General features: G+C 47.7%; 2 protein-coding genes across 10 annotated transcripts; both read left to right on the top strand.

Annotated features, from left to right (window-relative positions):
* The first annotated feature begins 33,844 nt into the window (after positions 1–33,844).
* Positions 33,845–95,760, top strand: SLC6A17 (solute carrier family 6 member 17). Of its 2 annotated transcripts, XM_060201930.1 has the most exons (13): positions 33,845–34,191; positions 38,330–38,466; positions 53,933–54,305; positions 59,336–59,493; positions 61,751–61,877; positions 62,546–62,727; positions 64,807–64,917; positions 83,349–83,590; positions 85,125–85,317; positions 87,154–87,346; positions 87,812–87,971; positions 91,889–92,051; positions 93,545–95,760. In XM_060201930.1, the coding sequence occupies exons 3-13, from the start codon at positions 54,020–54,022 to the stop codon at positions 93,911–93,913; spliced, it is 2,184 nt and encodes a 727-aa protein (XP_060057913.1). In that variant the 5' UTR covers positions 33,845–34,191; positions 38,330–38,466; positions 53,933–54,019; the 3' UTR covers positions 93,914–95,760. The 2 variants fall into 2 exon arrangements, with proteins under 2 accessions (XP_060057913.1, XP_060057914.1); XM_060201931.1 differs by lacking the exon at positions 38,330–38,466.
* A 10,561-nt stretch (positions 95,761–106,321) lies between these two features.
* Positions 106,322–142,395, top strand: KCNC4 (potassium voltage-gated channel subfamily C member 4). Of its 8 annotated transcripts, none has more exons than XM_060201921.1 (4): positions 106,322–107,011; positions 120,755–121,691; positions 123,914–124,117; positions 142,364–142,395. In XM_060201921.1, the coding sequence occupies exons 1-4, from the start codon at positions 106,322–106,324 to the stop codon at positions 142,378–142,380; spliced, it is 1,848 nt and encodes a 615-aa protein (XP_060057904.1). In that variant the 3' UTR covers positions 142,381–142,395. The 8 variants fall into 8 exon arrangements, with proteins under 8 accessions (XP_060057904.1, XP_016046421.1, XP_007529420.1 ...); XM_016190935.2 differs by lacking the exon at positions 142,364–142,395 and adding an exon at positions 130,241–131,191; XM_007529358.3 differs by lacking the exon at positions 142,364–142,395 and adding an exon at positions 130,063–131,191.
* The last annotated feature ends 327 nt before the right edge of the window (positions 142,396–142,722 follow it).

The raw sequence follows: 142,722 nt of genomic DNA, 5'->3' as shown, positions 1-142,722 counted from the left end.
AAAGTACTACTCTATCCTCCATGGAGTTCTTCTTGTTGCTATTCACGATGCTCCTACGTGGTGCTGGGGATTGAACCCAGGGCCTCATACACAGTAAGGTGTGTGTTTTACCCACTGAGATATCTCCTGGACCTGAGAAAATTTCTTGCTTGGTTCCTTAGTTCCCAGGCAGTGATGTAATCTTGGCACTGAGTCTTATTTATTTATTGCCTGCCCAGGTTGAGGTTATTCAGCCCAGTCATCTATGAGGGAAACACTGGGCCATGTGCCCTTAACACGTAACATCTGTAGTGTTCAGAGTTAATAGAGATTGCACATACTCTTTCTCTTTGGTCCTCTTAACAAGCACCCTGATTTCATGTGTGTGAGGCAAGAGAAACTTAAAGAGGACTGACTGCTCAAAGCCTTGGAGCTAGGATACACAGCAGAACCCATATCTGAAGCTATTTCCTCATATGCAAAAGTGACGAATGACACGAGAACCAACTTTAGAAACCTATTACTAGGGCTAAATGAAATAGTGTGAGTGCAGTATTTAGCATCCAGCCAGTGCCCAGTGAGTTTGATCACTGATACAATGTTTGGGGGATAGACACAGACTGGGTGCCCAGAAGACCACTCTCACCTTTCCTATGAATTGTGCTTGGTGTTCATTGAGGGAACTATGCTGGATTGTCTTGAGGGGGGGGGGGCAGGAAGTGTATAGATAAGCAGAGCAGATGGGAGGGGCTGGGGACTCCCGTATGCAAGGTTGGTGCCATGCTTCCCTGGGGAATTGGCCTGTGAGCATATCTGTGTGGACAGAATACACAGAAGCCGGTGAGTCCATTTCTGAATGTTAGTAGATGCAGAGATCCCTGGGCCTTTGCTCATCTCTCATGAAGAACTCAGTGAGAAAGACCCAGCAAGAGCAAACTGAATTTCCCTCTTGATTGGCATTATGGAGGCTTGGAGTAGCATAAATTTAACTTGGAGAAAGAAATGTGACCTTTTTAGCACTGTGTGTGGGAGAGCTGGGAAACTAAGGCAGGTAAAGTGACAACCAGGCAACAGCACTCTCTTGGGAAAATGAAAACTGACAGAGCAGTCTCTGATCCAGCCAGTAAACTGCAGTTACCTTGAAAGTGAAAACAAATTTAAGTCAGTTTATGTCTTCTGGTTGTTCACACAAAGCCTAGATTGGTGCCTGTCTTCTACCTTCTGTGACATATGTGGGCCGGCTTCTTCACTGGTTTAAATACTGTTTGAAAGTCTACAGTGTGCCAGCACCTCTTCACCCCACCCCAGCAGGTACTCATGGCTAATGAGGTACAGGCTAAAGTCAAAGAGAATAAGGACTGGCCAGTGGAAGAAAGTATTTATGGGGGAGCTGGGCGGTGGCACAGTGAGTTAAGCGCAGGTGGTGCAAAGCTCAAGGATGGGTATAAGATCCCGGTTTGAGCCCCCGGCTCCCCACCTGCAGGTCTGTAGGTGTCTATCTTTCTCTCCCCCTCTCTGTCTTCCCCTCCTCTCTCCATTTCTCTCTGTCCTATTCAACAATGATGACAGCAACAACAACAATAATAACAAAAATGATGATGATAAACAACAAGGGCAACAAAAGGGGAAAAAAAGTATTTATGAATTCTGCTACAGTCAGTCAAAGAAATAAGAAATAGTTGTCCTTGTGAACATACACACACTCACACATGTATTTCTACTAAGCAGGTGCTTTTGCCTTCTTTCCCTTTTTCCTTTTCTCATCATCTAGCTTAAGCTGTCTTCATCACATCCAGCTTTCTATCATCTCAGATTTTTTTTTTTTGCCTCCAGGGTTATTGCTGGGGCTCAGTGCCTGCACCATGAATCCACTGCTCCTGGAGGCCATTTTTTCCCTCTTTGTTACCCTGGTTGTTTTACCATTGTTGTGATTATTATTATCATTGTTACTGATGTTGTTGTTGCTGGATAGGACAGAGAGATATGGAGAGACGAGGGGAAGAGAGAGAGGGGAAGAGAAAGATAGACACCTGCAGACCTGCTTCACTGCCTGTGAAGCAACTCCCCATGCAGGTGGGGAGCCGGTGGCTTGAATGGGATTCTTCCCCGGTTCTTGCGCTTTGCACCACTTGCACCTAACCCACTGCATTCCCGCCCAACCCCCCATCTCAGATTTTAAACTACAGGATATTACAGAGTGTGACTCTTCTAGGAGAAGAAAGAACATCAAGTAGAAAAAAGTTCCTCTGGCAGTTCAGGAGCTGTTGCAGGTGATGGAGTGCTGGACTTGTGTGCATGAGATCTTAAGCTTGGTCCCTAACTTGGCTTGTGATAGAGTGATGCTGGCTTTTTCTCATGGGAATATGTAAACAAATATATATTTTTTTACTGTTATTGAAGTTCTTACTCTGAATTAGCTTATATCTTAGTGAGGGAGAGAGGAGATAAGCAAATAAAATAGATAGGTTGGGGAGAAATATTGGGGAGAAAATGCCAGAAATAGGTACAGGGAACATAAGTTTGCATGAGTGTGTGTGTGTGTTGGGACGGTCTCTCTAGAGGTGATATTTGCAGGAAAGAGCAGGATCAAAGGCACTGAGGTGGGTATTTAAGGAGGCCTGTTGCAGCTGGAACAGGAAGGAGGAGTCGGAGAACAACATGAACTAGTGGGGCCAAGGACACATAGGTCTTGGGATTATTCTAAGAACTTTATCACTCTCAGTGAGGTGACAAGTACAAAAAAGGACTTTGAGCCCAGTGATGGGCTCTGAATTGGGTTTAATATAAATGTCTCTGTTTTCCTGAGGCTGGACATTGTACTTACCCACCAGAGGGTAAGTTCTGTCCTTCACTGCCCTCTGCTTCCAACCCAGCCCTAACCGAGGATCATGAGAGCCTTGAGCTTCAGGATCTCGAGGATGAGAATTTAGATAAGGGGAGTCTATTGACACTTCCTTGTCCCAGTCCAGGATTCAGCCCTAGCTTTCTTTTTAAGATTTATTTTTTATTTATTTTTATTGTCATCAGGGTTATTGTTAGAGCTCAATGTCTGCATGTGAATCCACTGCTCCTGGCAGCCATTTTCCCCTTTTATTATAATTTTTCTTTTTCTTTGATAGGACAGAGAGAAATTGAGAGAGGAGGAGGTGAGAGAGAGGAAAAAAAGAGAAAAACCTGCAGCACTGCTTCACTACTTGTGAAGTTTCCCCCTGCAGGTGGGGACTGGAGGCTTGAACCTGGGTCCTTAAGCATGGTAACATGTGCATTCAACTGCGTGTGCCACCTCCCGGCCCCAGGATTTTTATAAGTCTGTTGTAGAAAGGAACCTTGCTTGTTTGGAGTATGTAAATGTGAGCTATGTTCCACCCCCAGCACCCAACCTTCATCAGGATTATTGCTGGGATTCTACACCTGCATGGTCCCACTGCCCTCACAGAACATTTTTCTTTTTTTTCAGATAAAGACTGAGAGGGAAATAAAAGGATAGAGACAGAGAAAGAAGGGAAAACACTAAAGCATCACTTCACCACTTGTGAAGCACCTCCTTTGCATGGCTCTCACATGTAGTGGCCAGAGGTTTAAATGCAGGTCCTTATGCATGGTGCAGTGTAGTTATTGTAAAAGAAGGGACTTGGCTGCACTGTACATAATGGACTCGGCTGAGGGGCGAGTTTAACAAATCAAGGCTTTGTTAGGGTGGTACAGGGGTACAAGACATATATTTTAGGTACTGCAAAATAAAAAAATCATCAGCAGGGGTTAAGAATTAGCTAGGCCCATAAAGCCCATGAGTTAGTTACCAGGAGTTCAGCCCCACATGTTCATTATTTTGACCAGCAGCAGTATGGCGGGTCCTGGGAAGCCTCAGCTGGGGCCACCATGTCACGCAGAAGGCGCTTGGAAAATCAGGGGTAAGAATTGGCCAGATTATGAGAAAGGTTATTTCCAAGGTTTCAATTCATGTGGGTCCAAGCCCCAGGAAAAGTAGCTATCCCCCTGTGTCCCATCTCTCTGCCCCAATCCAGGCCAGTAGCTTTCAGGCACCATCCTCTGCTCCAACATCCAGTCACACTGCGAGCTTGGGCAAAGAAGGCCAGACTTGTGGCCACTTGCAAGTTACTTCAGTCCCTCAGGTTGATGCTAGCTCCAGCCAATTACACTCCAATGTCACGCTATGACACAACAGTGAAGTGTGCACTCTACAGGATGAGCTATTCCTATGCCTGCCTTCTGACTGGATTAAGCTGAACTTTGAAGGTTGCCCAACTGGTTGGGATCCCTCTTTGACTTGAGGAGCCTCACAGGGACTGAGACCCAGTGGAGGAGTCATTGTGTGAAGATGTTCTGAGGAGAAGGCATTTCCTCTTGGGGGAGCCACTGAGGGATCTAGGGGTGAGGAGTGAGGGGGTTCAAAATATTCAGAGCATCTGGACTGAGGTGTCAAAAAGGAAGGCTGGAGGGGCATACCAGAAGGAGTGGCTAACACATATCAGGGAGACTTTGCTTCATGCACGGGGCCTAGCAGAAGCAGGTGCTCGTTTTTAGAGATTCTCTTCACAAGGTGGTAAAAATTTAAGCTTGGCTACTCTGGGGGAAGAGACCATAACTTTTTCTGGGACTTCATTAATTCTGGTGTGGGGTGGAATGTATGTGTGGGGGTTGTGATGTGAGCCTAGGGAGTGGGGATGGAGACTTTATCATCACTGGCTCTGACGCCTGTGGTGGTTGTCTTCCAAGGTCTGAAAACAATGGCCAGCCCTGCCCAGCTTCTGCCATACCTGCACAGGGCAAGGGGAAGGCATGTCTTGGGTGTGAGAACAGGAGGTCTAAGGGCTGCAGAGGAGTCTGGGGTCTTCTGTCCCTGACCCTCTGTGGAATAGGCACCCCACAGCACTGCTCTCCTTTCCCCTGAATTAAAGGGAAAATAAGGGGATGAATGGTGGTGCACTTGGTTGAGTTTACAAGAACGCCAATTCAAGCCCCAGGTCTCCATCTGCTGTGGGAAAGCCTTGTGAGCAATGAAGCTGTGCTCACATTCATTCTCTATCTCCCCCTGTCCCTCTCAATTTCATTGTCTCTATCCAAAAAGAAATAAATGGTTTAAAGTGGACCAATTTATTTAAACAAAATAAAAGGAAAATGAGTTTGTACTTGGGTAATAAATGGGAGACAGCACTGGGAGGCAGATTTACAGGACAGGGTCAATCTAAGAGTCTATGAGACTGGCCCTCCCTATCCAGGGCCACTGACCCTGACTCTCCCACTCTCTTGAGAGTAGCTGGAAGCTTATGTCTGCAGCTCACCATGGCTTAGCCAGAACCACACTGCACAGGGCTGGGGCTGGGGGAGCCCTGGGTGACACCCAAGGCCCCTGGATACTCCTCTGTTTCAGGGTGCTGTCTATTCTCAGGAATGGGGAGAGGGCTGCAGGGTGACCTTGCCAAAGGAGCCCCTGAATGGGACTATAGGGGACCACCAGGACCTCTCAGCAGGCACCATAGAGATGAACAGAGGCTACCCTGTGGGGTACAGGGGAATTGAGGGCTCTTCTTCACTCCCTGCCTCTGGCTAGAGAAGGCAGCTCGTTTTTCATCAGGCCGCGTGACTCTCTAGACTGTATTTTCAGCCTCGGCTTTGACGTCAGTCTCTCACTGCGTCCCCAAGGATGGGCTTTGTACATTTCCAGGCTGTCAGGACTGGAGCCTCCCTGTCTCCAGAGCCTCACATAATGTCCCTGCCTTCCCAACTGCCACTTCCGGCTGCTCTCCCAGGGGTCATTGTTGGTGGGGGTGTGGGCGGTGTTCTGTGAGGGAGTGAGGAAACTGGGAGGGGTGATGCCAGCAGCAGCTAGATGAAGTATTGTGTGAGTGTGGCAGCCACGGGCTGCTGAGTCCACAGACTCCAGGTGGAATGGGGATGGGAGGTGGGAGGAGCCAGCTAGGCTGCAGCCTTTGTCTTTCTGCTGCTCTTTGTGGACACTCCCAGGAACAGGCTCTGTCCTGGGCCTGAAGACAGGAGAGATGAGGGGATGGGAGGGCAGAGTGGAAGAGCAGAGCAAGCTGGAGGAGAGCAGGAAGAGGGAATGTCAGGCAGGAGGGCAGAATAGCACAGTCATATCATTGCTTTGGTACTGTGCACTGCTGTCCCGCTTTCCTGCCTAAATTCACTGTCCAACCTCTTAACTATGGGCATGGTTCTCTTTGTCCAGAAGGAGGAGAGCTGTTTAAGAGAGTGTTCTTGCTTCAGAGAGCTTGAAACATCCTAGCTTGGCCTCAGTTTTCATTTTAGAGTTGAAGAGGCAGTACCTGCTCTCAAAACTGATGACATTGGTGTGTGTCCCCCCCCCCCCCCACCCCAATACTGACCATGACTGATGTTTTGGAGTGTCTTCATCATCTTTTGGAGCCATAACACCCCAGAATTCAGCTCCTGTTTCTGCCCAGACCCCTCCCCACCTCTTACACAGGAGAGTCATTTCACCTCTCTGAGCCTCCAGTGCCCCATTGACTTGTACCTCATAAGTGTGGCATGTCCTGGACTTGCCAAATTTCCTTTTCATTCCATTCACCAATTGGAACCCAGCCTCTCATGCTGCTTGTCACCCCAAATGCTCAGATGAGTGTCTGTCTCTCACTCCAAATTAGAACCTTTCATGCTTTCCCTCTTCCATCATCTTGTCCACAGCTCTCAGCCAGCCTCCAACACCTGTACTTCCAAAGCCTTGAGCTGCTCTGTATGGCGTGTCTGATGTTTGGTGGAGGCTGAGGAAGTCTGTGCTAGATTCTTTTCTCATCAGGCCCTCTTCCTGCTTGAGGGTGGATCAGGTGACTTGAGAATGTGACTGTCTCTGTGATCTCAGGCAACTCCTGTCAAATGGGAGTATTTCAAGAATCACCCCAGGGGCTTTCTTTGGCTTCAAAACAGCCTTAGACTTGTCATCCAAGTTCCCTTATAGGGTCTGTGTGGAGGTGGCAATATGGTACCGGTCACCAAACATATGAGCTTTGAATTAAGTTCTTGCTCTCTCTCTCTTTTTTTTCTTTCTTTCACTACCAGGGTTATCTATCATTGGGGTTCAGTGCCTGTACTACCCCACCACTCCCAATGGCTACCTTTTCTTTCTACCAAATAGAGGGTGAGAGACAGAAAGATATATAGAGGAAGAGAGACAGAGAGAGGGGAGACACCACGGCACCACTCCACTATTTTTGAAGCTTCCCTCCTGCAGGTGCCCCCATGTGGTGAGCCAGAGCTCAAACTCAAGTTCTTGAACATGGTAACATGTGCTCCAATGGGTGAGTCACCTGCCAAGCCCCTGAGCTTTGTAGTTCAGTCTTAGTTCTGCTACTAACTAGCTGTGCAATCTACTTTAAAAAGACTATTAGTGATTTAATAATGGCTTAGAACATCATAAGATTACAGGGGCTGTGCTCACTATACTCACCACCACGGTCTTTCTCCTCACCCCTGGTTTTCCTCCCTCCCTCAAGGATAATCACCACAGTTTTCACAAAGTCTTAATGACTGACATATTTTTTTAAAAAACAAGTTCATGTATTTCTGCTCTCTATATTACATATGTGAGTGAGACCATCCAGCAGTTATCTTTCAGAGAAGTACAGGTCATTTGGTAATATTTATAAATGATGGCAGCAAGAGTCCTTGAACATAAACACAAAAAAGACTCTCAAGATAATACATATGACAGGAAGGATGAGGAAAAAAATATAATAAAGATTAAAAAGTACTAGAGAGAAAAATGACATTATTTAATAAGACATTGAGGACTTATAAATATAGATATGTTATACATAAAAGTATACATATAGTTTATATATAAATACATTTAAGGAAATATTTTTTCAAGTTTTTTTAAAGTAGTGATTTACAAAATTACAAACTAATGGGGGTACAATTTCACATCATCCCCACCATCAGATTTCTGTGTTACCATTCCCTCCATTGGAAACTGCAGTGGTTCTTCCAAGGTCACAGATATGGGCTGACTATTATTTCTATAACTGCCTGCCTGTCTGCCTGCCTGCCTGCCTGTCTGTCTGTCTGTCTGTCTGTCTGTCTATCTATCTACCCACACTTTCCTATGGTCCTGCCTTCAACGAATGTCTTTTTTACTGTTTTCTGGAGTTCAGCTATTTTGTTACCCTGTTCTGATACTGTTTTAGCTTGTTCAGCTAGTTGTGTTCTTAGCTCAGCTATTTCAGCTTTCAGTTCTCTAATAACCTTGAGATAGTTAGTGTTTTCTTCCAGGGTCTCATTTGTTGTTTCTGCATTTCTTATGACAATTCTTTCAAACTATTTACTCACTCCTGTGATTATTTCCTTAACTAGTATTTGGTTGTTGACCCATTGTTTTGTGCTTCAGCCTTTGGGGGGCTTTTAGCTGGATTCTTATCCTGGTTCATTTCTCCAATATTTCTTCTTGTTGGTTTAACCATTTTATATAGTATGTTATGAGGTCCCTCTCTCAGTACTTTTCAAATTACTGATCACTTTTGCCTGTATTGACTTGTGTCTAAGTCAGGCAATTAAAGGGTTCACAGTTGTGGAATTTGACAGTTGTTTCAATATTGTTTTAATCCCTGAGTTGGAGCTCAGTGGCTTAAAAGCCTCTTTTGTTCTTTTTCTTCCCTGTAGGCTATGGGAGCCTGAGGGCTTTTAAATTATAAGTAGGCTTCTTAGCTTAATCACTGACTCCTGACCAAGAGATAAAGCAGGGTGGGGCAGAGATAATCCAGTGGTTATGCAAAGAGACTTTCACAGCCCCACTGCTAGGCCACCAAGGTATAGATCTTCTCCTAAGTTTCCTGGTTAGTTCTCTGTCCCCTGGTGTCAGCACAGGGCCTCCCCACCACTGCTCCAGATTCTGAAGGCAATATCAATGGAGACTCACAGTTGCATTTGGTGAGCCTTAGGGGAGTCCTCTCTCCCACCCTCTCCAGCTTTTTTTTTTCTGTTGGTGAAACAGACTGGAGGTGGTGTCTCAACTGGTAAACTGCTGGACTGTTACCAGCCACTTAATCTCTCCCTAGGCTCCTCTCTGTCCATGAGCCACACGTGTTTACACTCACTGGTGATTTGGTGGGTTCCTGAAGTCGTCTAGTCCTGTCTTGTTGCGGTCCCAGGTGGTCTCCTCGAAAGTCTTTTTTAAACTGTTCTTGTCTCAACCATTCTTTGCTTGAACATCTTCCATACATTTCCTCCTTCCATTTCATACTTAAAATTGCCACATATTTCTATAACTTGTGTAGTTGGATCTGCTTTACAGTGTGTATATATGTGTATGTATGTGTGCTTTATCAGCTATGGCTTATGGTGGTGTGGGGGATTGAACCTGGGACTTCGGAGCCTCAGGCATGAGAGTCTCTTTATGTAACCATTATGTTATCTACCCCTGCCCATGTGTATCACCTTGTTGACAGTTAAATGGTTCTTGTTTCTTTTACTGTGATACTCTTTTTATTAACTCTTGCAAGGCAGGTCTGACAATTAAAAACTTCTTTAATTGCTATATGTCTGGTACTGTTTTTATTGCTCCTTCATATTTGAATGATAATTTTACAGGGTAAAGTATATATGGTTAGTAGTTGTCTTTTTAAACCTTCAATATACTATTCTACTCTCTTCTGGCCCCCATGGTTCCTTCAGAAAAGTCTAATGCAAGTCCAACTCTGCTGCCTTTATAAATCACTTTATTCTTTTCATTGGAAGCTTGTAAATTTTTTTATTTGTCCTTGGCTTTTGATAGTTTCACAGGAATGTGTCTTGATGTAGATCTGTTTGGATTTAGGAGTTTGAAAATTCTCTCCTTTTCCTAAACATCTACATCCTGACCAAATTCTAGATTTGGAAAATTTCCTATTATTATTATTATTATTTTCCTCCAGGGTTATTGCTAGAGCTTGGTGCCCTCACCACAAATCCACTGCTCCTGGAGCCCATTTCCCCCATTTTTGTTGGCCTTGTTGTTTTTATTATTGTTGTTATGGCTGTTGTTGTTGTTGGATAGGACAGAGAGAACTAGAGAGAGGAGGGGAAGACAGAGAGGGGGAGAGAAAAAGAGACACCTGCAGACCTACTTCACTGCTTGTGAAGCAACCCCCTGCAGGTGGGGAGCCAGGGACTTGAACTGGGATCCTTATGTGGTCTTGCACTTTGCGCAATGTGTGCTTAACCCACTGTGCTACCATACCACCCAGCCCCCCATTATTATTTCTTTGAATATTGTTCTGCTCCCTTCCCCCCTCCTTTCGGAGACCCCTATAATCCTGATGTTTGTTTTTCTAGTGGAGTCTTTAATCTCTCAAGGAGTTGTTGCACTTTTCCTAAACCTTTAATCTCTCAAGGAGTTGCCTCATTTTTGCCTTTTTTTTTTCCTCTTTCTACTTTGACATTTTTCCTAAGCCTTTTTTTTCTCTTCCTACTTTGAAGTCAAAGTTGTGATCACTTTGTCTTCTGTTTATGATGTTCTCTCTTCTACATAGGCAACTCTACTTTCTTGACTTGCTATTTGAGACTGGAATGCATTAAAAATGTCTTTAACATCTTGTAACTTTCTTTTAATGTTTTTCATTTTTCCTATTCAGTTAATCCAGTGAGTCTTTGAAATCATGGACTTCTTTCCTAATCCATTTCTCTATTTTAAATTGAGAGCTTTTTTCTTCAAATTTCCTGACAATGTAATTCCTAAATTCTTTTTTGCCTCCAGAGTTATCACTGGGACTCGCTGCCTGCACTACAAATTCACTACTCCTGGAGGCCATTTTTCCCTTTTGTTGCACTTGTTAATTATTTTTATTGTTGTTGTTGTTGTTGTCATTGTTTTTGGATGGGACAGAGAAAACTCAAGAGAGGAGGGGAAGACAGAGAGGGAGAGAGAGAGACACCTGCAGACCTGCTTCACCGCCTGTGAATCGACGCCCTCCCCGCAGGTGGGTAGCCAGGGGCTCAAACCAGGATCCTGACTTTGGTCCTTGAGCTTTTCGCCATGTGAACTTAACCTTCTGTGCTACCACCCGGGCCTCCCATTCCTAAATTCTTTATCTTCTGGATCTGCATCTATTAAGTGCCTGGCCATATGGATTCCCTAGTATTGGGGATTTCCTGACTTTACCCATCATTTTGGTTTCTGCTGTTGGTCTGCAGGTGGCACTGGGTTTAGAAGAGATATAGTATTATGATGTCTAATGTCCTTTAAACAGTTTGGGGAAGGCAGGGGCAGGGGGTGCAGAGGATTCCGGATCTCCTTCTTTTCTTCCCAGACTGTTTTTTGAAAGTGAGAACTGCTGTGAGGTCAGTCAATTTCCCAACTGCAATGTAGTTTGACCTTGATCACTGGGGTTTCAATGGCAGTGGGACATCTTAAAGTTTGGTTGGTCCCCCTTCTGCCACAAGAGTATAGTGTTCAGTTCCTAGGGTCCTCATAGAAGCCTGTAGCTCAGGCCCTTTGAACTATAACTAAAATATGCCTACTAGCTAACTACAAAATGGAGGCCCCCTCAACTCTTCATTTGCACTATTCCAGCCTTTAGGTTCATGATTAGTCAACAATTTGTTTGGCTTTGTACGTTAACTCTTTTCAACCACCAGGTTCCAGATGCTAGCATGATGCCGACCAGACTTCCCTGGACAGACAACCCCACTAATGTGTCCTGGAGCTCCGCTTCCCCAGAGCCCCACCCTACTAGGGAAAGAGAGAAACAGGCTGGGAGTATGGATCGACCTGTTAACACCCATGTTCAGCGGGGAAGCAATTACAGAAGCCAGACCTTCCACCTTCTGCAACCCACAATGACCTTGGGTCCATACTCCCAGAGGGTTAAAGAATAGGAAAGCTATCAGGGGAGGGGATGGGATACAGAGTTCTGGTGGTGGGAATTGTGTGGAGTTGTACCCCTTTTATCCTATGGTTTAGTCAATGTTTCCTTTTTATAAATAAAAAATTAAATGATAAAAAAAAAAAGAAGCCCATGGCTTCTCTGGCTCTAAACAGCAGTCTGGAGATCCTTTTTTAAAGCCACTTGGTAACTAAGTGGTTCTATACAGGCCCTTTCAATCAACCACTTGAAGCTGAAGTGATAGCAAATATGGTGATCACTGACAATGCAGTACCACATTTCTGCTTGAATCCTTCTCTCCCTCCCTTCCTGCTCCTACTGTCCATGTGTAATCACCAGCCTTCAGATAGTGGTATTTCTTTTTTTTACCAGAAACATCAGTTGTTCTCTGATGAAATTAGCTGAATTATTTTGTTATAATATTTGTTTCTGGAGGAAAACCAACTACTTTTTAAAAAGATTTTTAAATATTTATTTATTTATTTCCTTTTTGTTGCCCTTGTTTATATTGTTGTTATTGTTGTTATTATTGTTGATGTCGTCATTGTTAAGACAGAGAGAAATGGAGAGAGAGGAGGGGAAGACAGAGAGGGGAAGAGAAAGATAGACACCTGCAGACCTGCTTCACCACCTGTGAATCAACTCCCCTGAAGATGGAGAGCTGGGGGCTTGAACCACGTCCTCACACAGGCTCTTGCGCTTTTCACCACGTGCGCTTAACCTGCTGCGCTACCGCCCGACTCCCAGAAAACAAACTTCTTAAGACCAAGTTGCCATAGCTCAGCCCCAAAAGTTCCTGGGCAACCTACTTAGCCTTTCTGTGTTCTGGTCTCAAAATGAGGATGATACCACCTTTTGTTAGAATAATTAAATACATGTGTAAGATACATGTGTATACACAATGCATACTTATATATGTGTACATTTCTATACAAATTTATATACCTGGTCAAAAAGTGTTCAACAAATATTAACTTCTGTAATTACTGCTTAGAATAGAATAGTAGCCTCCTACATGGTCTTTCTACTCCAAGTTTTGATCCCTCCAATATATTCTACCCTTAGTGGCCAAAGAACTTTCCCTGTCACTCCCATCAAAGGTTGCCAAATCAAATGCAGTGTGCTCACTTCAAACTGAAGTAGATGTGTATGATATTTTCATTTGCTAAATATGGCAATGCTATTCCCATGCTTAAAAACCTTCCCCATTGCTCTCCATCACTTTAAAAATAAAAACCCAAACCTTTTAGTGTGAAATTCAAGCTCTCTGTGACTCAGACCCCCTGCCCTCTCCATTTAATCTCTTGCCTCCTTGTCTCTTGCCACACTCAGCTTATGCTCCAGCCATCTCCAACTGCTTCCCTGGGATCCCAGAGAATAAATCTTATGTTTTGGAGTTAAGGTGAATCATTTGCTTCCTCTGGGTCTCAGAGAGCTTAAGAATTTCCCCAGCCAGTAGGCAAAGCCAAGGTCTCCAAGGTCAGTGTTCTTGCTAGAAATTAAATCTTTTTAAAAATAAATTTTATTATTTTATTTTATTTTTTACCAGAGCACTGACCAGCTCTGGCTTATGGTGGTGCAGGGGATTGAACCGACTTTGGAGCCTCAGGCATGACAGTCTGTTTGCAGAACCATTATGCTATCTACTTCCACCCAGAAATTAAGTCTTAAGAATTCTGGAATACTGAATGCCACTCTCCAGCCAGAGGAAGACCTTTTTTTTTTTTTTGGGAACCCGAGACTTTGGAGCCTCAGGCTTGAGAGTCACTTTACATAACCATTATGCTATCCTCCCCACTCCTGAAACTTTCTTTCTTTCTCTTTTTTTTTTTTTAAATAATTTATTTCTTTATTGGGGAATTAATGCTTTACCTTCAACAGTAAATACAATAGTTTGAACATGCATAACATTCCCCAGATTCCCATTTAACAATACAACCCCCAAGGAAGACCTTCTTGAAGCAGTAAGCATGCTTAGTTAAAATTTCTGGACTCAGAAGGAGCAATCATGGGCTTTTCTTAGGATGTGGGGCTGAGGAAAATCAAATCTGCTGGACACCAACAGTTTTGTGGGTAGTCACTCTTAGCAAACTGTGATGTTCAAGTGGTTTGGTGGTGGAGCAAGAGAGCTGAACTGGAAGTTTGGGGATCAGGTAAGGAGGCCCTTGGAGTGTTGAAGAAATGCTTCTTGAAAAAAAAAAAAAGAAAAGAAATGCTTCTTGAGATCAGTGCTGGGAAAGCCAGACCTAGTTTTCAGACCCATACCCTGGACCCAGCCTGGGATGGAACCCAGGCAGCTAAATGAGAGGGACTGCTGGGCTATGGATTTTGCAATGGGAAGAATAATCCTGGCTGACCCATCAGCCTTGTGGTGACCTCAAACACAAAGTAGAGACCATCATGGTGGGAGTGGGGACACTTTCTGAGGGCTCCTGGTGACAGGTCTCATCACTACACAGGACACCCAGCATCACACCCCAAGCAGACGAGCCTCCTGGCCATATTCCTGGGAGGCTCTGGCTCTCTTCCAGTCACTGGATGAAAATATCTCTGCCCAGTGCTGAGAACTTGGTTTCAGTAATTGACTTGTATAATGTCCAAAGACTCTGTGCATATAATCAGCCCAAAGTGATGCATCATCTTCAGCAGAAAGATTTATCAGGGAATCTGCAGCAGCTCTCCATTTGTCTGGAGCAGAAATAGGAATGACTCTCCTTGCCAGGAGTCATCCTTCGTCTTCAAAGCAAATTCTTCCATGGTTGGAAGCTTTCTAGGCCCAGGCTGAAGCCTGTGGCCAACTTCCTGGCTAAGGTCCCAGAGCCCCAGTGTCTCCATCTAAAGAATATAAGTCACAGGCAGCAGGGATGGAGGAAGGAAGTAGAAGCCCCATTCTAGAAGTGACTCTGCAGCCTGACTAGCTTATGACCTTGGGGGAAGCTGCTTAATCCCCTCAGGTTTTACTTTTCCCTCCATAAAATGGGTCTGTGATTTGTGCTTGTCCTAGCTCTCAACACAAATAGCAGAGGGGATCTTTCTCATTACCTACTTTGTAGAGAAAGCGCTTGGTGCTCTGGCTCAGAGCTTACGTTTCCAGATCAGGCTCAAAGCCCAGCTCTTGCACTTGGTTATGGTTTTGTGAAATATAGATGCTAAGGGCATCTACTTCATAGTCATGCCAGGAATAAATAAAATGCATTAAGGAAGCCTTTAACAATGTCTCAGATATGTGCTCACATGCTAGCTAGTGCTTTCATTATACACTCAGCCACCTGGGAGAAAACTGAGTGGTGATGTTGCTAATTGAACCACTCAGTTCTGGGTACGGAAGCCAGTTTGGAGAAGGGGAGGACTTCCACCAGTCACCCAATGTGGCTCTGGCAGAGGTGAGCTTTAAGCTAATAAATAATTAATAATAAATTTGTAAAGAGTGAAAGTCAAGTCTGAGCACAGCTAGCACGAGGGCATGGAAGGTGTGGCATGAGTTGTGGGATCAGGACGAAGTAGACTTTGGTTGCTCTGCTTTTTGCTGTGATACCACAGCTCCGTCTCTCCTCATCTCTGACATATGCATGCCAGGGTCTTAGCTCAGTCAGTGGTGCTCATTGACAGTACTCATTATGTAATTTAGTAATGTAGTTTAGGATGGTGTTGGTAGTCAGACATGGGACGACTCAAGATAGAAAGTCAACAGGCAGGCAGGGGAGACAGCATAATGGTTATGCAAACAGACTCATGCCTAAGGCTCCTAAGTCCCAGGTTCAATCCCCCACACCACCATAAGCCAGAGCTGAGCTGTGCTCTGGTGTTTCTCTCTCTGTGTGTCTCTCTTAAAAATAAAATAAATAAAATTAAAAAAAAAAGAAAGTCAACAGGCAGTAGTTACAGAAAAGATTCAAGTTCATTAAATACACAAGTCAAGAAATAGTTACCAAGGCAGGTGAAGGGCAGCCAGTTAAAAGACCAGCTGAGAAGGGTCAATATTTATGCTGATAATTTTGGGGGCTCTATTTTTTGAGGTTTTTCAAGAAAACCACTTCTTGCTGCCTTGTCTTGGAGACAGGGTTCTTTCTGTCAAACCCTTCATCATTAGTGGTCCACAGTGGATGATGGGAAACTTCTCTCTTTCTATCTCTTTCCATTTTATTGGATAGGACAGAGAGAAATTGAGAGGGGAGGGGGGAGGGAGAGAGAAAGATTGACACCTGCATCTTGTGAAGCATCTCCTCTGCAGGTAGGGAACCAGAAGCTAGAACCTGGATCCTTGCATGGGTCCTTGAGCTTAGTACTATGTGCTCTTAACCAGGCGCTACTGCCAGGTCCCCTGATGGGAAACTTTATCATCAAAGTTCTTCATCAAGGTGCACAGCAAGCCTCATTGTCCTGGAGAAGCTTCTATCATATAACTATGTGACTACTTTTGCTTCACTTTCTTCTTTAGGCTACCATTCTGGCAAAGGCCATGTTTATGGCTTTAGGCCACAGCACCCCTTGCCCCTGCTGTTAGAGGAACATGTGCTATATGCTGAGGCAGGTGTTCATCTCAGGATCACCCATGGGCTGGGGGACATCAGATAAGACAGTGGGAAGCAGAAGTATTAACACAGGGATCTGAGGGACAAAAAGACTTCCAATCAGTGGAGTCAAGTGGAAAGACATTTTTGGTGGTGGAGGTACCCAGAAACATGCTAGGTGGATTCTAGCATTATGGAGCCATTGAATATGAAAACTAGGAATGCACTCTAAAGCAGGAAACTAACATTTTTATTTGTTTTAAACTTTAGATTGAAGGAATAATGGCTTAGAAGATTTCTGTTGTACAAGGGTACCTTTTCCTGTCTCCCCAGGCAGGTCTCAGTATACCTCACTGTCTACCAAATCATCATCTTGCTCCACTACAGGGTCTCAGGTTACCACTCCCCCCTCAGCACTCCCTAAAACCACAGTCCATTGAGGAGTCACCCTGTATCACCCTTCACTTTGCTTTTTACATCCCACCTATAGGTGAGACCATACAGTATTCGTCCTTCTCTTTCTGGCTTACTTTGCTCACTGTGATTTCCTCCAGTTCCAGTTCCATTCCACCCCCCTTCTCTGTGTGTGTGTGTATGTGTGTGTGTCACAGACAGAGAAAGAGAGAGAGAGAGAGAGACTATAGTCATCTTGAATTTTCACAACTGGTCTCACAAGTAGGTGGCACTTGAGTCTTTCACAGCTAAGATGCTGAAGTTCAGAAGGCCTAAGGAAGCTCTGTCACGTTATAGGAGCCAGTGGGGGAGCCCAGCCTCAGGCTTAGGTCCACCTTCATGCTGGTGCTCTGTGTGTGCTCCCATAATGGGCACTGGCCAGCTCTGAATGAATCCTGCTGCTTCCCAGCACTGCCCCTGCATGGAACTGGAGAGGAGCTGATAGAAATAGGTATTATCTCTCAACCAAGCAGCAGGGTGTCATGGTGAGTAAACATGTACAGTGTGGGGAGTGTGAGGAAGCTTGGCATGCACATCAACCAGTTCAGCTTCTCATCAGAGGAAAAGCTTTCACTATTGAACATGGGAGGGGCTATGGTGGCCAGCCCAGTGTCAGGCCAGCTGCCAGATGGTGCATGGTGTCCAGGGGCCACCCTGCCCCAGCTCCATGGAGGCTGTGCAGGTAAAGAATGAGGAAGAGTCTTACTTTGGACCACTGTGGCAGTCTTACTTTGGACCATAGTGGAGGGCTGGATTTCTGTGGAGCTTGCTGGACATCTGTCCCATGGCCAGGTAATGACAGAGTCCGTGGCTTATGCTGATGGTCTCAAAGTCCCTTGGCCATGTCTGCATTTGCCCTCTGTCTCCTCCAGAAACATCTAAGTGCAAGAATTCCTTTGTCTCTTCAATCCGTGGTCTCCTGCACTGTCCATTGCTGGCTACTTGAGCCCATGTGATTGGACCATGTAAATCAGTTCAGCAGTTGGAAATTCAGGACTTGCCTAATGTTTCCTGCTTGGGCCACTTCAAGGGAAGCTGGGGAGCCTCTCTCCTCTACTGTACATACCCAGGTCCTGTCCCAGAACCCAGCATGTCCTGAGTATGTGCCTCTCCATCCCTCCTGCCTGGCTATTCCCTTCCCTCCACCTCCTTCTGGAAGCCTTCCCTGACATCTGTGGCCCACTCTTCTTCCCAGTCTGAGGATGTTTGCCATGTCTCACCCAAAAGTACAGCTGTTGGTTAACAAGATTCTCTTTCTCTTGCTGGCCCTTATGTTCTGAAGTAGGACAACTCTGTGAGGAAACCTTCCTTTACTGTCTCTGCTTCTCATCCCCAGCACTGAGCAAGTCAGGGCAGAGCTGGGTGATGAGAGGGACTTGACTGGATGGGGACAGATCTGGGACATTCTGATAGTATGAGTTTTCACAGATTTCCAAAAAATGCATCTGACTCTGCTTTGCACTGTAGGACTTCTGATTTATTAGCCTTTTTGCACATTTATCCACTGAGGGGCCAAAGCTAAGGCATAGACTAAAATAGCTCTGTTTTCACTTTCCTGGATGACCTGTGACTCCAGCCAGGTGGGCTAACTTCAGAGCAAAGGTAGTTAGAGTTCCACTCACCAGAGTCACATTTCTATATCTACGGCCCACTATTGCCCATGCTAGAGCTCCTGATTACTATTGTTACCATCATTATTATCATCATCATTTTTTACCACCTGTGTTATTACTGGGGCTTTGCACCTGTACAACTCTACTGATCCTGGTGGGCTTATTTATTTATTTATTTATTTTTGGTAGTGAGAGACAAAGTGTGAGAAAGAGAAAGAGAGACATCTCAGCATCACTCCACCACTTATGAGTCTTCTCCCCCTGCAGCTGCTCCCATGTGGTGACCCAGGACATGAATCTGGGTCCTTGTGCATGGTAACCTGTGTACTCTACTGGGTGAGCCACTTCCCAGGTGCTGTGAGCCTTCACTAACTGGAGACACACTCCCTAGTTCTAGCCTCAGTTCTGTAGGTAATTTGTTGGGTGACCTTGGACAAGTTACCTTACCTTTCTGCATCTGACAAAGGTTGTTACTGTGCTTCCCAGCTCTGAGCCTTCTCTTCTCTGATTTAAGAGGTAAAAATGTCTAGTGCTTCTGGAATAAAAATGTCTCTCCTGTGGTCTGGGAGGTGGTGCAGTAGATAAAGCATTGAGTTTTCAACCAGGAGATCCTGAGTTCCATCCCCGGAAGCACATGTACCAGTGATGTCTGGTTCTTTCTCTTCTCCTGTCTTTCTCATGAATAAATAAATAAATTCTTTAAAAAAAAAAGTCTCTCCTTTGGCAGCTAGCCTGGAGAGATCAGACATCCTGACAGTAAAGCCAGAGTCCTGCAGCCCTGGCTCCACTCCAATCACACACCTAAGTGTCTGTCCCCCTTTCCCTCTCCTTGCAGCCCTCCAGTCCCCTCTGCAACTCTATCCCTACCCCCACCCCCACCCCCACCTAGGGATGCTGCAGGCTGCCATGAATGAAAAGTGGCTGGTCACGTGTCCCAGTCACCATGGCAACGGATCCTACAGACTAGGTAGGCTTCAAAGTCACATGAGAACCCCAGAAAACTGGCTGAGGTATTTATAGAAGCAGGCTGGTGATTTTATGGAAATGGATCTATATTTGACTCTGTACTGAAACCTCTATGCAGGCACTGGGCAAGACAGGCTTTGAATCTAATTGTCCCTCTTCCAAGCCTGATGGATGAACAACCCCCACCTCCCATAGTCTCCTGGCATAGACCCCTCCATGCGCCATCCTTGACTGATGATCCCACTACAGTGGGTCTCCTTCTGTTTACATAGAACCAGGTTTTCTCCTGGCAGGGAATTTACATCTCCCAAGCTGGGCCTGTGGGTGATTTAGGACACCCCCTCTTCACTACCCCCCAAATATAAACAAGAGGATTTTTCTTCCTGCCCTCATCAAATATTAGGAGATGCCATCATTGCTGACAGTGTTTGCTACTTCTCTTTTCCATTAGAATTTGCAGGTAGCTGCTGAAGGGGAATGTGGACATCTGAGCACAAGACCTGACAGGGCTCCATCATCCAGCCTGGCTTTGCCATGCTGGGTACAGCCACATTCCAGAAAAGCGGACTTACTAATTGCTTTTTAAAAAAATATATTTTAATATTTTTATTAAAATATTAATTTTTAATATATATTTTATTTCTTTTATTTTAAAGAGATACAGACAGACAGAGACAGGCAGACCAGAGCACTGTTCAGCTCTGGTTTATGGTGGTGCAGGGGATTAAACCTGGAACTTTGGAGACTCAGGCATGAAAGCCTTTTTGCATAACCACTATGCTATCTCCCCTACTAATAATAGTAACTTACTTACTGAGAGTTCGTATAATATGTGGAATTTCATCTGATCCTCGTCCCTGAATATTAACACTGCTGCTGTCCTTGGTTTACACATGATGATGAAGACACTTTCAACTGTGACTCGCTGCAGAGACAGGGTGTGGATGACAGGAAGAATAGGAGGGGACACAAAGGGTCAGGGAGCATGCTGAAAATGGACCATCTGGGGGATCGAGGAGACATGCATCTTGTTATTTTTAATGAACAGGTAATTAACAGGTAATAACAATCCATGGTCAAAAGAAAAGTATAACAAAACTAAATTGAGTCCGATACCTAGCCTCCCATTCCAGGGTACTCCTACCCAGCTTGCCTCAGTTGAAGAGGTCTCTGTGGCCAGTTTTTAGGGGTTACTTTCCTCATGGTTTCACACATATAAATCAAACATGGATCTGCCAGATGGACAAGGTTTATACATGGTAGATATTTCTAGAGGAGCTGTGACAAGTCACACTTTCTCCTGTTCCTGCTTTCAGTCAGGCTGTTCTTCACCAATGGGAGAAGGATGATTATCAATTTCTTATGAATCACTATAGAAATATTTTATGCCTCTGCAAGTACCTTTCAGGGCACACAAAGGTCACACCCCCCCTATACTATTCTGCATATATGTATTTCCCATCTAGCAATACATTTTAGAAACATTTCCAGACCAGAACACAGAAGACTGGTTCATTTGAACAGCTGCACAGAATTTCATTGCATGGAAATAAATGCCTTCGATTATTAAACAGTTCCTTGCTGACAGACATCTTCACTGTGACTTTTTTTCCCTTCAAAGTTACTAAAATTACTGAAGGGATGCCTTTAAAGTGTATGCCTTTAAGCAAACTTGTATGCAAAATGAGTCTGTGCCTTCCAAAATTTTAACAGATGTGACCTGGTGGGCAATGACTGTGTGTGTGCCTTTTGAATTGTGAGAAATAGGTTTAACTATATGCCACAGAACTTGTACAGCTGAGCTCTTCTGCCATTAGCAGCATCTGTGTTATCATCTTTTCTTAAAAAAAAATTTTTGCCGACATATTAGGTAAAATGGTCTGTCATTGTTTTTCAAAATGCATTTCTCCTACTATGAACGAAACCAAATCTCTCTCTCTCTTGTTTTTTTAAAATTTATTTTTACCAGGGCACTGATCAACTCTGGTTTATGGTGGTGTGGGGGATTGAACTTGGGACTTTGGAGCCTCAGGCATGACAGTCTGTTTCCATAACCTATGCTATCTATCCCCACCCAAATATCTCTTTATATGTGTAAGCACCAGTACCACTCTTTTTTTGTTATTTCTGATTACAGTTATTTTTCTTCCTGATTTTTAGGAATGTTTCATAGTTAAAGAAATGTCATTTAAAAATTAAAGTGGCAACTGATAATAACATTATCTGGGTTTCAGGTATACAGCTTTCCAAGCAACATCTGCTTAACACTACATTCTGTCCCCCACTGTCTAGTTTCCATCTCTCACCATCCTACACTTGATCTCCTTTACCTGAGTTACCCCTCACAGCCCTTTTCTGGCAACCACTATTTTGAATCTTATAGTCTAAAAGTTTTTGTTCTGTTTTGCTGGTTCATTTGTTTGATTTCTTTATCTACTGTCTACGAGTGAAATTGTATGGCCTTTGCCTTTCTCCTTCTGACTTATTTTACTTAACATAATACTTTCAAGGTCCATTCACATTGTTACGGGAGCAGGATTTCATTTTTTTAAAAAATATAACTGAGTAGTAGTCACATTTACAACACATTTTCTTTGCCCACATATCTGCTAGTGGACACTTCAATTATTTTCAAACCTTGTCTGTTGTGGATAATGCTGTAATGAGCATGTGTGTATATATATATATATATATATATATATATATATATATATAAAATTTATTTATTTATTTATTTATTTGCCTCTAGTGCTATCACTGAGGATGGGTGCCTACACTATGAGTCCACTACTCCTGCCAGCCATATTTTCCTTTTGTTTTTATTTATTAATTTAGTTTTTATTTATTTATTTACTTTTTGTTTTATTATTGGATAGGACTGACAGAAGCTGAAAGAGGGGGAGATAGGGAGAGAGAAAGAGAGACACCTGCAGATCTACCTTGCCACTTGTGAAGCATTCTGGTTGCATGTGGCAAGCCAGGGTTTCCAAGCTGGATCCTTTCATGGGTCCTTGCACTTAGTACTATGTGTGCTTAACAGGATGCACTACTGCTGGCCACCTAAATTGTTTTTTTAATTAATTTTTAACCAGAGCACTACTTCACTCTGGCTTATGGCACTTCCTGTGATTGACCCTGGGACTTCAGAGCCTGAGGCATGAAAATCTTTTTTTTTTATTGTTGTAGTTATTATTGTTGTTGTTATTGATGTTATTGTTGTTGGATTGGACAGAGAAATGGAGAGAGGAGGGGAAGACAGAGAGGGGGAGAGAAAGATAGACACCTGCAGACCTGCTTCACTGCTTGTGAAGCGACTCCTCTGCAGGTGGGGAACCAGGGGCTTAAACTGAGATCCTTACGCCGGTCCTTGCGTTTTGCCACCTTTGCTTAACCTGCTGGGCTACCACCCAACTCCCCCATGAAAATCTTTTTGCTGCATAGCCATTATAGTATCTCCCTGCCCAAAATCGCTGTTTTATATTCTTTAAAGAAAAATGAAGACATGACAGGAGTGAATCCTGTGGTATGGTATTTCTGTTCTTGATTATTCAAAAACCTCTGTAGAATTTTCTATAATAACTGCACCAATTTACATCCTCACCAGTGTGGTATGAAACTTCCCTTATCTCCACACACCCTAGTCAACACTTGTTATTTCATTTTTCTTCTTCCTCCTTCTCTACTTCTTCCTTCTCCACTTCCTCCTCCTCCACTTTCTCCTCCTTCTCCACCCCCTCCTCCTCCACTTTCTTCTCCTTCTCCACCCCTCCTCCTCTCTCCTCCTTCTCCCTCCTCCTCCTCTACTTTCTCCTCTACCTCCTCCACCTCCTTCTACTCCTCCCCACTTCCTTTTCCTCCTTCTACTCCTCCATCTCCTCCTCCTCTTTCTCCACTTCCTCCTCTTTCTCCACCTCCTCCTTCACCATTTCCTCCTTCTCTTTCTCAATCCCCTCCTCCACCTCCTCCTCCTCATCCACTTCTTCCATCCCTTGCTTTTCTTCCTCCCTCCCTTATAAATAATAACAAGTGACATTTTACTATGTTTTTGATGTACCTATATCCTTAAACACTACTTTTAAAGCAATCATTCAGCAGATAGCTCCAAATATTACTATATGGTAGACTCTCCTGGGATACAACTTTTGTCAAGTTGTGGGGTATGCAAAAAGGAAATAAGTGGCCCTGGTGGTGGCGTAGTGGATACAGCACTGGACTCTCAAGCATGAGGCCCTTAGTTCAATCCCTGACCACACATGTACCAGAGTGATGTCTGGTTCTCTCTCTCATGAATAAATAATAAATAAATTATTTTTAAAAAAGGAAATAAGTGGGAGAGCAAATTGACTGCTAGTTAGTGAAACATTATTTAGAGAACAGTAAGGTGGCAAGAGGGAGAAGGGAGACTGATTGCTGTGACTGATTGTTAGCAATCCCCACCTCACTGCAATTTTATTTTGGTACTTTTATAGTTTAGTTTTTGAATATGTGAACTTTTCAAATGACTGTGATTTTGCAGATCCTCTATGTTGTGTTTATTTTTCTATGTCATTAGTTTTGTTTCTCACTCTTTTTTTCTCCCAGGTTTATTATGGGAGTTCCATGCCTGCATGGTGAGCCTACTGCTTTCAGTGGCCATTTTTTTTCTTTTTTTCTTTTTTTATAGAAACAAAGAGAGATAGGGAAAGAGAAGGAAGCTCCCCACTACTGCAGGTGGGGGATGGGGACTTGAATACGGGTCCTCTAAAATAGTAACATGCATGTTATAGCCAGTGCTCCATGACCCTGGTCATTAATTCTACATTGCCTTTATTATTCATTCACTTCTGTTTTCTTTGAGTCTAATTTGTATTTTTTTCCCCAAGTTCTTGATATGGTTGTTTGATTAATTTATTCTTAATCATTCTTCTCGTGTAGATTTACACCTCTTTTTGAATTTTATTTCTAAATAATTTTCCCTTTCTATTGTTGCTGTTATAACTGAAGCATGTCTTGCATCTTCTTACTGATTTTTGTATATCTGAAAGTTAGAAATGTTTTGCGTGTTCACTTTGTACCCAGTCAAATTACTGAATTACATTTTTTTTCTTGTTGCAAGTTAGTTTTTAAATGAAGCTTTCAGCCTTTATGAGGAGAATGCATGCAGTATTTTAAAACCTCCTGAGTAAATGGCTATTTAATGAGTCAATGAGTTAGCAAGTTTAAATGCTTAGAGTCTCGCCGGGCACATCTTGTGAGCTACTGCTAATAGTAACAGCGATAGTCCACTGTGAATCCATGCAGCATGATTGTTTAAAAAAAAAATTATCTATTTATAAAATGGAAACACTGACAAGACCATAGGATAAGAGGGATACAATTCTCACCACCAGAACTCTATCCCATCCCCTCCCCTGAAAGCTTTCCTATTTTTTTTCATAATCCCACCACCTAGGAAATTTATTTATTTTTAAATTTTTATTTATAAAAAGGAAACACTGACAAAAACCATAGGATAAGAGGGATGCAACTCCATACAATTCCTATTACCAGAACTCCAGATTCCATCCACCCACCTCCCCCCCTTGATAGCCTTTTTATTCTTTATCCCTCTGGAAGTATGGGCCAAGAGTCATTATGGGATGCAGAAGGTGGAAGATCTGGCTTCTGTGACTGCTTCCTAGCTGAACATGGGTGTTGACAGGTCAATCCATACTCCCAGTCTGTCTTTCTCTTTCCCTAGAGGGGCAGAGATCTGGGGAAATGGGATACCTGTTTAATCGTTGCCATGATCCTATGAGATTAGAGAAAATATAACTAGTTCCAACTTTCCAGATAAAGAGTCTGCAGTTCTGGGACAGGGGTAGATAGCATAGTGGTTATGCAAAGAGACTCTCATGCCTGAGGCTCCAAAGTCCCAGGTTCAATCCTGTGCACCACCATGGGCCAGAGCCGAGCAGTGCTCTGTAAAAAAAAGTCTGAGGTTAAAAGATACTGGATAATTTAAAAAATATATTTATTTATTCCCTTTTGTTACCCTTGTTGTTTTATTGTTGTAGTTACTATTGATGTTGTCATTGTTGGATAGGACAGAGAGAAATGGAGAGAGGAGAGGAAGACAGAGAGGGGGAGAGAAAGATAGACACCTACAGACCTGCTTCCCCGCTTGTGAAGCTACTCCTCTGCAGGTGGGGAGCCAAAAGCTTGAACCAGGCTCCTTACCCACCTGCACTTAACCCGCTGTGCTATACCACCCAACTCCTTCTTCTTCTTCTAGCGTTTGCCCTTCTTCCGTAGCCAGTCAACAGCGTCAGGTTGAGCCTGATGTAAAGTTTCAAGACCTCCTTTGAATCTGGAGAGGTGGCAGTCATTGACTATGTGGGTCATAGTCTGTCTGTAGCCGCAGGGGCAATTCGGGTCATCTCTGGCTCCCCAGTGATGGAACATAGCGGCGCACCGGCCATGGCCTGTTCGATAGTGATTGAGGAGGGCCCAATCATAACGTGCTAGGTCAAAGCCGGGTTGACGCTTGCAGGGGTCTGTGATGAGGTGTTTGTTCTTTACCTCAGCTGACTGCCAACTCTGTTTCCAAGAGACTGGAACAGAGAAGTTCAGTGTAGGCATAGGGGACCAGATTGGGTGACGAGACCCAACTCCTGATACTTGATAATTAAAAAAAAATTTTTATTTATAAAAAGGAAACATTGACTAAACCATAGGATAAGAGAGGTACAACTCCACACAATTCCCACCACCAGAATTCCCTATCCCATCCCCTCTCCTGATAGCTTTCCTATTCTTTAATCCTTTGGGAGTATGGACCCAAGGTCACTGTGGGATGCAGAAGGTGGAAGGTCTGGCTTCTGTAATTGCTTCCCTGCTGAACATGGGTGTTGACAGGTCAATCCAAACTCCCAGCCTGTTTCTCTCTTTCCCTAGTAGGGTGGGGCTCTGGGGAAGTGGAACTCCTGGACATATTGGTGGAGTTGTCTGTCCAGGGAAGTCTGGTCGGCATCATACTAGCATCTGGAACCTGGTGATTGAAAAGAGAGTTAGCATAAAAAGCCAAACAAATTGTTGACTAATCATGGACCTAAAGGCTGGAATAGTGCAGATGAAGAGTTGGGGGGGGGCTCCATTTTGTAGATAGCTAGTAGGCATATTTTAGTTATATTCCAAAGGGCCTGTGGCTATACTAGTGTTTTATTTTATTTATGTATTTATTTATTTTGCCTGAGCCTGAACTCTGATATGCAGGTTGATCCTAATTATTGTCTGGGAGATAATGTCATGGCTGACAGAAGGACCAGAAAGCTGGATCAGGGAAGAGAGTAGCTCGTAAATATGGGAGAGGTGTATAAATATTGCTGATTGTAAATCCCATCAATTTGATGTGATCTGGGGCCCATATTCAGCTTAGGAGCCTATGTGACCTCTGTATCCCTGTAGATCTAAGCTCACATTCTGTGGTCATAAGTAGGAATGTTCCAAACTGCCCCAATATCAGGACCTATCTTCCTCAGGTGTAGCATAATATATTGTCCAGCCTCCCTTTGGAGGATGGAACATTCTCTACCATTGTTGATCCAAGTTGAGCACAAGGTCCTATGGGGGGCCCACAAAGGGGTCTATTGTGTTGTTCCTGATAGAAATGATCAGTAACAATGGAAAGGGATTTATTGGAGGTCTAGGCCTATCATGTCTGTTTGGGAACCTCAGGACTCCCCAATTAGGGCCCCAGCTGATGGGGTGGCCTGATAGTGACTAAAGAATCATCATTAAAGTATGCCAGTCTCTTGCCCTTATTCAGCTTTTGCAGTCCTTGCTTTGCTAAGATTAGCTTTGCAGTTTGTGAGAGAACTGTAATAGGAAGTAGGTGAGGAGGGTATCTAAGTCTAAGTAGACACTATTTCATTATGAACTTTATACTGACTCACTACAGACTATTGTGTATTTTTGCTTTCAGGTATATATTTTGCCCTAATTTATGGATACATGTGAACATATGCTCTATCTCATGGGACCTGGACTATATCTAGGTTTTGGGACTTTGTTAGGAAGTTAACCTCCTGGAATGGAATTAGAGAATACTATGAAAGGAAAGGTCTCACCCAAGTAAGGAGGATGAAGGGTTGACATTCCATGCCTGAAGTCTCTGGACACAGTCTGAAGTGAAGCATACTGAGGTGGTACTAGTTGTGTTGATTAGGTTGGGATTGGCAGATGCAATATCATTTGATATGAATTGAGAGAAGCATGCAGGAAAGTGAGCCCCATCTTAGAGGTTCCAGGACTAGGGGAAATATAGGCTCTATAGAGGAAATGGGGGGGTTCCTGCTGTCTTAGGGTTAAGAAGACAATAGATAGTTATTGCTATAATCACATTATTTGGCAATTGGTTAACTTTGAAATATCCCTTTGTTAGGATTTGCTGTATCATACACACCATCACCATAATTATTTGTATATAGCTGTACCACCGGTTGCATCTGTTCTCCCTGGTCTAAGATTTTAAGAGAGTCAACATATCAATGACTTAGCCTATGTGTTAAAAAGACTCATTTTGTGATTTAAAAAGTTTGAGACATTCAATAAAATTTCCCCTCTCATATTAATTAAATAGTGATTTATATGACTACAAATTGATAGGAGTGTACATAAACACCATTCCCACCACCAAAAGACTGTGTCCTATCCCATCCCCCCTCCCCTTCTCCCCCACCCCCTGCCCTGTGAAGCTGAACTACCACTCTTACCCTCAACTCAGGGCTTTTACTTTCGTGCCCTACTCCAAAACTGGATAATTTTTAAGGAGGTCACCTGATAATGTCATGTAGGCTGAGAACCTGAGTTTATCTGATTTATACACATCATGCTGTCAAAACAAAACAAAACAGATCAAGGCCATTCCTGTTGTAGGTGGGCCCTTAGCGTCACTCCATTCCATAGGCTGAAATTTTGATCTGTATTCTGGATGTCCTTATTCTGGAGACTCCCCCTGTTGAGTGTCCCCTCTTCTCATTCAATAAGGACCCTGGAGGCAGTCAGCTCCTCCTCGTTAGAGACCAAAGCAGGGTAATAACCCTCTCTTAAGAACCACAGTAAGCATTCACTGTAGATAAGCATATGCACAAGAACAGAGTGGAGTGGGGTGGGGGACATCCTTGTTAACTGTATTTTAGATCATGAACTCCAATTGTCCAGCCTTGTTATCTTCTTTGCTGAGTTAATACAATTGATCTAGGGCACCAGGGCTTTAATAATGGTGATGGCTTTAATAATGGTAGGCTCACTTACCACTTTTAAGTACAAGCTAAGGGAATTTTTTTCCCTTAAGATTTATTTATGTTAGGGTCCCAGGAGGTGGCATATCTAGCTGAGAGCACACATCACCATGTGCAAGAATCCAGGTTTGAGGCCTCACTTCCCACCTGCATGAGAGATGCTTCAAAAACAGTGAAGTAGGTCTCTCTCCATCTCTATCTCCCTCTCCCCTCTCAACTTCTCTCTGTCCAATCAAATAAAATAGAAAGAAGAAAAAATGGCCATGGGGAGTGGTGGATTCTTAGTGTTTGAGTTGAGCCCCAATGATCCTGGTGGCAGTAAAAAGTAAAACAAACAAACAAATAAACAAGGAAATATTTATTCACTTATTAACATGAGGGAGAGGAAGAACAAGAGCATCACTCTGCTACATGCAATGCTGAGGACTGAACTCAGGACATCATGCTTTGAAGTATAGTGCTCTAGCCACTGCAGCACCTCCCCAGCCATGTAAGGGAATCTTTAAAGTTGTGAAGGTGACACCTCCTTGCTCCTTCCACACTTGGTCAAGATTACAAGTCTATCCTGGTCATATATTTGCTGTGTAGCCCATCAACCTCAAATGCAACAATTCCTTCTCTCTGTCCCATGGTTTCCATGGGTCTGGCATTTGGGAAGGACCCAGGTAGGCAGTTTGTCTCTGCTCTATGTAGTGTCTGCTGGGGAGGCAGGATTGTCTGCAAGACTTACTTTCAAGATGGATCCATGGGGACTGGCAAGGTAGCACTGGCTGCAGCCCAGAAAGAGCTGGGGACCAGAGGCCTCCATTCCTCTCATATTCTTCTCTTTTTCTTTTCATTTTTTTCTGCCAAGACTTTATTGCTTTATTGGAGTTTTGTGCCTATATGATTCCACTGCTCCTAGTGGCCTCTGTTGTTGTTTTTTTCCCCCTCTAGATAGAGGAGAAACACTATAGCACTATTCATGAAACTTCTCCATTGCTTGGTGTTCACATATGGTGGTTGGAGGCTCAAACTCAGGTATGGTATGGTATGTACTCTACCAGGTGAGTTATCTTCCAACTCCATCCTCTCCATACTTGTGCTTCCTTGCAGAATGGTAGGTAGAGTCTAAGAGCAAACACCTTAAAGAGAGAATGGAAGCTACTATCTTTGTGTGGCCTGGGTTTACAAATAATCACAACATTTTCTTTTTAAAATAGTCACAGAAACAAGGTTCAGGAAGGTGATATATATATTTTTCTTTAATATTTTATTTATTTTCTGAGAGAGAGAGATATCAGAACACTGCTCAGCTCTGACTTAATGGTGGTGCTGGGGATTGAACCTGGGAGTTTGGTGCCTCAAGCATGAAGGTTTTTCCATTACCATTATACTGTCTCCCTAGCCCCTGTATTTCTTTTCTTAAAGACAACATTGTCAGAGAACTTTGAAATCATTTAAGAAGAATCACCCACACTGGAAAAGCTCAGATAATAGTGCCACTCATAACAAAGGAGAAGTCATATCATTGTATTTGAAAAACACATGAATACAGACACAACCAGGTGAGCTGCAGTTTGAGTTGTTTCTCTGTCTTGGGAAAGCAGTGACCAGCTCTTCCACCTTACTACTGAGGACATTTGGGTGCACTGTTCCTTATACTTAAATGGAGACGTGAAATTTGAAGCATTATTACAGTGCCTTTTCAGGAAAGTAAGCCTGAGTGAAAAGAACAGCTGTTCTGTGTGTTGGGGGGTGGGGGTGGTAAAGCAGGAAGCATCACAGTTTTTTTCTTTCTTTTTTTAAATTTATTTCTTTATTGGGGAATTAATGTTTTACATTCAACAGTAAATATAATAGTTTGTACATGCATAACATTCCCCAGTTTCCCATATAACAATACAACCCCCACTAGGTCCTCTGAATCCTTCTTGGACCTGTATTTTCCCCACCCACCCACCCACCCCAGAGTCTTTTACTTTGGTGCAATACGCCAATTCCATTTCAGGTTCTACTTGTGTTTTCTTTTCTGATCTTGTTTTTCAACTTCTGCCTGAGAGTGAGATCATCCCATATTCATCCTTCTGTTTCTGACTTATTTCACTCAACATGATTTCTTCAAGGTCCATCCAAGATTGGCTGAAAACGGTGAAGTCACCATTTTTTACAGCTGAGTAGTATTCCATTGTGTATATATACCACAACTTGCTCATCTACTCATCTGTTGTTGGACACCTGGGTTGCTTCCAGGTTTTGGCTATTACAAATTGTGCTGCCAAGAACATATGTGTACACAGATCTTTTTGGATGGATGTGTTGGGTTCCTTAGGATATATCCCCAGGAGAGGAATTGCAGGATCATAGGGTAGGTCCATTTATAGCCTTCTGAGAGTTCTCCAGACTGTTCTCCACAGAGATTGGACCAATTGACATTCCCACCAGCAGTGCAGGAGGGTTCCTTTGACCCCACAACCTCTCCAGCATTTGCTGCTGTTACCTTTTCTGATGTATGACATTCTCACAGGAGTGAAGTGGTATCTTCTTGTTGTCTTTATTTGCATTTCTCTGACAATCAGAGACTTGGAGTATTTTTTCATGTGTTTCTCAGTCTTTTGGATCTCTTCTGTGGTGAATATTCTGTCCATGTCCTCCCCCCATTTTTGGATGGGGTTATTTGTTGTCTTGTTGTTGAGTTTGGCAAGCTCTTTATATATGTTGGTTATTAAACTCTTATCTGATGTATGGCATGTAAAGATCTTCTCCCATTCTGTGAGGGGTCTCATGGTTTGGGTAATGGTTTCTTTTGCTGTGAAGAAGCTTTTTAATTTGATGTAGTCCCATAGGTTTATACTTGCCTTAGTCTTCTTTGTAATTGGATTCATTTCATTGAAGATGTCTTTAAAATTTATGCGGAAAAGAGTTCTGCCAATATTTTCTTCTAAGTATCTGATAGTTTGTGGTCTAACATCCAAGTCCTTGATCCACTTGGAATTTACTTTTGTATTTGGTGAAATACAGTGATTCAGTTTCATTCTTCTGCATGTTTCAACCCATTGTTTCCAACACCATTTGTTGAAGAGACTCTGGTTTCCCCATGTAATAGTCTGAGCCCCTTTGTCAAAGATTAGATGTCCATAGGTGTGGGGGCACAGTTTTTTTTCTTACATGCAGTCCATTATAATTTATTGAAGTTTCCCAAGCTTGAATTTCTTCAATATGTACAGCACGTGGGCCCAGTCTCATGTCCGTCTATGGAATTTGGAAGTTAGAGAAAACTGATTTGAGTGTGAAGCTCGAGCTGCCTGCTATGCTTTGAGTAATAAAGTCCTTTGCCTCTGAATCCAGTAGTCTTGGGTCTTCACCAGCACCCCACAAACCACGGGCAAGTTAACTTGTTAGATGCAAGGGTAAAATCCCATAAGTTTCAGAGTTCATGGGGACAGTCTTAACGCCTTCTTCCCTCATTCCTTTTTCTTTCTCTCTCTCTCTTTAAAGACTTGTTTACTTATGAAAGAGAGATAGATGGTGCAAAGCACAAGGACCGGCATAAGGATCCCGGTTCGAACCCCGGCTCCCCACCTGCAGGGGAGTCGCTTCACAGGCGGTGAAGCAGGTCTGCAGGTGTCTATCTTTCTCTCCTCCTCTCTGTCTTCCCCTCCTCTCTCCATTTCTCTCTGTCCTATCCAACAACGACAACAACAATAATAGCTACAACAATAAAACAACAAGGGCAACAAAAGGGAATAAATAAAATTAAAAAAAATTAGATTTAAAAAAAAAAGAGAGATAGAGAGTTCAATGAGAAAAATTCAGAACACCTTAGTATACATAATGCCAGGGATTAAACTTGGAATTTTATGACTGTAAGTCCAGCACTTTAACCACTGTGATACCTCCTGGGTCACTCTCCTGTCTCCTATTTTATTTAGTTATTTATTTATTTATTTTTGCCTCCAGGGTTATCGCTGGGGCTCAGTTTCTGCACTATGAATCTACTGCTTCTGGAGGTCATTCCTTCCCCCTTTTTTTTTTTTTTTTTGCCCCTGTTGTTGTTATTGTTGCCATTGCTGTTGGTTGTTGGATTGGACAGAGGGAAATTGAGAGAGGAGAGGAAGACATTGGGAGAGAAAGACACCTGTAGACCAGCTTTACCATTGTGAAGCGATCCTCCTACAGGTGAGGAGCTGGGGGCTCAAACTTGGAACCTTATGAGATCCTTACTCCAGTTGTTGCACTTCACTATCATTTGTGTTTAACCCGCTGTGCTACCGCCTGACCCCCATACCCTCTCTTTTTACTTGGATAACTGAGACTACCTCCACCTTCCACCTTTCCAAAATACCTGTCACAGATGCTAAAGACTTTTTAGAATAAAAGCGATTCATTAGAGACTCCTCAAACAGCCCACGAAGACCACGAAGGGCGGCTCCATCTCTTTAACTTCATCTCCTGTCACCCACGTCTCCTCCAGTTCAAATCTCCCCCTACACACACCCTCTCCAGTCTCTTGGCACATTATCCCCTTCACAAGAATCATCCTTGGCCCCTCTCTCTGTTGAAGTTCTGTCCATACTTTGATAACAGGATCCTGCCTTTCTTCCTCCATCAGGTTTGACCAAAGTCCTGTCAGCTTCCCTCTCCTCTGCCTTGCACTTCACTCATCTTGTAGGGTTCCTTAGCCCTCTTGCTTTGGATTATAGCTACTTGGATGAACACCACTTTTCCTCCCGACCTCTCTCCCAGTGATCGTCCCAGTGTCTGCAGTTCTGGTATAGACATTAGCTCAACAGATGGAGAATGTATTGAAGTCCCGTCCACAAGAAAGAGATGGCCTTCCAGGATGGAAGGATGGAAGGCAGTGGAGTAGGAAAGGCACTCCAAGAGAGGGGAGTTTACAAAGACTGGGGTAAGAACCACTTTGGGTGGGGCTAAGTTTCTGAAGGAGGGCCAATAGAAATGGGTCAGGAAGGTGAGGAAATGGGGCGGGAGCCTCCGGAGGGTCCTCGCCATGGGGGTGCCATTACTCTTCCAGGTCAATAATCTTGGTGATGATGCTCCAGGGTCTAGTCCCTTGGCCAGGAGCCTCCAGAGGGTGCTGGGATGCCGGCTCCTCTGTCACCTGGCCCACCCCCCTCTGCCTGCGTCGGCCGTCAGAGCCTCGCTCGCGGCCCGGCGTGAGTCAGGCCTGCGTCACGGCGCCCCGCCGCCAGGGTGGCCTTTCGGAAAGCGAGGGAACAGTGCGCGCTGCGCTCCGCCCAGCTCCGTTCCGCTCTGCAGAGCTGGCGCGGCCAGGGCGCAGTGAGGGCTGACTCGGCCCGGCGCCCGCCGCTGCACGCGCTCCCTCCGCGGCGGGACCTGGGTGCCTCGGCCGCTCCCCCGAGGCCTGAGGCGCCACAGGCGGGAACCGGAGCAGGGTCGGGGCGGGGGATCCGGCAGGAGCAGAGGCGCGCGGACGCACAGCCCCGGGGTCCCTCCCAGCCTCGGGTGGCCAGCAGGAGGGGCGGCAGCCCGGGACCGTCGGGGACCGCAGCTGCTCCGGGGTGGAGCCCGTGCCACCGCCCACTCGGGACAGGTGAGTTGCGGGCCGCGCCCCGCCAGCCGTGACCGCGCCAGCCACCACAACTTCAGTTGTTCCGGCCCCGACCCAACCGGGGAGGCCTGGGGACCCGGGGTCGAGGAGCTGTCGGGGTCTCCTTCGGGCCTGGCGCGGCCCCTGGGCTCCTCCCGCCTCTCCCGCCGCTGTTGCCTGGCGACGCAGCCCTGAGGCCCGCGCTCCCGGGGCGCATCGAGGGTACCCCGCGCTGCACGCCGGGGCTGGAGCCCGCCTTCAGCATCCGGGGACCAGGCCAAAAGAAGCCCCCAAACTCCAGAGATAATCGGGCAGAACTGCAGCAGCAAGCGCCCACGGAGGGCCGGGGAGGAGGCTGGGCGTCTCGCCGCCTGGAGCCAAGCTCGGGAGCAGTTCCTTGGGGAGGCAGGCTCCTGCGCGCTCCGTCCCCGACCGCTCAGTGCAGATCCCTGACCTTGACAGTAACATTGGCGGGAGAAGTAGAACGCTCCCAGTCCTGAGGTCGGGTCCTCGCGGAATCCAGAGCTAGCAGGGAGCCCATCCTCCATCGAGGGAAACGTGACTGGGGCGCAATGGCGGTGCGGGGGGACGTGAGTGGGTGCGGATCTGGAGGGGGCGCGATCCCGGAGAGGGGCCTCGCCACGCTGCTACCTGAGCGCACGTCGTACTCCCGGAGGGCCGTACCCCTGGGGCGCGGCTGTCTTGGTAGGAAGCTTGTTTCCTTTTAAATCCCAAACAGCCCCTGGCCTCCCAAGTGCTCAGAACTCCTGGGGCACTCAACTTACAGGATCCGGTCTATGCCAAGGAGAGAGTATTTAACAACAACAATAACTATTACACACACACACACACACACACACACACACACATTCAATCTCATTTCTCTTTTCTTCTTTGGGCAATATGTTCTCAGTTTAAGGAGACTGTTAAACAGATCTACCTTTGGGCAATTTACTGTGACTTTAAGGCAGATTGGTTTGTGGTAGGCAAGTGAGCAGTATGGAGAACACAATCCTTGTCAACAAAACTTCAAAAATTAAGAGAACCTTACAATGGCTCCAAAAACATATATATATATATATATTTTTTTTTTCCAGTCCAAACTTTAAAAACAAATTGGTCATAATGTTTAGTGTCTGGAGAACAAGGTTAGAGGTTGTCAAACTTAGCTGTCCTCTTGTGTTTGTGGTGAGCTTGCCTTATGCAATGTTTAGGCCAGGTGAACCCATTGCCTGGTCAAGGAGGGCTTAGAGGTCACACCTGATTGTCCGTGGTTGTGGTCCATCCCTGAGGACCAGTAGAGGCTCCAGAGCCCCCTGCTTTTTCTCTGGTAGAGCAGCTGTGACTAAGTAGGTGGTGAGTTTCAGCACATCCCTGCAGCTTAGCTGGGAGGGTGACTCAGTGCAGAAGGCAAATTGTGCCCACCAACTCCAATCGGATGGGAGTGAATTTGTTTGGCCTGAGTCACGCGCAGAGGCAGAGTCCTGTGTCAGGTGTTCGTGAATTGAAAGGAACTCTTAGACTTGTGAGCAGAATGGTTCAGGCCCTAAGCATTTGGAGGCCCTCTGATCAGAGATGGTCCACAGATGTGATTCTCAGAGTGTACTGAAAAGAACTCAGAATGCCTGGCTCCTGGGCAGTGGTGCTGGAGCTCTGACCTACAGGGGTCAGGTTGGCTTGGGGCTGGAGAGGCCTGGGGAGAGGCCCTGTGGTTGTGGTCAGAATTGAACCTGAGCAATGACATATGCCAGAAGGGTGACCTTGGGGAAATCTTGCCACTTCCAGAACCTCTGCCTCCTCAATTGTAAAACAGGGATGTCTAGGACACCTTTTCTGCAGACCTCTTTTGAGCCCAGTGCTGGAAACACAACAGATGCTCATGAAATGTGACTTCACTCCCCCTCTCCTTATGTGCTTTCACGGGGACTGACTCTCTTCTTGCCCTCTCTTGTTCCTTGGTATGAGGAGGCTGTGAAAACACATGAGAGTGAAAGGGCTTCCTATACAGGTAAGAAGGCTACATTACTGACCTGCTTTCACCTGCTGTTATTCTCCAGGAGACCCTGAGTAGGGAAGCTTGAGGAAGATCAGGGCTCTGGGTGGGTGGGGCTGTGTTGGATCAGTGGGGTGCCTGGGCTGTCTGCAGTGGCTCCAGGCTAAAACCCAAACATAGTTCTTGACTCCCTGCGATTACTCATGACTGTATCCTGGTCCCAAGTGGCGGTAGCTACTGGGTCAGCTTTGGGGTTTCTGTCATTGAGTCAGGTCTAGCCATCCTCCTTCCTTCCTTGTCTTGGCCATCTGGCAATGGTAGATCAGCAAGACAACTGTCAAGAAGAGGCAAGGCTGACTTCCCTGGAAATCTTGCTTGCTCCCAGAGGCTTGCTTGCTTCATTCCCCACCCACCCCTGCCCATCCTTTCTGGAATGTATGTTGATGTGAAACTGAATCTAGATGTGCAGACCTCAAGAGTGAGAGGAGAAGCAAGGGGATCCCCAGTGCAGCTAAAACAAGCCATGCTGACCCAAGGGATTCACTCTGCTATAGGACACATTGTGTGTGTGTGTGTGTTTGTGTGTGTGTGTGTGTTTTCATGTCTGTGGGACTTTTGCCATGGGATTCATGCCTTCCCCACTTGCTATGGAGCAAACTTCAAGGATGGTGAAAATGGAGATGAGAGGTTCCTAGCAAGCAGGATCTAGGCCTTTGTATCCTCACTCCCTGTTCCTGTAGGGTTTGCTGCAGCAGACAATTCATCACTAATCCCTGTAAAGCTGCTAAGATAAGCAGCAGATGAGTTTAAAGGGAAGAAGGATTTGGCTGTTCTCTCCCAAAGCCAGGTTTGAGTTATCACTTGCTCCCAGGCTGGGCTGCAAGGCATCCTCACAGCTGAACATCTGGAGTCCCAGGATGGGAAAAATCTCTATCACTCAGCCTCTACAAAGCTATTTCCTGCCCTCCTCCTTCACTAGCATCTCAGCCTTTCAGGGGTCAGAAGCACAGTGGCTTTGATACCCCCGACTCATGCCTATGTTGATTGCTTTGCGGAGCTTTAGGGAAGTTCACACTGTGCACAGCACACAGTCTGTACTGAGGCCTCTGCATTGTGCTAAGTGTTTTATTCATACATCATCTCTTTTAATCTTCACTACAATCCCAGAGGCCAGATACTGCTATCTGTAGTTGATAGATGTGGGAATTGAGGTTCAGCAAGGTTAAATAATTTGCTCAAGGTCACCCAGGATGTGAGTGGCTGCTGAGAATTTGAATTCAGGTCTGTCAGATTCCAAATGTCATGCTTTTAACCTCCTTGTGGTAAGTCTCTATCATAAGTTTTAGAAAATATTCTATTTATTTTATTTTAATGGGAGAGAAATACAGAGAGAAAGATACAGGGAGGGAGGGAGGGAGAGAGAGATAGAGAAAGAGAGAGAGACACCAGAGCACTGCTCAGCTCTGGCTTATGGTGGTGCCAGGGATTGAACCTGAGACCTCAGAGCCTTACTTTTTTTTTTTTTTTTTGAGAGCCTTACTTTTTTAAATTATTTATTTATTCCCTTTTGTTGCCCTTGTTGCTGTTTTTAATTGTAGTTATTATTGTTGTTTTTGATGTTGTCATTGTTGGACATGACAGAGAGAAATGGAGAGAGGAGGGGAAGACAGAGAGGGGGAGAGAAGGATAGACACCTGCAGATCTGCTTCTCCACTTGTGAAGTGACTCCCCTGCAGGTGGAGAGCTGGGGTCTTGAAGCAGGATCCTTATGCCGGGTCCTTGTGCTTTGTGCACCTGCGCTTAACCTGCTGCACTACTGCCCGACTCCCTCTCACTTTTTTAAAAAACCATTATGAAAGTCTTTTGTTTAACCATTATGCTATCTCCCTGACCCTATGGTAAAATTTTAACAAATGTTTGCAGTCAACCTAGGTATTTATCCAAATAAGGTCATTTAAACTTGAAGGTCTAGTTCTTTGCATTAATGGGCCTTCACCAATGGAGAATTCATATCTAAATAAACCTACCTAAACTTCAAAGGTGTGGGGAATATGGTATAGCTCCAGAAAAAGATCCAGGACTCCATCTTTACTATTTTGCCTGTTTTTTCTCTTCCTCACCTTTGCCACCTGGATTTCTTTCCCATAGAGTTTGTCCAAATCCAAGGGATTGGTCCTGGGGCAGTGAGGGAGAGTCAAAGCTGACTGGATGCTGCCCTGAGAATTTATGCCTCTGCAGAATTAAGGATGACTGGTTGCTGGTGTGTCAGATTTCTCTGCTGAAGAGTAAGTGCCAGGGACTTGCAGTGATTTCTGCTGAGGCTCCAGGTCCCAGAGAAAGATGCTCACACACAAGGTTATTTACAGTGGCAGCTGGCATGGGCTGCTCTGAGGAAGGCTGCTTGCTCCATTCTCCTTACCCTTGAAGCTCTGCCGTTTGTGTCCATGGCTGTTCTGGGAAGCTTGGCATCTAATCTCTGATGCTTCTCCTCTTCTCTCAAAGAAATCACCATCCCTGAAGGAACAGGGCCCATGCTGTCCTAGCTTGCCTGCCATCTCCAAACTACTCTTAAACTATGTTAAGAAGTTCTTGTAAGTGAGAGTGGATAGTTGGGATATAATCGTGACATCCTTACATGACATTACATGCTTACTTGACATTATATCCTTACATGATATCCATGTGTCTTCCCCCACCACTTGAGGCCACAAAGTATCTTCCCAGAAACCTTTGCTCCCTAGGCAGCCATTTTGTAGTGATAGAATCCTTGGAAAATTCTTCCCTCACTTCCTCCCCTGAGTAATTAAAAGAAAAATTTAGACATTGTTCACTTGAATAAATTTAAACATATATATATATAAAACAAAGAGAGACTAGGTTGTGGTACACCCTGTTGAGTGCACGTTACCATGTACAAGGATCCCAGTTCAAGCACCCAATCCCTACTTGCAGGGTGGAAGCTTCACAAATAGTAAAGCAATACTGTAGTTCTCTATCCCAGGGGATGGGAGAACTAACACCAGATTCCTAGTTTTGGGGTCATCTTATAAGCTGTATTTGTCTCATTGAATTGCCCCTCTGTCTTCCAGAGTATACACTCAGTTCACTTCATAAGAAGTTGATTCTCTGGGAGTCGGGCAGTAGCGCAGTGGGTTAAATGTACATGGTGTGAAGCTCAAGGACCAGTGTAAGGATCCTCCTTTGAGCCTCCGGCTCCTCACCTGCAGGGGGGTTGCTTCACAGGTGGTGAAGCAGGTCTGCAGATGTCTATCTTTCTCTCCCCCCTCTGTCTTCTCCTCTCTCCAATTCTTTCTGTCCTATCCAACAACAATGACATCAACAACAACAACAACAATAATAACTACAACAATAAAAGCAAGGGCAACAAAAGGGAAAATAAATAAAAATTTTTAAAAAGTTGATTCTCAATACATGCCATCACTTGTAATTACTGGTGTAATTAAAACTTCTGCTGGATGCTGTGCACCACTAATTTTCCACCTATTCTTTCACTTACAAAGGAGATTCATTCTTCTACACCTAAAATTCCTGCTGTTTGCATTTTCCTCCTTATTTATAAGACTCCTGGGCTTTGGTTATTTTGAATCCCATTCCAAGTTAATAGTGACATATAGTTTTAGACAGAGGCAGAGAGAGAAAGAGAGACACACAGAGTGTGTAGAAGACCACAGTATCTAATCTTCCTCAGTGTGGTGGGGAGCAGGCTCAAATCTGGCTCATGTACATGCCAAAGCAGCACATTATCCAAATGAGCTATTTTGCTGACCCTAATAATGAGTTTTGATAAAACTGTGTTCCAAGATGTGTTCCAAGATGTGATAAAACTGTGTTCCACATGGTTGGATGGTTCTAGCAGGCTCTGCCAGGTGAGTATTCGGAGAGGGTATAGGCCTTGCCTTTCCTGAGGATCTAAAGGAGGGAAAGCCATTCATCCTCTTGATCTGCTGAGCAGCTCAGCATTGGCTGAGCTGGTGGGTGCTATCCATGGTCCTGGCACACCACTGAGACTATCTGTTGCCTAGTACTGTTGCCTAGACTCGCTTTTGTTCACTAATCCTTTCTTAAATAAAAAATTAAAAAAAAAAAAAAAGAACAATTGGAAGGAATCTTTTTCACTAACTCCCCAAGTTGCACATTGGCATTAACTTTGGGGAAGGACCTGGCTAAGTGAGATGGCTTTTGACCTCAGGGGATGACAGTGGGTGTACTGGTTCCACTGTTGACTAGCTGAATGAGATTCAGGTATATTATTTTGCAATGCAGCATGATACATTGTAGAATCTCCTAAGCATGAGTTAGTGCCATGTGACCCAGAGATAATGAGGCCTTCATCCCTGGGAGTAACCTTGAGTGGGCTAGGGTGGTAGAGTCCTCTATGTCACATCAGTACTTTCTTTATGTGTGACAACACGCAAAAGATTGCAAAGCACTTTTCTACAGTTAGAATATGGACTTCAATTTGTGAAAGGAGATCGCATTAGGCTTGCAAGACCAGTACTCTGCCTGCTGTTTATTTTTTCTATTTCTATTTATTTATTGATTGATTGATTTATTGTGGGACACCATAATTTAAATCTCCTTTCCTCCACTTCTTGACTGGGTAACCTTATACATGATAGTCACCTTCTTTTTAGTCTTGGATTATTTGACTGTAGAATGAGACTTGCTTGTTACCCCAAGTTGTTGGGAAGATCTGTGAGGCATATCAGCACAGTAGAACTTCAAATGTGTCCACTCCTCTTGTGGTGATCTCAGTTGTCCTGGAGCAGTGCTTTTTCACCCTGAGTCCACAAAGCATGCAGTGGTAAGGAAGAGACTCAGCCTGCCCTTCCTCAGGAAAAAGACATCATGTTGGGACTGTAATTTAGGGTTTCTGATCGCTATTCCTTCAAGTGCTCTTCAGCAGTCTGCCAGCAACTCAGGTAATTGGACACCGTGGGTTCTCCCACCCCCCTCTCTTTCTGAGACAAGAGGAAATAGTAGCTTTAAGAAAATCCAGGTCGGAGGATTTGGACAGATCCTCTGCAGCCCCATCTATCTCCTTTGTAGGCTCCCATGACTGAGGAAAGAAGGGAGTGAGTCCTTCTCTCATCCCTCCTCTTAATGTTTGTATCTGACTTTTTTCCAAACTAGGGTAGTTTCCTGGACATTCTGTCTGTCTGGGGTCTCTTGTGCCCTTCAGCATTCTGGAACCTCCATTTCCCTTTCTCCTTAAAGCCATAAGTGAGATAAGTCTGAATGAGAAGAATGAATATGGGATGATCTCACTCATGGGCAGAATGTAAAAAACAAGAACAGAAAGGGAATACACAAAGGAAAACTTGGTATGGGTGCGTATATTGCACCACAGCAAAGGAATCTGTGAAGGAGGACAGGAAGAGTGCTCAGGAGAGGGGGACTTGCAGGTCCTGGTACATGATGATGGAAAAGGACCTAGGTTGGGGGGGGGGGTGAGTGTGTTTTGCAGGCACTTATCATAGCAAGATGTGAAATTGTATCCATGTGCCAACAACTGTACTGTAAACCATTAACACCCCCCCCCACCAGAAAAAAAATAACTTCAACTTTATCTGACAGCCTGGTCATCTCTGACCTTTCCTTTCCTGTTTCTTCATTTGAACTAACAATGGTTATTTTATTTTTATTTTACTTTACTTTTAAACAGAGCACTGATCATCTCTGGTGTATAGTGGTGCCAGGAATTGAACCTAGGATCCTGGAGCCTCAGGTATGAAAGCCTTTTGCATAGCCACTATTATATTTTCCTGACCCCACAATAATCCCTTTAAAATCACTCCCCCCCACACACACACTCAAAAACTTTCACCAGTTCCCTGTTTGCCTCCACAGGAAACCCAAACCCCTTCCTTGACCTAAGAGCCCCAGCCAATGTGGATTCTATCTATCCTCTTATCTCAGTATCTGCCACTCATCCTTTGCTCAGGATGCTCTAAGCCTGTGGCCCATCTTTCTGGCCTTTGTGCTCACCAAGCATGCTGGTACTGCCTCAGAGCCTTTGTACTTTCTGTTTCCCAGGATAGCCACATAATCATTTTCTCCTAACAGTGTGCTTTCTGACCCCCACTATATATTGTAGTGACCCTGCCACACTTCACCTCCTCATCCTGTATATTGTGTGTTTTTTCTTAATATCACTTTATACACTGCCTTCATATAGACTATGGGTTATATATTTCTCTGGCTTTATTTGTTCTTCTGCTCTAAAAGAAAGTCTCACAAAGCAGGAACATTGTTTCTCTGTCTTCCGCTGTACATCAGGTCCTTGAATGACATTGTTTTGTTCACTATCATTTTACTACAACATTGATAAGAACAAAACAATCATAGCTAACACTGAGCAAAGAATTTCAAAGTTATTTGAGGACTGACTGTCATGATACACCATTTCATTTAAAGTGGCCATTTCAAAGAAACCTATTGACGGCATTAAACATGGACTCACTGAACTAGAACATGGTCTAGTAGCTAGTTATTGCTTAGTAAAGGTTGAAGGAGGGAAAGGAAAGGAAGAAGGGAGGGAGGGAAAAGCACAAAGAAGAATGGTTTAAACTGCTTATTTCAGTACTTCTGGTTACAGAATCTCTAGGCTCTATTCTTCCTCCATCCCAAGAGAAAAGGGGGAGGGTGATCTGTAGACCCAGCGCACCTGCACTTCAAGCAGCCCCAACCTCCTCAGGAACCTGCCTGCATGCTAGCTCCACACCAGCTCTAGGACCCTACACATGGTGGGCAGTTGTACCTGTCTGAGCCTATTTCCCAGCATTCTGTCATGAAGGAGGAAGGTGACACGGGCTTTTGGTATGCCCCCAATACCATCTCATTTTATCTTTATGATGACCCAGGAGGTTGACCCTCATCCTCATCTTTCCGGCCCAGACGTGAAAACAAGAAAGGTTGGGGGGGCAGGAAGTGGCATACCCAATGAAATGCACACATTACCATACGCAAGGACCTGGGTTCAAGCCTTTGATCCCCACCTGCAGAGGGGATGCTTCGTAGCAACGAAGAAAGTACTGCAGGTGCTTCTCTGTCTCTTGCCCTCTCCTCCAAATTTCTCTGTCCTATCAAGTAAATAAATAGAAAGGACTGGGAGCAGTGGATTTAAAAAGAAAGAAAGAGGGAGTAGGGTGGTAGCACATCGGGTTAAGTGCAGGTGGTGCAAAGCGCAAGACCAGCATAAGAATCCCAGTTTGGGCCCCTGGCTCCCCACCTACAGGGGAGTCACTTCACAAGCGGTGAAGCAAGTCTGCAGGTGTCTATCTTTATCTCTCCCTCTCTGTCTTCCCCTGCTCTCTCCATTTCTCTCTGTCCTATCCAACAACAACGACATCAATAATAACTACAGCGATAAAACAACAAGGGCAACAAAAGGGAATAAATAAATAAATAGAAAGAAAGAAAAAGAAAAGAAAGGTTGTAGACTTTCCCAAAGACTTTGAGCTTGTCAATGGCAGCAAGTCTACATTGTGCCCACACAACCCCCTGCGTCCACAATCTGTGATCTCTCTGCCACAGAACTGTGGTTGAGAGGGGCTTTAGCACTGAGTCCTGGTAGGACTCACACTTGTGCTCTGATTGTGCGTCCATAACCCTTCTCTCATCAGTTTCAGCTTGCGTGTTTGCACATTCTCACATCCTAAAATCACAACATGACATATAAGGGCCTATGCACCACTGCTACTAAGGTGGTGGTAGTGATCTTGTTAGATAAAAATCTTCCCTTGACCTTTTTCTGGCAAGTTCAAGAAAGTTCTGGTATCAGAATGTCCTACAGCCAGCAAGCCCCTCTGAGTATCTTTTTCCTCACCTGTAGAATGGGGACAGTGGCTGCCCATCACAGTGACCAGTGTAGTAGGCTTTCCAGAAGTATCACCTGTATGTTTAGGGTGTTATAGTTGCTGCACCACATTCTGCCTTTAGAAGTCCCCTCATCATTTATATTCCTATACAATAGAGAATGTGTTTGGGGATGTGGGGTTGCTGTGCCAGGGCTCTTGCCTGTGTACCCAATGGGAATGTATTTCTCTCTTCCCATGAAATGGCAAATGGAGCCAAAAGATTTTGTTTGTACGAGCCCCACCCACATCCTCCCGTGCCAGTTCCTCCCCCACTGGACCATCTGCCCCTTTTCCTGCTTCCCTTCTTCCTTTCCCAAGAAAACAAAATGCCCACTGCAGAGAACACGCTCTGCAAATGTGACAGGAAGGCAAGACTTCAAGTGATGCCCCTGGCTCCTCTGCCTTGCTTATTTGGACCGTTCCCACCCACCCCTTTGTGGATGCTTTGTGCTAGTGCTGTGCCTGCTGGTTTTAATTTCTCCACTGAGAGAATGTGTCCTGTCTAAAGCGAAGAAAATGAGGCACACACAGTGACTGATGCCTTCAGTTTTTTTAAATTGATTTATTTGTTTATGAGAAAGAAGGGAGAGGGAGAGAACCAGAACATCACTTTGACATATGCAGTATTGGAGATTGAACTCAAGACCCAGTACTTGAGAGTCCAATGCTTTATTAACTGAGCTACCTCCCAGGATGCCTGAAGCCTTTCTTTTAATTTTCAAAAAAATTTTATTTCTTATATTTGAGAGAACAGAGAAACCGAGAGAGGAGGTAGAGAGGGAGATAGAGAGGCACTTGTAGCACTGCTTCACTGCTCATGAAGCTTCCCCCTGCAGTAGAGACTTGGGATTTGTACTTGGATCCTTTGTAACATGTGCACTTAACCAGGTATGCTATCACCTGGCTTTGTCTGAAGCATTTCTGAGAGGCAAGAAAACCAATAAATGGTGGCCAGATCTCTTCATTTTCCATAGCTTCAAACTGCTACTCAGGGCATTATAAAATGGGGACATTTTGAAACTGGGAAGTTATATCTGACTATAGAAAATCTGAGGAGTTCCAAATGCATGGCTCCATTGATCCAGTTACTCACTTCATCCCACTTATAATATTTATTGTGCCCATCTAAAAGTGAGACACTGGGATTTATTCATCTTTGCAGAAGCAGAGCTGGTGTTAATTGAGATATGAATGGAAGACTGCAACATAAATCTGAAAAACATGTGGGATGGAGTAAAAAGTTACAGTTCTGTTTGACTTCTCAATAAGCTTTTCTTTCTCTGTCTCCTCCTGTCCATGTGCTCACCAGATGCAGTTGGTAGGTACTACTGCGCCCCGTTTCACAGATGAATAAGAATCAGAAAGCTGGCTCTTGAATCTGGGGGTCCTTCCCACATGTGTGGCAGAGCTGCACTCAATTAGAGGTGGGCTGGCGCCTGCAGACACCACTGGGTTTAAATGTTTCCAGGCAGATGTGTTGACTTCTCACCCATCTCTTCCCTTCAAAGATGAAGGCAGTGGCTAAGGTTCCAGTATAGGAAGCAGGTTTTTCTCAGAGGGTGGAAAGGGAGACATCCTCATATTACCATTTTCCATCCTTTGTATGCCTGACACTGGGTGGGACACAAAACTGAATCACCTTAGTCCCTGCCTTCAGAGAACTTCCTGTTTAGAGAAAGAATTATGTGTGCAAACAACCAGCTGCACTAGAAAACTGAAGGGTAAGCAGATGAGAAGGTATAGCAAGGAGCATGCTGGGGAGAAGAGAGGAAGGGACATTTGTTCTCACTTGAGGATTGTAAAAGTTGTCATAGCAGTGAGGGTGTGAACCTTGAGCTTCACCTTCAAGGACAGGAGATGGGAGGGGTTTATGCAGAGGGAGGAGGTAGAAAAGGAGTCTGGAGAGGAGGATGGGGTCCAGAGGAGCTATGAATGAACCTGGAAGGGGGTAGGAAGCTTTCATCAGCAGGCAGTGGGTGCAGGGCAGTATGGCATTTTTAGAGGCTGCTTCTGAGGCTCTATGGAAACTGGCCTTGAAGAAGAGAGAGCTGGGAGTCTACCATAGACCTCTGCAGGGAGCAGGCATGAACTGGATCAGGCTAGGTACTAAGGAGGACAGAGCCTGATAGGAATTTGTGGTCCCTCCCTCTCCCTCTCCCTCTCCCTCTCCCTCTCCCTCTCCCTCTCCCTCTCCCTCTCCCTCTCCCTCTCCCTCTCCCTCTCCCTCTCCCTATCCTCCCCTCCCCCTCTCCCTCTCTATATCTATATCTATAATATATATATCTTGATGATATATATATATCAAGATTATATATATATATATATATATATATATAGAGAGAGAGAGAGAGAGAGAGAGAGAGTGAGAGAGGAGGGGAGAGGGAGAGGGAGAGGGAGAGGGAGAGGGAGAGGGAGAGGGGCCAAGAATAGTGCTGGAGTCCCCCTAGCTGAAGAGAACATCCTCTAAGTAAGGGCCAGGGCCTCTCAGCAGCAGTTTGTCCTCTCTGGCTACCAGAGGCTTCAATAAAACAATTAAAAATAAATTCAAGGACAATTTGCATTTGTGATAACAGCCTGGCCTGTTTTGTCTCCTGGCAGTCCAAAGGCTCAGAGGTAATTAGGAGCTCTGTTTGGGCCACAACAGTTTTTCACTGGGAAATCATGTTCCTGTCATGTTCCTTGGGATAAAGGGAACCTGAGCCTGCTTCTTCCTCACTACCCAAGAGTCTTGACTTCACCAGGAAGAGGACCCCACCAATGTGTCCTGGAGCCCCGCCTACCCGGAACCCCGCCCCACTAAGGAAAGAGAGAGACAGGCTGGGAGTATGGATTGACCTGCTATTGCCCATGTTCAGCAGGGAAGCAGTTACAGAAGCCAGATTTCCACCTTCTGCATCCCATAACGACCCTGGGTCCATACTCCCAGAGGGATAAAGAATAGGAGAGTTTTTGTGGAGGGGGGGATGAGATAGGGAGTTCTGGTGGTGGAAATTGTGTGGAGTTGTACCCCTCTTATCCTATGGTCTTGTCAATATCACCATTTTATAAACAAAAAATATATACATATTAAAAAAAAGAGAGGTGAAGAGAGGCTTGGCTTTGTAGCTTAGGTGGCTGCCATTCTGGGGGACCTTGCTTTCTGGGGTCCTTTCCCCATTCTGAAGGTGTTTATTCTGTCTGTGTGGTATGCCTGCCAGATTCACAAAGCCAGGCATCCCATGTATGGCTTGGTGCCCCAGAATGGTGCCTGAATTTGACCCTGGAACTAGCTACCTTTGCAACCTTCCAGAGACACCTGGGCCCCCACCCAGAAGGTGAGTGTCAGAAGGGCTGACTGCAGCCTCCCAGAAGCACCCCATCTTTGGCTGCCATGGAAGTACAGGGTTCCAGGCTCACCCTGGAAGCAGGGTGAGCAGCCAGTCCCCAACCCTTGAGGTAACGACTCTGTGCTTGAAAAGGCTGCGAGGCAGCCATCAGCCCTCTAGCAAAAGGTATCAATACCTGTCTGCCTGCTAGCCACACCATTTCCTTCTCTCTTTAAGAAGGTTTGCCAGTTCAAGTGTTGGACAAGTGCTGTTCTGAGCTGGGAGCTACATTTGTTGCTAAGTCATAGACCTATGGAGGGCTGGCTGGGCACTTGAGTCCCCTGTGTTGTGCTGTGAGAAATCCAGGCATTTCTTCCAGAGCACATACTAGAACTTCACCATCTGATCTGCTGCTTTTGAAAGTGACTTACAACCCACCCCAGTTACTCCTTGGGCTGTTGAGAGTGTAGCTGGGCTGCCTAGCCACAGTCCCCACCACTCCCCATCTGGCTCTCAGCTGTGGAGTAGCCTGGTGGACAGGCTGAAGAAGGCTCTGATGGTGTCTAGTTCTGGGGCAGGATATGCCTTGCTCAGACCCACAAGCTAGGAGAGCACTTCCTGGGTCCATGCACAGCTAGAGGGGCCTTGGAGGAGGATAGGAGGTGGCTCACCCAGTAGTGTACACACTTTACCACACATGAGGACCTAAGTTTGAGCCCCTGGTCACCATATGGGAACACTGTAATGGGGAAACTTCACAAGCAGTGAAGCAAAGCTGTGACATCTTTCCTTTTTCTGCCTCTTTTTTTTTCTTTCTGTCTCTCACCTTCCATCTTAAAAAAAGTGGTAAAGTTAGGCAAATGCTAAGCTCCAGAGAAAACTCTGGTGCCAAAAAAAGTAAAGTGGTTGAAGGAGGGAACAATAAAGAGCTTCTGGGAAAAAAAAAAAAAAATAAAGAGCTTCTGGATCAATTTTATTTGCACACAGAAACCATGGCCTTGGGGCTGGGCAATGGTGCACCCAATAGAGTACGTATGTTACTGTATGGTAGGACCTCGGTTCAAGCCCTCTGTCCCCACAGGATAAGGGGAGGAAAGCTTCACAAGTGGTGAAACAGGGCTGTAGGTGTCTCTCTCCACCTCCATCTCCTCCTTCCCTTTCAATTTCTCTATATTCTATCAAAATAAAATAAAGAAAGGAGTAAAAATGGAACAATGGATTTCTTGTGTTAGCACTGAACTCCAGCAATAACCCTGGTGGTGAAAAAAGAAAAGAAAGAAAGAAAGGAAGGAAGGAAGGAAGGAAGGAAGGAAGGAAGGAAGGAATAAGGAGAGAAAGAAAGAAATGAGAAGAGAAGAGATGAAAAGAAAAGAAAAGAAGAGAAAAGAAAGAAGCCAAGGTCCAAGAAGGTCAAGGTAGTGGTGCCAGTTTGCAGTTTGGCCAGTTGTTCATCAGGACTGGCACTGAGCCAGCCTCTTGCTGCCTGCTGGCTGCCTCTCTGGCCTGCCCAGGATAGGGGCAGAGGGGAATTTGTCCCTTCTTAGAGCCTTCTATGCCTCTGGTACTCTGGAAGTCTCTTTGACTGGAGATACATGTTGGACCCCAATCCTGGGAATTCCTGGCTTCTTTCTCCAGCACAGGGTCTCCAGACTTCAAGGAAATGGGGGTGCAGGGAGGGAGGGTTACTCCAAGTTGCTGCTGCCACCTTCACTTTGAGAACATGGAGCAAGGATGGGCTGGAGAAGATGGGGTGCAGACAGCTGTGTGGTGTGGGCCTTGCACTTCCCAATCGGCTTCCAGGGCTGGGCTGTGAAACAAACGAGGTGATTAGAAGAGGTAGCATATGTGGGCCAGTTGCTGGGTGCTGACACCTTTCTGTACACAGCATTGTGAGGTCCACAGGCTTAGCACTTCTTGTGACAGCTAAGGCTTCTGGAGTTTGATGAATTTTAGAAGCTGGGCAGAGTCAGTCGGTGGTGAACAAGAAGGCTGGGCTTTGAACTCAGTAGTCAGGCTCCTGTGAAGAATCACCACCCAAACCAATAGGCAGTATAAAAATGTTTGAAAAAGCCTTCAAACCGAGCCACCATTTGACTGGTGGTGTTGCTAGATTTTTAATGTGAGACTTTGCACTGTTTTATAAGTGTATCATTTGTCTGTTAGATCCTATCTCTGGCTCTCCAGAATCTGCTTGTTTCTCAGCAGCCATGAGGTGCAGGGTCTGGGCTCAGCAGTGCACTCCTGGCAGCCCTGGGACCAGGCCAGGGCTCACTGACACAAGCCAGCAATTGTGAGATGGCCTTTCACAGTGCTTCTCTCTACTTCTCACCTACCTTCCCACTGCAGACTAAATTCAGCCTTCCTACAGAGAAACAAGTGTACATGTGACCAGATACCAATATGGTGGTTTGTTTGTCTTTTATTTTTTGCAGAGCCAGAGCCTGCCCTTCTCTCTGTTTTTCTCTTTTAATATTTTATTTATTTTATTTTTTAATTTTTTATTGGGGGATTAATGTTTTACAGTCAACACTAAATACAATAGCTTGTACGTGCATAACATTTTTTCAGTTTTCCACATAACGATACAACCCTCACTAGGTCCTCTGTCATCCTTTTCCATCCTTATTTTATTTATTTTAAATGAGAGATAGACAAAAAGAAAAGCCAGAGCACTGCTCAGCTCTGGCTTATGGTGGTGCTGGGGACTGAACTTGGGACCTTGGGCCAGAGCCTCTCCAATGCACAATTTCCCTTCTCCTAGGTCTCTTTAATTCAGAGAGACAGAAAGAGAACTAAAATGAGGGACACCACAGCACTAGAGCTTCCTCCACTCTCATGTCACTTCCTTGTGGTGTTAGGGTTCAGACATGGACTGCACACAAGACAAGGCATGTACCCTACACAGTGAATTCTCTCTCCAGCCCCAGACTCACATATTTTTAAACTAATGAAAGCAAACGGCATACATCTTCGAAATAGCAACTGCCACCATTTGGGTTCTTCCCGGTGCCAGGCTTTGTGCTGGACACCTTGTATGTGTCTGCTCATTGAGGTTCTCAAGCCAGCCCCACACTGGGAGGGAGAGCTGTCATTATATAGAAGCTCTTTCCACAGCAGGGTTTCGAAATAGTTAGAAAGAAGTGGGGGAGTGGGGTCAGGTGGTAGCATAGTGGGCTAAGCACACATGGCGCGAAGCACAAGGACCTGCATAAGGATCCCAGTTTGAGCCCCCGGCACTTCACCTGCAGGGGGGTCACTTCACATCTTTCCCCCCGCTGTCTTCCCCTCCTCTCTCTGTTTCTCTCTGTCCTATCCAAGAACAATGACAGCAATAACAACAATAATAATAACAACAGTGATGAACAACAAGGGCAACAAAAGGGGAAAAATAGCCTACAGGAACAGCGGATTCATAGTGCAGGCACTGAGCCCCAGTGATAATCCTGGAGGCAAAAAAAAAAAAAAAAAAAGAAGAAGAAGCGGGTGTCTACCTCACCCAGAGCATTAACCAAGCTTCTCACAGTCAGCTGAGGTGGCAAAGGCCAAAGGCTTTGAAATTTGGCAGGACTGGGCTGACAGCTCCCATTCATTTATTCCCTGGTCCATTCATTCATTCATTCATCCATCCATTCAGTCAACTCAACTCATTGAGACATATGTTTTCTTTTTATTTATTTATTTATTTTTATATTTATTTATTTTCCCTTTTGTAGCCTTTTTTTGACTGTTTTGACTGTTTATTATTATTGTTGTTATTAATGTCATCGTTGTTGGACAGGACAGAGAAATGGAGAGAGGAGGGGAAGACAGAGAGGGGGAGAGAAAGACACCTGCAGACCTGCGTCACTGCTTGTGAAGTGACCCCCCTGCAGGTGGGTAACCGGGGCTCGAACGGGGGTCCTTATGCTGGTCCTTGTGCCACGTGCGCTTTACCTGCTGCGCTACCGCCCAGTGCCCGACATACATTTTCTAAGTGCTTCTTCACAATTGTCCCCTCCTTAGGGATGCTCTTCTGACTAAGCCTTTCAGCTTGGCCTACATTTCTTACCCATGTTCTTTCTCTACATAGCATACATCATCAGTGACTGTTGTACTACATGTGCTTTAAAATTTTTATTTATCTATTGGGAAGAGACAGAGAAATTGAGAGGGAAAGAGGGGACAGAGAGTGAGAGAGGAAGAGAGACACATGCAGTACTACCTCACCGCTCATAAAGTTTTCCCACTTGCAGATATCAGAGGCTTGAACCCAGGCCCTTGCTCATTGTAGCATGTGCACTCAAGCAGGTGCACCACTACCTGGCATGCATTAGATGTGTTTATTTCTATTTATTTATTTATTTATTTATTTATACCCTTTTTGTTGCCTTTGTTGTTTTATTTGTAATTGTTGTTATTGATGTCGTTGTTGGATAGGACAGAGAGAAATGGAGAGAGGAGGGGAAGACAGAGAGGAGGAGAGAAAGATAGACACCTGTAGACCTGCTTCACTGCTTGTGAAGTGACCCTGCAGGTGGGGAACCAGGGGTTCAAATGGGGATCCTTACGCTTTGTGCCACCTCCACTTAGCCCGCTGCGCTACCGCCCGACTTCTAGATGTGTTTATTTCTTTAGTATCTGATTCTCCCATTAGAAAAATGAGATCAGCCAGAAAAAGAAGGATGAATACCAAATAATCTCACTTAACAAACAAAGAAAGGAGAGTCAGGCAGTAGTGCAGCGGGTTAAGCGTATGTGGTACAAAGCACAAGGACCCGCGTAAGGATCCTGGTTGGAGCCCCCCCCCCCCACCTGCAGGGGGGTCCCTTCACAGGTGGTGAAGCAAATCTGCAGGTGTCTATCTCCCTCCTCTCTCCATTTCTCTCTGTCCGAACAACAATGATATCAAAAACAACAATAATAACTACAACAATAAAAAGGGCAGCAAAAGGGAAAATAAATAAATGTTAAAAAGAAACAAAGAAAGAAGGGGAAACACAAAAAGTATGGATCTGATGTGGTGTATTACAGCAAAGCAAAGAGATAGGTGGAGAAGGAATAGAGGAGAGATGGTGTTGGGGACCCTGTGTACAATAGTGAAGAGGAACTTGAGTTGGTGGTAGGAGTGGTGTGTGCCAGTACTCAGCTCCAAGTTGTGTTTTTTATAAGGAACTCAGATCTTTTATATAGACTGGTTCTGCCCTTGTCAGTCCAAAGCCTTGAATTTGAATTTTCTTGGAGTAGAATTGGGATTAAAGTTGCCTAAGACCTACCCTGGATGAAGAGGTGCAGCAGGGAGGTGTCAGCTGGCCTGGGGAGGTAAGCCCACCAACCAGCATGGCTGGCCATCCCATCTGCTGTACTTACTGGGAGGACAGACAGGAACATGGCTTCCAGAGACATCTCCTTCCCTTAATAAAGCAATGGCAGAGCCAGGTAATGTACACCCCTCGGAAGGTACAGGGTAGTTGTAGGCTGGGGAGTGTGGGTGCTTAATTTGAAGCCCACCAGCCTCCCTCTAATGAGGAGATGCTTGGAATCACAGTGGAATGCCGGGATCTTTAAAAGGCCTCCTTTTCATGGATTTCATTTCTGTAAGTAAAGGCAGGAAAGACAGATGAGGGCTGGCAGGAGCAGGGAGGGTTGGCCTTCCTCACCAGTGTTGTGCAGACATTATCTGCTGTAAAACTGTCACTGAAGAATGGAGAACCAGACCTTGGCAGCAATGGCTTTCAGATAATGTCAGTGCTGAGCAATGACCCAGGAATTCTTGGCACCAAGTAAACACCTCTTGGACTCCCATGCCAGAACCCTCAGCTGAGCCTGGCTGACTCCTACCAGGAGAAGAAGGGGTCACAGGGGCTGCTGTCTAGGGTCCCCATGGTGAGAGCTCTAGGTGGTGGTTGTGGTTGTGGTGGGGGTTCTCCTCCTATTTCTCCTCCTCTTTCTCCTTCTTCAAATGTTGACATTCCTTTGACTCTTGGGAAATCTATAAAAATGCAGGGAATGACTCTGTAGGCTGGGTTGGACATGGGATTCAGTATTTCTAGCAAGCTCTGGGATTGCTGCTGGTTGCGGGGGAAAAAATGAATTTTGGATAGATAGAGACTAGAGAAGGCAGACACTGTCTCCATGGGGCCCACCAAGTGACTAGATGCATAGAATACAGGAGAGATGGACCCTACCACAGCCTGAGCTTTCAGTGCTTCTGGGCTCTCTAAGTCCTATAGTTTTGAAAGGGAGCAGTGCCACTGTGGACTGCCTTTTATTGGGATTTCATGTCTGGTTTGCCTCTTCTGCCCCAGTAGATTTGCCTTTTCTTTTCTTTATCTTTTCCCTTCCCTTGTGGTGCCAGGGCTCCAACCTGGGCCGCATACACAACAAGGCGAGCTCCCCACCTAGTGAACTCTCTCTCTGTTTCAGTTTTGCCCTCCTAATGATGCACAGCTTGGACCTGTGGGGGCAACCAAGCTCCACAGAAGGCAAACTAACAGGAAGGCAAGACTCCAGGCTTATAAGGGAGACTGCACTGGGCCCCCACCTCTGCAGTGTGGCCAGCTAAACCTCTCCCACTCCCTGTCTCACAGGTCCCTGAATGAGAGGGCGCTGACGCCAACCAAGTCCCACCTTCTCTGTGAACTGGGGAGCAGGGCTGTGTGGCCCAGGTGGCACTCATGCCGAAGAATAGCAAGGTGACCCAGCGAGAGCACAGTAGTGAGCATGTCACAGAGTCGGTGGCTGACCTGCTGGCCCTGGAGGAGCCTGTGGACTACAAGCAGAGTGTCCTGAATGTGGCGGGCGAGGCAGGAGGCAAACAGAAGGTGGTGGAGGAGGAGCTGGAGGCAGAGGACCGTCCTGCCTGGAACAGCAAGCTGCAGTACATCCTGGCCCAGATTGGTTTCTCTGTGGGCCTGGGCAACATCTGGAGGTTTCCCTACCTGTGCCAGAAAAATGGCGGAGGTAAGAAACCATCCTGCTGGGTTCTCCCTGGTGAGGGGGGCTGCCCTGCCAGTGAGCAGTGTTGAGGGATGGAAAGGAAGACTCTTTTTCTGAGACCCAGTGGGAACCTTGTGGGCCAAAGCTCAGGATCCAGAATAAGAACCGCCAGGAATAGCTGGCCACTGAAAGCTACCTGGAAGCGATCAAGCAGAGTGATGAGACCATGGGCTCTGGCTGTGGATCATGTGGGTTCAAGCTCTAGCCCACCCCATCAGCTCTTGGACCCTGTGTAAATGGTTCAATCTTGCTGCCCCTCTCCCATGAAATGGAAATAGTGATAATAATGAGAGTTCCATCCTCACAGGATTGTTGGCTTAAAGGAGCTTTTCATAGAGAATGCTGAGCACTGTTTGCGTGGTAGAGAGCAACTCTCTCCTCTCCTTTTATTAACTGTTTATACGTGCCAGATGCTGTTCTCATCTCTCAGTGGAGTTCATTCCTAAATGCATCACAATGCTGGGGTCTGAGCATCTTGGAACAACCCAAGCACCATTTTCTTATGGTTCAACCAGCAACCTCCCCCCACTCCCCAGCAACCCAATTGAGAGGGATAGAATTATCATTACCCTCATTTTAGAGATCGAAGAACTGAGACACAGAGAGGGTAGGTCACTTGCTTAAGGCCATATAACTCGTGAGAAAGTCAGGACTCAAACCTAAGAAAGCAGAAGAAAACTACCCAGAAATCAGCAAGGTTAAAGTCCAGTGAGTCATGGTGGTATACCCATTACCATGTGCAAGGACCTGGGTTCAAATCCCTGATACCAACCTGCTTCTTTTCTGTCTCCCCTTCCCCCCTCAATTAATCTCTGTCCTGTCAAATAAAAGAAAGAAGGAAGCATGCCTGGCTGCCAGGAGTGGTGGATTTGTGTGTAGATATTGAACTCCAACAATATCCCTAGTGATAATTGAGAAAAAAAATTAATAAGTTGAAAACATTGAGTTCCAAAATTCAATACCTCTAGTCCTGAGGAGATGATCTGAGCATCCCTGTTTTGGGCCCTGGCATCACCACACTCCTGTCTGATGGTTGCCAGGCATCTAACCCTGCATTAGAGAATGCAAGTGTAAGGGTGGGGTAGATAGCATAATGGTTATACAAAGAGACTCTCAAACTTGAGGCTCTTAAGGTTCAGTACCCTGTACTACCATAAGCCAGAGATGAGCAGTGCTCTGGTTTAGGAGAGAGATAGAGCTAGAGAATGCAAGTGTTTTTAACTCAGACTGTACCTGCCCTGTTCCATAAGACTCTCCTCACACAGCCTCTTCCAGAGGGGCAGCCCCCTTTGGGGACACTCCTTTCTTTGAGGAACCACTTTGTCTCTAGTTTAAAAAACAGAGTCTGGCTGAAAGCCCCTGCTCCGTAGTCTCTGCTGAAGGGCAGGGAATGGGGCTGTGCTTGAAGCCAGGACTCATTTTCTTGCCTCAGCACAGCCTGCTCAATCATATGCTTCCGTCCGTTGCTCTGAAAGATTCTCCTCCTCCTCCTCCTCCTCCTGCTCCTCCTCCTCCTCCTGCTCCTCCTCCTCCTCCTCCTCCTTCTCTCTCTCTCTCTCTCTCTCTCTCTCTCTCTCTCTCTCTCCCTCTCTCTCTCTCTCTCTCATAAATAGCTGCACTGAGAGCTTTTGGCCTGCCTGGTATGGCCAGCCCCAGGTCACTAAGCTTATTTAAGACCAGGTCAAACAAATCTACAAAGGGAAGCAGGTGGTTGATTGCTGTATGTGCTATGAAATGCTGAGTGCTCAGGGCAGCAAGAAGGCTCTGGAGGGCATGTCCCCTTGGGGATGCTAGACTGGGACCTCCTCCCTGTCCCTGGTGACACATCTGATCAGCTCTGCACAGGTGTTGGGTGCTGGATCACAGAGTCCATCTGCTCCACACCCCCGCCCTGGGCAGTATTCGTGCTGAAGCCTGCCTACTTGTAGTGTTGCCAGACGGTCTCCATGGCACCAGACAGCAAGGACAGTCCCCAGAAAAGAAGAGCTGTTGACACTCAGGATCCAGAGCCCTCTGCTCCACACTTTTGCCTCTGTGTCTCCATTGTCTCTGATTCCTGGATCCCCTTCCTGTCCCTAACTTTCACCTGCCTGTGTGCTGTAGGTTTTATGGTAGCACACCTTACATATTTTCTTGGAAGGAAGAAAGTCATCCCAGGACAGAGATGACTCTGGTTGGAAGTGAAAGCTCTGTGCTGTGGACATGATGATGTAGGCAGACCAGGTCCCACACTGCGTAGGTGCCTAGGGGTGGGGTGGTGGAGCTCTGCTGGTCTTCAGCGTATGCTGACAGCCTCTTTATTCTGCACTCTCTCAGTTGACTTTTGCCCAGTCTTTTCTCTTTCTCTTTTCTCTTTCTTTCTTTCTTTCTTTCTTTCTTTCTTTCTTTCTTTCTTTCCTTCTTTCTTTCTATTTTTTTTTCTTTTTTTTAGATTGTGAGAATGTATCATTGTGAAATGTACCATCACTCTGGTACATTCACTGTCAGAGATTAAACTCTGGGCCTCATACCTGAGAATCCTAAACTTTATCCACTGCACCACTTCCTGGACTGCACCTTCTGCTTTTTTATATGAGAGACACCTGCCCATCAAGTGTTTATAATGGGTAGATAACTCATTTAATCCTTATAATAGTTCTGTGTGATAGGCATAGAACTGTGAAGTGACCATTTTTATATGTCAAGAATAGTCAAATATCAGCAGTTTCATATGGTTTTTACCTAATATTTATCTAGATGACAAAACTGTGGCACAGAGAGATCAAGTAATTTGCCCATAGTCACACAGTGAGTAAGTGATATGAGCCAAGATTCCAGCCTAGGATGCTCTGGATCCCTACCCCTACTCAGTAAGTGGTCTTTCAAAGCCCAGAAATAATCTTGGGACTGGCCAGAATCAGGACCCAGAGCTTAGCAGCACTGTATTAATTACGTGTGCTGTACTGAGTATGCCACTAGCTGGCCCCATAAATTAACCTTTTAAAGGAAGCCAGAGCTTGGAGTTATACTTTTTTGTGCCTATGACTCTGAATATGTGTGTGTGTTTAGAGGGACTCCAGCTGAACAAAGTAAACCAGAAGGAGAAGAATATATACTGGATGATCTCACTCACAGATGGGCTCTAAGAAACAAAGGACAGTACAGGGGGAAACCTCAATGGGCTGTGGTCTGTCACAGCAGATCTAAGCAAGGGAGAGGGGAGGAGGACTAAAGAGAAGCTGGGGACCTGAGTCCTATATAGTGAAACAGCATAATGGTCTGGTGGAAGGTAAAATGTACTGACAGTTGTCTTGGGGAAATGTGGACATGTACCCGTGTGACAACAACAGCTCTGTAAGTCAATATTAAAATAAAATGATAAATAAAATGATACTAAATAAAATGATACTAAAGTTGAAAAGTAAAGTTGTGAGGGGCTAGCCAAAGGGCTCACTTGAAAGGTGCACTTGCTTTACCATGTGCACCCCCTAAATTCAAGCCTGGCCCCCACTGCATTGGAGGAAGCTTTGGTCCTATGGTCTCTTTCACTTCATCTTTCTGTCTCTTTGTCTCTATCTTAAAAGAAAAGAAAGGGAGGGAAGGAGAGGGAGATGGAGAGAGTGAGACAGAGAGGGAGGGAGGGAGAGAGGAAGGGAGGGAGGGAGAGAGAGAGGATGGGAGGGAGGGAGAGAGAAGAGGGAGAGAGAAGAGGGAGAGACAACTAGAGGTTATTGTGTAAGGCATTTCCCTGGGTCAGGGGAGCCTTTCCTGATTCACTCCATTGGCCCCTGGCCCCTCCCTCAGCACATATATGTTTGGCTGGCTCTGAGTAACGAGTGCATGCCTGTGACATTGCTTATGTCACTCCAAGGTCCTGACTTCCAGAGGGCAAACTCTCCTGCGTCTCCTATTTCCTGGTACCCTCACATTGTACATATGTGGCACAGAGCAGACTCACGGCAAGCATCTGGTTGCAGCCGTGCTAAGTTCTGTGTCCAGGAGATGCTGAGCATAGACCCTTGTTTGGCAAATAGACACATGTTAGGGAGCCTGTAAGCTGTTATGTTATGGAGGGCAGAGTCTTGTGTGGCCAGGAAAGAGGCTTCTGGAGACTCCTAGTTCATTAAATTTGTCTGGGGGTGCTGAGTGGCCCACAGGACACGGTAACAGGGCTGCCCTGATGCTGTTCAGCAGACAGGCAACAGCAGCTCTGCTAACAGGACGAATTTGCTAGCACAGTACTCTGTGGGGGCACTCAACTGTGTCCAGAATAGTTTTTAATTTTCAAGCTAAATGCCCTGTCACTTAGGATCAAGGCCTGGGACAGCACCTAATCTATCATCTGGGATCTTCGCCGAGATCCAGTCTATCCTTTTGGATCCTCCCAACTATGCTTTCCTGAGCTGAAAATTCCTCTCCTGTTCTCCCCCATTGGCTCTAGATGAATGGCACTTCTGGCAAGCCCCTCTCTCCTTGGAGAGCATCCAGCCTCCACTCACCTGGAGCTGTCCAGTCTGCTGTGTCAACACTGGGCAGGGAGGTGTTGAGTGATGCCTGGGGTCTGTGCCTCTGGGACCTGCTCACTCTATGGGGTGGGGGTTCTGTTCTGTGGGTGGCAGGGGCTGTGGACAAACACCCACAAAATCCATCACAAACTGAGTGTCTTATTATTTTTTTTTTTGCCCCCGACTTGATCGTTGAATTCCCTAGAGGCAGCATGGCATCTTTCTGTCTGTATGTCTGTCTGTCTGTGAGTTTAGAGCTGAGTGGGACATGTTGACATATTCTTGGATCCTCCCTCAGTATGTGGGGTCAGGGAGTCTGGGTGAGGAAGGAAGGCGGGGCCAGGTGGGAAGCACACAGGGGTTGCTTATGGGATCCAGACCCCTTCAGGACTGGTGACAGTCTGGGATAATAATCAATGGTGTGTCCAAGTTTGCAGGAAGTGGCAGCTGCCCCCCCCTTCCCCTGGTAATGTACCCCAGCTCCCTCTGACACATCTCCCTGCTCCTCAGGTGCCTACCTGGTGCCCTACCTGGTGCTGCTGATCATCATTGGGATCCCCCTCTTCTTCCTGGAGCTGGCTGTGGGCCAGAGGATCCGCCGGGGCAGCATCGGTGTGTGGCACTACGTGTGTCCCCGCCTGGGTGGCATCGGCTTCTCCAGCTGCATTGTGAGTTGGGAGTGGGTGGCAAGCACTACCCAGGAGACCCAGGCAGCCTACCTCTCCCCCTTGGGTACCAGGGCTTGCAGACCAGGGCTCTGGGCCAGGTCAAGAACAGGGGGTACAGATTCAGTGTGATAATTGCCTCTAGCAGGTGTCTCTGGATCACAGCCCTCCTTCACTGGGGGTTGGCATTGCCACCCCAAGCAGACTGTAACATTTGCTCTTATTGATAAGGCAGAAAGGTTGGGGTATAGTCACATGGGGGTGTCAGGAATATTCCAGTCAGAGATCTCTGGTGGGCTTGGGGACCACCTTGGTTACCTTCTTTGCTTCCCAGTTTGCCAGCTCTCTTTAGGCAGCTCATTGTTCTTTCCTTGGTTAGAGAGGATTAATCTGGGTGAGCGGGTGGCTCAGGGAATGGTAACCCAGGAGTTTGAGTGCCCTTGTCCTTTGAGGGTGCACGTGACCAGAGCTAGAAGATGCAGTTAAGAGCTGGGGCTCGCCCAAGAGGGGCTTTGGAACAGTGGGAGACAAGGAGGGCCCACTTTATGTGAAGAACTCTGTGAAGGCTCCAGGCTCATGTCTTAGGGTGCCAAGGAGCCCCCATGTGGAGCTCTAGGCGAGGTCACTGAGCCTCCCTTAGGGTTCACAATCACACCTGTCATGAAAACTGGAATCTGGGGTCAGCAAGGTAGCCCACCTGGATAATATGCCTGCTTCAGCATGTGTGGGACCTAGGTTCGAGCCTGGCCAACACTTCACTAGAGAAAGCTTTGGTGCTGTGGTGCTTCTCTTTCTCTCTGCCTCTATCTGAAAAAAGTCAGCTTAGATCAGTGGACGGAAAGGACGAAGGATTCTGTCAGGCCTGGCAGTGGGGACAGCCCAAGCATCCTCAGCTAGAACCCAGGGGGTACGGTAGTAATCTGTGCAGTCCTTGTTCTCTCCATGGGTGTCACCTCTGCACTGGGCATTTCATATGGACTGAGAGTTATCCCTTGCCACTGCCAGTAAAAGGAATAGGTGTGTTTACACTTCCTGTAAGGTGTGCTGCAGAGTTTCTGCTCCTGCTGAAGCCAGAGGCTCTCAGCTCCACACCAACTACCTTGTCAAGAACACATGGCTTAGCTGGGCCTCTGGACATAGAAGGGACATGCAGAACAGGTGCAGCAAGTCCTTGGACGTGAGAGCAGTGCTGTCAAAGGAAACTCCACCCTTAGCCAGAAGCCCAGTGCTTCTGTGCTCAATACACTCACTGTCCCCTATAAGTTCTTTTTTTAAAGTTTATTTATTTTTTATTAGTGATTTAAAATTGTTTTACAAAATTACAAGATAGTGGGTACAATTCCACATTGTTCCCACCACCAGAGTTCTGAATCCCCAATCCCTCCATTGTAAGCTATAGCAGTTCTCCCAAGGTTGCAGTCAATTATTATGAAGTCAATTATTATGAAGTCAATTATTATTTCTACAACTATTTGTCTATATTTGTATATGTTTGCCCATTTTTTTCCTATGGTACCATCTTCTCTTCCTTTCCAAATTGCATATAAACCTATTAGTACATCCAAATGTCCCTCCCTTTTTCCTCCTCTCTCTCTGGGTCCTGATGGAGTTGGAGTTCAGAGCCCTCTGGTCACCCTCCCCCTATCATTTCTCCCCCACTGGGAGTATGGACGAAAATTCTTTTTGGGGTGTAGAAGGTAGAAGTTCTAGCGTGTCTAATTGCTTTTCTAATGGACATAGACATTGGCAAGTTGATCTATACCCCCAGACTGTTTCTAGCTTTCCCTAGTTCCCTTGTGAATTCTCAGGATGTTAAGAAAAGAGGAGTGATTTCTTCCATCATTAGGCTGTTGCTTGGACCAAAGAGGATAGAGGAAACCAATAGGAAGTTTTGGAGCCATTCACATTGGAAGCTGAGGCTGCATCAGCCTCCTGAGTTCTTTATTTGTGGGTGACAAAGGAAGGGGATGTGCTGCTAAATCACTAGGAAATAAAGGACAGGTGCCTTAAGCTTTGGAGACTTTCAAACTGGAAAAAAATAGCATTTTCAGAGCTGACTGCTGAAAAGAGCCCTTTCATACTGGAAACATTCCTTTGCGGGATTCCAGGAATGCCAGATGGAGGAGGGTTAGGAGGGTGTGCTGAGCCTCCTGGCTCTTCCATCCTCCCTCCCAGGGCCCGTGTGCTGGGCTTGAGTGGGGAATGGAGTCTCCATTATAGCCTCCATGACCCCATCTCTTCCCTGGACCCTCCTCCTTAGGTCTGCCTTTTCGTGGGGCTCTATTACAATGTGATCATTGGGTGGAGCATCTTCTACTTCTTCAAATCCTTCCAGTACCCCTTGCCTTGGAGCGAGTGCCCTGTTGTCAGAAATGGGACCACAGCAGGTAAGCAGGGTTCCCCATAGGCGCTCAGCTAGGGACCCCACGCAGCCCTCTCTTAGGAGGAACCTGAAAAGAACTAAGAGGTATAGATCAGGGATTTCATTGCCTTGCTGTGTCACCTTGGATAAGCTACCTGCCCTCTCTGATGTGAGTAGCTTATCCCTTCCTGGTGATCTCCTGGCCAGCCAATCCCACTGGGTTTGGATGGGAAGTGTGTGGAATAGAGAATGCAGGTAACTTGGGGAATTGTGTACCAACTACCCTCCAACACTATACTTTCTGGAAACAAACATAATTTGCCTACCAGGCCTGTATAGGCCTGGGTGGCCTACCCCACTTCAATATGGGTAAACTGAGGCTCAGAAGCAACTTTCCCATAGTCACCCTTCTGATATGACCAAGTCTGGGTTAAGAATCTGGTTTCTAGCTCCTAGTTCAGGACCAGGTCTGCCCAGACTTTCCTGCCTGCCCCGATGGATGTGGGCAGAGTAGCATGAATGAAAATTCCGTCAAATCTGTGTGTCCAGGATTGTCCAGGTTACCCAGAGCAGGTGCAGCCTGTCCCTCTTACCCACCATTGGTTGCCACCTTGCCCTCTGCTGCTGGGTGGGAGTTCAGGGGATGAGGCAATTCCGTAGGCCCCACAACTGAGGTCTGTGCTACATTTTCAGTGGTGGAGCCTGAGTGCGAGAAGAGCTCAGCCACTACCTACTTCTGGTACCGAGAGGCCTTGGACATCTCTAACTCTATCTCAGAGAGCGGCGGCCTCAACTGGAAGATGACCCTTTGCCTCCTGGTGGCCTGGAGCATCGTGGGCATGGCTGTTGTCAAAGGCATTCAGTCTTCAGGGAAGGTGAGTTAGACCCACACAGTAGTGGCAGAAGGGCATAGAGGGCAGAAGGCGAAGAGCACTGGGTGTCTCCCGCAGGGTTTTTTGTTTTTTGTTTTTTGTTTTTTTGCCTCGAGGGTTATCAATGGGGCTTGGTGCCAGCACTATGAATCCATTGCTTCTGGTGGCCATTTTTTCCCCATGTTATTGGATAGGACAGAGAGAAATTGAGAGAGGAGGGGGAGATAGAGAAGGAGAGAGAAAGATAGACACCTGCAGACTTGCTTCATTGCTTGTGAAGCATCGTCCCCCACTGCAGGTGGAGAGCCAGGGGCTAGAACCTGGATCCTTGTCGGGGTCCTTGTGCTTCATACTATGTACACTTAACTGGGTATGTCATCATCTCCCTCCCCCCTGCAGGGTCTTTGGGGTGGGCTTGGCTATGGGATGGTGCAGGAGGGCAACAGGCCACTTGAAGAAGTGATGGGAGCTTGACAGTGGCTATATCATTCCCTGAGAACAGCTCAGCTGGGCAGCCTGGGAATGGAATTGAGGGAAAGTTTTGTTGTAGCTTCTTAGCCCCCTTTATGCTCAGATAACTAAAACCTGTTATGCAAACTTGTTTCTTTCACACCATCTCTCTCTCTCTTTCATCTTACTTATTTATGAGAAAGAAAGAGAGAGAACTAGAGCATCACTCTGGCACATGCAATGCCAGGGCCACATACTTGAAAACCCAATGCTTCATCTACTGCACCACCTCCTGGGTTGCTCCAAAAACTTTAATGAGCAAGAACACTAGAGTATTGACCCAGGACATTTGTCTAGGCACTCAAGCACAGGCCCTAAAAGACCGTGCTCTAAGCAAGTTTTGCTGGAAAATAGCAGCTTACTATGTCTACAACCAGAAGGCTCTGTGATGCACCCGTCGTCACAGGTGGGTGCTATGAGTGAAGAGGGCTCTAAGGGTGCAGACTAGTCATGTCTCTTCCCACCACCCTTTCTCAGCAGTTGGGTTTCCCTTTAGAGAAGGGCCCTTCTTTGTCCTGTATCAGTGTTTATGGGCCACCAGGGCTAAAAGGGACGTAAGAGACCCTGAAGCCTCACCTACTTACTTTCCAGGGAAAGGAACAAAAGAACCTGGAGCCCAGAGGGGGAAGGTTACCTCTCTTGAGATTGCCAGTTGGTTCCAGAGCTGGACCTAGAGCTCTGACTGTCTGTATGTGAGGCTCTAGGTTCTTTATTGATGAGCAAAGCAGCTGAACCCCAGGAGGGGTGGCCTGGTCTCAACCTCCTTCTCCTCAGAGGCCAGAATATTAGCAGACACTTCCTGGCACCCATTGGGCACTGTCTCAGGGATGAGCACATTCTTTTCATAGCAACCTTATAAATTAGGCATAATCATATCCATTTTACAAATGGGGAAATGGAAACACAGTGAGGGTGCTAGCCCAGGGTCATGTGGGTGGTAAATGGTTAAGTCAGGATCAGCATGCAGGCGGTCTAGCTCTAGGAGGTGCATACTCTTAACCTTGATGCTATCCTTCCCTGGCCCTTGTGGCTTATTTCAGTATGTGGGCATTTCTGCAAGCATCTGTGCATGCTGCTCTGGACCAGGCTTATGGGGAGTTAGAACATGCAGGGTGTGTGCCTGTGTTAGCAAACAGAGTGTGAGCACAGTGACAGAGGCAGACCTTCTGTGGAGCCTTGTCTGCAGCTATCAAAGGAGCTGTAGGCACACAGTGCTCCTTAGGGGCTCTAGTGGAGTCAGGGACCAGAGCCAGGCATGAGGCATGAAAACTGAGCTAGGATGAGCAAAGGATTCCTCGCTCCATTGGCAGCTCTAGGGGGGAAGGGGAGGAAGAGGCTCTGTGCCCATCCCTGCCCTTGAAAGGGGAAAGCATGCCCCAGGCGCAGTGGGCTGACTCCAGCTTGTCTGTGTTCCTGTGTCTGTCTTGGCTCCATGCCCAGCATGTGGTGGGCTTGGCCCTCAGCCCAGGGGTGCTGGGTTCTGCTTTCTGCTGCCCTCAGAGGAGGCTTGTGCATCCCAGCTGTGAATAAGGAGGGGGTGCCAGCTGCAGGTGGGCCCTGTCCTCTCTGCAGGTGATGTACTTCAGTTCACTCTTCCCTTACGTGGTGCTGGCTTGCTTCCTGGTCCGGGGACTGCTGCTGCGTGGGGCTGTTGATGGCATCCTGCACATGTTTACACCCAAGGTAAGGACCTGGGCCCCCTGCACACCCCCAGCTCTTTCTGGGCTTGGTTATCTCCTACAGTTTAGCACTCACAGGGAGCAGGTCCTGTGTCATGCACTGTGTTGGGCCCTGGAAGAATGTACCTGGGGAAGTTCTAAGCAGACAACTATAGCAGACAACTATAACATTGGTGTAGGTGAAATCAAAAAAAGCTCCAAGGAGGAGGCAGCATCTGAAATGGGCCTTGGCAGCTCAGGTAGGGTATGCAAGTAGGATTTTGGTGAGAAGCAGCAGATCACTGAGTCAAGGGAACCACAAGAGTGAGAGTGTGGAAAAGCACTGGGTATGTGTGAGGCACCAATGAGAAGCCAGATTTGCTTGGGGCAGTGGCATGTGTGGTGGTGGGAGGGGGTTTCACTAGGCACCCTGTAACTACAGGAACTGGGTAAATGCCCAAGAGAAGATAGCTCCCCTAGGAGTGCCAGCCTGCACCCTACTTGGTTTTATTTATTGTTTAATGTTTTTATTTATTTATTCCCTTTTGCTCTTGTTGTTTTTTTATTGTTGTAGTTATTATTGATGTCATTGTTGTTGGATAGGACAGAGAGAAATGGAGAGAGGAGGGGAAGACAGTGAGAGGGGGAGAGAAAGACACCTGCAGACCTGCTTCACCGCCTATGAAGCGACTCCCCTGCAGGTGGGGAGCCAGAGGCTCGAACCGGGATCCTTGCGCCAGTCCTTGTGCTTTGTGCCACCTGCACTTAACCTACTGCACCACTACCTGACTCCCACCTCTTTTTCTTTAAAGTTCATTTTATTTATTTACTTTAATCTTTTAAAGATTTGTTTTATTTAGTATATATATATATATACACACACACATATATATATATGAGAGAGAGAGTATGTGTCTGTATCTCTCTTTGTGTGTTTTTAGAATGAAGCAGAAAGGAAACACACAGAGAGAGAGAGAGAGAGGGAGAGAGAGAGAGAGATTTAGAGACAAGCAGAGCACTACTTGAATACATGTGGTGTCTGGGATCAAACTGGAGCCTCAGGCATCAAAGTTTAAAGCTCTACCAGTTAAGCTATTTCTCCACTGCCACTAAAATTCATTTTTAGTTATGTTCATTTTATAAAAAAGAGAGAGAAAGATAGAAAGAGAACCAGAGCATCATTCTGGTACATGTAATACCTGTACATGTAATGGGATTGAACTCAGTACCACGTGCTTAGAAATACATTGCTGTATTTATCCACTGCACCACCTCCCAGGCTGTACCCTCTCTTATTAATCATCCCAGTAACCCTTTGTGGCACATGCAGGACTAGGCTGCATGTTTCAGAGGGCTGCAGTAGAGGCTGGGACCTCATGAAGATGAACACATAGGTTTCCTAACAGTGCCTTCTGATGCAACCAGCAGGGTGGGAGGAGCTGGTGAGACACAAGACACACTTCCACAGCCAGGTTCAAACTGGAGGCCCAGAGCTCTGGCTCTCAGTAGTGCTACCTTACACTTGTGCTGCATGTACACAAAAAGAGTTCACATGGATGACACTGGGAGAAGAGTCCAAATCTGGTGAGTTTTGAGTGCACATTTGTTCCTAACTCCCCTACTCTGCAGCTGTGACCAGCTCTTGATACTTGAGACAGGTGGGGTGAACTGGGGGGTGTGCAGTAGGCAGGACATACTGCTCCATATACAGCAGACAGGTGTAAAATGATCCTAAGCATTCTTTGAAATACCAGAGCTTTCTGCATTAACAGCCACGAAAGCCTATGCTGTGTCTTTCCTGCAGAGTGAGTGTTTTTAGAGGCTAGAGGCAGGCTTAATACTCACTTGGGCATGTGAAGTTTGGGGGAAAAAAAAGGTCAGAAATGCAAAGCTGGCTTGTTTGGGTAGGGGGTGGCCATGAGAAGAATATTGTTTGTTTATTTGTTTTGTGTCTTGTTTTATGTTGTTTGGGTAGAGACAGAGAGAAGTTAAGAGAGAAAAGGAAAGAGAGACGTGCAGCACTGCTTCACTACTTGTAAAACTTCCCACCCAGCAGGTGGAGACTGGGGGGCTTAAAGCCAGGTTCTTGTACACTGTAACATGTGCACTCTACCAGGTGTGCCATGATCTGACCCCAAGAAGAACACAGCTTTAATGAACCACTTGGGCCATATTTCTAGAATCATGATAAGTCTAGTGTGCTCACTTGAAGATTTCAGTGATGTTTGGCTGGACTTTCTGAGGATGTATCACTCTCTGGAGATGTCCCCTGGTGTGGAGCATTACTCAGATCTCCAGCTGGGCCCCTGGCTGGCCTTAGAGATCTTGGTATGGAGCCCCATCCAGAAGACAGAGGACCAACTTTGTGAGATTGGTTGCCTGTGCCAGTACTCACAGAACTGCTCCCCACTTAATTCAGATGCTCATGAAATTATCTTTCTAGATATGAAATATCTCAAACATATAAATTTGCATAATCATATAAGTGTTCTTAAGAAATGAAATGTTGGTGATGCTATAAAAGTGGGCAATATATATATATATATATATATATATATATATATATATATATATATATATATAGTTAGTTAGTTATAGAAATAATAGTCAACCCATATCTATGATCTTGGGAGAACTAACACAGTTTCCAATAGAGGTAACTCTGGTGGTGGGAAAGGGTGGAATTTTACCCCTCTTATCTTATAATGTTGTAAGTCAATATTAAATCACTAATAAAAAAATGTAAAAAAAAAAAGCCTTATAGCCTGCCTGGATCCCTTTCCTGACCCTTCCCAAAGACAACCACTATCCTAAATATGGGATTCACCTTGCTAATAATAATAACAACAACAACAATAATAATGACTACAACAACAATAAAATTGCATGGAGCCAGAGAGATAGCTCAGCAGGTAGGTGACTACCTTGTCATGAATAAAACCAAATTTTGAGCACTAGTACCACACAAGGGCACCTGGAGAAGCTCCTTTGCTGTGGCATCTCTCCCTCTCTCTGTCTCTCTTTAACTGTCTCTTTAAGTGAAAGAGTAGCCAAGACACCTGACATCACATATACATAAGGCTCTAACTCTGCAAAATCAATTGAGCAATAAATAGTGAACAAATAATCAATATACAACATTTTATATATTTTAACTTTATGTAAGTGGAATCACCTTGTAAGTGACCTTCTGTGACTTGCTTTCATTTATGCACAATCCTGCTTTTCTGGCTCATCTATATTGATAAATACATCTTTAGTATATTAATTTTCAAAGCTGTATAGGACCATAAAAGGACCGAATTAAAATTTATTTACTCTTTAGTTATTGATCGTTTCAGTTATCTCCAGTTTTTTTAGAAGTTTCTTTTTTTAATATTTATTTATTTATTTATTATTGGATAGAGATAGAGAGAAATTGAGAGAAATTGGGGAGATAGAGAGGTACAGGAACACAGAGAGACACCTGCAGTGAAGCTTTTCCCCTATAAGCAGGGACCAGGGGCTTGAACCTGGGACCTGTGCACTGTAATGTGTCACTTAACCAGGTGCACCACTGCCTGACCCCTGTTTCCAGTTTTTAATACTGCTAATATTGTTACTGGGAACATTACTACTTATATCTTCATGTATGTACATTTTTTCTAGAATAGATATGCTCTGGGGAGCCTGGGAAGTGGGAGCCCACCTTGAGACCTGAACCATAGAACAGTTCCATGGGGGAGTTCCTGCTTTAAAAAGTTTGAGACATACAATAAATTTTTCACCTCTCATATTAATTAGTGATTTATATGACTACAAATTAAAAAAAAAAGACTGTGTCCCATCCCCCCCACCCCCCCACCCACCCCCCGCCGCTCCAGGAAGCCGAATATCCACCCTCACCTTCACCCCAGGGTTTTTACTTTGGTGCCCTACTCCAGATTTAGTCAAATCCTGCTTTTAGTTTCCCTTTCCGTTCTTTTTTCTCAACTTCTGTTTATGAGTAGGATCATCCCATACTCATCTTTATCTTTTTTACTTATCTCACTTAATATAATTCCTTGTAGCTCCGTCCAAGATGGGTCAGAGAAGGTGGGTTCATTGTTCTTAATAGCTGCATAGTATTCCATTGTGTATATATACCACAGCTTTCTCAGCCACTCGTCTGTTGTTGGGCACCTGGGTTGCTTCCAGGTTTTAGCTATTATGAATTGAGCTACTATGAACATAGGTGTACAGATATTTTTTTGGTTGGGTGTTACGGAGTCCTTGGTATATATCCCTAGGAGAGGGATTACTGGGTCATATGGAAGTTCTCCAGACAGCTCTCCACAGAGAATGGACCGATTTACATTCCCACCAGCAGTACAGAAGGGTTCCTCTGTCCCCACAGCCTCTCTAGCATTTCATTTGTTGCTGCTGTCCTTTTTTTAAAAATTTTTTTATCTTTATTTATTTGAGAGAGACAGCCAGAAATTGAGAGGAAGGGGGAAACAGAGAGAGGAGACAGAGAGACACCGGCAGCACTGCTTCACCACTTGTGAAACTTTCCCCTCCAGGTGGGGACCGGGGGCTCGAACCTGGGTCCTTGCACACTATAATACGTGCACTCAACCAGGTGTGCCACCACCCGGCTCCTAGCTGCTGTCCTTTTTGATGTATGCCATTCTCACAGGGGTGACGTGGTATCTCAATGTTGTCTTTATTTGCATTTCTCTGACAATCAGCGACCTGGAGCAATTTTTCATGTGTTTGTTAGCCTTTTGGGTCTCTTCTGTAGTGAATGTTCTGTTCATATCCTCTGCCCATTTTGGATGGGGTCATTTGCTGTTTTGTTGCTAAGTTTGCTGAGCTCTTTGTATATTTTGGTGATTATTCTCTTGTCTGATGTATGGCATGTGAAGATCTTCTCCCATTCTGTGAGGGGTCTCCTTGTTTGTATGATAGTTTCTTTGGCTGTGCAGAAGCTTTTCAATTTGATGTAGTCCCATTGATTTGTTTCTGCTTTAATCTTCCTTGCAATTGGGTTTGTATCATCAAAAATGTCCTTTAGGTTTCGGTGGGAAAGTGTTCTACCAATGTTTTCCTCTAAGTATCTGATAGTTTCTGGTGTACATGTTCAATATAGATATTAAATCCTTAAATGAATCTTTCAGTATTTGTAAAAATTACTAAGAAATTCAAAGCCAGCAGAGATGGTCACCACATGATTTAAATCAGTCACTTGGAACTTTTCAGAAGTTTTTTTTTTTAATGAAGAGAAAATTAAAAATCCAAATATTTCATAAAAATAAAATGGAGGATATATAAGACTATAATACATTTTAACTTTTTAAAAACATTTTTTTTGTTTATTAATGAGAAAGATAGGAGGAGAGAGAGAAAGAACCAGACATCTTTCTGGTACTTGTGCTGCTGGGGATCGAACCCAGGACCTCATGCTTGAGAGTTCAATGCTCTGTCCACTGTGCCACCTCCCGGGCCACTACATTTTAATGTTTAACACATTGGATACAAATTTTATACTAGAAGCTTTTAAATGTCCACACTTTTCTTTTTAAAATTTTTAAAAAATTTTATTATTTTTCCCCTTTTGTTGCCCTTGTTATTTATCGTTGTTGTTATTGCTATTGTTGTTGTTGGATAGGACAGAGAGAAATTGAGAGAGGAGGGGAAGACAGAGGGGGAGAGAAAGACAGACACCTGCAGACTTGCTTCACTGCCTGTGAAGCAAACACCCTGAAGGTGGGGAGCAGGGGGCTCAAACCAGGATCCTGGTGCCTGTTCATGTGCTTTCCACCATGTGTGCTTAACCCGCTATGCCACTGCCCAGCTCCCCACATTTATTTTCTTTCAGAGGAGAAATAATTGTCTGCAACTTGGTGTCTGGAAGGTGGCAGGATATAAAGGGAGACAAAATGCATTGTCACTTTGGAAAACAGTCTGGCAGCTTCTCACAAAGGTTAGACAGAGTTAGCATATGACCCAGCACTTCCACTTCTAGGCACACATCCAAGAGAGCTGAAAGCATATGCTCACAAGAAACCTTGAACACAAGTGCTCACTGCAACATTAATCATAAATTGCCAAAAAAAATAGAAGCAGCTTAAATGTCCATCAGCTGAGGTAAGGAAAAGTAAAGAGCATTATATTTTTACAAGGAAATATTGCCCAGCCATAAAAAGGAATGAAGTGTTTATACTTGCTCCAATATGGATGAACTATGAAGACATTAGCAAGATGAAAGAAGCCAGTCACAAAAGACCAGATATCATACAATTCTGTTCAAACTGGGAATAGGCAGACTTGTAGAGACAGAAAACAGATTAGTAGTTTATCTGTGGTGGCCTTGTGGGGAGGTTGTGGGAGAAATGGGGTTGACTTAGTGGGTATGGGTTCTCTTTGGGAGAGGTGATGAATATGTGCTAGAATCAGTTGTGCTAATGGCTGCACAAGTATGTGATACACTAAGAACAACTGATTTGTATGCTTTAAGAAATACAATAATGGGTGCTGGCAGAATAGCTCACTTGTCTAGTGTCTGCCATGTGCAAGACCCAGGTTCGAATCCCCCCCCCAATAGCAATGAAAGATCTCTCTCTCTCTCTCATTGCCTCCCTCCTCCCCTCCCTCTCTCTTTCTCTCCATTCTGTCCCTTCCTATAATAATAATAAGAGTAAGAATAATAATAATGTGGTAGTGGCACACTCCATTGAGCACACATGTTACCATGCACAACCACTGTGATTCAAACCCATGGGCCTGCCTCACCTGCAGGAAGGAAGCTTTGTGGGGGTGTGAAGCAGTGCTGCAGGTAGCTCTCTGTCTTCCTCTCAATTTCCCACTTCCCTTTTGATTTATCTCTCTTTCTATCCAATAAATAAATAAATAAAATATTTTTTAAAAACTGTTTTGTTAAAAAAAGATCCAGTAAAGGATGAAATCAGTGCAGTCAGAGAGTAGGAGACTGAAGTCAAGTCCTTAAATAGGTGAAAAATGTGGTACCGAGAGCTCAGTGCAGGACTTAGCCACAGCTCAGAGCACACAGGTACAGTAGGGCAGCAACAGTCTGTGGACACAGATTTGGTGCTCCTGTGAAGCTGGTACCAGATGTCTGCTTGAGGGAAGAGCTCACTTCTGATGATGTCCCATTCCTGTGAAATGGGAGGGGAGGCAATCAGGATTAAGAAGGAGCAGAATCTGAAGGTCTTTGGAGGCCTGTGAGTGACACAATTGTGCAGAGATGGAGCCTGTGTAGACAGGGGTAGTGGGAGGGGACAGGGAGCCAAGGGCTCTGGAATGTCCAGTGAATGTGGCCAGAGTGGGCCAGGGTGGCCAGTTCTTCACGTTGTAATGTGTGCGCTTAATCAGGTGAGCCACCACCTGGCCCCTTTCACATTGTAACAGGCTGTTTCTCACAGTCAATGAAGTGCCTAGAATCATCACATTTTCTTTTGACAATGGGTGGGACTTGCTAGCCACCAGCCACTGCTATGTGCACCTCACATAAATTTACTCATGTTAGTGAATATTAATATCATTGTCATTATCATTGCCAGATCATACAAGGAAAAGCTGACCCATAGAATGGTTAAATGACTTGTTGAACTGTGCCTTGTGTGATTTAGCTGCTTGGGGACAGGCCCAGTGGATAGAGGGCTGGGTATCACTAGGGTTAGGAGTTTATTGAAAGATGATTTGGGGCAGAGAGAAGCAAATTAGCTCACCGGGATTGTGCACCTGCTTTGCCCTGAACTTTTGTCCTGCACTTCGAGTGCCACTGGATTGGAAGAAGCTTTGATGCCGTAGTTCTCTTTCTATCTGAAAAAAAAAAAAAGATGTGAGGGGACAAGATATGGCTCAGAGGGCAGAGCACATACCTAGTCATTTGAGAGACCCTGGGTTTGACCCCTAGCATCTCATGAGAGCATACAGACAGCACCAAGGGAACTCTAAGGATAGCGGGTGCTGTTAGTGTGTCTCTCTCTTGTGTGCACATATGTACTCAGGTATGCATACAAGCAGGAGCCCCTGGATTTTTTTTTTACAAGCACTGCATTAGAAAAAGAAAGTATGGGGGTTGGGCCGTGGCGCAGTGGGTTAAGCGCATGTGGCTCAAAGCGCAGGGACCGGCGTAAGGATCCCGGTTCGAGCAGTGCTGGAAAGAACAAGGGGACCCATGGTGTGAGGGCTAGAGACCCAAGTAAGAGACCCACACCTGTACACCTGCCCAGTGATCCAAAGATGTACAAGAAAACAGCCATCAGGATCTCAAGATGGGATGCAGCAGGTAGAGAGCTCAGCTTGTAAGCATGAAGTCCAGAGTTTGATCCCTGGCATTGTATGTGCCGTAGTGCTCCTCTGATACTCTCTCTCATTAATAAAGAAATCAGTCTTAAAACACAGAGTAAACAGCCTTCAGCTGGAACGCTGCAGGGAGAGTGAGGCTCTGCTCAGTACCGGTGTGCCAGGGTCACCTGCGAGCCATGAGGACAAGGAGAAAGTGCCAGGGCTTAGGCTCCTGTGGACAAGCCAGAGCCAAGCACACAGAACTTTCCCCAAGCCCCTGGTCTGTGGAACCTCCTGGTGAGCTCATACAGCCAGGCTGGGGAGCTGCTAGAGGGGTGGAGGGCTCCTGCAGATGGGGACTCTGTGGGTGTTTGGTGATTCTGCCCTGGCAAGGAATGATTAGAGAGGGGTGAGGCTTAAGTCAGAGCAGTGGACAGACCCCACCATCCTGTGCTGAAGAACAACCCAGAATGGTAGGCTTCTCGAAGCATTTTAGGAAAATGGAGCATTGAGATGAAGGACCCTGGGCCAGACTGGGGAGTAGACAGAGGGACAGCTGGCTAGAGACATGGGGACTCAGTCGTCCCCGACTCAACGCCAAGGCTAGGACAGTTAATGGTCATTCCAGGAAGGAGTATGGAGAACCTCATGGACCTTGCTGTTGTGGACAGTGTGTGTAGCACACACATACACATATGTGTATCTACAGGAATATGTATGTGATGTGTGTGTGTATCTAGCTGACCCTTGAAGAAGGTTTCTTAACGTGTGGGCTTTTTTTCTGTCCAGATTCTGCACTCCCGGGTTCAGTCAACTTCAGGTGTTGCATGGTTGAATCCATATGTGCAGAACTGCAGCTGTGGAAGCTCAGCTATGGATTATGTTCTGGTTTTTAACTGGAGGTGGTGGTGAGGGAATTTGGGTCCAGTGTCAGTCCTCACATTAAGAATCAGCTGTACCAGAGAGTTCATCATATGTGCTTTACCATAAGCCAGGTTTAAGTGTGTGTGTGTGTGTGTGTGTGTGTATGCACAAAAATACCACCGGAAGGGTACATAATAAGTTGATACTATGGTTATATCAGGACTTAAACTCAGTCCACACTCAAGAAAACTATGTTTGGGATATGGAGGATGGGGGAGAGGAAAATGAGACTTAGCTGTAGGCCCTTTATTCTCTTTTGGGTTTTCTGTTTATTACTGTTATTGTTATCACTAGGACTTCATTGATCCAGACTGACTTTTCAGATAGAGAAAAGACACCACAGCTCTTAAGTTTCCTACAGTATGAAGGGGGTGGAATCAAATCTGGGTCATGCTCATGACAAAGAAAGAACACTGTCCAAATGAGCTATCTTTACAGCCCTCCTCCACTTTTTTTTTTAAGTCTATTAGTTATTTTTATGAGAGACAGAGAAAGAGACCAACAGACTGACACACCAGAGCACAATTCAGCTCTGGCACAGAGTAGTGCTGGGGACTGAATTTGGCAGGGGCTGGGGGTGGGGTGGCTTTCAGGTGTCAGGCATGCAGGCTGGGTATATTATTGCTTCTGCCTTCTGAGTTTTATACCACACACTGTGTTACTTGTAGTCAGATGAGAAGAAAGCCACACCACCCTGTGGGGCTGGGGGCCAGTGTAGCCTCAGCTGTGTGGTGGTTTCCTCCATCTTCTCTGTCACCTTTGGTATCTAGACAACAATTGAGGGGACCTGGCCAGGAAGCCAGTCTGACTACCCCTATAAGTTTGAAGACCTGGCACAGAGGTTAGAGGTTGGTGGGAGGAGAGGGAGTTATTTACTTTTGTTGTTGTTTGTTTTGTTTTTTGGTCTTCACCAGGTCTTGACCCCTCCAAGCTGGCTTTTTTTAGATAGAAAGAGAGAAAGGGAAAATTATCACAGCACAAAACTTCCTCCAGTACAGTGGAGATGAGACTTGCTCTTGGGTCTTCTGCATGACAAATCAGCATACTACCCAGGTGAGCTATCTTGCTGAACTGGATCAGGTCATTTTTCTGACATCCACAATTATAGGAAGGTTTCACAGTGGGGTTTAATGGCAGCCCAGCCTTGCCACTTCGGTATCTGGAGTCAGGTGGGCTGGGTCAGATCCCTGCTCATCACTTAGGACTTGGGGGCTAGTTTCTCCAACTAGGGCCTATGCTTTCTAAACTGTGAGGTGGAGTGAACACTGGGGGGATCACCACAGCATTACTGGGAGGGCTGCTTCTGGCATCCTGAGAACAGTGGGAGAGCTCCAGTTACTAGTGTCCTCATCCTTCGTGAAGGTGACACTGTGCTAGGGCAGCAGGGGCCCAACCCTCCTGTGCCATCTGGTGTCTCAGGGCCCCATCTGGTGCTCCCACGGCAGGTACTCAGTGATGCCTACAAACAAGGGTGGGCGCCACCTGTCACTTCCAGCTAGGACGCAGCTCAGCAGCTGCTTGTGGATTCCAAAAGCATCTTCATGCTGTTGAGTCAAACGCTGCCGTCAAACACCTTGTTTCCTGCGTGAGGAAGTGACTCAGCCACTGCACCCGCCTGGAAGGGGGCAGAAAGCCCTGGGTATTTCTGGTGGGCACCAGGGGTGGGTGCAGGTGAGAGTCTTGTCTTGGGTGAGGAAAGCTTGCTCTTCCCACCCCTCCTCTTGCAGTCACAACTCAGTTTCTGGAGAGGACGCAGGGTTCCCTGAGATTTGGCCATGGGTTTATCCTCCCATCACTCTGTGACAAGGACCTTGTTGAAAGCTGGTCCCAGTATCTCAGGAACCCTGCAAAGGCCCCTTTGAATTCCAGGGACAGCAGGCATTTCTTTTCTTTTTAAAAAATGTTATCTATTTATGTGTTTATTTGGATAAAGACAGAGAAATTAAGAGAGAAGAGGGAAGTAGATAAGGAGAGAAACCTACAGCACTGCTCTACCACTTGTGAAGCTTTCTTCCTGTAGCTGGAGACCTGGGGCTTGAACATTGTACATTGTATCCTGTGCACTCAATCAGGTCTGCCACTGCCCAGGCCCTGACAGCAGGCATTCTGCATGAAAGATGCCTAGCTCAGCTTTCTACCAGGGGAGTGCTGAGCATCTGGCAGATTTTTTTTATTAGTGATTTAATAATGATTAACGAGACTGTAAGATAACAAGGGTACAGTTTCATATAATTCCCACCACCAGAGTTCCATGTCTCATCCCCTCCATCAGAAGCTTCCTTATCTATTATTATTATTAATTATTATTACCTCCAGGGTTGTTGCTGTAGCTTGGTGCCTGCACCATGAATCTACTGCTCCTGGAGGGCTTTTAAAAAAAAAATTTAAAAATTGGATAAGACAGAGAGAAATTGAAAGAGGAGGGAAAGATAGAGAAGGGGAGGAAAAGATACACACCTGCAGACTAGCTTTACTGCTTGTGAAGCAACCTTCCTGCAGGTAGGGAGCTGGGGGCACGAACCAGGATCCTTGCTTGGGTCCTTGAGCTTCATACTATGTGTGCTTAACCTGGTGCTCTATTGAGCGGTCCCCTATTTTTTTTTTGCTTCCAGGGTTATTGCTGGGGCTCAGTGCCTGCACCGTGAATCCACTGCTCTTAGCGGCTATTTTTTCCCCTTTTGTTGCCCTTGTTGTCTTATCATTGTTGTGGTTATTATTATTGTTGCTGTTGGATAGAACAGAGAGAAATCGAGAGAGGAGGGAAAGACAGAGTGAGGGAGAGAAAGATAGACACCTGCAGACCTGCTTCGTTGCTCATGAAGAGACCTCCCTGCAGGTGGGGAGCCAGGGGCTCGAACTGGGATCCTTAAATGGTCCTTGCGCTTTGTGCCATATGTGCTTAACACACTGTGCTACCGCCTGACCCCCTCCCCTATTTTTATTTATTTTTATTATTGATTTGATAATGATCTACAAGATTGTGGGGTAAGAGGAGTACAATTCCACACAATTTCCACCACCAGATTTCTGTATCCCATCCCCTCCACTGGAAGGATGGAATTCTTTATCCCTCTGGGAGTATGGACCAAAGATCTTTAAGGTGGAAGGTCTGGCTTCTGTAATTGCTTCTCCACTGGACATGGGCATTGACAGGTCAATCCACACCCTCAGCCTGTTTCTGTCTTTCCCTAGTGGGGTAAGGCTCTGGGGAGGTAGGGTTCCAGGACACACTGGTGAGATCGTCTGCCCAGGGACGGCAGGTTGGCATCATTCTAGCATCTGCAACTTGGTGGCTGAAAAGCAGCAAGATAAAATGCAGAACAAACTGTTTAGTAATCAGGGACCTAAAGTTAAGAATAGAGCACATGAGATTTTGGGGTCTTCATGTTGGAAGAAGCTTTATTATTTCTTGCCTGAGCCCAACAGCTAACATGCAGGTGGGCTAGGAGTGTTGTCTGGGAAGATGGTGTCAGAGTTGGGAATAGGACTAGAAATCTGGATCAGTGCAGAGAGTAGCTCCCAAATATGGGAAAAGTATATAAATACCATTGACTGTAATCCCCATTGGTCTGACCTAGGGCCAATGTCTATTTATATTTAGCACAGGAGCCTGTGTAACTCTGCCTTCCTGTCAGTCTGAGCTTGCATTCCATGGTCATAGCCAGGAACATTCTAGGCTGCACTCATTTCAGGAGCAGTCTTCCTTGAGTGGCAAAGTATGTTGACCCAGCCTCCCTTCAGAGAGTAGGGCAGTTTCTACCACTGGTGTTCTACTTTGAGGGTAAGGTCCTATAGAGGTGTGGGCAGATTTTTAACGAAGGCTGCCCGCTGGGTGGGAGTATGCGCAGGGCATTTTGTCCTTCAAAATTCAAGCTCTGACTGTCTTACATGGTTTCCTGGGGCCATAGCTAATGCCACAAATGAACTCATGAACTTGGTTCATAATGATCTAAGGGAGAGTAGCAGCTTGGGGACACAGAGGACACAGATTGGCTGCAAGTACTAGGTAAATCGGCCTTCATTACACTAACCACTTCTGTGGTCTTAAAGTAAGGTCTCCAGGGACTGGACAGTGGCACACCCAGTTGAGCGCACACATTACCATGCACAAAGTCCTAGGTTAAAACCCCCAACCCCCACCTGCAGGGGGGAAGCTTCATGAGCAGTGAAGCGGTACTGCAGGTGCCTCTCTTTCTCTACTTCCTCTTCCTTTTTCAGTTTCTCTCTATACTATCAAAATAAATAAATAATACTCTCTATACTATCAAAATAAATAAATAAATACTTTAAAATAAGCTGTGCATAATTTTAATGGAAAGGAACAGCAAATTTATGTGATATTTTTTTAATTGCCACAAGGATTATCACTGGGGCTCAGTGTCTGCATGATGAATCCATGACTTCCAGCAGCCATTTTTTTAAAATCTTTAAAAAAATTATTATCTTTATTTATTTATTGGTTAGAGACTGCCAGAAATCAAGAGGGAAGGGGGTGATAGGGAGGGAGGGAGATAGAGACACACTGCTTCACCACTCATGAAGCTTTCCCTCTGCAGGTGGGGACTGGGAGCTCGAACCCAGGCCTTTGTATAATGTAACATTTGCATTAAACAAGGTATGCCACCACCAGCTGCTTCCATATTTTTAAAATTTTCTTTTATTTTGTTGATATAAATTGAGAGAGAAGAGGGAAGATGTAGAGGGAAAGAGAGAGAGGGAAAAAGGGAGAGACAGAGGGAGAGAGGCACCTGAAGCCCTATTTCACCACTTGTGGGAGTCGGGGGCTTGAACCTGGATCCTTGTGAATTGCGATACATGTGCTTTACTGAATGTGCCACTGCCCAGTCCCTAAATTGTAATCCTAATATTCAATTTTTTGTTTCCATTCCAAATGACTACATATAATATGATCTTTCTTTGCTTTGTGAACAACCTCCACAGCTCTAGTGACAACTTGGTGATATAGTGTGAAATTTGGTGTCTTCCTTGGGAATGGGACCTTGGGGTTTATCATCTTGGCTTTGACTCTGTAAAGGGAGAGGGTGACAGTCCCAATGATGGCGTATCTTTGAGTCTCACAAATAGTCCAGGCTTTTATTTTTTTTTAAATATATAACAACAACAAAAAAAACATAAGTAATAACAAAGGGAAATAATCATGGAGGAATGAGAGAGAAGGGAGGGAAGCTAGCATTAAAAAGTAACTATTTCACAAGGTAGAAGTTGAAAGTCCTAAAGTTGTTCTTGTCCCAAAAGACTGCCTTTTTATGCTAATATGATTGACATCCAAGAACATTCCAGAATGCCAGCATGCTTCCCAGGCATAAATGATCCCTCTGCCCATTTCTGGAACCTTCTGTTTGAATCATTTAAAAAATCCCACCCCAATAAGGTCATTCTAGAAATTCTTTCTCAGTGGAACTGTGATTATGTTGTTGTAGTTGTTCTTGATTTTTTTTTCCTATTAATGTCTTGTATAGACCCATATTTTCTTATCCCAGTGCCAAGACCCAAATAGTCTTGAAAAACAAAAGTTGTTTATTTTTCATTTCTGCAAACACTCCAGTTGGTGGCAGAATGACCTGAACAGACTTGAGGATATTTATAGTCTTAATTGATTCCCTTGGTGTGAATATTCATATTCTGCCACAGAAATCCTAATGGGTCTGATTACAGGGTGCTGCCCTCGACCCTGTCGGGAGTGCTATGTAATTATGTGATACATGTACTGCGTTACCTTTTCTAAAATAAAATCAGAACCAAAGCCTGAATTCCAAAGCTAGCATGGCTGGGTTCTTTCTGATAAGGACATAGAAGTGGTGTCATTCTTATAAAGAAGATGGCATTTAAAGTACTGGGCCCTCTGTTGGGTGAGAGATCTCCTCTCCATGCCTCCATTGTCTTACTCTCTCAAGTTCCACAGGGACTGTTTGAAACTCTTTTATATAGGTCCAGTGAGGCAAGAGAAAGTATGCCTTGAAGCCAGGTACCCATCCCTTATTAATTCATTTATTAATGGGAGAGAAAGAGCCAGAGCATCACTCTGGCACATGTGATGCTGGAGGGTCAAATTTAGGATTTTATTTTATTTTATTTTACTTTATTTTATTTTATTTTATTTTATTTTATGCGATATTCAAAGAGAAAGTCACAAAGAGAAAGATCAGAGCACTGCTCTGGCTTATGGTGGTGCTAGAGATTAGACCTCGTCCAATGCTTTATCCACTGTGTTACCTTCTGGTACAGGTTCTTGTTGGTGACCAGAAAGGGACATTCTGTTATAGGGACAGAGACATCAGTTCAGATAACAGCAGTTCCGATTTAGTGCAGGGGGATGGGGGAAGATGAAAGGACACACTCAGAGAGGAGTGCTGGCAGATTCTGGGGTGAACCAGGGAACTGGGATAACCAGATGAGGATTTCCTAGAAAAGGTGTTTCCCCAGAATTTGGGGTCCTCACTCTTTGCCTATTATATGACAGGACAGAAAGAAATTGAGAGGGAAGAAGAGATAGAGTAGGGGAGAGAAAGATACTTTCTTCAATACCTGTGAAGCTTCCCCCTTGCAAGTGGGGACTGGGGGCTTGAATCTAGGTCCTTGTGTGTGATAACATATGCAAGCCACTGGCTCCGACACAGGTTCACCAATACAGGCTGTGTTTCTGACCATGTGTTCTTCAATCTCAGAGTCCACTGCCCTCAGATGATTTATTTGACCCCCTGACTGTGCAGACTTGCCTGCATTTGCCCCACGCCATCTTCCTTGTGCCCTCGACACCCCACTAAGCAGTTCATGGGGTGCCTATGAGAGGCAGCTCCCTTTCCCACCTTTAGATCCTGCCCTCCACCAAGCTTTTCCATAATACCACTACATTAAAAATAAAAACACCAAGAAGGATGACAGAGGACCTAGTGGAGGTTGTATTGTTATATGGAAAACTGGGAAATGTTATGCATGTACAAACTATTGTATTTACTGTTGAGTGTAAAACATTAATTCCCCAATAAAGAAATTAAAAAAAAATAAAAACAAAGTGAGACTATAGGAGCTAACAAGACAGACTGTCATTCTTGAGGTTCCAGAGGTTCCTGGTTCAATCACTTTGGGGGCTGACTTACTCCTTTAAAATTTGAATCATCACCCCTGTCTCCTGCCAAAATAAACTAATCAAAATAGCAAAAGCAGAATTCTGTCCTGAGCAGGGCAGTATCATTTTGTGAGGATTCAATGGCATTTGCTGCTATACTTCGGGTTGTCCCAGTCACTCTGGGAGGGACTCTAGTATATTCCCATCTGCCCCATGAGAAGTCAGGGCTTCATAGAGCAGGCATCATTGCTTCCCGAGACTTCTCAGCAATGGGAAGAGGGAGCCATTTAGAACTGGTCTTTCTAACTCTGGAGCTCTGTCCTGGACTCAAGCCCTAAGCTCCATCATGAAAGATAAACAGTGCATGGACGGCTTTGGAAATGTCTCTGATGTCCTACTGATGCTGTTGTAGTTTAGACCCCCATTAGGTCTGACGGCAGATAGAGGGTCAGGCAGAGGAGCCCCTCTCCAGGGAGAGAACTACGTTTTTGCTTCAACTTCTGGGGATTCTTCTGTGACCTGGAACAGGCAGATATGCTTGAACAAAGGTTGAGTTCTTTGTTTTTAGGAAAAAGAAGATCAGGTGGGTATGAAGGAGGAGAGGAAGAAGTCTATTTTATTTTATTTTATTTTATTTTTTATTGCCACCAGGGTTGTCATGGGGGCTCTATGTCTGCACAACAGAATTCACTGCTCCCAGGAGCCATTTTTTCCTTATTTATTTATTTTAGTTAGTTAGTTTTTTTTTATTATTTTATAAGATAGAAACTGAGAGGAGGGGGATGATAGAGAGAGAGGTGAAAAAAGACACCTGCAGATTGGCATCACCACCCATGAAGCTTCTCCCCTACAGGTGGGGGTTGCAGACTTGAACCTGGGTCAGTGTACATAGTAACAAGTCAGTGGTAAACCCCTGGCACCACCTTAAGCTGAAACATGCTCAACCAGGTATACCATTCCCTAAGAAGCTCTCCCCTTTCTTGTGGTTTTGAGGTGTAGGCAGTATCATAGAGACACCTCAGTTCTGTTGTGCATGTTGCACGCTACACAGCTCGAAGGGGCAGCATTCACACTCTAGTCTAAGTGAATGTACTCTGGAGAGTTGTGCAGCACATACCTTATTGAAGGCCCAGAGAGAATCCTTAGCATAACCCCATGGAAAGCAATGCTAGCTGTTAAAAGAATGGGGCACTGAGATAGTTCATATTACCATGCTTGAGCTGCAGGTTCAAACCCCAGTACCATATGGGAAGACCCAGGGAAGCTCTATGGATGGTTGAATGGTACTGGGGTGTCTCTATGCCCCACCACCTCCCCTGAAGCAAAAAGAAGTTGACTTCCTGAAATAAAAAAGAATGGACTCAGGAGTAGTGGGGAGAAATTAACTGAAAATTTAGGGTCAGGAGACAACACAATGGTTATGCAAAAAGACTTTCATGCCTGAGGCTTCAATGTCCCAGGTTCAGTTCCTTGTACCACCACAAGCCAGAGCTGTGCAGTCTCTGTGTATCTTTCTGTCATACAAATAAAATGTTTATGTAGGGGTTGAGGAGATAGCATAATGGTTATGCAAAAAGACTTTCATGTCAGAAATTTTTTTATCTTTTTTTAAATGTCTGTATTGGGGAATCAATGTTTTCTATTCAACAATAAATACAATAGTTTGTACATGCATAACATTTCCTGGTTTTCAATATAACAATACAACCCCCACTAGGTCCTCTGTCATCCTTTTTGGACCTGTATTCTCCCCCACCCACCCACCCCAGTCTTTTACTTTGGTGCATACACCAACTCCAGTTCAGGTTCTACTTGTGTTTTTTCTCTTCTGATCTTGTTTTTCAACTTCTGCCTAAGAGTGAGATCATCCCATATTCATCCTTCTGTTTCTGTCATGTCAGAGAATTTACTAGGTAAGCAAACAATATTTATTTTTTCTTCTGCAGGTCTTACAACAGTTCTTTTGTCTGTATTTTTTATTTGGGAAACAGGCTCAGAGAGATTAGGGGAATTTTCCAGGGTCACACAGTCACAGCTCCATCCCATTTTGTCATGCTGCCTCAATTCCTTGGATGTTTGGGAGATGGATTGTAGTGGAAACTGCATTGCAGATGGATTAACTATTTATTTTCTTGTGTCTCTCCCTCTCCCACAATATACCCACCCTCCCCCAGCTGGACAAAATGCTGGACCCTCAGGTATGGCGGGAGGCAGCCACACAGGTCTTCTTTGCTCTGGGGCTGGGCTTCGGGGGTGTCATCGCCTTCTCTAGCTACAACAAGCAGGACAACAACTGCCACTTTGACGCTGCCTTGGTATCCTTCATCAACTTCTTCACCTCAGTGCTGGCCACCCTTGTAGTGTTTGCTGTGCTGGGCTTCAAAGCCAACATCATGAACGAAAAGTGTGTGGTCGAGTAGGTGGCATCTCTGTTTTCACCCTTTCTTCTCCCAGGAGGAAGCAGGTGGCTGCACCTGAACTGTCCCCTGTAACTGGCTGCGGGAGGGAATTCAGAGTTTTCTGTGCCCAACGTCGGCCCAAAGAGGCTGGTCCAGAGATGTTTGTCCATCGCCAGTCTGGAAGATGACTTCTAGTAGCTGGCCCATGTCTGCCTTTCCTTCCTTTTTTCTTCCCTCCCTCCCTCCCTTCCTTCCTCTCTCCTTCCCTTCCTCCTTTCCTCCCTCCCTCCCTTTCTCCCTCTTTCCCTTCCTTCCTCTCTCCTCCCCTTCCCCTTTTCCTCCCTCCCTTCCTTCCTTCCTTCCTTCTTTCCTTCCTCCCTTCCCTTTCTTTTCTTTCCCCCTTTCATCCTTTATTTCTTAGAGCAGGAAGATGTGTTCCAACTAAGGTTGAGTCCTTGTTTCTTAGAAAAAAAAAAAAAGATAGAGATCAGGTGTGCATGAAGGAAAAAGAGAAGAAACTCGTTTTATTTTATTTTATTTTTATTTTGGATCAAGACAGAAGTTGAGAAGGAAGGGGAAGACAGAGAAAGAGAGAGAGAGAGAGAGAGACCAGTAACATGCTTCATGGCTCAAGAAGCTTCCCTCCCCACAAAAGAAGAAGCTTTCCCCTGCATGTGGGGACTGGGTGCTTTAACTTGGGCCCTTGAACACTGTAATGTGTGCACTCAACCAGGTGCATCACCACACAGCCTTTTGTTTTGTTTTATTTTATTTATTTTCACAGGGCTATTACTGGGACTTGGTGCCTGCACAATGAATCCACTACTCCTGGAAGTCATTTTTTCCTTTTTATTTGATAGGATAGAGAAAAATTGAGGGGGGAAGAGGATATAGAGAGGGAGAGAGAAAGGGAGACAGCTGCAAGCCTATTTCACCACTCATGAAGCTTCCCCACTATAGGTGGGGACTGGGTACATAAACCCGGGTCCTTGTGTGCACTAAAATGGGTACACCACCCACTGGCCAACATCCACCTTCTCTCTTACTCCTTCCCTCACTTTCTTCCTCTCTTTCTTCCTTCCTTCTTTCCTTTCTTTCTCTATTTCTATCTTTCTTCCTTTCTTTCTTTCTTTCTTTCTTTCTTCCTCCAGAGCCCTGCTCAGCTCTGGCTTATGGTGGTGCAGGGGATTGAACCTGGGAGCCTGGAGCCTCAGGAATGACAGTCCTTTTGTATAACCATTTTGTATAACCATTATGCTATCTTTCCCACTCCACATTTTCTTTCCTTCTTTCTTCCTTTCTCTCTTTCTCTCTTTCTTTCTTTCTTTCTTTCTTTCTATTTTTCTCCTCTTCCTTCTTTTTTTCTAGATCTGTCTGTTTGTCTATGATCTATCTTTAAGGGGAGGGAGAGCACCAGAGTACCATTCTGGCACATATGATGCCTGGTCTCAAACTTGAGACCCAAGCTTTAGAGTCCCAGTACCTTACACACTGCACCACCTTCTGGACCCTCTTTTTTTTTTTTTAACTGACCTTTACTTTGTGCTGCAGGAATGCAGAGAAAATTCTGGGGTACCTCAACACCAATGTCCTGAGCAGGGACCTCATCCCTCCCCACGTGAACTTCTCTCACCTTACCACCAAGGACTACTCAGAGATGTACAGGGTCATCATGACTGTAAAGGAGGATCATTTCCCATCCCTTGGCCTTGATCCCTGCCTGCTGGAGGATGAACTGGACAAGGTAGGGAGGTTGCCTTGGGGGTGGGGACACTAATGCCTGTCTCAAGTTCTTCATTTATTTCTAAGCAAGGAACTACTATATGTCCACAGTCACAGCAATAGACTTGGGATAGAAAACAAATGTTTCTATTAGGGTTTGACCTTTGCTGCCACCCCCTCCCTTTTGCCCTTGTGAGGACTATGGGCTCATTATTAATATTGATCATATTCCATAAGTGAATAGCCTATGAGTTGGGTTGGAAGCCTCATTCAGGTATCACAGCTAATGTCAGGGGAGCTAGGGTATGTACTCCCATGCTCTGAACCACTGCTGGTTGCTTCTGCCTCCTTCCTGGCTATGTGCATTCTGGCATCTGTTCCTGGAACAGAGCAGGGAGTCTCCCGTCTCCCCCCACCACACACACACATGATCAGGAGCAAAAGGGTTGCCCTGAGTTTTTCCCCAGGAGACTCTTCCATGAGACCCCCCCCCCACACACACACACACACACTCTCACAATGTGGCCAGGTTCTCTGAATGAAACTAGGATTAAGTCAAGTGTTCTTAAAATACAGTACAACTGGCGGGTGGGGGGTAGCACTCCCAGTAGAGAGCACACGTTACTATGCCAGAGGTCTCAGGTTCAAGTCCTAAGTCTCCTCCTCTGGGGCATGGAGCTTCATGAACAGTGAAACAGTGCTGCAGGTATCTCCTCTCTCTCTCTCTCTCTCTCTCTCTCTCTCCATCCCTCCCCCTTTCTTTATCTCATCCTCTACCAAAAAATAAGATGAAAAATGTCAAAAATCACACCCATCCCTTTGGGGGTGGTGTCCCCTCATAGTCAATGAACCTGGCAAAATAATGTAAGAGTGGCATCACGAACAGTGACCCAGGCAACAAAGCAGCATTTCTTCCCCCTCCCCATGACCCATCATTGTCCCCTGGGGCCTTAGAAAACTCAGCTACCACTTTACCCCCAGACCTATCCAACTCTTGTTCCCAGGTGAACTCCTGGCATTGGTGTTCTTTATTTTTTTGTTTATTTTTATATAGAGTCAGAGAATGAGCCAAACAATGGCTTTATCCCCACTCCTCCTCCTTACTTTTATCATCATCATCATCGTCATCTATTTTACCAAAGCTCTGCTCAGCTTTAGCTTAGGATGGTACTGGGTACTGAATTTGAAATCTTTGGAGCTTGAGCATGGAAGTCTTTTTGCATAATCATTGTACTATCTCCCCAGCCCCTTGCCTCCTTATTTGTCGATCATATATGCTTAGGAGGAGAGATAGGGGGAGAGACAGAGAAAGGAAGAGACACTTGAATACCACTCCACCATCCATGGAGTGCTCTCGGTTCCATGGTATCCCCATGATGCCTGGAGTTGAGCCCAGGGCCTCACACTGTGCATTCTACCTTTGGAGCTCTCTCTCAGCCCCAGCACTGGTGCTTTTAAAGGCAGCCAGTGAGCAGCTGCAGCTGACACTGCTCTATTAAGGTTGGGAATTCAGAGCTGGGAGCAGGCACGACATGGTTAGACCCAGCAGGGAGGATTGGAACTAGGTGAGTATCCAGATGTGAGCCTCTTCCTCTACACCCGTGGGGCCCTAGGACCACCTGTAGTTTCCAGGTCTGACAGGTGAGCTCTCCACTTGCTGTGTCATTCATTTCTTGGGGGTATGGAGGCAGGCCAGTGCCCAGTGTCCACAAACCACAGGATTTAGGTGTTAGTGGGTGCCCCAGTGAGAGAGGAAATGGATCTTCCTTGAATGCCAAGGGCAGTGAGGGAGAAATAGGGGTTCCAGTGGTGGATGTGGATCCTCACTGGGCCCTCCCCACCTTTCCCTTCCTCCCAGTCTGTGCAGGGCACAGGCCTGGCCTTCATTGCCTTCACTGAGGCCATGACGCACTTCCCCGCCTCCCCCTTCTGGTCTGTCATGTTCTTCCTCATGCTCATCAACCTGGGCCTGGGCAGCATGATCGGGACCATGGCGGGCATCACCACACCCATCATTGACACCTTCAAGGTGCCCAAGGAGATGTTCACAGGTAAGTACTTCTCAACAGGCCCCATGGCCTGGTGGCTGCCCTTGGGGACAATGTCCAGGCTACACCTCTGACTTCAGAAAGGGGTTTCTGGTAGGGTCAGTGGCCCCATCTCCAGAAGTCCTTCTCCCCAACATGCCTAAGGAGGCATCTGGAGCCTGGCTTTGCCAGGAAGACAGGGCTGCTTGCGCATCTGTGCCAAACACAAGCTGGGAGGTGGACCTCTTTCTCATTTCATTTGACTGTCTCCCCAACAGCCTGCTGCCCACCCCCACACCTGCCTCCATGCTGCCTGGCACCCTACCCAGTCCTAGAGTGCTCCCCCAAAGTAGAGTAGGGGCACTGGCCTCAGTGTCTAGACCTCCCTGCCTCCCCTATTAGGGCAGAAGGGGACAGAGCCTGAGGGGACACACCTGTGGCCCCCCACCATGTTTCCTTTGCCCCCACTCTACCTCTGGCTCTCTGTAGTGGGCTGCTGTGTCTTTGCATTCTTCGTGGGGCTCTTGTTCGTCCAGCGCTCTGGGAACTACTTTGTCACCATGTTTGATGACTACTCAGCCACCCTGCCACTCACCGTCATCGTCATCCTGGAGAACATTGCTGTGGCCTGGATCTATGGGACCAAGAAGTAAGGGGGTTCCCCCCATGGTGGGGAAGGTGGGGAAGGGGGGGTCTATATATCCTAGTTCCCAGGCAGATAGAAGAGCCTGAGGGGAAAGTACCCAGTGGCTTGTCCCCAAAGCTCAGCACAGAGAGGACCATGATGCTCCAGGCTGTGTGGGCGCTGAGAGGCATGTCCAGGAACAGATCCTCCCCTCTCCCAAACTGCCACTTGACATCAGGGCACACTTTCTGGGGACTCTTCAAAATTCTATTATGCTTGTTAAGTGCTCATTGGGTCTGCAAGAGACCCCTGCCCTCCTCAGCTGCCTGAGTCAGTTTTCTGGTGTGAGATGAATAATTCAGCACTAAGAAAGAACTGGGCATCACTACCCAGTTCTTTCTAGCCCAAGTCTGGCACAAACCCAGACTCACTGTCACCCTCTGGCCTCATTCCTCATCTGAGAACAAATGTGTCCCTTAGAAGCTCCAGGACTCGGTCCCTCTCACTCATTCAGCAGGACCCCAGGTTCTACTGGCCCACTCAGCCTGCTCCTCCCTGATGTCTAGACCGCCTCAGAGTCAGGCTCTCTCCAACCATCTGCTTTCTACGGGGGTACAGGTTAGGACAGGTGATGGGACCAGTGATGGGATGCAGATGGAAGAAGCTGCTGGGAGGGGTTCTGGTTCTCTGCAGTCTAGTGAGATCTCTGTGTCCCTTCCCAGAATGTTATTTGTAAATGTATAAGGCAAAAATCTGTTGACTCAACTAGGAAGCTGGTTGTATTAAGCAATCCCATGATGCTGTTGTAAGCCTATCCTATTGTACTTTATTTTCAATGCATTAAGTCACAGGATCTAGCTGTGGATATAATAACATTTGGCAACCTTTTATTATTGGTGACTGGATACTGGGTCACAAAATTATGAGGTTTTAGTAGTATAATTTCACATTGCACCCACAGAACCAAAGTTCTGTGCCCTTTCCCTCCCTGCATACCCACCATAGTTCTCCCAAAGCCTATAATAGTTTGAGTTTTTTTTTTTAAAACTTTTAAAAATTATCTTTATTTATTTATTGGATAGAGACAGCCAGAAGTCAAGAAGAAGGGGGAGACAGAGAGGGAGAGAGACAGAGAGACACCTGTAGCACTGCCTCACCACTTGCAAAGTTTTCCCTCTGCAGAGGACTAGGGGCTCAAACCCAGGTTCTTGAGCACTGCAATATGTGCACTCAACCAGGTGTGCCACCATCCGGCCCCAGTTTGAGGTTTTTTTTTTTTTTGCCTATTTTGGTTTTGCAGGTTTGTATGCTCTTTTAAACATGTTTATTAGTGATTTAACACTGTTTTATAAAATTACCAGATTTCAGACTCATTTTTAATTAGTAATTTAATAATTATTAACAAGATTGTAAGATAACAGGAGTACTATTTCATATAGTTTCCACCACCACAGTTCTGTGTTCCATCCCCTCCACTGGAAACTTCCCTATTCCCTTCTCCTTCTTCTTTTTCTTCTTTGTGATTTAATATTGATTTTAAAAATTACAAGATAGGGGGTCGGGAGGTAGTGCAGCGGGTTAAGTGCACATGGTGCCAAGCACAAGGACCAGGGTAAGGATCCTGGTTCGAGCCCCTGGCTCCCCACCTGCTGGGGAGTCACTTCACAGGTGGTGAAGTAGGTCTTTGGGTGTCTATCTTTCTCTCCCCCTCTCTGTCTTCCCCTCCTCTCTCCATTTCTCTCTGTCCTGTCCAACCATGAACGACATCAACAATAACAATAATGACCACAACAGGGCTGCAACAAAAGGGGGAAAAATGGCCTCCAGGAGCAGTGGATTCATGGTGCAGGCACTGAGCCCCAGCAATAACCCTGGAGGCAAAAAAAATACAAGATAATTGGGGTGCAATTATGCACTGTTCCCACCACCAGAGTTCTGGATCCCCAATTCCTCTATTGTAAGCTACAGCACTTCAGGCTCATTTTTATACCCACCTCTGGTTATGTAAATCACCATATCCCCACATTTTTATTCTTTAAATTCCACATATAAGTGAGAACATTGGTATCTGTCTTTCATCTGCTTAGTTCATTAAATATAATTACCTCCAGTTCCATCCATTTTGTCCTGAAAGATGCGATACCATCTTTTTAAACTATAGAGAAGTATTTTATTGAGTATATGTCCCATAGTTTATTTATCTGACTATCTGTGGACATTTAAACTGTTTCAACTCCTTAGCCATTGTGAAGAGTACAGAACAATGGTCATTTTGAAGTGGTTCTGAATGTAAATGATGCTTGTGTCTCCCACAATTGGAATAAGATAAGAAAATACCTATAATGTGACTAGAGACAATCGCAAGTACTGCTGTTATTACTATAGTTGCTGGCATTTATAATAGAAGTCAAAGGTTTCAATTAGGTGCCCTGGCTATAGGGATGATTTAAAATTATCATTATATATATATTTTTAAAATTTTTATTTAAGAAAGGATTAATGAACAAAACCATAAGGTAGGAGGGGTACAACTCCACACAATTCCCACCACCCAATCTCCATAACCCACCCCCTCCCATGATAGCTTTCCCATTCTCTAGCCCTCTGGGAGCATGGACCCAGGGTCATTGAGGGTTGCAAAAGGTAGAAGGTCTGGCTTCTGTAATTGCTTCCCCGCTGAACATGGGCATTGACTGGTCGGTCCATACTCCCAGTCTGCCTCTCTCTTTCCCTAGTAAGGTGTGTCTCTGGGGAAGCTGAGCTCCAGGACACATTGGTGGGGTCTTCAATCCAGGGAAGCCTGGACAGCATCCTGGTGGCATCTGGAACCTGGTGATTGAAAAGAGAGTTGACATACGAAGCCAAACAAATTGTTGAGCAATCATTATCATTATATTTTAATGCAATATATACATATATATGATAGAGACAGAAATTGAGATAGGAGTGGAAGATAGAGGAGTGAGATTCCTGCAGCACTGCTCCACCACTCATGAAGCTTACCCCCTGCAGGTGGGGACCTAGGACTTGAACCCAGGTCCATGTTATGGTAACACTGCCTGGCCCCCTATTATATTTTTTAAAAATTTTAAAATTTATTTTCCCTTTTGTTGCCCTTGTTATCTTTTTATTGTTGTTGTCATCAATGTCATCGCTGTTAGGACAGAGAAAAATGGAGAGAGGAGGGGAAGACAGAGAGGGGGAGAGAAAGACAGACACCTGCAGACCTGCTTCACCACCTGTGAAACGACTCCCCTTTAGGTGGGGAGCCGGGGGCTCAAACCAGGGTCCTTATGCTGGTCCTTGCGCTTTGTGCCACATGCGCTTAACCAGCTGCGCCCCCCCTCCCCCCGGCTCCCCCTATTATAATTTTTAACCAGAGCACTGCTCAGCTCTGGTTTGTGGTGGTGTGTGGGACTGAATCTACCTCAGGCATGAAGGTCCTTTGCATAACAATTATGCTGTCTTTTCTGTCATTCCTGTATATAGTCTGCTTCTCTCCCCACCCTCTCCCCCCAGTTCCAGAAAGGTTGGTTTGAAACTCTTGGGTGGGGGAAGCCTTCTTCCTTTGGATATAGGGGTGTGCATTTCTACTTCTTTTCCACCAGGGGGAGTCTAGAGTTGTGCCTATGAGTGAAGCTGAGCAAACTGAACCTCTGGTGCTTGCTTGGTGGTTAGCCCAGTTGTGCCCTATGGACTGTATCAAACCCCTGGCTAGGGAGGAACATGACTTAGTCAGAGGAGGTTAGATGAGGACAGCAGAGCCTTCCTGGAGCAGGAGTGGGGGGCAGCTGGACTCAGAATAGTGAATCAGGAATGCTAAATACAAGACAAAACCAACAGAAGACAAGTCAAGGAGGACTTCTAGGAGGAGGTGGCCACATGGGGAAGGGCAAGGCATGACGGGGGTGCCAACTTTTAGTCCTCTCTGTACCTGGCAGGTTCATGCAGGAGCTGACAGAGATGCTGGGCTTCCAGCCCTACCGCTTCTATTTCTACATGTGGAAGTTTGTGTCTCCGCTGTGCATGGCTGTGCTCACTACTGCCAGCATCATCCAGCTGGGGGTCACACCCCCTGGCTACAGTGCCTGGATCAAGGAGGAGGTGAGGTTGGGACCCCTGTGGCCAAGGACATTGGCATATTCCCAGACCTCTAGTGCAGCAGGCAGTAGGGCTGTACTCTTATTGGGGCAGCTCCAAGGTGCCAGGGCCCAGGGGTTTTGCACATCTGTCACCTCTCCAGCAACCCAAAGAGAGAGATAGCACTGCTCCCACTGCATGTATGGAGGAACTGAGAGTCAGGAGTGCTTAGTACTGGACTGTCCTTGCCTTTTTTCTTCTTCTTTATTTGTTTTTAATTTTTTGTTAGTGATTTAATATTGACTTACAAAACTATAAGATAACAGGAGTATAACTCCACACCTTTCCCCCCACCAGAGTTCTGTGTCCCCATTCCCTCCATTGGAAACTGCACTAGTTCTCCCAAGATCCAGATATGGGCTGACTATTATTTCTATAACTATTAATCTACTTGTATATATAATTGCACATTTCTTCTCTTCCTTTATAAGTCACACCTACTACTTCTGAGTGTCTTTCTTTATTTATTTCTTAATTTCTTCTTTTCCTCTTCTTTCTCTGGGTTCTGATGGAATTGGAGTTCAGAGCCCTCTGGTCATCTTCCTCTATCATTTACGCCTCTGGGAGTATGGACCAAAATTCTTTTTGGGGTGCAGAAGGTGGAAGGTCAGGCTTCTGTAATTGCTTCTCTGCTGGACATGGGCAGCATGTTGGCAGGTCAATCTATACGCCCAGCCTATGTCTATCTTTCCCTAGTCGGGGAGAGCTCTGGAGAGATGTGGTCTAGTACACATTGTGAGGTCATCTGCCCAGAGAGTTCAGTGAAACTGTAGTAGCATCTGAAACTTGGTGGCTGTGGCTTAGTGAGTTTCTGGAGTATTGATTTTTCATTTTTTGAAACATTTTTATTTATATATAAAATGATTTTTCATTTTCTTTCTAGTTTATCTGGATTGAGATCTGACATGGCTCCTACTCCATAGCCACACCCTGTTTGTTTGTTTTTACTGTCACCAGAGTTATTGCTGGATCTTGATGCCTGCATGACAAATCCACTACTCCTGGTGGCTATCCCCCCCACACACACACACTTTCCTCCCTCTTTTTATTTGCTAGGACAGAGAGAAATTGAAATGGGAAAGTTAGGGAGAGAAAAGGAAAGACACCTGCAGTCCTGCTTCACCACTCATGAGGCTTACCCCCTGCAGGTGGGGGCTAGGGTCTTGAACCTGGGTCCTTGAACACGGTAACGTGTGCTCAACTGGTCTGCTCTTTCTAACCCACACATCCTTGCCACATCGGAGGAGTAGAGTTGCCCATTCTTTCATAAGCATGAAAACTGAACCCAAGGAAGCTCAGGTCTCTAACCCAGGTGACCAGCTAGGTCATGATGGTCCCAGCTAGGACCATCATGAAGGTCATGATGGTCCTTATCTATGCTGGTGCCTGGGGTAGGGAAGAAGCAGGGGGCCCTGGGAGGGAGGGTGGTCACAGCACTCACCGTCTTTCACCCCTAGGCTGCTGAGCGCTACCTGTACTTCCCCAACTGGGCCATGGCCCTCCTGATCACCCTCATCATCGTGGCCACCCTGCCCATCCCAGTGGTGTTCATCCTGCGCCACTTCCACTTGCTCTCTGACGGTTCCAACACCCTCTCCGTGTCCTACAAGAAGGGCCGCATGATGAAGGACATCTCCAACCTGGAGGAGAACGATGAGACCCGCTTCATCCTCAGCAAGGTGCCCAGTGAGGCACCCTCCCCCATGCCCACACACCGCTCTTACCTAGGGCCCGGCAGCACGTCACCCCTGGAGAACAGCGGCAACCCCAACGGACGCTATGGGAGCGGCTACCTCTTAGCCGGCACCCCCGAGTCGGAGCTGTGACCACTGCCCTGGCCCTTCCCTCCTCTCCCAGTCCCGAAACCCAAGCAGCCCATTTCCAGACCCTCTGCCTGGGGGAGAGGGTCTGCGCTACTTTGGTCCCCACCACAGTCCTGGCAACTCCCGTTCCTGGGACCTGAGTGGGGACCAGCAGAGGCTATGCCCCTTGGCCCAGGTACCCCATCCATCTCACTTTCTCAGACCCTGTCATCAGTTCCCAGCCAAATAACAGAAACAGCCCAGGACTCCTGACTCCAGCACAGCTGAGGCTCTGGGTGGCCATTTAGGAGTCCCTGTACCTTCCTTCTCTCCCTCCAACCTGCCATTTGCAGTTCTTAGGTCTCAGGAGTGCTACCAGGAAGTGGTGGTGAGAAAAGCCAGGGTAGAGGTTTTGGGGGGGACTTGGAATGGGGTTCTGTTTTCTGAGGCAGTTAGTGCCCTCTGACTTGATCATGAGCCTTGGCAGTGGAGGAGGGGACTCCTTTGCCCCCAGCTCTAGATGGAATCTTCCTGGATCTCTGCCCCTGCTTAGGGCTTGGGTAGGGTAAGCCCCTAAATCTGTATTGAGGGTGGAGGTGGTAATCCTTTTCCGTGCCCATTAGGGCTTAGGGGTCTCCCTCCCCACTACCACCCCATCCCCTTCCTGGAGCTGAGTGGTGGCCACTGCCTCATTGCCCAGAGAGAAGGGGCAGTGTGTGGACGGGTTTCTAGAGCACACGTGATAGTTTATCGCACAGTTGAGACAGTTCACAGCACAATTGTGAAGCACACCCTTTCTCCCCATGCTCGGGGCCTCACTCATTAGTGGCAGCTTCTCCCTTGGAACAGGGATCCCTGGAATTCGGAGCTTCCTACCCAGGCAGCCTCAGACCTGGGAAAGACATATGTCGCTTCCTCTTGGGCTGTCACTCTCTCTTATTGTACAAGCACAGCCAAACAGTGTGTGCGTCACTTGTGGACACCTCTCAAACCTTCCCCAAGTCTCCCTGCCTGGGCCAGGGGGCACCTCAGCAGTGCTGTGGATGCTGGCTTCATCATGAGGTCTATCCACTTCCCCCCAGCATCCTCACACACCTTGATCAATGAGCCTCACCTAGAAAATGGGCTAGCTTGGGGGTACAAGCTGGGAGAATTAGAGCTAAACTGGAGAACAGATGTGGAGAGATGAATGGACTGATGGGAAGATGGATGGATGGGTGGATAAAGTGGATGCATGAATGGAAAGATAGGTAGGTGGGTGGGTGGGTAGATGGATGGACCAATGAAGGAAGACTGTCTGGGACAGCAGACCTCTATCTTTGAGATCCAGGGACAGTGGTAAGCCATGGCCCCTTCAAAGAGTGTCCCCCACTCTTGTGGCTCTGATTTCTCTCAGCACTGGGACAGACTAATCCCAGTATACCCCTCTACCTCCTTAGTCCCTTTGCCCCCTCCCCTTGCTAGAGGTCCACCCCCATCTCCTTTGTTCACCCCCTATACCTCCTCCCATCTCCAGATGTTCAGCCATACCTGCCTCTCCTGAGTGTGCAGGGGACGGGGCCCACATCTCCCCAAACACTCGAGCTTAGTGGGCACAACATCCCGCCTTAGCCCCCTCACCTGACAACACCTCCTACCTGGCCCCCTACCTAAATCTTCAGCAGAATTAGCAACAGGAAAAAGCAAGGCCCCAAGAGAGACACTCTAGTATATATATATATATATATATATATATATATATATATATATATATAAATACCCTTCTATATATTCTATTTCTATTGTATATTCAATCTGTACATGTGGGTGTAAATGCTGTTAAATGACAAACCCAATATTATACTGTGGCTGGTGGGCTATTTTCATCCTCAGTGCTGTACAGATCTATTTTCATTGTATATTTGATATATTTTTAATTTTGTCCATGGGGCTGGGCCTGGCCCCAGCCTGCCTGCCTGTGGTGGGGGTGGGGTGCAGGGCAGGGGCCCTTCACCTGGTGCTGCAAGCTGGGTAGTGTTGTCCCTGTCTTGGTAGGCGGGGCCTGTCCTAGTGTGTCTGCTGGTAGGCACAGGACCCTACGCTTGACGTGTGTGTGTGTGACCATGTGTGCTGTGTGTGTGTCTATGTGTGTGTGGGGGGGGGATGCCAACTTGTGACCCTTCCCAAGTGTTCACCCCTCCCTGCAGACCATGTCACCCTTCCCCCAGCTGCTGCCTCCTCTCAGCTCAGCCATGCAAGGCCTCCTCCTCCAGGAAAAAGGAAGACTCATAGCCCTTACTCCACCCGGTTCCCCAGAAAGCAGTTAGGGGGAGCCTGAGTTTACTTCCCAGGCACCCTCTTTCTAATCCTGCTTCAGCCACAAGCTCTACATCCATAGGGAAAGTGCTAGCTGCCTTCAGTTGGCCAAACTCCATGAGGGCATCTCCCAGCCTCTGCCCTGCTTCTGTTCTTGAGACAGTGGTGACAGTGTTAGGAAGGGGACAGCTGTCCTCCTTGTACTTCGGTTCACTGCACTGAAAGCTGGGAGGCTGGGGTGCCTGCTGCAGGGAGATTGGGCCCAGGTTTCCTGGAGGAGCACAAGGTGGCTGGGTGGGACCTCCATGTCTTTGTCCAGGGAAACAGGCTTGAGGGCAGGGCAGAGGAGTGCCTGATAGAGGCCCCTGCCTCTCCCTATCCCTGTTGTCCACCCCCCAGACCCAATTACCAGCTTCTTGCTCAGGGAGCCTTCTGCCTTCGCCATGAGACATCAAGAGCTCCAAGGTCCCAGGTGAGGCAGGCTGACAGGGCAGGCAGGCTGGTGCTGGCCAAGTTGGCCCATGCCCTCCAGTAGTCCACCTGGAGGCCTGCTACCAGCTCAGGGCCAGGAGGGGTGGGAGCTGGGAGCAGCACTGCCTGGAAGTCCTGAGCAAGCCCACAGTATTACAGGCAGGGGACAGCCTCTGCCCTTCCTCACAACCCTCCACACACCCCAGAACACTCTCCCCGTATGGAGAAAAGTGACTGAAGAGCTGATATCTGGGGCCCCTTGCCTTCTCTCCGAGGACCCATGCTGTGGTCCCTTCTCATGCCAAGCGCTGCTTTGTCCAGGCCCTAGCACTCATAGCAGGCACCACTCTAGGTTCTGGCCTGAATTCAGAGCTGCCCAGTCTATGTGCCTCACAGCTGGACAGCGCTGGGTCAGAAGCCCACAGCCCAGAGGAGGGCAAGGCATTCTCACCCTGGCATTCCTGCCCTTCTCCTCCTCATATGGTGTACAATAAAGTGTCTGTTCTTACCAGAGTTCTCTGGCTTTTCTGATCTTCCCAGGGGGGTGGGAGGCAGGTCATGGATCCCCAGGGCAGCTTTAGGGGCAAACGTGGGGGTGGGCCTGGCTGGGCCAGCTATGGAAACTGGGTGCTGTGTGGGTAGCTAGGTGTGTGTGTGGGTTGGGGGCTCAGAGACAGGCGGATATGGGCCCCCTCTCCCAGGAATCAGTGTTGCATGTAGGGTCCAAGTGCAGGCCTAGAATGTTTTCACACCAGCAGCTCCTTGGAACCTGACTCAAATTGAAACAGGCACAGAGCAAAAGCAGGTCTGTGGAGGAGATCCTTTCATTCTTCTTTTCTGGGAATGTTTTGCTTTGTTTTTGTTTTCCTCTTACCACAATTTGGTCGGAATGGCTGCTGTCCTCCACACCTCTATGCCTGTGTGTGTGTTTTTAAAATTTTTATTTATTTATTTATTTATAAAATGGAAATATTAACAAGACCATAGGATAAGAGGGGTACAGTTCCACACAATTCCCACTACCAGCACTCTGTATCCCATCTCCTCCCCTGATAGCTTTCCTATTCTTTAACCTTCTGGGAACATGGACCCAGGGTCATTATGGGGTAAAGGTAGAAGGTCTGGCTTCTGTAATTGCTTCCCACTGAAGACGGGTGTTGTTAGGTTGATACATACTCCCAGCCTGTTTCTATCTTTCCCTAGTAGGATAGGGCTATGGAGAAGTGAGGTTCCAGGACACACTGGTGAAGTTGTCTACCCAGGAAAGTCAGATCGTCATGGCAGCATCTGCAACTTGGTGGCTGAAAAAGGATTAGGATATAAAGCAGAACAAACTGTTAAATAATCAGGAACCTAAATGCAAGAATATCCATGTGATTTTTGAGACAGAGCTCTGATGCAATGACTTTTCAGCTAGTTCCCCCCATGTTAGGAAAAAGTAAGTTCCATCTGACTCGAGGACCATTTGGTGTTTTTCTTATAGGGTGTTTGCTTACAGGAAAAGCAAACCCTGATGGCTCTGCAAGGTTGAGGGCATGAGGTCTCCCTCAGGGCAGGAACAGGTGCCCACAAGCCTGAGGTGATCAGGGGGTGACTGGACTCAAGTCACATTCTAAATGTTGAGCTTCTTTTCAAGGTAACACACGTTAAACTCTAGTAGTAGGTAAAGATGGAATACAGGGATGGAGATAGAATACAAGGATGGAGGCAGAACTCTAGTGGAAGGTAAAGATGGAATACAGCATAATATTACCTGTGTTTCCTAGAGATTTTTATTATTTTTTTTTTTTTTGCCTCCAAGGTTATCACTGGGGCTCGGTGCCTGCACTATGAATCCACTGTTCCCGTGGCCATTTTTCCATTTTATTGGATAGAGCAGAGAGAAATTGAAGGAGTAGGGGGAGTCAGAGAGGTAGAGAGAAAGATAGATACCTGCTGACCTGTTTTTACTGTTTGTGAAGCAAACCCCTGAAGGTGGGGAGCCAGGGGCTCGAACTGGGATCCTTATGTGGGTCCTTGCACTTAACCTGGTGCACCACTGCCCAGCTCCCTTCCTTAGAGATTAAGGATTTATTTATTTGTGTGAAAGAGGGGAAGGAGAGAAAACCAGAACACCACTCTGGCACATGCACTACTGATGGTCGAACAGAGGACCTCCTAGAGGGTCCAGTTTTATCCACTGTGCTAAGTCCTTGGCCTCAATTTTCCACTGCTCCACCATCCATGGAGCTCCCTTGGTGCCATCCATGCCTCTCCCATGTGGTGTCCAGGCTCAAACCCAGTATTTTACATGTGCTGCGATGTGTACTTTAGTGGGTGGGTTATCTCCCAGTCCCCATGTATTTACTTATCAAAGTACCTACTCTGAAGAACAGAGTCAGCTGTGAGGGAGGGAGGCACTTCCTGCCTTGCCCTCAAGGATCACCGACATAAGAAGAAGCAGGAATTCTGGCTTCTAGGGGAGACAGCACCACTCACTCCCGTCTGGAATGTTGTTGATGGTTTGCAGACACAAGAGATCTCCAAAGGAGCCTTCCATTTCCTTCTGCCAGTCTAGAAAGTGTTATTCTAACAGTAGCCACCAGATGGCAGAAAAACCCTTCTTTCTGGTTCTTAGTCCATGCCCCCCTTCTCCAGCCCTGTCTTTTAAGTTCTTTTAGGGTGATCTTTTTCCTTGAACAAACATTGAGCAGTTGCCAAGGACAGGCTATATGACAGCTGTGAATATGCAGAGGTCAATAAATCAGTTCAGTCACCTCTGTCCTGAGATTATTTTAAGAGGAGAGGGGGTGGGGAGAATGCCTTGGCCTTATGGTTATACCCAACATTGAACCTGCGACCCCTCAGCCTCAGGCATGAACTCTGGTGTGTTACTGTTTACATAATCTTCCTCCATCCTCCCAGTATGGCAAAGAGAAACACTCCTTACCCACCCTACAGACTCCAGGTCACCCTCAAAGGTTTCTCAGAGCCATGCTCTGTGCTAGACAAGTCACCTCTTGTAATTCCCTCCTTTTTTTGAAGGTGATGATGTTAGTGGAAATGTCACCTTCCTGGCACTTGAGGTGCAAACCTCCCCTGAGAAGAGTTACAATAAGGACACCAGTTTCAGGAACTTCTGACTTCCTAAGGTCACATTCAAATGCCAGCTAGGTTTGCTGCTTCTGGAAAACCTGGGCCAAGTTTTAATTTTTTTGGTTTTTGTTTTACCTCTGAACTTCAATTTCCTAGTCTATTAAATTTGTATAAATTAAAGGATTTAATGAGATAAGACATAGTTATGTATCAAGTTTTCATAAATCATCATAATTTTGATCTGGGTTTCCTTTTTTCTGAGAGAGAGAGAGAGAGAGAGAGGAGATTACAGCACTGATATGAGAGAGAGTAAAAGAGAGAAAGATATTACATCACTGATACCTCTTTTAGTGCTATGGGGGTCAGGCTCAAGCCTGGATCATTTGCATGGAAAAGCAGCCCACTAGCCATGTTGGCTGTCTTGCCCACCCTAAGTTTTTTCAGATCTAGTTGTAAATATTTTATTTATGGGGTGCACAAGAGCACTGCTCCACTCTGACTTATGGTGGTTCTGGGGGTTGAATCTAGGACCTCAGAGACTCAAGCATGAAAGTACTCCCCAACTCCATGATAGTCTTTTAGTCTTTGCATAACCATTATGTTCTCTCTCCAGCTCAGTTTCCCTGAATCTTAATGTCATCAATATTTTTTATTACATCTCATGGTTTTGTGGGTAGGAATTCAATTGGGCCTCATTTGAGTCATTCATAAGATTTACACCATGAGGGGGTCAGGCAGTAGTGCAGAGGGTTAAGCGCACATGGCACAAAGCGCAAGGACAGGCGTAAGGATCCGGGTTTGAGCACCTGGCTCCCCCCCTGCAGGGGGGTTGCTTCACGGGTGGTGAAGCAGGTTTGCAGGTGTCTTTCTCTCCCCCTCTCTGTCTCCCCTCCTCTCTCAATTTGTCTCTGTCCTATCCAACAACAATAGCAGTGACAACAATAATAATGACAACAACAAGGGTAACAAGAAAGGCAACAAAATGGAAAAAGTGGCTTCCAGGAGCAGTGGATTCATAGTGCAGGCACGCAGCTGGAGACAAAAAACAAAATATAAAAAAAATATTTATACCATGAAAATTAGGAGGTGATTTGCTTCACGGGAGCAGTAACCAGAGCATGAGCTGATTATCTAATCCAATTAGAACAGGGAAACTGAGGTCCAGAGATGGGAGAAAAACAAACAAAACCCCCCCCCATAACCAAGCAGAGGAAAGTGGGACCATAGCCTGGGCTTCTCAGTGCCCATCTTTCAGTACAGGGAGGAAGCCCCCACCCCCCACCCCCAGAACACACACCATTATCTCAATTCATTCATTCCTGGCATCAAGCCTGACTCAGCTATTCTTGTGCTTAGGATTGTGCTGATCCCCAGGAACACACAGAGAAAGAGCAGGCAGGGGTGGCTAGAATCTGATTTAAGACATCCTGGTGCCATGCACCTGCTTATATAGCCTCAGCTGGGGAGAGACCCAGGAGGCAGGGAGAAAACTGAGTCTGCCACTTAGCAACAGACCACACCTGTCATTCCTCTATGCCAGCCCTGGTGCCAGCCTTGGAGCAGAAAGACTGTGGAGATGGACCCTGGGCCTCTCCGGTCTCCCTAGGGCTGACCTGAGCAGGGAGGGCTCTCTGGCTCTACGAGTACCCAAGAGAAAGAGGAACGGGGCTTCCCTCTGCAGGAACTGCTCCTTCTTTGCCCAGGACACTGCTGAAAGGGCCAGGCCCATTAGGATTAGGACTAATTAACCACTCTAATGGAATGAACCATTTCAACTGGAATTTAGCCTGACTAGAAGGACTCTGCACTTTTCTAGATGGAGGAGTGCTGAATGCCAAGGAGCCCTGCCAGCTGGGCCCTGAGTTAACGTGTGTGTGTGTGTGTGTGTGTGTGTGTGTGTGTGTGTGTGTGTGTGTGTGTGTGTGTGTTGTATTCTTTGTCCTCAGGATGGGTCTCCATTTCAGTAAGGAGGACTTTGAGGGTTCACTCAATGGACCCTGGTCTTGTAACCCCTACAAATTATCACAGCAGACCAGGCCTGCCTCCAGGAGAGGAAAGGCACCATCACCCTCGCCACATGTGGTCATGACAGACACAGCAATTCAATTAAGTGGCTGAGGAACATGGCAGGCTAGGAAAGGCTGCTGGGCCTGAGGGAGCGAGTCCTATCTGATAGGAGCTGTAGCATCCAAAGTGGGCACCAATGGATAGGACCTATCTTGGTAGCCAAGGAGTCCACTCCTACACCTGGAGTCCCTCAAAACAAGTAGATTCCATCTGTCTAGATGGAGACTGGGTGAGGCCTGCCATCCCAAAGTAGCTGAGTCCCTAACCAAGTCACCAATATGGGAAGGAGCCGTGATGTATGGCTCCATGTTTCTAACTAGTGTAATCAGCAATCAGAGGGCAAACGCCCTGATCAAGGAATTCTAGAAGGGCTACAGGGTGCTTGGAATACACCCCCCCCTTGTGTTACTTTTACCATACCTTTCTCCCTAGCTAGAGGAACCCCCTGTAGTTGACTTTTTAATGTAAAAAAGTCTACTTCTCTGACCAATGTCTTTTCTTGGCATCCAGAAGAAAGTCAGGTGTCCAGGAGAGTAAAGTGGAGAAACAGTTATGAGGGGGGAGGGGAAAGAAGCTTACAAAATTAAGATTTCCCAACAGTGGCTGCTTGATGGTCTAGCTTAAGCCTGTCAGTGGTCAATATCTACGAGTTATGAATGAAGGAGAGGGAAAGAAGGCTCCTAGATGGGAGAGTTAGGCTAGGAGAGACACGGGGGGGGGGGGGGGTGTGCTGGAATTAAGCATGCTCAGAATTAACCCCATTCTCACCCAGTATCCTAGCATCCAGAGAGGAGGGATCAGACCTGGAGCAGGGCCTCCTTGTACCACCAGGGGGCAGCATACACCCATGCACAGTGGGTTGTCACATTGCAGGCTGGGCTGGGGACTCTCTTCCCCCTCATTCTGAGCTTGGAAGAAATAGTATGACCTCATCATACAGAAACAACAGAATAAGCTCTGTGATGCCAGTCACATCACACTGATTCCCCTCAGAAACGTTCAGAAAGCCCCACTAACAGGTTAGCTCAGAGCTCTAGGACAAACCCTTCAGCAGGTAGCAGACCTTCTTGGGGCTGAGGCTGAGCTCCACTCTCCAGGAGCTGGTCATTGTTCTGAGGCATCATCGTGCCTCCCTGAGCTGGGCCCTCAGCTTTTTTGGATTTTCCTCATCTCCACTCCAGCTTTCTGATATCCTTTCTGGTGTCTCTCTCTCTCTCTCTTTCTCTCTCTCTCTCTCTCTATATATATATATATATAATTCATTCATTTACTGTGTGAGAGAGAGAGAGACAGACCACTTCTCAGCTCTGGTACAAGCTAAGGAATGTCCCCAAACCTGTGACCCCTGAGACCTTAGAGATGCAAGTTGGTGTTCTAACAGGCTGAGTTCTCTCTACCCTTTAGCCTTCTCTATCCTTGGCGGTTTTCTCTTTCCATCTCCCCAAGAGCCCGTCACCACTTATAAACACTGCAGAACGGAAGTACCCGAAGCAGAGATTACTGGTGTGTGTGTGTGTGTGTGTGTGTGTGTGTGTGTGTGTGTGTGTGTGTGTGTGTACAGGGAAGACTATACACTGATCTCCTGTGCCTGGAACAGCTTTTAGCACAAAGTCAATACTCAGGAAATATTTGATGAATGAATAAATGATTCAGATATGGGATGCTGTGATAGCTTATCCCCCTGCCCCATCCTGCTTCCATCAACTTGGTTCTCCTTCTCAGGATGAGTTCAGCCAACTGGAAGAATGTTAAATGGGAGAAGAGGCCCCAATAGACTTTGCCAGGACCCAACCCAGAAGAGACTACCACACAATTCATTAGTCAATCCTTTCATTTTTGTTGCAGCTCTTTTCGCCTCACTCAGCTTCCGGCTTTTCTCTTCCCAGTCACATTTGAGATATTCCTTTCTTCTCCTTCTCCTCCTCCTCCTCCTCCTCCTTCTTTTTCTTCCTCCTCCTCCACTGCCTCCTCTTCCTTCTCTTCTTCACTTTTGATCTGCAGCAAACTCAAAGCCAGCTAAATCCTGAAGTACAGACAATAGCTCCAAAGGATGTGGGGACTAGACATAAGAGATTCCTCTTCTTCGTCTGCCTATTCTAACAGATCATCAAAGATTGTCACTATTTTGCACTTCTGACCTCTGATGGTGAGCCTTTGGCCTATAAGATTTCCACGCACTTGCACTGCATCTCAGCCTTTCCTCCCAGCACACCAGGCTCTTGTGCGACTTCTCCCAGTATAACTCGATACTGCCCCATCAGGAAGCTGGCAGTGCACAAGTGTGCAGGGCAGCTGTATCTGTCACCCTGCATGTCTGCCTTCAGCGCCCTGATGAATATGGAGGCTGCTGGAAGCTGTAATATATATATAGATATTTATTTATATTTATATACATACATATACACACATATGTGGAGAGAGGTATTAATTTAAAGATGTGGAAGAGGCTCAGGTTTTAAAAAACAAAAACGACTCAACTGGAAATGACTCTTGGGCTGGGGCCAGTGAAGCCCGGCTGGTGTTGGGCAAGGCAGTTTCTCAGCCTTGGAGCAAACAGGTTCTCAGAAGCAGGCACAGTGGGAACTTTCAAGATGAAAAGGCAGTGCAGGGTCAGAGAGGGGGAGATATGACATAAAAAGGGCAAAATGAAACCAGGGCAGAACCAGATAGGGGTCCCGAGGCAGGAGGACAGGACAGGACTGTTCATCCATGTGCCCCCAGAGAAGGATGAACCAAAGCCTAAACCTAACGGCGTCTGAGGGCCACCCACTGTAGGCCCATCAGGTCGCCAGTTCCCTGCCACAGGACGCGGAGCCGCTTGTCTGTCCAAGGCCACAGCGGGAGTTTGGTGACTGAGAGTCAGACGGTGGCATGTTGGGCGCAGGATGGGGGGGGGGGAGTATTCTGGAGGCCCCAACACCTTGTCTGGGGCAGGAGGCGGAGCCTCTCTCCACTCTCCGTCTTTCCGGGCCTCAAGTCCGCCGCAATGAAAACGCAGCGAAGCGACCAGCTTGGCGGGGAGGGCGCCGCAGAAACAGTCAGAAGGGGGGTGGGTGGAGGTGAGAGGTTTGGGGTCCTGAGCGCTACCGAGTCACGGCTGCAGTGGGAGGAGCTGCGGGTGGAAGAGAGGCGGGGCGCCGGGCCGAGGGGGGCGGAAGGGGATAGCGGCGGAGGCGCGCAGGGGCGGCGCGCCGGACTGGGCGCTGGCGACCCGGGGTGACGTGCCTCGGTGGTCTCAGCTCAGCGGAGGAAGGCAGAGCTGGGACGCCGGGACCCCGCAGCCGCCCCGCCCACCCCGCCCCGCCGAGGGCGCGCCCGCTTGAGGCGGGGCCGAGAGGAAAAGGCGCCAGGGGAGAACCGCGTCCGCAGCTATCGCCGCAGAGAGCGAGACCGAGAGCCCCAGCCCTCCCGCACCAGAGCGCCCCCACCCACAGGCGATCTCCCGCCCGCCCCCCAGCCGCGCGCTAGGGCCAGCACCCCGCCCGGAGATGGGCAGACGTGTGGATGGCGTGGTTCCCAGCGCTGCCAGGTCGCAGGAGCCCGGCGCCGGGGCGCTGCGCTGAGCTTCCCTCCCGGTTCAGCTGCGGAAGCCCGCAGGTGTCCTTGGCCGCCCGGCCGCCGCCAGCCAGGCTCGTCCGCCAGTGCCCGGCGCCCCGCGCCCCCCGGCGGCCCCGCCCCCGGCTCGGCGCCGCACAGGACGCCCCGTCTGAGCCCCCCCGCCCCGGCACGGCCCCCGCAGCGCAGCGCCCAGCTCAGCGCCGCACCCCCCCGCCGCCGAGCGGCGGACGCAGGACCGAAGCCTCGCTGCTGCGGGCTCGCTTGTTTTCCTGCCGCCGCCTCGCCCTGCGCAGCGCGGCTCAGCCCCGCCCGCTTCCCGAGCCCGGCGCCGGGATTATGAATGGGGGGAAAAGGTCACATGCCGCCGCCGCCTCGTGTTGACCGCACGCAGCCCGGGCCCACGGAGCTCCAGCTGCGGTGAGAGTGCCGGCCGGGCCCCGCAGCCGCTCGCTCGGAGGGAGGACTTGTTGCTGTGCGCCGCCACCGCCGCCGCCACCGCGGGGAAGCCGGCAGCTCCCGGGACTCGGCGCGGTCTGGGAGCCGGGGAGCGCGCGCACGTCCCAAGCCCCTGCTGCGCCCGGACCGTGCGCTCCCTCTCCTTTCGGGGGTGCAGGGGGGCGTGTACCGGGCCCCCAGCGCCTCAGTGTCCAGTCCCAGCCGGGGAGCGTGTGCGTGCGCACCTTTGCCTTCCCGGGCCCCTCGCCTTCCCCCAGCCGCCGCTTCCTCCCCGGCACTGCCTGCTCAAACCCCAACCACCTGTGCACCGGAGAAACCCAACTCCTCCCGCTCGGCGCCCCGCGGGGGGAGGCAGGGGCAGGGCCAAGCCGCAGAGGGGGCCGCCGCCGCCGCCGCCGCCGCCTCCTGCCTCCCGCTCGTCTCCTCCCCTCCCCCGTCTGACGCTGCCTCCTTGGGAAGGGTGTTTGGAGGGCAGCGGCCGCCCCAAGCCGAAGCCCCGCAGCGCTTCTTATGATCAGCTCGGTGTGTGTCTCCTCCTACCGCGGGCGCAAGTCGGGGAACAAGCCTCCGTCCAAAACATGTCTGAAGGAGGAGATGGCCAAGGGCGAGGCGTCGGAGAAGATAATCATCAACGTGGGCGGCACGCGACATGAGACCTACCGCAGCACCCTGCGCACCCTGCCGGGCACCCGCCTCGCCTGGCTGGCGGATCCCGACGGCGGGGGCCGCCCGGAGTCCGATGGCGGCGGCGCGGGCAGTAGCGGCAGCAGCGGTGGCGGCGGCGGCGGCGGGAGCTGCGAGTTCTTCTTCGACCGGCACCCGGGCGTCTTCTCCTACGTGCTCAACTACTACCGCACCGGCAAGCTGCACTGCCCCGCCGACGTGTGCGGGCCGCTCTTCGAAGAGGAGCTCACCTTCTGGGGCATTGACGAGACCGACGTGGAGCCCTGCTGCTGGATGACCTACCGGCAGCACCGCGACGCCGAGGAGGCGCTCGACATCTTCGAGAGCCCGGACGGGGGCAGCGGGGGCGCGGGGCCGGGAGACGAGGCTGGCGACGATGAGCGGGAGCTGGCCCTGCAGCGGCTGGGCCCCCACGAGGGAAGCGGGGGCCCCGGCGCGGGATCGGGGAACTGCCGCGGCTGGCAGCCCCGCATGTGGGCGCTCTTCGAGGACCCCTACTCCTCCCGGGCGGCCAGGGTGAGTGACAGGAGTGCGGGTCTCTGCCGGGGTCTGCCGGGGGGGGGGCAGTAGTGGGCCCAGTGGGTAGATGGGACACACTGACTCGCCATACTGGTGCCACCCTTCTCACTTCTCGGTGTGCACAGGCCTTCAGAGGAATCACACACACCCCCATCTCCGTAGCTCCTTTCATGCGGATTGCACACACTTGACTTACTACTTGGCCTTAATCCCAGCTGCCAGCTTTGTGGCATCCCCTCCCAGAAGTGGGGAGCTCTTAGCCGACCTCTTCCACCTGCTTCTCCACAAGCTGCCTTTCTTCCTCTGTGTATACCACTGTTCTTTATACACACAGTTTCACAGGGCAGAGTGCTGGAATCGGCCCTTGAGGGTGGAGCAGGCTGGCAGGGTATTGGGGAAGAAATCTCAGCACCTGCTCCACGGCTGTTTCCTTAAACTCATAGCATCTTGGTGTGCCAGCGACTCAGGCTTCATTCACTCTCCTCTCCAGTTTACAACAGACCAGGCTGGGACCCAGGCGTTTCTCCCTGTTGGGGAGAGGCCTTCCTTTCTGTGCAGGGGGGCTTGATCCAGGTCCTTTCTGGGTTGAGGGCACAGTTAGAGAGCCAAGGCCTGGTGCTTGGGCCCCACAGGCTCCCAGGCTGATGGCCAACTCCTGACTGCCCAGGGATGATCCTGAATTTGTTGCCACTTATTTTCTTCCTGCTGCAGCTCAAATTGACTTCCCAGAAAGCCTCAGTTTCGATTACTGTTTGAAGTGTGTGTGTGTAGCACTGCTTATTCAGTGGTCCTTTCCCACCACTCCTTCCTAGTGTCAGTTCAATTTCCCCAGCCCCATAAGTGGAAGGGATGTGCAGTGGGGGAGATGGGCTTGGGCAGCTAGAAACAAACAGTAAATCTCTGCAGGAGAGCTGTAGAGTCTATATGAAAGGGACCCCTGGGGATCTTGTAGCAGGCCGCCTGGAACCTTGCTGGGACCTTCAGGAAACAGGAAGGAGCAGTGATGTGTTGGGTCTGGAAACTGGTTATACCTCTGGCACCCATGTCATCACATTAATGAGTCTCTGGGCCATATCTCTTTCCTCCTGCGCTGAGCCTCATCATGGAAGGAAAAGTTTCACCCAGGGGAGGCTAGAGGTCTGAGAAATAGAGCTGCAAGGAGGGGCCAGCACAACATAAATGCCAGCCCATGCAGGTACACCTGCTGCTTAGAAGAGGAGACTGGAGTAGAAGTCTTGGTAGCTTGGTGGCTGTGACATGCCAGGCTGGGATGCAGGTGTCCCGAGGCAGCCACTGGAAGGCAGGAAGCTCTCTCTAACTGACTGAAAGCCAGGTTTGGGTCAGCTGCCAGTTCTTTTCCTGCATCTCTTGAGACCAGCTCAGAGGGTGAAAGGCTGACCTGGGTCTCCATGAGCTCCAAGGTCTCTTCATACAGTTCTTAATGAGGTAGGGCCAACAGTGGGCTGTGTGCATGGGGAGAGAGACAGGTTCAGGTGGCACAGGTTCTCAGAGTTGAGGGAGGGGAGAGAGTTAGGTTCAGTTTGATAGAGATGGGGAGAAGGGGTGGGCCAGGGAGGCAGGAATGAAATGAGATGGCATGGGGACCTAGGTTCAGAATCAGCCTTCTGGGGTCTCTGGGGACTTTTCTTTCTTTCCTAGTTTTTTTGTTCTTTTTTTTTTTTTTTTAAGGATTTTTATTTACTTGATAAAGAGATAGAAGGGGAGAGAGAAAGATACCTAGATATCATTCTGGTACTTGCACTGCTGGAGATTAAACTCAGGATCTCATGCTTTAGGGTCCAGCACTTTATCCACTGCATCACCTGCCAGACCAGTTTTAAAGCTAGAAGCAGAGAAGGAGACCCCAGCATGAAGGCTTCCTGCAATGTGGTGGGGGCTGGGATAGTGTACATGGCAAAGCAGGGCACTATCTATGTGAGCTATTCCACTGGCCCTCTGGAGACTTCTCACCTGCTCAGCTCCTCCCTTCCTCCCCTCTCCCCCACTCCTGAATTACAAGAGGCTATACCATCCTTGAGTTCATTTTCTCTTCACCTCACTGCTGTAGCCCAGCCAGAGGACTCTGAGGAAGCTTAGGACCTGACCGGTTCCTTGAAATCCTGTCTTGGCTGCCTTGTCCTTTTGACCCAAGAGCACATGATGCCAGTTGCGGTGGGGAATTGGATCCTGCAGGTTTCTTCTTCCCTCTAAAGAGGTTAGAATGAGAAAGACAGGTTCCAGAGGCATACATGACTCGTTGTCAGAGGCATGCTGTGAATCACACAACCAGCAAGGCTTTCCTGGTCTTCAGCCATCAGGTTGTGGGTAGTGATGTGAACAGCTGGGTGGGGCTCTGATGGCAGAAGATAGCTGGTCTCCTGATAAGGAACACAGCTGTCCCTGGTGCATACCAGTAAGACAACATCCCTGCCATAAACTCATCACAACTAAAGTAGATCAAGCACTTCTTGAAGGCACTTTGCTGTGTGCTTGGTGTGAGGCTTTCATGCTGCCCACTGTGACAGGCAGTAATAAGCTGTTACATTGAAACCCCCTTCTGAATTAGATTTTAAATTTCTTCAGTTTCTCCCTTTTAGTTTTAGGGTTTAAGTGTTAAGTTCTTTTTCTTTTTTCAAAGTTAAGTTGTTTGCTGAGGGAGATGGAAAATTCCTTGCCCTTTCCCCCTTAAATAAACAGGACCTAACCAGTGAAGGCCACCCATTGTTTTGTAAGTTGTTCGAAGGACCCTGAATGGGGACAAGCCTTATCAGGACCTTTGCACAGAGTTTGTGGCATGCTGTTTACCAGATGGGTGGTCATAGCTGATGGTGGGGGGATGTGGTGACCCTACCTGGCTAGATTCTGTTGGTTGTGTGATCTTACTATATTTGAAACTAGCCCACGCTTTGCTTTGAATGGATCATGCTTTTGTTAAGTTTGAAATGATTGGATTTTGTGTTTGCTATAGCCTGTTATTGGATGTAGGTTGATAAGGTGATGTGTTCCCCCTCCCTGAGTGTAGTCTGAATTCCTATAAATTGTGTGGTTTGAGCCCTGTTCGGGGTCGAGCTTGGTAGACTAACACCAGTCACCATCTTGGCCCGGATTGCAATTCGTCAATAAAACATCTTTGCTTCCTTTCAGTGCATGGTGGTTTGATTTATGCTCGCTAACACCCACGACCCTCTGGGCCTTATTCCTATTTACTGTGACTGAGGCTGCAACAGGGCCAGCCACTTGTATGAGCCACATAGCCAGACAGAGGTGGGCTGTGACACCAAACCAGGGCTTGCAGCCCCCACACCCTCATTCTTCCTCCTACAACCTGTTCTTTTCACCCAGTCAGGCTGCTTTGAGATAGGGATGTGGCTGCCACCTTGGGGACTTGGGGGCTCTGGCTACAAAGGTGACTGAGGTTCCTGTTTCTGGCAGATGATATTCAGAAACCTCAGGCAGGTGGGGACCTCAGAATAGACTCATGCTTGGTTACCCCTCCGGGCTTCTGGGTCTTAGGTGCAGTGCCTTCTCTGACCCTTCATTCACCCCAGGCCACTGACACTGTCCTTTCCTGCAGCTCTGACCCTTGTGTCTATATGCAGAGTTTCCTCACTCCTGGGGAGCTTCTCCCTGGTGGTAGAGTGTGGGGGTGTGTGGGTAATTGTCTGCTCAGCCCTGGGACAGGTCGCTTGGTGACTTTACAATAGGAGCCAAAGAGACATGAAGGAAACGTGAGCTGAGCTGATCATAGGAGCTTGTTGTCTAGCTACAGGCCTGGCCTAAGGACCCGGTCCCCTTCAGGCAGGCCCTCAGGCCAGTGACTCACCCCTGCTCCTTCCACTATGGGGGGGGGGGGTGGTCAGGTTTCTGTGGCTTGACCTAGGAGCTAGCTGTTACTGTCCTCACTTGCCTGCTGGACCTCGTCTTGGGCAGAATGAAGGCTTGGTAATGGGCTGGCTGGCTTCTCAGTCTGAGTGGGCTGATCAAGGTCCGGAACTATAGAATCAGGTTGTCTTGCTTTTCTTGTTCTTTCTTTTCTACCAGGGTCATTGCTAGAGCTTCTCACCTACACAATTCCTCCAATTTTGGTAGGTTCTTTACTTGTTTCCTTTTAGTTTGCAGGTGAAACAGACAGAACGAGAGCATCACTATGGCATGGCTTCACCACTTGTGAAGCTTTCCCTCTGTAGGGGTTCTTATGTGGTAGCCAGGGGGTCAAAACTGGGTGAAGTGAGTACTCTACCAGATGAACCATCTCCCCGTTACCATCTCCCTTCTTTTCCAAGAGCAGAGAGGAGGCCTAACGAAAGGGACGCTAGCATACTCCCTTTCCTCTCCCCTATTCTCTAGAGGTCCCAAAGGCTGGACTGGCTTGAGCTCTGCTGTTAGCCTCACTAAGGGTGCTGGTCCTTCTCCCTTGGCTATATCTGTCTTTGGACTGAGTCTTTCACCAGTGGTCGAACCCTTCTTAATAGAAGAGGTGACCCATGGTCCCTGCTACCCCAGGAACACCACTGGAGCTTTTCCACTGATGGAACAGCCACTCTGTGCCAGGTGCTGTCACCTGTACTTTCTGCTAAGTCTCATCTGGATCTGGCCAGTGCTGGGAAAGGACTGTTAAGCTCAGTTTACAGAGAAGGAAACAGACCCAGAGGGATTTGTTCAAGGTCACCCTAACTGCTGGCAGAACTAGGATCTGAAGCGGATCTCAGAAATCTAAGCCTACACAGTAACACCTATAGTGCCTGCCCAGAGAGACTTTCTGCCTTCAGGATGCCTCTGTTCCCAGTCCTCCACTTCTCTCAATGAGATCCCTAGATATGCCCATGTTGAGCTCACACACCTCTTTTCTTGCTGTTGGACTCTCTCTAGGCAAGGAGAATGGAGGTTTGGCTAGGAGGGGGAACCAGGTTTCTCCTTTCCCCAGTGTGTTGAGGGAAGCAGGGCAGAGGTCATTCCCCCTTACCCATCTGAACATGCCACCCCACCCCCATGCACCCCCATTTTCCTGGTGCCAGCCAGTTGTAGGGTATGTTAGGTTTTGGGGTGGGAGTCTGGTGCCCTCTGAGCCAGGGAGAAGCAGGAACCTGGGCCCCAGAGGCTAGATGCCCTGGCTCTCCTCATCTCCCCAGAAGGGTAGCACCAGTAAGCCCAGGGCAACCTCTCCCCAGGAGCAGGAGGAATGTCAGGACCCTGGCTTGCCCAGCCCTGCCCTGAGGCAGCCTTCCAGCCTCCTCCTGGCTTTGCTGCGTTTGCCTCTGAACATCTTGTCTCTGCATGATGAGGTGTTTTTATTTGTTGCTGCGTTTGGGGCGGAGTGTAAGGTGGGGGAGGGGATAAAGTAAAATGGGCTGTATTGGAGGGTTAGGAGAAAGAACTGGCAGGAAGTGGGTCAGGCAGCTGGGCCTTGAGATGGGGGTGCCCTGGGGGTAACTGAACCTGTCAGCCAGGTGCTGGGCACCAGGACACTTCTGCCACTGTGCCTGGGCACAGCCAGCCTGCCATAACCTCTTGCTCAGCTGCCTGCTTGGGATTTCTTTTTCAGAAAGAGCAATGATTGCCTGGCCCCTGGCAGCACCCCCTCCCAGGCAGTCGACTTAGTTTACCTTGGTGAGCCCCAGAATCTGAGCTTTGCCTTTGTTCCCTCCAGGTCTGTTTCATGGACCTGATCTCTCCTTGTGGTAGGCTCTCCAGGATCAGGAGAGGGATTGGCCATTCACATAGGCACCTGTCACACAGAAAATACTTATTGAGCACTTTACTATATGTTAGACATCACACCAGGCCCTGGGGGGGGGGGAAAGATGAATCAGATATTATTGTTCATCTGGAAAAGAGTCAGGTCAGGTGGTAGAGATATAATACACAATATAAAAATAATAACATAAGCTACATCATAAGAGGTGCCACCGTGGTCTTTATTTACTCAGTTTGTAACACAGAAATTGTGGGAGGTGTGTGTGTGTGTGTGTGTGTGTGTGTGAGAGAGAGAGAGAGAGAGAGAGAGAGACCTCTGCAGTACTGCTTTACTGCTTGTGAAGCTTCCCACTTGCAGGTGGAGACCCCACACATAGTGTGCTCTACCTGGTGTGCCACTGGCTGACCAACACCACGATTGTCTTTAAAAAGTGAGCTTCACTAGGAAGTAAGCTCAGGCAGCTCCATTCAATGATTTTCAGAAGGATGCTGGTTTTTAGTAGACATATAGGTAAATAAAGTTTCTCTGTGGGCAGCATTAGGAAAATGGAATTTCCTGGCTGGGGGCCAACCCATGCAGAGATGGGTAGGACTTGAATGTGTGAGAGCCAAGACATTTGGCTCTGAGACTGAGCCATTTGGGACTGAGCATGTGGCTCAGCTAATAGAGCAAAGGACTTGCATGATTGAGTATCTTGGTTCAATCCCTGATGGTGCTTCTGTCTCTTTGTCTTTCATGTGAAAAAAAAAAATAGACCTTGATTTTTTTTAAGTTGAGGGGGGAAATGAAGTTGCAAAGACAGCCTTCCCAGTAGATGTCTTCACATATTTGAGGTCCCAGGTTCAAGTTCCAATTTCACATGACACTAGGGGAAGCTTCATGGGTGGTAGATTTATTCTGTTCCTCCCCCCCCCATTAAAACAAACAAACAAAAAAAAAAAAAACAACAGTGAGGAAGTCAGCCTGAGAACAACAGAATTGGGCACAAACCCCAAAACTAGAAATAAATAGAGAAGGACAGAAAGAAAGAAGTACATCAGGTTAAAGATTAAGTTCCTGGCTATTAATCTGGATTGGTTAAGTGTCTTCTGGGACTAAGACTTACTGGTTCTGGGCAGCCCAGCAGCCCTAAGAGACCACAAATGCTGACATGATAGCAAGTGGGCATAGGTAGGGGCCAACTCTGGACTCTTGCACCAGAGGCTTCTGGCTCAGGATGTGAGGGCTGGGGGCCTGTTTCTCTTTTTTGAGGTGCTGGAAGGAGAGAGGGAAAAGGGATTCCTGGGCTAGGACAAAGGCCTCCACAAGTAAGAGACAAGTCAGTGATGTTTGTCTGGTGGACACCCTCTCCTTGTCTGACTCTTAGTCCCTGGGACCACCTGTTCTCTTCCTAGTACTGCCAGGCACTAAGCTCTGACTTTCACTCATCCCATCTCCACTGACTGTCCTCCTTTGCAAGTGTTCTCTGCTTTTTTCTCAGATTCCCCTTCTCTTACATGCCATCCTTAACATAGGTTTTTGGGCCTGAGTCTTCTTATGTTTATCTGTCCACCTTGGATCTTCCTCCTCTGCTCCCTTCCTTGGCCCCTGCTGATTGTGTTCAATCTCCAGTGACTGGTGTCTGTCACCTCTCTGCTCACCCACCCCTAACCCAGCCAGTGTCAGATTCCCCAGATATTCTAGGCTCTGTGCTGAGTTCCCCAGATACCATTTCTTACAGTTCTCAAAACAGCTCTATGACTTAGGTACAACTCTCATCCCTAAGCACACCACACATGCTGTGGCCTCAGGGCCTTTGCTCTGCCCGTTTCCTCTCTCACAATGGGGATCTTCATACAGTTCACTCCCTCACACCTGCAGGTTTTTGTTTGAATATCCTCTTGGCCTTGAGGTCTTATCCAACCACCATCTTCTAAATAGGTTCCCCATACCCTGATACCTGACACCCCTGATACTCCTCACCCATTTTTCTCCTTATTTTCCTCCTTAAAACATATAATTTCCCTCCCCTAGAATGAAAGGTCTAAGGAACAGGAGTATTTGTGTTGGTCTTGTTTCCTGATGTTCTCAAGTACCCAGAATGGTGCCTGCCTGACATATGGTAAGTACTCACTTTTCTGTTCTGTAAACATAGATCCTGAGATTCAGAGAGATCAAGCGACTTGCTCAAGATTCCCAGGGCAGGAAGGAGGCTCAGGTCCAGAAGTGTGTGACTCCCGCCCCCAAGGATAGTTCTAAGATGAGGTTGGTGTAGGAGGCCAGTCACACACAACATGATGCAGACAGAGGAGGTCCACAACAGGACCCTGCCAGACAGCAGTGAGGGGGCCTGAGGCGAGGGCAGAAGGCTGGAAGGAACGCTGAGTCCTGCACATGGGCCCTGCCTCCTCCCAGCAGGCAGGATGGGAACCACTGTGGCAAGCCAGTGCCTGTAGCTCCCACCAGGCACTTTGGGCTTCCAGCAGAGCTCATACCCTGTGCCTTCATATAGGGGGAGGAACTGACAGCTTCAGCCCTGGGGATCAGGCCTGCCTCTTTCAGGGCCTCAGTTTCCTCATAAGTCAAGCAGCAGGTGTTGAACTATATAACTTTTGGAGTCTCTTTCTCCTCTGAAAAGCAAGAATATTTTTCTCTCAATACAGCTCCCCTCACAGAGCTGCACAGGTCCATGGGGGCCCCCATCTTGTTCACTGAGCATTTACTTGCCATGTGGGAGCTCATTTCATCCTGCAGTGAAGCTACTGGGAGTACCAAGACTTTTCCAGTTTGTGGCAAGGAAATGAGTTATCTGAGGGGAAGGGGATAAGAAGAGCCCAGGTGCTGAGTGTGACCTAGGAGCTTTTCAAGTCTCCTCTGCCCTGAGTCCCAGCTCCCCTAAGGCTCATGGGCAGGTGGCTTGGACATGCTGTGCCAGACAGGCTTATGGGCCTGTGGGAGCTGAGCAGTAGTCTGGCACTTGTGGCTTTGATCTCTAACTGGGGTTCCAGGGGGCTGCTGTTACTGCTGCCACCGTGTGTGTGTGTGTGTGTGTGTGTGTGTGTACACGCACACACGTGCTCCAGAAGGTCCTCTGATCAAGAGGGTTCTGAGAGAAAAAGCACCATCACTGCCCTCAGAGAAGAAGATCTGGGTAAAGGCACTGGTTTCAGAGCTGGGAAAACAGCTTAATAGTTATACAAAGATATTCTTTTTTTTTTAATTGTTGTAGTTATTATTGTATTGATGTCGTCATTGTTAGATAAGACAGAGAGAAATGGAGAGAGGAGGGGAAGACAGAGAGGAGGAGAAAGACACTTGCAGACCTGCTTCACCGCCTGTGAAGCGACTCCCCTGCAGGTGGGGAGCCGGGGGCTCAAACCGGGATCTTCATGCTGGTCGGTGCACTTTGTGCCATGTGCACTTAACCTGCTGCACTACCGCCCGACTTCCCCAAAGCTACTCTTAAGCCTGAGGCTCTAAGATCACAGGTTCAATATCCAGCACCACCATCAGTTAGAGCTGAGCACTGTTCTGGTGTCTCTCTCTCCTTCTTTGCACCCCCTTTCTCCCTTCTTCTTCTAGCGTTTGCCCTTCTTCCGTAGCCAGTCAACAGCGTCAGGTTGAGCCTGATGTAAAGTTTCAAGACCTCCTTTGAATCTGGAGAAGTGGCAGTCATTGACTATGTGGGTCATAGTCTGTCTGTAGCCGCAGGGGCAGTTCGGGTCGTCTCTGGCTCCCCAGTGATGGAACATAGCGGCTCACCGGCCATGGCCTGTTCGATAGCGATTGAGGAGGGCCCAATCATAACGTGCTAGGTCAAAGCCGGGTTGACGCTTGCAGGGGTCTGTTATGAGGTGTTTGTTCTCCCTATATCTTGCTCACTCATTGAAATAAACTATTTTTTTTTCAAAACGGCACCAGTTTTGAGCAGGGCCCCCACTAATAAAATTACTAGGTTTGGGGAATAACTGAGAGGGAGAAGGGAATGAGTTGGGCCTGGAAGGAGGACCTGTAATATTAGCACTCACCTGGGATGATGTGCCACAGCCCAGCCCTTGTGTCAGTCCTAGCTTGGTTTCAGGTATACCCATCTCCTTGGGGAATGACAGCTTCCTAGGGCCTTGCTGGCTTCTCCTGTCAACCCTGGAGAGGCTGCAGCAGAGCCTGAATCCCCGTTAAGGTTTCATCAGGAGGAGCAGGCTGTTCCATTTGTGTGGTTGGTGGGTCATGGCTCTGGGCTAAGGGTTGGGGACCTGGCCTCCATTTGCTCCTATTTGTACCTCTGTGGCCCCTTAAAAATGGGCATACATGAGTGACTGGGGAGATGACACAGTGATAGTACACAGGACTTGCAAATGAGAACTCCCAGGTTCAGTCCCCATTGTGACCAATGACCAAATCTGAGTAACATTCTGGTCAAAGAACGAAAGAAGCAAAAAAAAAAAGTGGGTCTATATGGTACTTACTAGTCCTTGTCTCTGTAGTGGTAGCATTGAGGAGAAGTAAATCGTTTGAACAATTCTGTGTTGAAAAAGGAAAAAGAGAAAGTGAAGGACCAGGAGGTGTTGTAGTGAGTAAAGCTTTGGATTCTAAAGCATGAGGTCCTTAGTTTGATCCCAAGCATCACATGTGCCAGAATGGTGCTCTCTCCCTCTCTATCTTGTGCTAATAAATAAATAAAGCATCTTTTAAAAATAAGTAAATACATTAATTAAAACAAAAGTGAGTGAACACAGTTGGAGTTGGAGGGGTGGCCTCCTAAACAAGAGGCTGGCCTGCACCTGCTGGGCCTTTTGCGGAATAAATGGAACCACACCCCATACCCCCTCTCTTTGACCCTACAGGCGAGATGGTAACTGCCCAGCCTCCTCCTCACCCCACTCCTTGCTCTAATCCTGCCCATTGGCAGCTCTTCCTGAACTTGTTTTTCCAAATCACTAATTAACTTCACGCAGGGCTCCCAGGTGGACCAACTCCCCTGGCTCTTTTCCTCAGAGACAGCATGCTCTTGGCAGAGCTGGAATTTGCTGTCCCTATCCCTTATTCCCCCAGTCCTCTCTGTTTCAGGAAGCAAGGTTCTCAAGGTCACCACCTCTCTGGTGGCCTGGGGGAATCTGCAGCCCTCTACCATTAGCTTAATGTCCCTGGTAGCCTGTCAGCTGTCACCTGTATCACTCATTTCTCAGGGGCAGAGAAAGAACTTGAAACTGATCTTGTGTGTGTGTGTGTGGGGGGGGGTTCAGGCAGTATTATCAAGTGAGTGAGAGTGTGTCTGTGGTCCCCTGCCATTCTTCTTTGCTGTGTTTGATCCATACTCAAATGTAAGTGAAACAGCCAGTTGTATGTGGCACCCACCCTAAGCTATAGATGTGTGTCCCTAAGATTGAAGTCGGCATTAGGAAGCTGGCTGGGAGCAGTCTTCATAGTTCAAGGAAGGGCCTGTGACTTGACCCCATGTGGGGGTTGGTAAAGATAGTGTGAGGTGAAGAAAAGGTACACTGTCTCAAGTTAGATAATGCTGAGTTTAAGTATGGTGTCTGTCCCTTCTATTTGTGTGACCTTAAGAGAGCGTATAACCTCTCTGATCCTCTGTACCTCCTTGACAAAATGGAATGAAAATGACCACCTCCCAGGGCTGCTGGGAAGACTGAAGACACTGTGTTGAGCATACAAGATGGTCAATGCATAATTATTCCCAAAGTTCACTCAGATTTGCGCCTGTTCCAGAGCCCTAGAAGTACTTGCTATGCCTTGTTCTGTTTCCCAACTGTTCCTCCCTTTCTCTGTCCATGGCTGTTTCACAGTACTAATACCAAGATGTATCCCCCCCCCCCTCCTGAACTGCAGCCTCTCAGAGAGAAAAATATCTCTTGAGGGTCACAGAAGGGAGATGGCACTGTGGCTAGATGGAAACCAGGCAGAAATGGAAGTGGGGCCACTCTCACTCCCTCTCCCGCCTTCTGAGGCTCAGTTCTCTACTCCAGTCCACCCACTGAACAGGATGGCAGCAGCTGGAGGCGGGTGTGGACCCCAGAATGGGTGCCCTGACAGTGGTGAATGGCACCACATGAGTAACAGATGAAGGCTCAGTAATTGGTGTTATTACACATGCACTTCATCTCCATTCATAATGATTGGAAACTTACACTCAGCCACTTCTCTGCCGAGTGCCGCTGTCATCCTGTTAGCCAAGATCCCCGCAGCTGTCTGCCTCTGCTGCTGCTGTCACCGTGCTCCCATCCCCATGGGTGCAGCTGATTTACCTTTGGAGCTCATTGCCCCAGAGATGTCCATTTTCAGGAAGGGGAGGTGAGGTCATTCTGGAAGACATCCCTCCCCCCCCTCTGCTGCCATGGAACTCCTTCCATCAACTGCTGCTCATCTGGGCAGGCAGCCGTATCACCTTGAGGGAGAGCACTGGGACCGGGGGCTGGAGGAGGTGAAGCCTGGCTGGAGTTAAGCAATCTCAGTTTCATATCCACCTGCACCTCTGCCTCAGGCATATCCCCTGTTGTGAGGGGTGTGTGTTGGGGGGGCGCATCTCATGAGTCAAATTGCCTGGAAGGTTTCTTAAAGCAGACGGCTGGGCCCTCCTCTGAAATTTTTCATTCAGTGAGTGAAAGGGAATGTGCATTCCCAGCTAGTTGCTTAGGTGATGCTGGTACTGCCAGTCCCTGTCTCACACTGCTTCTGGCCTAGTGGCTCCAGGTGTGGCCTGTGCGCAAGCAGCTTTACCTGAGACTCAGCTTGTTGGGAAGGTGGAAATGGCAGCTCTGGAGATGGCACAGTGAATAAAACGTTAGCTCCACAAGCAATAGGTCCTGAGTTCAACTCTTGGCATCATCAGATGTGCCAGAGTGATGTTCTGGTTCTCTCTTACTCACCTGCCCTCCTGAATCAGAACTGCAGAACTGCATTATAACAAGATTCCAAGATGATTCTTTTGCCAGAGAGTCATAGATGGTGTGTGTGTGTGTGGGGGGGGGGGGCATCATTGACATAGAAGCCTTAAAGCATAACTGGTTTACTGGTTGGAAGTGGGCAGAACTAAGCAATAGGCAGGGCTGACAACTCTAGTTTATTGGTTTATAGCCCAGACCAGCTTCTCAGGTGCCCAAGACAAAAGTAGGAAAGTACTGCCTTACAGTACTTGAACAGATGGTAACAACTCTGACAGCGCACTTAAACTTAAAAGGTGGGTGGAGGAGGGCCTGGGGAGACAGCATAATAGTTCCGCAAAATACTCTCAAGCCTGAGGCTCTGTGGTCCCAGGTTCAATCCTCAGTACCACCATAAGCGAGAGCTGGGATGTGGTCTGCTCTCTTGTGTATCTTTCTCTCTGCATTTCTCTCTTTCTCTTTGCATCTCTCTCTCTCTCATTAAATAAATATTAAGAAGGTGAGACATGGTGATGTGCCAGTAGAGCACATATTACCATGCAAGGACTTGGGTTCAAACCCCCAGTCCCCACCTGTGGAGCAGTTCTGCTGGTGTCTCTCTCTCTTTCTCTGTGTGTCTGTCTCTCCCTGTCTTCCCCTTTCAATTTATCTCTGCCTTATCAAATAAAAGAAAAAATAGCAGCCAGGAGTGGCTGGGGAGACAGCATAATGGTTATGCAAAAGACTTTCATGCCTGAGGCTCTGAGGTCCCAGGTTCAGTCCCCAGCCCAATCATAAACCAGAGCTGAGTAGTACTCTATCTCTCTTGCTCTCATTAAAGTGAAACAAAATATCTTTTAAAAAAATAGCATCCAGGCTCAATGGCTTTGCTGTGCAGGCATGAAGTCCAAGTGATAACTCTGGTAACTAAATAAATAGCTGTATTTATTAGTGAGGGTAAAAAGTGAACCAGAGCATCACTCTGGCAGAAGCTATGTCAGGGATTGAACTTGGGACCTCATGTCTAAGAGTCCAGACTTTGTCCACTGTACCATCTCCCTGAACTGCCTGGGTACTTTAGTTCTCCTTCAGGTCTCCTGGTGACTCACTGTGCTTCCACCCTCCACAAGCAGAGGTCCCTGCCCAGCCACTTCTGCTGACAGCTGCCTCCTGTCACCCTGCCTGCAGGTGGTGGCCTTCACCTCTCTCTTCTTCATCCTGGTTTCCATCACCACTTTCTGCCTGGAGACCCACGAGGCCTTCAACATTGACCGCAATGTGACGGAGGTGCACCGTGTGGGGAATGTGACCAGAGTGCGCTTAAGGCGCGAGGTGGAGACAGAGCCCATCCTGACCTACATCGAAGGTGTGTGCGTGATGTGGTTCACCCTGGAGTTCCTGGTCCGCATCGTGTGCTGCCCCGACACGCTGGACTTCGTGAAGAACCTGCTCAACATCATCGACTTCGTGGCCATTCTGCCCTTCTACCTGGAGGTGGGGCTGAGCGGGCTGTCATCCAAGGCAGCCCGCGATGTGCTGGGCTTCCTGCGTGTCGTGCGCTTTGTGCGCATCCTGCGCATCTTCAAGCTGACGCGTCATTTCGTGGGGCTGCGGGTGCTGGGCCACACCCTGCGCGCCAGCACCAACGAGTTCCTGCTGCTCATCATCTTCCTGGCCCTGGGCGTGCTCATCTTCGCCACCATGATCTACTACGCTGAGCGCATCGGCGCCCGGCCCTCCGACCCCCGGGGCAATGACCACACTGACTTCAAGAACATCCCCATCGGCTTCTGGTGGGCCGTGGTCACCATGACCACGTTGGGCTACGGGGACATGTGCCCCAAGACGTGGTCGGGCATGCTGGTGGGGGCGTTGTGTGCGCTGGCCGGTGTGCTCACCATCGCCATGCCTGTGCCCGTCATTGTCAACAATTTTGGCATGTACTACTCACTGGCCATGGCCAAGCAGAAGCTGCCCAAGAAGCGCAAGAAGCACGTGCCACGGCCACCACAGCTTGAGTCGCCTATTTACTGCAAGTCCGAGGAGACCTCACCCCGGGATAGCACCTACAGTGATGCCAGCCCCCCTGCCCCAGAAGAGGGTGTGATGGAGAGGAAACGAGCAGGTAACACGGGGATGGGGAGATGGGGGGATGTGGTGGTTAACCAATTGAGCACACGTTATGTGTGCAAGAACCCAGGCTCACAACCCCTACTTGATATCTGCAGGGGGAAGACTTCATCAGTGGCCATGCAATGCTGCAAGATGTCTCTCTTTTTCTCTCCTCTGTCTCCCCTCCCTTCTCAATTTCTCTCTGTCCTATCAAAAAAAAAAAAAAAAAACCAACTCTGAGAGTGGTGGATCGGTGGTGCAGACACCAAGCCCCATCAGTAACCCTGGTGGTAAAAATAAACAAGTAAATAAATAAATATTAGGGGCTGGGAAGGAAAACCACCTTCCAGCAGCCAACGGAGGCCCCAGATGAGCTGCAAGTGAGGATTGTGCATTATTGCTCTGGGTTTCCTGAGTGGAAAGCACACTTTTGTGACTAGAGGGAACAGTGAAGCTGAATTTCTTTGTCCTCTGTCGATGTTCAGAGAGGGTGATGATCTTAGACTGTGTCAGGTAGTACACGTGAAGCCCAGGTTTCTAATCCCATTTCCACCATACAACTGTGTACCCTGAGACCAGGCACTCACCCTCTCTGAACATCGATTCTCTCACCTGTGTGATGAGAAAGATAATATTATCCTAAGGCAGACTCTGAAGGGACCCAAATGAATGGCAGCTGTGAGGGTGCCCTGAGAAGCCAAAACCACTTTCTGGAGATCAAGCGCTGTCAGCAGGAGAGCAGGGCAGCTGTCCCTCCAAGGTTCATTGACAACATGAATCATCCCTCTCCCAGTGCTGAGTCTGGTGTCTCTTGGACTAATAAATGCGTAACAGCAGTGGAGGCTGCCGTCTGTTCACCACCAACTAGAGTGAGTCTTGGGCTTGGGGTTTAATTTGGTGGAAGGAAGCCGAGAGGGAGTGGCCCCTGGGCCTGGGAAAGGATGAAGAAGCTGGTATCTGCAACCTGGTAGGTGGGGTTTGGAGAGCTCCAAACTGTGATTCAGGGCTAAGAAGGCCACCAAAGGGAAGCCTTCCAGCTGAAGTCAGGAGAAAGGAAAGGATACTGGCTTAATTCTCCAGCAGCTGTGTGTTGGGTTGGAAGCTGGAAACCTGTTAGAGGATGGGGTAGACATTGGATGCCTAGCCAGGAGTTTAAGTTAGTTCCTTCTGGTTAAGCTCTGGGGGCAAAGTGGATTAGACCCCAGGGAGCAGCCTGACTCAGGACACACACTTGTCACACTTTAGTGGGTACCTACCATCCATGCTGAGGCCACTTATTCCCTGGGGCCACTCAGGGACCTGGGTCTTTCACAGATCTTGAGTTACCACCCCATCAGATTCCCCTCTGATTCCCCATCAAGGCAGCACCCCACAGCCACATTCCTCAGTATAATTCTCCTAGTCAATGCCCTAGGGAATTCCAGCTGCACCTCAAGGCCCAGGGGCTCAAGGGGAACCTACTATCAATATGCACAGGTCTGTAGACTGCTCCTCTATTCTCACTTGGCTTCTCCCCATGGACCTGCCAGCCATGGCCTTAGCAGGATTATGCTTGGCCACAGGAAGGGTGTCCTGGCCAGTCCTGGGCTACTGCCCTCAGACTGCACAGCTATCCTCCCTCAGATCTAGGAGCCCAGTTGCACCTGTGCTCCCCTGCTGCCAAAAGCAGGGGCAGAAGGCTAAGAGCCCACATCAGTGGGAATCGAACTGGGGCCCCAGCCACAGATGAGCCTTGAGTAGAGGGCTCTGGGCCCTTCAGTGGCTGGATTCCTTGGTAAAGAAGAATCACCTCCCCCATCAGGTGGCACTAGTGACAGCCATGTAAGTCACTTCTTCAGTTTGGCAGTGCCACCTCATGCCCCAGTCAGGTGGTTTTTCTCTGAGGGTATGCTCACTTATCCAAGTGATGGCTTCAGCCTGGCAAAAGGAGAGGTTTTCTGGAGGGTTTCGGCTTGGGGGGGTAGAAGGGGATCTGAGCTGTGACCTCTTCTCTCAGACACTAGACCAGGGCTAGAGGAAAGCCAGATTCACATCCAGCACAGGACCCTGTTCCCCACCCCGAGGATCTGTGACTCTGGTGGCTCTGGCGATACCTCCTTGCAGTTGGCTAGCAGATCTCCTCAGAGTGGGAAAGTGACTCTCCCTCCAAGTGTGGGGTCTGAGGACCTCAAGTGGCCCCACAGGAAAGGCCCAGACCGCTGCACATGAAGCCTTTATTCTGCCTGTCCTCTTTAGACTCCAAGCAGAATGGAGATGCCAACGCGGTGTTGTCAGACGAGGAGGGAGCAGGCCTCACTCAGCCCCTGGCCTCTGCGCCCACTCCAGAGGAACGCCGTGCCCTGCGCCGGTCTGGCACCCGAGACAGAAACAAGAAAGCTGCAGCCTGCTTCCTGCTCAGCGCGGGGGACTATGCTTGCGCTGATGGGAGTGTCCGCAAAGGTATGGCTCCCCAGGCTGGGCAGGTGGGGAGCCCCCACTCAGTGGCGTCTCCCCAGTGTCCCCTGCAGAGTGTCAGGTCCCCCCCTCCCCTGAGGCCATGGCCACCATCTCCTTTGCCTTGGATGCGCCCTCACTTTTAGGATGGGTACCCTGTCTCCCAGTCCCTGCATTAGAAAGACCTCCGGCAGCCCCCAAAGGCACTCAAAGCTTCCCCCCAACAGGTTTCCTCCAGGGAGGACAGGGACTAGAAGGTGAGGGAGTACCAGATGGGGGCCCTCCAGTTTGTCACATTCTTTCTCTGATTCCTTCTGTGACCATCAGGCCCATTCACAAGGCTCTTGCCACCTTTCCTAGACACCCTTAGCCATAGTGATGCTTGCAGCCAAGTGGCCCTGAGTGATGCCTGTGACATTGTGGAGTCAGGATGAAGACAGGATGCTGACATGGGGTCTCCAGAGAGTGAGGTACCACCTGCACTGAGGTCTTGGTACCCAGGAGTGGCATCCACTCTAGGTGCCGTGTCCTCCCACATATAGAGCCCAAGGGCCACTAGCAGACAGGGTGCTGGGAGGAGTGGGTCCCTCAGAGGTGGGATCTGAAAGATGTGGAGTTCAAAAAAGTAGCCTAGGCCTTCCTGGCAGGAGAAGCTGGCCCTTCACCGGGTCTGCAGCCAGGGCAGAAATTGGGCAGTGGAGCAGGTGAGTGCTGATCTGAAAAGGGCAGAAGTAGGGACATAAGCAGGGGGTCTCAAGACCAGGTATTTTCCCACTCAGTCAAAATCACTTTTGCCCTGTACCTGTGACCTAACCTCTCTAAACATTCTGCCTAATTCCAAAATAAATCCAGACTCACCCCCCAACCTCAAATCAAAGCTTCCCCTGCTTTGGGGCCCCTGCTAATCGGGATACAAACATTCACACATGTGCATGCTCTTCCACTCATCCCAGGTCCCAGCCAGGTCTGGTCGAGTAAGTTGGGGTACTGACTGCTGCAAGAATACTCCATCCCCCGGGACTGTCCTCTAGTCAGCCCAGCCCATGCCTCTTGGAGCAGCTGCTGAGGCCCTTTGCTGTTTCTCTCAGTGCCACAGTTCCCACAGGATATCCTAACATAGCCCCAAAAGGCTTGTGTCCAGCTTCAGTGGGCATCTGTCCTGCTGATTGCAGGAGCATCACTGTGGCATTTGCAAGGAGACTGCTCAGAGACCCTACTTTGGTAGCTGTAGGTGGCATGTGCTGAGACCGCTAACACACACTCCTCCAGTCCCCTGGTACCAGCCTGGGCACCTCACCCCTTAGGCTCTGAGTGTGCCTTACCCTCCTGACTCAGTAACCCCCTCATGCAGTGGGTGTTCCCCTGTGCTACCATCCAGACTCAGTGTTTCACTCTGCCTGGAGCCAGTTAAGCAGACAGCCTAGAATGTGGATAGAAGGTCCCCCCACATAGGACTTGAAAATAGAACTCAGCACTGAGCACCTTGTTTTCCTCCCAGTGTTGTCAGGGGCTTAGGAAGTAGCAGTATGGAAGAGGCTTTGAGGGCGCAAATTAGAGGAGGGACCAGGAAGCAAGTGGCCCCTGGGGAAGGGGCTGCACGTGTGAGTGCATGGGATGGGAGAGTGCTGGGAATCTGTCCCACCACCATAGCTCTCTGGGTGCTCATGGGACCCAGCTGCTCTATTTCCAAGATGCCTCCACTGTGCTTCTTGGCAACTAGCACGCAGCTCAGCCAATTAGAGTGACCTTCGAGAGGGAACAGGTGGGTTGCTGGGAAACAGGCCTCGCTGAGTGAGCGTGGCAATTAGCATCGCCAAACTCCCAGTGCAGGCACACTCGGCAACTTTCCTCGTGCCAGACTGTGCCGTGAGTTCTATGCACTGGGGCGGGAGGACCCCAGCTAGGATATACCACCCAAGCAGGATGGGCTAACTAGGGCTCTTCCAGGTCAAGAAAGGTGGTTGGGTCGTCATGTGGCTAGAGGACTGCTAATTTGGGGACAGGGACAGGACAAAGGACAGTGAGGTGTGAGGGATCCCCCAAGTTCATCCTCTGCAGCCTAGGTGACCCAGGGAGCAGGGAAAGTCAAGAAGCCTTTCCCAAATGGGACAGACACCTCTACCAGCCTGGGACCACCTGCCTGGACCCCCTGGAGCCACTCAGAATCCCAGCCTGGATCCCACAGAGCCACCTTCTCTGACCCCTGTGCCTTTTCTTCACCAAGGATGCAAAAAGTCCCGGAGTCTAAACAACCTAACAGCAGCGGCTGGAACCAGTCTGAGGCTGTCTCCACTGGCATCACGATACCATTCGCCCTACCCTCAGAGAAAACTGCTCTCCCACCCTTTTCACCCCTTCACCAACCCACCATCTGGACCCCCAGGCCCATAACCACAGCCTTGATGGTCCCCACCTCTAGCCCACAGGCACACACAGACGCAGACATCCCGCCCTGCCTTCCTCTTGGGCCGGACGGGGTGTTCAGGACACGAGATGTCAGGCCCTCCGAGAGCCTCTCCTTCATGACACACAGTGCCCCCATATGTTCAGCTCTGAACCCTGAGACCAGGGAACAGGGTTTGACTGTTCCAAGGGCTACTTTTCTGTCCTGAGCACAGGCACTGCTAGCACCTCCCCAACCCAAGTTCCTGAGCCCTGTCTTAGGGATCCCATCTTCATCACAGCACATGTATTTGCATCCCTTGTGGCCTTCAACTAGCACATTCAACAGTTAGCTATCTGTCTGTCTGTCTATCTATCCCACACTTAGACCAGCAAGGCAATCAGGCTGTCCCATGAGGACTCTGCTGGTGTCAAGAGGTAGGGGGAAGTGGGGCTGCTACTAGGAGCACTGCTGTTCTCCAGTTCTGGTCTGTGGCACAGGTGTGTGTGTGTGGGGGGGGGGTCTAGACTCAGAGACACCCCCTGACACACACACCTCCCTGGATTGAGTGCCCAGGCACAGGTGAGCCCTCCTATCCAGGGTCACCTGCTCAGCTGGGCAGCCTGGCCTCCCATCCACCCTGAGCTATAGCATCTCTTGCCACACTGCTTCCTTTGCTTCCCCAACAGTCTCCTCTCTCTCCTGCTCCCTCCAACTCCCAGCCCTGCCTCTGAGTCACCTGCCACTCCCACCCAGCCTCTGTGCTCTGCAATCCTGCCAGAACCGGAGACTCATCTAATTTCTATAATTAAGTGTATTCATTTACCTAACGAGCCCGAGAGCACAACAGGTTTGTGAGTCACTGAGTGAGCCAGGCTATACCCGGGTAGAGGCAGCTGAGGGGATGTGGGGACAGAAGCCAGCTTGCCCCCCACCTGCTCCTGCTCAGAGAGAGGGCTGGGATACAGGTTCTCCCCCCTCCCTGCAGTGCATGCGCAGGGCTCTTCAGCCTCACCCCCAAATTCCAGGAACACCTCAGCCAAGACATTTCCTGCCTCACCTGATGGGAATGAGACCTGACAGCAATGCCGTGCGCCTGGCAATTTTTAGAGCCAGATTATGCAACTTTGTAGAGGGAACGACTGAGGGAGGCCTGCATCTGCTCCCACCTCAGTGGGCAGACATAGGTGTGGCAAAACAGCTTCCCAGGGCTCAGCAGGAGGCTAGGAGATAGAGAGGCCTCCCCAAAAGTGAACTGGGCAGAAAGAGGCCAAGCCACAGGGGGTGGGGAGGAGCCTGTGCCAGGAGCACCTTCTTTACCATTCCTTCTTATCTTTGAACAGACACCAAAATGTCCTTTCCAGAAATGTCTGGGTGGAGTGCTGGGATTACCCCAGCTGTGTTGTGATCTGTGGCATCTACCTCTCACTTGCTCTCAAAATCATGTGTCCCTTCCACCAAGAGTAGAGAAGAGACAGCCCTTCAGAGGGCAAAGGGGGACACCTAGAGCAGGCAGGAGACTCTGGGCCCCACATTCCCTCACTACTGGTTATACTGCTTCATGAAAGCTGGGTCCATTCTGTGCCCCCCACCACGCACACACACATACTCAGGGTTCCCTGCCCTGAGGTCCTGGCTTGACAGGGATGTGATGAGCTTGGCGTTCAGCGTAGCATGGGCACCACAGCTCGTTTCTCCTGATTTGTGTATCTGATTGGGGGAAACCAAGGTGGCTATTTCTGTGGCAGCCCTCAAGTTGTCAGGAGCCCAAGTTTCCACGGCACCCACCGCCTTCTTCCTGCTCTTGCCTCCCACAAGGACGGGAGTGCTCACAGCACCCCTATGGTGGGCACAGATGTCCCTGGGCGACACAGTGCAGGAGTGCCAGGCTGGAGCCCCTGGTGCCTCAGGAGGGGGGCTCCCACATGGCCCTCCTGGCACTCTGGCTCCACAAGACTTGGCAAACGGGACAGCTTAGCAAACCATCCTCCCCAGAGGCCTCTCCTGACAGATCCCCAGTGCACATTGGGCTCTGCCCCATGGCCTCACACTCACCTGGGCCTCAGGCCTCCCCACCCTGTCACACCCCCTATACCCTGCCATCTCTTAGTAGAGTGTGTTTGACCTTGGATCAACCTTAGGCCTGTACCCATTTCTTTGATTTTTAGAAGTCTTTCTTCTACAGCCTTTTCTTGCTGCCTCCATGCCTCCACTGCCCTGGAGCTTCACCCCTGGGAGCTAGTGCTCCTTCAAGTTCTGACATCCAGTGCAGAGATGGGCTGTAGTATCACCTGGCTCACCTTGGCTCAGGGCTGAGTCTGCAGAGGGCTGACAAAGGGCCCAGCCCCTTCCCCCAACAGGGAAACAGCTTCATTTTCAGTCTGTACCAGGGCTACTGACCATCCCGAGATCACTCTGAGCCTCCAGGGCTCTGGAGGAGAATCCAGCAGAAGGGACTCAGTCTTGACCCTGGGCTTGGATGTGTGTATGTGTGTGCTGGGGTGGGGGGGAGGTTGGGGCAGAAGGGTGCATGCCTGCCAGAGTGACCCCCAGCGTCACTGCTCCACCAGCCCCACCTCACCCTAGATTGGGGTGCTACCTCCCACCCTATGCCCCAATTGTGGGAGGACACTGAAGGGGCTCCTCTACAGCTGGGACTCCTGGTGGCACTCTTGAATCCAGGGATGCCCATCCAGAGCTTCCTGAGAAGCTGAGTCAGAGCATTCTACCTTTTGAAATCCCTGCTCAGTCCTGCCTTCACTGGGAAGAAAAGATCCAGGCCACTGACATTCCAAACTGGTTGGGTGGTGGTGGTGGTGTCCTTAAGAAGAGGCTGAACTATCCTCCCTGTCCACCTTCAGCTTCTAGGACATGTCTCTGCTAGATTGAGGAAGGCATCCCTTTTACCTGCCCCCATGCGCTACACACACACACACACACACACACACGCACGCACACACATGCACACACACACACACACGCATGCACACACACACGCATGCACACACACACGCATGCACACACACACGCATGCACACACACACACACAGCACATGCCTGGGACAATAGAACAGTCCCATTTGATGATGGACAGTGGAGAAATGTGGAGGGAGTTGGCCTTGGGGTGTATATAGAGACTGAGAGGCTCCAGATCACCCTGGGCCCCCTCCCCACTGCCTCCATACCAGCCTGCATAGCTGTGGTCCCTCTCCCCACTGCTCTGGCACCTAGTGCTCCTGGAAGCTCAGACAGACAGTACCTGCTGAGGTGAGTTGTATTGTCACCTGGGTCACCTTGGCCCACAGCTGAACCCACAGGGGACTGTTGAGGGGCCCAGCCCATTCCCTGACCCCTTCCTGCTTTTTATGGTCTTGGCCCTGGGTCCCTGTGCCCTCAAGCTCCGCTTATGGCCTTCTCCACCCACAGCCTGTGGGTCAGCTGCTGGCTTCCTTCTAATGTCTCATTCTTTGTTTCTCCCTTTCTTTTGCTGAACTCTGACCCCCCAGAAGGCAAGGTTGAGCCGAAAGCGTGCGTCCCAGTGTCTCACACCTGTGCTCTTTAAACACAGAGACCTGCCAAGACGCCCTCTCGTCCAACTATGCCCAGGCTGAAGTCCTCACCCTCTCTTAAAGCGGCTCCACGTGTGAGAGGCAGGCAGACAGACAGAAAGCCAGAGGCTTAGGGGAAACCCTGGAACCCAGACAAGAACCTTTCGCTGGGAAGAACTCATATCCTTGTTTGCACAGGACTGATGGAAAACCTCCTATGTGACTGTTGGAGCCTGGAGCCATCTGGGCCTGATGTTCTGTTGTACATTGAAGAGATATATATGCACATATAGTATCTATATTCATACATACTATACTCTTGTGTGTAGTGCACGTGCTATTGGTGCCCTGTCTTCTTTGTTAGGCTGTGTCTCCCCAGGCCCTCATCCGCACCTAGGCTCCCATTCCCCACCCTGTCTCTGGTCCCTTGTTTCTGCTAAACACATGTGGAATGTCCCAGAAAAGTGCCCCTGGGAACTGCCAGTTCAGCTGGGTGGGCCCAGCCTCGACTCTGCCTCTTGGGGGTGTTTCCCCATGGGCGGGTGCCCTGCTGAAGACCAGAGTGCCCTCAGGGCCACTGCTTCACCAGCCCCACCCCACACCAGATTGGGGTTCTACCTCCCACCCCATACCCCAGTTGTGGGAGGACTTTCAGGGGCTCCTCCACAGCTGCTTCCCTCCCTCCCTGGCCCTTAACCTGTGTCCTTGATTGAGGGGGGTTAGTGCTATGTCTTGTTTTGTTTTGTTTTTGTGTCCTGTCTCCTTTGTCCATCTGTTTTCAAAGATGCTGCTGGGCAGACGGGCAGGGAAGGGGTCTGTCTGCCCATCTGGCTCAGGGGTCTGAGAAGGGGATGCTTCGAGTGAGCGGAGACCAGTTGCAATACTGTACTTCCTGGCCAGCGGCCAGAGGATGCGTGCAATAGCAGAGGCCAGGTGACCCCTTCGACCTTGGCCTCTGCCCCCCTCCCTCAGCCTTCCCTCCACACCCTCAGTCCTCCCCGCTCCCCTCTGGTGTTGGTCAGTCCTTTTCTAAAGTTGTCCCCTACCCTTGTGTGTCTTGAGGCGTGCCCAGGCGGGCCCTGCTGCCCCGTCTGCATGCCTTCGGCTGTGATGCTGTGCTCGAGCCCCAATAAAGACATCTGGAGCATCCTGCTGTGTGCCTCACTCCCTCCGCGGCTCCTTTCTCATGCCCCTGAGAACCTTCCTGGGCTTTGACACCAGCACCTGAGAAATGCAAGCTACTCCAGTCCTACCCCCCAATCCCCAGTATCCACTGACACATCCCAGCCCTCTGCCCAGCACAGAGAGTACCACTCAGGACCTCAGGCTCCCCAGCCACCCTGCTGTCCCCTGTGCTCCTACCAACCTCCACCCAGGCCTGGAGGAAAACGTGGGTTTCAGAGGAGCCATTATCTTCCTGCTCCTGTGTGAAGGGAGAAGGGGCTAGATCACTGCTTCCCCTCCCCCCTGAAATTTCACCAGTTCTGTGTGAGTCTGGGCCTTGGGGGACTGCTTAAGGCTGGGGAAGTGGGTGTGCCCCAGGCCCAGACAGAATGGGGTAGCATCAGTTGTGCTCCTTGGCCCCCACTGCTGTCACCTCACATTTATTCACTCGGCGGCAGCCTTCAGGTCTATGTTACCTATGCAGCTGCCTTGATGCTCAGCTCTTGCATTTGAAATTACTAGTCATTACTGAAGAATGCCCCGTTTCTTCATTGCACTGGATTCCACAACTTCTCTAGGCACATCTGAGTGTGTGATTGCTTTCCTTACTCTTCATTTAGTGACGTGGGAATGACCAAGGCCCACACATGCACGGCACTATAAAGTGGCCTTCAGGCTGAATTTTTTATTCTTTATTTTGTGAGAGAGAAAAAGGAGAGATACCACAGCACTGCACTACCATCCATGGAGTTCCTTTGATGTCATTCATAATGTCTCCCTGTGCTGCTAGTGCTGAATCATGGACTGCACACACAGCAAGGCATTTACTGGATGTTCTGTCTCCCAGTTCCCTTTTTTCCCTCCTTTTCAAACAGAGACAGGGAAAGAAGGAAAAATAGCACAGCTTCAAAGCTTCCCCCAGTGTGGTGGGGGCCAGAATAGAACTTGAGTCATGTGCATGACAAAGAAAGTGTATTATCCAGGCGAACTGTCTTGGTGACCCATGCCTCTCTTCTTACTCTTGTCTTTTTTTTTTTTTTTTATCTTTATTTATTTATTGGATAGAGACAACCAGAAATCAAGAGGGAAGGGGAGATACAAAGGGAGAAAGACAGACACCTGAAGCACCGTTAGACCACTCGCAAAGCTTTCCCCTGCAGGTGGGGACCAGAGGCTTGAACCCAGGTCCTTGCATATTGTAATATATGTGCTCAACCAGGTGCACCACCACCCAGCCCTATATATATATAAATTATTTTTAGCGCTGGGAAGACAGCATAATGGTTATTCAAAATGACTCATGCCTAAGGCTCTGAGCTCCTAGGTCCAATCCCTAGCACCACTATAAGCCAGAATTGAGCAGTACTGTGGCAGGAAAAAAAAGACAGAGACAAATTGAGAGGGTAGGGGAAGATAGGGGCAAAGAGAGACACCTGCAGCTTTGCTTCACTACTGGTGAAGCTTCCTTCCTATAGGTGGGGATCAGGGGCTTGAACTCAAGACCTTGTGCATTGTAATATGTGCACTTAACCAGGTGTGCCACTGCCCAGCCACTCTTACTATTTATTATCTTACTCCACACACCTCGTATCAAAGTCTTGGCCTGCCATTTAATAGCTGGGTAACTCAGTGCCTCTCTGTAAATATGGGTAACTATGACCCTGATTTCAGAGCCAGTGAGTGTAGAAACCTGGACCAGTGTCATCTCTCCATGTGGCGGTAAAACCACTGTCACCTCCTCACCCTCCCCTGCAGCTCCCAGGCTTTTTCCCACAGATTCCTGAGATCCCTTTGTCCATCCACACCAAGAAAGGACAAGTGCAACTAGGGGTGAGGCTGACAGCACCAAGGAGATGAGCATGTAGGGGGATCCCTGCACATGAAGCAAAATGTCAGAGAAGCTCAGGCCAGGAGCCTGGGCCAGCTGTGGAGCCAGACAGGACATGGCAGGCAGCCAGTGGCTGATGACAGATAAAGCTTCTCCTCTGGCAGAGGAGGGCAGGCAGGCACCAGCCCCTTCACACCCCGAGACAGGAGAGAACCATTTGCAGCTGCTGGTCTCAGAGAAGCTTGGTCCAGTGATAATGGGCTGGGATGCACTGCTGGCTCCGAAATAACCTCACACACCACCGCCCCCCTGCAGATCGGTGGATGCTTTATAAATTTACATGGAACCATTGGAGACAAGGCTGAGAATCCAGCCAGTAGACCAGAGATGCCAAAGGGGTCCCCAGGGACAATGAGGTGCAGTAGAGTGAGTGGTGACATCTTCAGAGTCCCCAAGGGGTGAGAGCAGTGTTTTGGAAATCAGAGTTGAGTTGGAAAGCCTAAACTAAGGAGATGAGTAAGCTGTGGTAGTCAAGACTAACTCTGGAGGCAGAAGAGATAACACAGCAGTGCCACATGGGACTTGCATGTGAGAGGTCCCAGGTTGGATTCCCCAACACCACTAGTAGCCAGAACTGTGTAGGGCTCTGCTTTAAAAGAGGGTCAGGGGGCCAGGCAGTGGTGTACCTGGCTAAGCACACATCTTACAGTGTGCAAGGACTCAGGTTCAAGCCTCTGGTCCCCACCTATAGGGGGAAAGCTTCATGAGTGGTGAAGCAGGGCTGCGGGTGTCTCTGTCTCTTTCCCTCTCTGTCTTCCTTCTCCTTTCAATTTCTCTCTGTATCTATCCAATAATAAATAAAAATACTATAAAACTTATTTTTAAAAGGGGGTGATATAGTCATTACCATGAGCAAAGAGCCCAATTCAAGTCCCCAGTCCTCACCTGCAGTAGGGAAGCTTCATGAACAGTGAAGCAGATTTGCAGGTGTCTCTCTTTGTCCTTCTATCTCCTGCTTCCCTCTCAATTTTTGTCTTTTTCTTTCCCCTAAAAAATAGAATATATTTGCCCTCTAGGAGCAGTGAATTTGCTGTGCAGGCACCTAAACTCCAGCAATAATCCTGGTAGTGGCAATAAAAATAAGTGGGGGAAGTGGAGCAGGGGTGATATCCCAGCCTATCAGGACATATAACTTGCCTCCTTGAAGACCCAGAATATGCAAGTTCAATCTCAGGTACCACCGTATGCAAAAGCTGAATAGTGTTCTTTTTCTCTCTATCTTTCATTAAAATAAAATAAAGGCCAGCAAGACAGCTCACCTGGATAGTGTGCCATTCTTGCCAGGCACACAACCTAGGTTTGAGCTCAGCCCCTGCTAAGATGGTGGAAGCTTTAGTGCTGTGATGTTGTCCTCTGTCATGTGCTGGGGCTTGGTGCTGGCACTATGTATGTATCACTTCTGGTGGCCCTGTTTTGTTTTTGTTTTTTTTTTGTCCTTTTCATTGGATAGGACAGAGAGAAATTGAGAGGGGAGGGAGGGAGAGAGACAGAGAGAGAGCGAGAGAAAGGGAGAGAGAGATCTGCAGACCTGCTTTATTGCTGTGAAGCATCTCAGATGCAATTGGGGAGAAGGAGCTCAAACCCAGGTCCTTATGCATATCCTTGCATGCAGTACAAGACCCTCTATTTCTTCCTTTCTTTCTTTCTTCCTTTCTTACTTTCTTTCTTTCTTTCTTTCTTTCTTTCTTTCTTTTTTCCTCCAGGGTTATTGCTGGGCTCGGTGCCTGCACCATGAATCCACTGCTCCTGGAGGCCATCTTTCCCCCCTTTGTTGCCCTAGTTTATAGCCTCGTTGTGGTTATTATTATCACCATTGTTGATGTTGTTCGTTGTTGGATAGGACAGAGAGAAATGGAGAGAGGAGGGGAAGACAGAGAGGGGGAGAGAAAGATAGATACTTGCAGACCTGCTTCACCGCCTGTGAAGCAACTCCCCTGCAGGTGGGGAGCTGGGAGCTCGAACCGGGATCCTTACGCCGGTCCCTGAGCTTTGCGCCACTTGCACTTAACCCACTGCACCACCGCCCGACCCCCTCTTTCTTTTTTTTTTAATTGCATAGAGACAGAAATTGAGAGGGAAGAAGAAATAGGAAGAGGGGGAGAGAAACACCTGCAGCACTGCTTTACCACTCATGAAGCTTAATGACTTTTTTTGGGGGGTAATGAAAGGTTAATGGTTTACAGTACAGTTGTTGACACACATATACAGTTTCTCATCTCCCCACAATAGGTGTCTACAGAATACTTTCACCCCCAACTGAAGTCCTATTTCATCATGATGTTGCAAGACCCCCAAACTCCCCACCTTAACTCCCTCCCCAAAGTGCTTTGCTTTGGTGCAATACACCAAACCAGTCCAAGATTTACTCTTTCCCCTTTCTGTTCTTGTTTCTTAAATTCTGCCCATGAGTGGGATAATCCCATATTCATCCTTCTCTTTCTGACTTATCTCACTTAACATAATTCCTAAAGCTCCATTTAAGATGGGGTGAAGAAAGTGAATTCATTATTCTTACTAGCAGAGTAGTTTATAGTCGTGTGTGTATGTGTGTGTGTGTGTGTGTGTGTATTACAACTTTCTTTTAAAAAACTTTTTATTATCTTTATTTCTTTATTGAATAGAGACAGCCAGAAATTGAGAAGGGGAAGATAGGGAGAAAGATAGACACCTGCAGCCCTGCTTCACCAGTCACAAAGTTTTCCCCCTGCAAATGGGGATGGGGGGTTTGAACCCAGGTCATTGTGCATTGTAACGTGTGCTTAACCAGGTGCACCACCACCTGGTCCCTACCACAAATTTCTTAGCCACTCATCTGTTGTTGAACACCTAGGTTGCTTCCAATTTTGAGCTATTACAAACTGTGCCACTATGGACATAGGGGTACATAGGTCCTAATCGATCCTTTATAAGGAAGGAAGGAAGGAAGGAAGGAAGGAAGGAAGGAAGGAAGGAAGGAAGGAAGGAAGGAAGGAAGGAAGGAGACAGCAGAGGTGGTGTAGCACAAGTAAGTGCAGAAGCCCACCCTTCTCACCTCTCCCTAGCTCCAGCTGTCATTTGCACCTGATGCCTGGGACTTCCCTGGGCATCCTCAGAGACTGATGTGAAATCTCTTCTCTTTATATGATGTATTTTCTGCTTGAGAAACTGTCAGGGTAGTAAGAAAGGTGGTGGGAGAGTTCCTGAAACTCTTTCTCTTCCCACTTGGTGCTTTTGGTCCTTGTAAAAAGCACCCCACACACAAACACACACACATACATACACCTTCGTGTGCTCTTGGAGGGAGTGGAGTCCTCTTAGCTGCCCCCCGAAACACACACACACCTGGCCTAGGCACCACTTGGACAGTCCATACTTAGGGAAGAGTGAATAAAGTCAGTAAGGGAAATAGGGCCAGTGAAATAGTTCACTTGAATAGTGCACTGCTTTGCTCTATGTGTGGCCCAGGTTCAAACCTGGCACTCACCACTCTGGAGGAAACTTCAGTGCTATGTATGTATGGTCTCTTTCATTCTCTCTGCCTCTCTGTCTGTATTAAAAAAAAAAAAAAAGTGAGGAAAAGTGAGAAAGAAAAGGAAAGGGAAAGGAAAAGAAAGAGAGAAGGACAAAGGAAGTGATGAAGCCATGCAAGGGATGAATGGAGCCCAGGAGGTAGCACAGTGAATAGACCTCTTAGGTGTGAGGTCCTGAGTTCAATCCCTGGCATTACATGTACAAGAGTGATGTTTTGCTTTCTTCCTCCTCTTTCACTAATACATAAAAATAAATCTTTAATGAGAAAGAGAGAGGGGGAAAGAGAGAGAGAAGACTGGGTGGTGGTGTACCTGGTTGAATGCTCATGTTACAATGAGCAAGGATACTGGTTCAAACCCCTGTTCCTCACCTATAGGAGGAAAGCTTCATGAGGACTGCAGGTGTCTCCCACTCTATCTCCTCCTTCCCTCTCAATTTCTCTCTGTCTCTATCAAGAATAAAATAAAATAAAATAAAATAAGGGGTGGGGGATAGGGAGATAGCATAATGATTATGCAGAAAAGACTTTCATGCCTGAGGTCTCAAAGTCCCAGGTTCAATCCCCAGAACCTCATTAAGCCAGAGTTGAACAGTACTCTGGTAAAGAGGGGGAAGGGGAGACTGATGGGGGGAGTGAACGTGCAGGATGAGGGAAATGAGGTTGAAGCAGGGGAAGAGGACAATCAGTAGCTTTTATGTGGCCCAGGGTGGCCCTAGAGCCCCTCCCCCTTCACTGCTATACCTCTGGGGGACGTGTAATTTGAGCCTGAAATTCTTTAACCCTAGACACAACCCCTCTCCTAACACATACACACACACACATACACACACACACACACACACACACACACACACACACACACACACACCAGACACCTCCTAACTCCTCACTCTTTAGCTCCACATTACAGGGCAGTACTTTCAAACTGTCAGGATGACCAGTGGACCAGACTTCCCTCACTACAGAGATGTTCTGTGAGGTGGGGTCCATGTCCTCCTCACCAGCCCACTTGGACCAGCCACCCTGGGGCAGTCTAGGAGCAGCTTAGGGGCCCAGAGGAGCTGCTTCCTCTAGCTGTAGCCATGGAATCCTCTCAAGGGAGGCGTCTCCCCAGTAGCTATGGAGTACAGAGCTGTGCCGCATCCTAGACCCTGAATTTTCCCTCTGCCTGAGCTGTTCAGCCCACCTGCCATGTTGGCTTCCCAGTGCACTGATGGCCAAGCTTCAAGGGGCACAGGAAGAATGAGTTCTCGCCTCAACATCCCAGCTATGCACCCTCCATGCCTTCATACCTGCTCTGCCCCTAAGGACACAGCCTTGTTTGTCCTCTTGGCAAATTGATTAGAAACCTCAGCTCTCTCCCAACCTGGAGGTAGCAACCAGCTCCCTGGGAGCCTGGGGGTGTCGCAGTAGGGCAGGGGGTAGGTAAGAGGTCCCTGGGGTAACTGCTTACCCTCTGGGTCTCAGTGTACTGGACCTCTCCAAGGAGGAGACAGAGTGGGAGAGAGATACCTGCAGTCTTCATGAAGCTTCCCTCCTACAGGTGAGGACCAGGGATTTGAACCAGGGTCCTTGTGCATTGCAACGTGTGCAAATATTTGTGCTCAACAGATTGCACCACTGCCTGGTCCTCTTTTGTTTTTAATTATTATTATAGGAAATTCTAACACTGGCAAATTACAAGCAGGTTAGATTTTATTTTTTCTTGTCATCACTGGGGCTGTACCACTCCAGGCTGACTTTTTAAAAAATATATTTTTCAGGAGCTGGGTGGTATCGCAGTGGGTTAAGTGCAGGTGACACAAAGCACAAGGACCAATGGAAGGATCCTGGTTCGAGCCCCCGGCTCCCCACCTACAGGGGAGTCGCTTCACAGGTGGTGAAGCAGGTCTACAGGTGTCTGTCTTTCTCTCCCCGTCTCTGTCTTCCCTCCTGTCTCCATTTCTTTCTGTCCTATCCAACAACAACAACAATAACTACAACACTAAAAAAAAAAAGGGCAATAAAAGGGAATAAATAAATAAATATTGAAAAAATATTTCTAATTTTTTATTATCTTTATTTATTTATTAGATAGAGGCAGCCAGAAATCAAGAGGAAAATGGGGGATAGAGAGGAAGAGAGACAGACACCTGCAGCCCTGCTTCACCACTTAAGAAGCTTTTCCCCTGCAGGTGGGGACCGGGGACCGGGGACCTAAATCTGGGTTCTTGACGCATTGTAACATGTGCACTCAACCAGGTTTTCCACCACCTCTCCTTTTAATTCTTCTGTTAATTACACTTTTTTTTGGGGGGGGGGATTAGTAGTTTACAAGTACAGTTGATGACACATAGGTATAACCCCTAACCATGATCTGGATTGGCTTTTTCAGATTAAAAAAAAAAAAAAAAAGACAGATGGGGGTGAGTGGGAGAAACCCCAGCATCAAAGCTTCCTCTAGTGCTATGGGGCCAGACTCGAACCTGAGTTGTACCCATGTTGGTTTCTTTTCTTTCTTTCTTCTTTTTTTCAAGAAAAAATTAGAAGCCTCTTTGTGCAGTCAAATCAGAATTTGGGGTGCCAGAATTCTACAAGAAATTCCGTTTGGGGGGCCAGGTGGTGGCGCACCTGGCTGAGCACACATGTTACAGTGCGCAAGGACCCAGGTTCGAGCCCCCGGTCCCTACCTGCAGGGGGAAAGCTTCACAAGTGGTGAAGCAGTGCTGCAGGTGTCTCTCTGTCTCTCTCCTCTATCACCCCCTTCCCTCTCAATTTCTGACTGTGTCTATCTAACAAATAAAGATAAAAAAAATAAACAAAGAAATCCCATTTGGGCTCTGATTAACAAAAAGGGAAATGGAGAACAAAAGAGAAATGAAAAATAATATGCAGTAGGAGGGAGCTGCTTTCTATTTAGAAGATCATGTCTTTCTTTTTGCTCCCCTCCCACACTCTAATATTGAGTTTGCTGCCTGTCAAACTCTTATTCATCCCTCAAAGCTCACTCACCTGTCACCTCGTCTGAAAATCCTTCTCACAGCATGTGTCACTCACTCTCTCACTATAGTGCCTCTCATTGTGACAGCCAGCCAGTTTGCTTATTCATTATGGGTGCCTAGATTATTGGTGCTCTTGTTTCTAGCTTCTACTCAGTGCTCAGGGATTGACACAAAGATGACCCCAGTGAATGAAGAAGTGTGTGTGCAGATATTAAATGAACTCACTGCTGACATTTGCCACTCACATCTGCCCGAGTATGGATCTCAGCAATTGTCCAGAACAATTAGTTGAGGTCCTGGGGCTCCAGCACACAGATACCCATCTGCAGTCCCTCTCAATCCTTCAGTCTACTAGACTCTGGCCCTCTAGGTTTTTCTTTCCTGGTGCTAAGGGCTTAGATTGGCAATGACATCCATTGAAGAGCCAGAGACTCGGCTCTCTCTACTCTGTGTTCCTTAGGATGCTTTACTTTTAACTTCAGAACCTCTCTGGCACAGCAAGCACCAACATGGAGCACAAGCTAGTGCTGAAGGGTAGAATTCCTGCTGTCACACGAGTGGACCATAGTGAGAGAGATTGAAAGGGGTAGCTTCTGTGGGAGACAAACCCACTTTATGATGCTACTGGGCTTCAGGCTGTAGGATGGGAATTAGATCTTTTCCACGCCCCCACCCCCCACCCTCCACACCCCCCATTGAGAGTGGTGTGAGGACTTGAGGAGGAAGTGTAGGGGTGTGTTTTCTGGAACCCTTATAGGACTATCTAAGATAAAAGGTGACCATCCCCTTTGGAAGAGGTGGTAGTGCTCCTCCACAACCAGAGGGCAGTTGCTGCTGGGAGTAGTAATAGCTGACACCAAAGCACTCACAGCGGGTCAGGTCATAGGGTACTTACTACACCATCTCATAGGATACTAATAGGTATTGACAGAAATAGAACACACAAGAAATAGAGACAAATAGGTGAATAGTAGATAGAGAGAAAGCTTATACTCTTCAAAATGAGAAGAGGCCAGATGAGAAGAGGCTCAGTGGAGGCCATTGAGGTTAGGGTATATTGGGCCTTTATGTGTGGATATGGGGAGGTAAGGAGAAGGGAGGCAGTGAATGCAGATGTCCATCCACTGATAAGACCTAGGTTCTTCTTCTCAGCATATCCTTGGGTGGTTGCTACATTCATCCTGCCTGGTACCTGCGGGATATGTGAGGATCATAGGGGCAACCTTGATATGTTTGCTAAATGTGACTGTCTTGCTTATCTTTTCCCTTGAGGAGAGATGTCCATTTCCCTGATGGGCTATGAGTGACAGAACACACACATGTTAGCTTAATAGACTCCGTCTTGGCTCCTCAGCCTTATTACTGAGCACCATCCAAAGTCCCCTGTGAGGATCAATCTACAGATAAACCAGGAGTTCCAGACTCTCTTAACCACTCTCATTTCACAGATGAGGAATCCAAGGTGCAGAGTTGAACTAGACAGAGATCTCACAGCCAGTCAATTTCACAGCCTAATTAAGACCTGGACCAACTCAGCCTGCTTTCTGACACTGACTTCAACCCCTGGGAGGAGCTTCCCCCACCCCCCACCCCCCACAATCACCACCACCCCTATCCATTCACTGCTCACTCCCAGAACATTCACTCTGCCTGCTGTAGCACTGAAGCTTACAGGCTGTTTAACCTCAGGTGAATGGCTTAACCTTCCTGAATGTGGCCCCCTCATCAATGAAATAAGAATAATTAAACATCTCATGCAGATTTTGCCAGGAGGAATAAACAGAAGTAGAATGAATGAGCTAGAGAGGCCCAGGCAGGTACACCATGCTCAGCATGTGGCCTTTCTTCCTTTCTCTCTCATGCTTCCTCACAAAGAAATAGTTGGGGGTGGGTGGGAGTGGGCAGGTCTGACTTACACAACAGAAAGCTCTGGAAACCCTTAGCTAGGACCTCTTACCTTAGAGACTCAACTGGTTTTAGGAGATTTCCCTCTTAGAGACCAGGCAGCAGGTGTGTGTGTGTGTGTGTGTGTGTGTGTGTGTGTGTGTGTGTGTGTGTGTGTCTGCTTGCTTCCCAAATCCAAGAGCGGAGACTCACAAAAGCCATGGATCAGAGGCTGCCTCTAGGTCTTTGCCTCACACACCTGTGAGCTGATGGAACTGGAGAGATGATGCAACAGGTAGAGCATTAGACTTGCATGCCTGAGGGTCCTTCTTCAGTTCCTGGCACTGCATGAACCAGAGCAGTGCTCTGGTCTCTCTCTCTCTCTCTCTCTCTCTCTCTCTCTCTGTGTGTGTGTGTGTGTGTGTGTGTGTGTGTGTGTGTGTGTGTATCTCATCTGAATTTCTCTCTCAAATATAATAAATTTTAAAAAATCTTAAAAAAAAAAAAAAGAAGGCTGGGGAGGAAGGAGAGAGAGAAAGGGAGGAGGAAAGGGAAAACAGATGCAGGAACTGAGAGAGAAGGGGTGGGAAATTGGGAGAGGAGAAGGGAAAGGGAGAAGGGAACAGCACCCACTGCGGACAGAGGCTGTAGGGCCTGACATGAACCATAGAGACTAGAAATAGAAGTGCAGGGTGAACCCCAAATGCTCTGTTTGGTTGTCTGCTGAGCAAGCACGTGAATGAGCAGAACTGGAGAGCAATCCGAAGAAGAAATAGATCCCTTCACCTCAGAGGCGGGTCACAGCAGGAGGTGTCTGTTCTAGTCTGAGCCCAGTTTCACCAGGGGTTCTTTTTCTGGGGCTGTTTTCCTGATGCGATTATTATTTTTAACAGGCTGGCTGGATGACTAGGTTTGCCTGACGCCACCCTACCCTTGGCAGGTGAAAGGATTTGGGTTACTCTGAGACCAAGACCACTGTGGGCCAGCTGTGGGAGCCGTTGAATTTCTGGGAGAGGATCTCAGTCCACATTCCAAAAGGAGACAGAGGCATCTGGGCTGTGTAATGGAAACCACTTTCCTTATTAGAACAAAATCAAGCTCTCTCTCTCTCTCTCTCTCTTCCTTTTATCTTTCTCTGCTCATCTCTTCTTCCACCTCATTTCCCCTCAAAGTGTTGAGAATTGAAGACACTGGTTGATTCTTGGGATCCATGAACCCTCTGATGTGCATCTTCTTTCTTTCTTCCTTTCTT

This window comes from Erinaceus europaeus, chromosome 11, assembly GCF_950295315.1.
Source record: "Erinaceus europaeus chromosome 11, mEriEur2.1, whole genome shotgun sequence".
Lineage (NCBI taxonomy): Eukaryota > Metazoa > Chordata > Mammalia > Eulipotyphla > Erinaceidae > Erinaceus > Erinaceus europaeus.
This window is presented reverse-complemented; position numbering and strand designations above follow the sequence as displayed.

Excerpts from the sequence above, each read along its gene's own strand:
- KCNC4 (XM_060201919.1), top strand. The coding sequence starts at position 106,322 with ATGATCAGCTCGGTGTGTGTCTCCTCCTACCGCGGGCGCAAGTCGGGG. Across the intron at positions 121,692-123,913 it reads GATGGAGAGGAAACGAGCAG|ACTCCAAGCAGAATGGAGAT; the intron begins GTAACACGGGGA and ends TGTCCTCTTTAG. Across the intron at positions 124,118-127,522 it reads TGATGGGAGTGTCCGCAAAG|GAACACCTCAGCCAAGACAT; the intron begins GTATGGCTCCCC and ends CCCAAATTCCAG.
- SLC6A17 (XM_060201931.1), top strand. The coding sequence starts at position 54,020 with ATGCCGAAGAATAGCAAGGTGACCCAGCGAGAGCACAGTAGTGAGCAT. Across the intron at positions 54,306-59,335 it reads GTGCCAGAAAAATGGCGGAG|GTGCCTACCTGGTGCCCTAC; the intron begins GTAAGAAACCAT and ends CCTGCTCCTCAG. Across the intron at positions 61,878-62,545 it reads CAGAAATGGGACCACAGCAG|TGGTGGAGCCTGAGTGCGAG; the intron begins GTAAGCAGGGTT and ends CTACATTTTCAG.